Source organism: Meriones unguiculatus, chromosome 18 (assembly GCF_030254825.1).
Source record: "Meriones unguiculatus strain TT.TT164.6M chromosome 18, Bangor_MerUng_6.1, whole genome shotgun sequence".
Lineage (NCBI taxonomy): Eukaryota > Metazoa > Chordata > Mammalia > Rodentia > Muridae > Meriones > Meriones unguiculatus.
Window position 1 is genome coordinate 56836277 of NC_083365.1, and position 144179 is coordinate 56980455.

Sequence of the window (144179 nt, forward strand, 5' to 3'; positions counted from 1 at the left end):
AGTTGACTCAGAAAAGCAGATGTTATCAACCAAAATACACATGTTACTTTCAATATTTATGGAATATTTGTTTTATTTTCAATGATTTTCCACCTGTTAGCTGCTTTTAAAAATGATTCCTGTAACACACATATGTATTATTCTCAGTCAGAGCCATGGAACAGTATATAAAATTAAAGCTTTGCATTTAGCTGAGGTTGTAAAAGCTGATTTCATGGGAAATTTATGGCATTGTAAAACGGTGTACATTGTCTACTTAAAAGTAGATTAAACTTAAATAGGCTGAGCACACAGTAGGATAGCAGGTTAATTACATAGTTGTGTTGACTAGGTTTAGGTCAGTTTAATACAAGCTAAGGTCAGTGGGAAGAGGAAATTTCAGCTGAAATTTTTATTCCACTTGATTGGCCAGTGGGCAGATCTATAGGGCATTTTCTTGATAGATGATTGATAATGGGAGAGCCAGTTCACTGTGGGCATTTCCATCCCTGGGAAGGTGGTATTGAGGGCTGTAAGAAAGCAGCCTGAGAGAGCTGTGAGGGGTAAGGCAGTAAGCAGAATTTTTTTGTGGCCTTTCTTTCAGTTCCTGCCTTGTTTGAGTTCCTGCCCTGACTTTCCTTAGCAATGGACTACTATATAGAAGTATAAGATAAAATATAACCAGTCAAACTCAGAGAGGGAACAACTCAAAAGCTACAGGAAGTCCTTTAAACTTACCAACTTTACCATACTTCCTCCTCCCCAAGTGTATATAAGGAGTGATGACTGCTAAGAGACACTGTCAGATGCTGTGACACTCTCACATCAGCCTAGCTGCATGGAAGAGGCAGAGAGCATCTGAGCTGCCAGGAAAAGATGATTTCCAACATTTTGGGCCACCTGTGAGTTTCCGTGAGATTCCTCCGAGTTTGTAGCTTTTGTGAGCAGTCACCTAAACTGGGATAGACTTTGGTAAAGCAGATGCTTGACTCATTTCTTTTCTTGTAAGTAACTCCTCATCCATGCTTCCCTTAAGCAACCCCACAAAAACTCACTAGTTCACCTAATTGAACTTTGATGTCATTGTTGCATTGGTCTGTTATCAGTTCTCTATCTAGACCAAGTAGGCATTTATTCACATCTTCTCTGCTACCCTTAAGAATGCCAGTTCTATTGTTAGGAGATCAATAGGATGTGTTTATTTTAGTCTTTATTATTGGAATAGTTTTTCACAGAAATAATATAAAGTATGACTATGATAGATAAACCAAAAAGACTGTGGTGGAGGTCTCAATTGAAACAGAAGTTTCTCTCTTGCTTCATTACTTATGTGCCCTGAATATTTAGCTCCTTTTGCCCAAAGTAAACACTTTAAGAGACTTTCTGTTCAATTCCAAAAATAAAAAGGTTTATATCCAAGCATATTTTCCTTCATGTTTTCATGACAATAGACCAGAAAACAGTAACTTCTCCAACTTATTCAAAAAGCTTTGTACAACTCTTATTCCAGAAAAGAAAGAGATAAAGTTCAGGATAACTGTGCTTATAAATTGATAGGTGCCAAAATAAAAATAAATAAATAAATAAACAATTAGCAATTTGAAGTCAAGCTGAAAAACAATGCACCATAAAGAAAAGACTTAATCCAAGTTTGTAAGTATGTGTCATTTCTATGGGTAAATTCCTAAATCTTAGAAATCTTAAGAATCTTAGAAGGTAATGAGGAAAATTAATATATTAATTACACATGATGAATGCTTTCATGAAGACCAAAATATGCCATAAGAAAATCATTATAAATTACCAGAAGATTTTACTCAGGAGGGTTAGAAATAAAATACATCAAGAAGACACTTGAATTTGCTTTTACAAACAAAGCACTTTAAACACTGAATTCGGAAAAGATAACGTTACAGTAATTTGATACTCACAGAAGTGCCAGAAGTAAATAAAACAAAAGAGATGCCAGAAATATAAGGGGTGATAAAATAATTTGAACATAAAAGCTAATCTAGTCACCTCAAAATATACTATCAAATTGATTGGTAGGGAGTATACACCTTCAGTCATATTAACTTAATAGTGAAATATTAAAACAAGATTCTTTTTAAAAATTCTTTATTAATTACACTTTATTCATTTTGTATCCCCCCTGTGGTTCCCTCTCTCCTCCCAACCCAATCCGTCTCTTCCTCCACCTTCTGCATGCATGCTCCTCCCCAAGTCCACTGATAGGGGAGGTCTTCTTTTCCTTCCTTCTGATCCTAGTCAATTAGGTCTCATCAGGAGTGGCTGCATTGTCTTCTTCTGTGTCCTGGTAATGCTGCTTCCCCCTCCGGGAGAGGTAATTAAAGAACAGGCCAATCAGTTCAGGTCAGAGACTGTCCCTGTTCCTATTACAGTGGAGCCCACTTGGATACTGAACTGCCATGGGCTACATCTGTGCAGAGGTCTTAGGTTATCTCCATGCGTAGTCCTTGGTTGGAGTACCAGTCTCAGGAAAGATACCTGTGCTCAGACTTTTTGGTTCTGTTGCTCTCCTTGCGGAGTTCCTGTCTTCTGCAGATCTTATTGTAAAACAAGATTCTTATACTATGCTCAATATAAACTCAACATCTACCAAAGACCTAAATATAAATCTGAACACTTATAATGATTAAGCTTTGGGGACAAATGAATAACCATTAGTTTTTATTTTTAGATTGGTGGCACACTTCAAGTTATTCATCATTAGTTTCTAGAAAAATGATGAAATGACAATCCTGTTTTGTTTCCTTGTGTATGTGTGTGTTTAGTGTGTATGGTGAACATTTATGCCCATGTGCATTTGTGAATGTATTTGTGCAGGTGTGCATTCATGGATATATGTTTATGAGAATGTGTGTTGAGGACAGATGCTGATTATGACCTAGCATGTCTTTTTCAATTGCTCTCTACCATATGTTTTAAGAAAGAATTAATTTTTTAGCCTGATTTTTACTGCTTCAGTGAGGTTAGCTTGCCACTGAATTCTGTGGATTTTCCTGTCTCTGGGATTACACTCATTATTATCTTGTCAGAATTGCTATAGACAGCATATTCAACAAATGGTACTAGTTTAACTGGATGTCTACGTGTAGAAAAATGAAAATAGGGTGGGATTTGGAGGGAATGAGGGAGCGTTAGTTGAAATCTCAAGGTCATTTTGATTTGCATCTCCCTGATGACTAAGGACATTGAGCATTTCTTTGAGTGTTCTATAGATGGGATATAAAGTAAATAAACTGCAATTAATATTAAAAATTAAAAATTAAAAAAAAATTGCTATGTGTGGGATGGGGATCAAGACTTGGGTTCTCATGATTGCACACAAGCACTTTACCAGATGAATCATTCCCTAGCCCTACAATGCCATTTTAACTCATGGAGCATAAATAAAATATGTTTGTTTGTTTTTTCCATTTGTTCTCCTTTATATTTTTAATTTCTTGCACTGAGTAACTTACTGAGAATTGTTGGTTAAAAGGTTGGTTTGGTATTTTAATATAATTTACTAAAATCATATCTTTAATTTTTTGCTCTTCTTTTTATTTTTTACAATTTATTCATTTTTTATACCGATTGTAGCCCTCTCCCTCCTCTCCTCCAGGCCCCATCCTCCCTCCCTCATTCCACATATCTCCTTCCCCTAGTCCACTAAATGGGGGAGTTCTCCTCTCCTGCCATCTGACCCTAGCTAATCAAGTCTCATTAGGACTGCAGGGTTTCTATGTCCTCTGGTTGTTGCATCAGTCTCTGCATGGCCTCCTGGGCTCAGAATTTTTAGCTTTGCTGGTCTCCTGTGGAACTCCTGTCCCATCCAGGCCCCTGTTCTTTCATAAGATTCCCTGCACTCTGCCCAAAGTTTGGGCCTGAGTCTCAGCATCTGCTTTGATCCCCTGTTGGGTAAATCCTTTCAGAGGACCCTCTATAGTAGACGCCCTTCCTATTTCCTCTCTTCCACCTCTCTGGTGTCTAACCTATTTGCCATTCTGAATAATATTTAACCATCATGCCTCGTATCCTCCTTAATTTATTTTGGTCTGTAGATGGCTGTCCTATATTATATGGCTAATATCTGCTTATTAGTGAGTGAATACCATGTCCATCTTTCTGTTTCTGCATTACCTCACTCTGTATCTCTCTTCTAGTTCTATCCATTTTCCTGAAAATTTCATGATTTCCTTGTTTTTAATTCCTGAGTAGTATTCCATTTAATAGATGTACCACAATTTCTGTATCCACTCCTCTGTTTAGGGATATCTAGGTTGTTTTCAGATTCTGGCTATTACAAGTAAAACTGCCATGAACATAGATGAGCAAATGTCCTTATTGAATGGTGGGGCATCTTTTAGGTATTTGTTCAGGAGTAGTATAGGTAGAGACCTTGAGGTAGTGCTATTCCCAATTTTCTGAGAGAGGATCAGATTGATTTCCAAAGTGGTTGTACAAGTTTGTAATCCCACCAGCAATGAAGGATGGTTCCCCTTTCTCCACATCCTCTCTAGCATGTGTTGTCACTTGAGTTTTTATCTTTGCCATTCTGACGGGTGTAAGACAGAATCTGAGAATTGCTTTGATTTGCATTTCCCTGATGACCAAGGATGTTGAACATTTCTTTAAATTATTTCTCTGCCATTTTATATTTCTCTGTTGAGAATTCTCTGCTTAGCACTGTACCCCATATTTTAAATGGATTTTATTGGTTTGTTGGTGTCTAATTTCTTGAGTTCTTTGTATATTTTGGATATTAGTCCTCTATCAGATGTAGGGTTGTTGTAGGATATTTCCCAGTCTGTAGGCTGTTGTTCTGTTTCACTGTCAGTACTCTTTGCTTTAGAGAAGATTTTCAGTTTCATGAGGTTCCATTTATTAACTGTAGAGCTTAGAGCCTAAGCTGTTGGTGGTCTGTTCAGGAAATTGTCTTCTGTGTCAATGAGTTCCAGACTCTTCCTCACTTTTTCTTCCAATAGGTTTAGTGTGTCTGGTTTTATGTTGAGGTCTTTAATCTACTTGGACTTTAATTTTGTGCCGGTTGATAGATATGTATTTATATGTATCTATAAGTTAGATATATATCTAACTTCCAGTTAGACCAGCACCATTTGTTGAAGATGCTATCTTTTTCCATTGTGTGGTTTTGGCACCTTTTAAAAAAATTAGGTGTCCATGAGTGTGTTGGTTTATTTCAGGGTCTTCTGTTTGGTTCCATTGATCCACCATTCTGTTTCTATGCCAGTACCATGCAGTTTTTATTACTGTTGCTCTATAGCACAGCTTGAGATCAGAGATGGAGATAACGCTAGAAGATCTTTTATTGTAGTGGATTGTTTTAGCTATTCTTGGTTTCTTGTTATTTCATATGAAATTTAGAATTTTCATTTCAAGGTCTGTAAATAATTGTGTTGCTAATTTGGTGGGCATTGCATTGAATCTGTAGATTGCTTTTGGAAAGATGGCGATTTTTACTATGTTAATCCTGCAGAGCCATGAGAATGGGAGATATATTTGCAGATGATATGATAATAAACATGTGAGACCCCAAAAATTCTACCAGGGAACTCCTACAGCTGATAAAAACCTTCAGCCAATGGCTGGATACAAAAATTACTCAAAAAATTCAGTAGCCCTCCTGTATCTAAAAGACAAATGGGCTGAGAAAGAAATTAGGGAAACAACACTCTTCAGAATAGCCACAAAAGACATGAAGTATCTTAACGTAATTCTAATCAAGCAAGTCAAAGACTTGTATAAAAAAAACAAAAACAAAAAAACTTCAAGTCTCCGAAGAAAGAAATAGAAGAAGATATCAGAAGATTGAAATTTCATGTTGATAGCTGAGTAGTATTCCAATGTGTAAATTTGCCACAATTTCTGTATCCATTCTTCCATTGTGAGACATCTTAGTTTTTTTCCAGATTCTGGCTATTACACATAAAGCTGCATAGCTGAACACAGTGGATCAAATATCCTTGTTGAATGGTGGAACATATTTCAAGTATATAACCAGGAATGGTACAACTGGATCTTGAGGTACTGCTACCTCAACATAAAACCAGACACACAAAGACTGCTTGAAGAAAAAGTGGGGAAGAGCCTTGAACTTATTAGCACAGGAGAGGACTTCTTGAACAGAACACCAAAAACACAGCCTCTAAGATCAACAATTAATAAATGGGACCTCATGAAATTGAAAAGATTCTGTAAAGCAAAGGACACTGTCATCAGAACAAAACAACAGCCTACAGGCTAGGAAAGGATCTTCACCAACCTTATATCTGAGAGAAGGCTAATATCCAGAATATATAAAGAACTGAAGAAGTTAAAAAGCAACCAATGAAGTAATCCAATTAAAAATGGAATACAGACCTAAACAGAAAATTCTCTGTAAAGCTCAGGCTCTAAAATCAACAATTAGATCACCAATTAATAAATGGGACCTCACAAAACTGAAAGCCTTCTCTAAGGCAAAGAACACTGTTACCAGAACAAAACAGACTGGGAAAAGATTATCGCAAACCCTGCATCTGACCCAGAGGACTAACATTCAGAATATATAAAGAACTCAAGAAATTAGACAGAACAAACCAAATAATAAAATTAAAAAATGGGGTACAGAGCTAAAAAGAGAATTCTCAACAGATGAAATTAAAATGCCAGAGAAGCAATTTTAAAAATGCTCAACATTCTTAGTCATCAGGGAGATGAAAATCAAAATGACTCTGAGATTCCATCTTACATTGATCAGAATGGCTAAGATCATAAATTCAAGTGATAACACAAGCTGGAAATGATGTGGAGAAAGGAAAACCCTCTTCTATTGCTGATGGTAATTGCAACTTCTACAACCACTTTGGAAATCAATTTGGCACCTTCTTAGAAAATTGGGAATAGTGTTAATATATTTTAATAATTTACTGACAAATGTTGAACATGTAATACATTTTAGTCATATCTAAAAATATTTATTTTAGCCTTTGAAGATGGCTTACTCCAACTGATATGCATTTCTCCTAGCACATATAAGTCAAAGGTGGATAGACAATTCTTATCTCATTGAAGTCCACATATTTAAGATGTTTGAAAGATGAAAAAATATTAAAAACCAAATAGAAGAAGCTTTACCTGTCTTCCAGTCACAAAGCAAATACAGAATTGTATGTGGGAAGACCTGATTATTTATATAACTTCAGCTTTATCTTTTGTGTGTTACCTTCTGCCACCAATGGCTAATTAAATTTTCTTGTCTTTGGTATCCAAGTAAATATTATTACCAATCATTTTTTATTGAGAGATATTTGAGAAAAGTATATGAGCAGCATGTCTATATATGTTATGTAATGGAGAAATTGTTTATCTTGGCTCAGAGTATGACCTTATGGCCTGTCATGGCAGAAAAGTCATGGCAACAGGAAATTGAAGCTTCTAGACATGCAATATGGAGTCAAAAATAAGAGAGCAATGAGTGCATTCATTCAGACAGCTTTAGACTTCTGGTGCAGTCCAGGACCTGTCACCACACACTGTTATCCTTTTCTGACTTTTACTAGTCCAGTCAAGAAAATTCCTCACACACACACTAAGAGACATCCTTAATCTAAATGATTACTCACAGATTTGCCTGAAAGTTGTCTTCTAGGTGATTTCAGATCAAGTCAACTTGACTTCAACCATAAGAGCCATTGGATGGCTTTTTATCTCCTAGAAACTGGAGAGGTGGGAGATCACAGTAGGAGAGTAAGAGGATAAATTATACCCATAATTAGCAAACTTCAACAGAAATTCATTATTAAAAGCCAATTTGCAGTTGTTAAAATTGGCAGGTACAATGAACAAGTTTGGTAATAAACCACATGTTATTTGAATTATGATGAATTAAAAATGTACATGGATAATTACCCCTATTTTTACTATGTTCTGCAGTAACCTGTAAATAAAAGATATGAGGATCAAATACACACAGTAGCATGTTCTAATCCTTGGCATTTTTAAGCATATGTAGCAGACATCCCTTTGGTAGAGTCATTATGGTTTTTAGCTTAATTCCAAGCTTTAAAAAATCATTACAGAAGTGCTCTGTTTCCATTGAACTGTCTGTAACATAGCTTGTTGCCAAATTAAGTTGCACAAGGCACTTGTTAACTTAATTACCAACATAATCACTGAGCCATCCCTGTCAAAATGCATATTGGTTTGCAATGAAATTGCAGTAAAACTACAACCATTTTCTGGCAGGTAGAATCCAGTAGGTATTTATTTCCCCTATAGGACTAGAGGAAACCTGAGATCTACTATTTTTTATTAAAGAGCTTATAGCCTTCTGAGTGCAGTATTTTCCAAGACTGTGAAACCTACCTTTTTCCAGAGACTGAATGCAAGATTTCAAGTGGACTAATGGATATAATTCAGATTCTATAAATATCATAGAAAACAACTAATTAATTAGAGGATAAACTGCATGGGCTCATTTATCACCAAATGACTCAAGTCACAAACAAACTATTTAAAAGCTTATTGAAAGCAGGTTTCCAGAAGCCAATTGCCCATGCTTCGGCTTGGTATAATTAGCATTTATTTCAAGACCTCTTGATGAAGAAAAAAAATATATATATGACAGTGGTTCTGTATACTTTGGCTTACCAATAGATTTTTACGCTATTGTTAGAGTGGTTGTGCTGTTCGCAATTTATTGATGACCCTCTGGCTCAGATGTCACCCATTGGCTCTAATTCTGAGAATATGGAGGATCTTGCAGGCATTAAATGGACAGGGGTGGTCCTGTGATTTGTAAATTATTTGATTGTTATATAAAAAGAAATGGGAATGACAAGAAAATGGGGGACATAAAAGATATCTGTGGCACTGTAGAAATCAACAAGTGTCATTTTTTTAAAGTTCAGTGCATGATAAAATCAATACATGTACCTCATAAGTAAATACGATGAAATCCTTTCACAAACTCCTCCTCAAGGTGTGAACTTAATGGCATTGGATTTTCTCAAAATGCTGAAACTGAACTGAGAGAACTAAAGAACTTAGAAGTGGCAAAGACTGGTAATTTTGACCATATATGGGGAAAAATATTACGAAGAGTTTGAAAAAAAGTCCTTAATTTTATTTTCCATAACCAAACCATCATCATATATGTATGATGATTGTTTGTGATCATACATACCTGTACGATCAATATGTCTATCTATCTATCTATCTATCTATCTATCTATCTATCTATCTACCTACTACATGATGAAGTTTAAAACATTTTGTTTAACCCATTTATTTAGTGTGGGGAAAGGGTTTTGGGGAGGTGAATATCAGAGCATGACTTACAGGAGTTGTTTTATCTCCCACCATGAATGTCCTTGGGATTGACCGGGCTTCTCAAGCTTGGAAGACAAATAAATTTACTCACTGGACCATCTCACTATATAATAACTATATAGTCATCACCATCTCACTATATAATCAATTGGACCGAAGGAAAAAAAAAACACATGATTTTTGCATCATTCACTTTTTTTTCTTTTGTCATGTCAACCAGTAGCTTAGTCACCAGCATTCAGAAGAAAAACTGTATTACCTGAGAGAAAATGTGTTTTCTTGACAGGTCATTTAGTCCCATTTTCTTCCTCATTTTATTTGTCTAAGCTTTTCGTTTCTCTTGAAACCTCTTATGTTACTACATCCAGGGTTTCATAAGTGCACACTGATGGTTCTAACACAACAACAGCAACAACCAAACAAAAGCCCTGACCTGAGTGAAATATAATTCGTTCAATTAAATAGTCAAGAAAGGGTTTGAGGCTGGGAGCATCCTGGTAGTGGTTCATTCCATGCTTCTTCCAGGACTAATAAATGAAGCTGCTTACTTGTGAGATTCTGATATTTGCCTTGAGAGTCATATTATCTATTCTCAACCTGAAGAAAAATGCACCTAATATTTCATGAAGGCGTTTTGAACTGTTTAATTATGAGAGCATTTGCTGACTTTATTATGCACTGCATCTGAAAAAAGTGACATATGGCTGTCTATAATGGCACAGAAATCTTTTCTGTCTTCTAATTCATGGCCTATCTGTCCGTCATTACATACTATTCTGACATTTTACAAATCATCTTTATTCTGTGTGATGCTGAACCAGTTAACATGTGAATTACTTAAAGTAGAGACTATGCCCTTTTCATCTTAGTAATCATATTCCTGGAACTCTAGAATTCGATGATAGTTAGGTCAAACAAATGGAAAAAATTTCTATTTCCCTTTGAACACTAAAAACGGCATAAAATACTTGAAGAGAGCCAGGGCTGGTGACAGGAGGGGAATTCATCCCAGAACCGCAGTAACAGCTGTATAAGAATTTCTGGGACTTCTGGAATTACTCTGTGAAAAAAGAAGTGATGTATAGGATAGAGGAAGCATAGGAAAATATTATAGTCTACTCATTTCCTTACTGAATTTTTTTTTAATGAAAGTTGAGGAAGCTTTTAAAGAGTACTGGGCAAGTACATTTGAGGAAAATTATAACTAAGACAAACTCTGGATAAAATTTAAAAAAAATTTAAATAATTTTGCCACAGATAGGTCATATGAAGAGATTATGACAAGCATTTTTTAGCCTGAGTATGGTTCACTGGCTACTATGCTATTTTTGCTAGGGTTAGCTTAGAAAGGGAATATAACCTCTGTGTAGTTAAAATTCCAATTCGTGATGTTGAAACTCTTTTTTTGAAAAAAAAAATTAAAAAATCTGTGTAGGGGAGGTTCTCTTCCCCTTCCATCTAACCCTATCCTATCAGGTCTCATCAGGAGTGGCTGCATTGTCTTCCTCTGTGGCCTGGTAAGGTGATCCCCTTTCAGGGGGAGGTGATCAAAGAGTCAGCCACTGAGTTCATTTCAGAGATAGTCCCTGTTTCCCTTACTAGGACACCCACTTGGAGACTGAATTTCTATGGGCTACACCTGTGCCAGGATTCTAGGTTACCTTGATAAATGGTCCTTGGTTGGAGTATCTCATGAAAGACCCCTGGACCCAGATTTTTTGATTCTGTAGTTCTCCCTGTGGAACTCCTTTTTTTAAGTCTTTTTTTTTAACTGAATTGGGGTAAAGGATAGTTTTGGGAACCACAACAGCTTATGCTTCCTATTATTTAATGATAATGAATATGGCGTCAATTAGGATAGCATCCAACTAAGCTTGTGTCTTATTTTAAGGAAAAGTTTCAGTTTATAGCCATCATGCTTACGGCAGTAGCAAAATTCTTCCTATTGCTGTTACATAGGATGATATTAAATAATGAATATTGTTATGGGTGAAAGATAAATGACATTCACTCCTAAATTTGAAAATACTTTAGATGAACAGTTTTTGTAAGCTGTAGCTTTTGTGTTTTTACTGTCCTATGAGTCTAGGGGAAAAGTTTTTGGATCTTCCTAGAGCAACATTTCAGATTTTGTTTTGGTCCTCCTATTGATTATAACCTCAAGAACTGTGGCTTTAGATACAAACCATAAAGACATGTGATGAGTTATTAGCTGAGTGAGAAAAGAAAATATCTCAAGTAATAATGTAGGACCCAGGTCTTCTTGTGACTGCTATTTAGTTATCTGGTCATTGCTAAAGGGAGCAACCAAAAATGTGATCATGAAAGCCCTACCAGAAAAGTGTAGCACTTGGCTGTGTTGAGTGGCCACTCCCTGAGATCCTCTTTGATATTTTTCCTTACTAGGCCCTCCATGATCCATTAGAATGATTGTCATTTCCTACATTTGTATCAAACAGCTATCCCACAACTAGATAATTTGACAGAGACAAGGTGGGTGTGAGAATTCAACAGAACACTGTACCTCCTCCTAATGAGAGATTCTGGCCAAAATTGTGTTGAACCATTACTATCTATAACTTAAATGCAAAGACATTATATTTCATCAGTGGCAGTTTGAATTTTTATCAGTAATCAGCACAAGCTTCTCAAAGATGAATTTCATGTAAATGTTAGCAAGTTGCAATTTCAACCATTTTCTGTTAATTTTGTGCTTATCTCTTTAGGGGCATGGTGTGAGAGACTTCAAATTTCTACCATTACAGTTTTTGACAAAAATCCAATACCTGTTCATGTTTAAAGTCTTCATCATATCAGGGATACAAGGCACATTTCTAAACATAGTAAAGGCAATATACAGCAAACTTATAGCCAACATCAAACTAAGTGGAGAGATACTTAAATCAATCCCACTAAAATCAGGGATAAAGCAAAGCTGCCAACTCTCTCTGTGTCTCTTCAACATAATAGTGGAAGTCCTAGCTAGAACAATAAAATGACTAAAGGAGATGAAGTGGATACAAACAGGAAAGGTAAAAGAAGTCCAAGTATCACTATTCACAGATAGTGATTCACTATTCATAGATAGTGATACTCTGTGATAGTATATATTGAGTGACACCAAAATTTCTACCAGAGAACTCCTACAACTGATGAAGACATTCAACAAAGTGGCTGGATACAAAATTAACTAAAAAAAAAATCAGTATTCCACCTGTATACAAAGACAAATGATCTGAGAAAGACATTAGGGAAGCAACACCTTTTATAATAGCCAAAACCAGCATAAAGTACCATGGTATAACTCTAACCAAGCAAGTGAAATAGTTATATGAAAGAAAAACAAACAAACAAAACAAACAAACAAAAAAACCCAACTTCAAGTCTTTTCCAGTTCCCACCATTTACCTGCAAATTTCATGATTTCCTTGTTTTTTATCACTGAGTAATATTCCATTGTGTAGATGTACCACAATTTCTGTATCCATTCCTCAACTGAGGGGCATCTGGGCTGTTTCCAGCTTCTGGCTATTACAAATAAAGCTGCTATAAACATGGTTGAGCAGATGTCCTTGTTGTAGACTTTAAAGTCTTTTGGATATATGCCTAGCAGTGGTATAGCTGGATCTTGAGGAAGTGCTATTCCTAATTTTCTGAGAAAGTGCCAGATTGATTCCCAAAGTGGTTGTATAAGTTTACATTCCCACCAGCAGTGGAAGAGGGTTCCCTTTTCTCCACATCCTGTCCAGCATGTGTTGTCCTGAGTGAGGTATCCCAGAAGTAGAAAGACATGCAGGGTATATATTCACTCATAAGCAGATACTAGACATATAATATAGGATAAACATACTAATATATGTACACCTAAGGAAGCTAATTAGGAAGGAGGACTCTGGCTAAGATGTTCAATCCCATTCAGAAAGGCAAAGAGGATGAACATCAGAGGAGGGAGAAAACAGTGAACAGGACAGCAGCCTACAACAGAGGGCCTCTGAAAGGCTCTACCCTGCAGGGTATCGAGGCAGATGTTGAGACTCATAGCTAAACTTTGGGCAGAATACAGGGAATCTTATGAAAGAAGTGGGAGATAGTAAGATCTGGAGAGGACATGAGCGCCACAAGAACAGCAATAGATCCTAGAAGTCTGGACACAGGGGTCTTTTCTGAAACTGATACTCCAGTCAAGGACCACTCATGGACATGGCCTGGAAACTCTGCACAGAGGTAGCCAATGGCAGTTCAGTATCCAAGTGGCCTCCATAGTAATGGGGACAGGGACTGTCTCTGACATAAACTGATTGACCTGTTCTTTGATCACCTCCCGCTGAGGGGTCAACAGCCTTACCAGGCCATAGAAGAAAAAATGCAGCCACTTCTGATGAGACCTGATAGACTAGGATCAGAGGGAAGGAGAGGAGGACCTCCCTTTTCAGTGGACTGGAGAGGGACATGGTTGGGGAAGAGATAGGGTGGGACTGAGAAGGGAGGAAGGGACAGAGGGATACAAAGTGAATAAACTGTAATTAATAAAAAATAAATATAATTAAAAATAATAAAAAATCTTCAAGTTTCTGAAGAAAGAAATTGAAGAAGTTCCCAAAAGATGGAAAGATCTCCACTGTTCATGACTTGGAAAGATTAACATATTAAAAATGGCCATCCTGCCAAAAGCAACTTTCAGATTCAAAGCAATTCACATCAAAATACCAACACAATTATTTAAAGACCTTGAAAAAGTAACTCTCAACTTCATATAGAAAAACACAAAATTCAGAATAGCTAAAACAATCTTGTACAATAAAATAACCACTGGAGTTATCTTCATTCCTAATCTCAAGATGTACTATAGAGAAACAGTAATAAAAACAGTGTGATACTGGCATAGAAACAGACTGGTGAATGAATGGACTCACATCGAAGACCCAAAAATAAACCCACACACCGAATGACACCTGATTTTTGAACAAAGAAGCCAAAAACATACAATGGAGAAAAGACAGCATCTTCAACAAATGGTGCTGGTCTGACTGGATGTTTAAAAAATTGCAAATCTATCCATACTTTTCACCCTGAATATAAATCAAGTCCTGGTGGGTCAAAAACTTCAACATAAAACCAGACACAATAAATCTTTTAGGAGAAAAAGTGGGGAAGAACCTTGAACGCATTCACACAGGGGACAATTTCCTGAACAGAACACCAAGTGCTTAGGCTCTACGATCAACAATTAATAAGTGGAACCTCATGAAAATGAAAAGCTTCTGTAAAGCAAAAGACAGGGTCAAGAGAACAGAACAACAGCCTAGAGAATGGGAAAATATAATCATCAACCCTACATCTGTCAGAGAGCAAATATATAGAATACATAAAGAACTCAAGAAAATAAACAACAACAAAACAAATAATTCAATTAGAAAATGGGGTATAAAGCTAAACAGAGAATTCCAAACAGAGGAATATCAAATGGCTGAGATAAAATTATGGAAGTGATCAACATCCTTAGTCATCAGAGAAATGCAAACCAAAACAACTGTGAATTCCATCACGCAGGGCAGTAACTCAAGTCACAACATGTGCTGGAGAGAATATGGAGTAAGGCAAACCCTCTTCCATTGCTGGTGGAAGTGCAAACACTTTGAAAATCAGTCTGTCACTTTCTCAGAACACTGGGAATAGCACAATCTCAAGACCCAGCTATACAACTCTGGGGCATGTATCTGAAAGATCCTCAACCACACAATAAGGACGTTTGTTCAACTATGTTCACAGCTGCTTAATTTGTAATAGCTAGAATCAGGAAACAACCAAGATGTCTCTCAACCAAAGAATGGATACAGAAATTGTGGTACATTTACACAATGGAATACTACTCAGCAATTAAAAGACAAGGAAATCATATATTTGCAGGCAAATAGATGGGACTAGAAAAGATCATCCTGAGTGAGGTAACCCAGAAGCAGAAAGACAAGCATGATATATACTCACTTATAAGTGGATATTATCCAAATAATATAGGATAATCATACTAAAATCTACAGACCTAAAGAAGCTAAACAACAAGGAGGACCCTAGGGAAGATGATTATTTCTCATTAAGAAGGAAAAACAGGATAGACACCTGAAGCAGTAGAAGAGAGGGAACAGGAAGGGAGGGAGCCTACCACATATATCTTTTAAAAGACTCCATCCAGCAGGGGATCGAAGCAGATGTAAAAACCCATAGCCAAACTTTTGAGAGAGCACTAGAAGAAGGGGAATTCAGAAGGACCCACAGAGGACAGGAGTCCCACAATGAGATCAACAAAGCCACAAAAGCTTGGCCCGGCAGGAGGCAGAGACTGCAGAGACTGATGCATCATGCAAAGATCATGCATAGAGAGGACCTAGACTTCCTGCTCAGATATAGCCCATAGACAGTTAAGTCTCCAAGTGGGTTCCCTAGAAAGGGGCGAAGAGACACTCCCTGATATAAAAGTAGTTCCCTGCTCCTTGACTACTTCTCTTTGGTGGGGCAACCTAGCCAGCCCACAGAGAACCTGGACAGTCCTGATAGGACCTGATTGGCTAGGGTCAAGCAGTAAGAGAGAAGGACTTCCCCTATCAGGGAGCTTTGGGAGAGGGATAGGGAAGAAAAAGGGAGAGAGGATAAGACTGGGAGGAGATGAGGGAGGGGCTACAACTGGTAAACAAAGTGAATAAATAAATTATAAAATAATAAGAATAATAATAAACAAAAGGAACAACTAATTATTGAACTATTCCAAATTTGTAACTTTTTTCTTTTATAAATTATTTTTTTAATTATTACAAGTTATTCACTTTGTGTCCCAGCTGTAGCCCCTTCCTTTTACCCCTCTCATTCTTGTCCTCTCTCCCTCTTCTTTCCATGCCCCAGTCCATTGATAGGAGAAGACTTCCTCCCCTTCTATTTGACCCTAGCCTGTCATGTCTCATCAGGACTGGCTGCATTGTTTTCCTTTGTGGCCTTGTAAGACTGTTCCCCCCTCAGAAGGAGGTGATCAAAGAGTAAACACTGAGTTCATGTCAGAGACAGCCCCTGTTCCCATTACTAGGATACCCACTTGGAGACTGAGCTTCTATGGGCTACCTCTGTGCAGGGGTTCTAGGTTATCTTGATGAATGGTCCTTGGTTGGAGTATCAGTCTAATGAAAGAGCCCTGGGCCCAGATTTTTTGGTTCTATCGCTCCCCTTCTGGAGCTTCTGTTGCTTCCAGGTCTTTCTATATCCTCCTTTATTCATAGGTTTTTTTTTTTTTTTTTTTTTTTTTTTTTTTTTTTTTTTTTTTTTTTTTTTTTTTTAATCTTTAAACTCACAGGTCTTCAGGTCTTGGCTGACCTTAACAATTTGGAAGTCAGAGATTCTACAGACTTCTCTTATTGTTGTATTTTCGGCTGCCAGAAGTGGGGAGTCAGAAACAGTAAAGCCTTCAGGATAGTCCCTGCTACCATAGTTGTTAGCTGATAGCAGGTCTTCCTAAAAGAAAGAGATATTTTCTTTTTGACATTCATAGAACACTGAGAGAAACAGCTGCAGAGACACCAACTGCAGGCTGCCAGAATTCCCACCTCAAAGATCTCAACTTCTTTTGCTTCTTGAAGCCCTTCTCCAAAGCCTGCTGGCCACGTCAAATGCTACTGGCAACATCTTTTAATGCTTTGTTTCATCTTTCTATATAGTACAGTTGGCAGAATTCATACCTTCGTAATTGTACACAGTAAAACCTGTCTTCTCAAAAAGCTGTTATGATTAGACCATAACAGGTTTGTCGAGACAGGTTTGTCCCAGCATATTCATCACTGGGTCTTTTTTTTAAACAAGACATTAAAAATAGCCCAGACTTCTTGCTACCCAATTTTTCTAGCCTCACAACAAAAAGTCATAAGCAAACGTTCTAAATTCTAAGGCATTCGTAAATGCCTTATGAATATGTTTAATGAGTCTCAGTCCTTCAGTGGAAAAGGTCACACTTCCCTTAGTTGGCAAGGCTCTAAACTACATCTCTAAGGAAAACAATGCTGATAACATTTACACACACTCTGTGTTTAGCTTGTGTGTGTGTGTATGTGTGTGTGTGTGTGTGTGTGTGTGTGTGTGTGTGCAGCCCCATTTAATTGCAAGACTCTGAGAAAAATTTAAAATTAGTCAATTTGCTTATTCCAGAAAGTACTAAGTCTTGATACTTTCTTAATTTAGAATTTTTATCAAAGCTAGGCACCAGGCATTCAAGAAATTAGCAGATGAAAGAGTTTCACAGTTCAGAGAACAGATAATGACCTCTTATTAAAAATATTTTCTCTTGATGGAGATTTATAATGTTAGGTAGAGCAATAACTAGACAGATAAATGATAAATGAGAGCAGATAGATGTTTCATGTTGATATTCATTCGTTGAGTTAGTACATGTATTATCGCTCTTCTATTAAATGGCCAATTATAAAATGTCTAAGAGAAAAAAAATTCTATAAAAGTAATCTTTCTGCATGGACTGTATACACTTACTAAAATGCATAGGTTCAGGTCATAGAACAAGTTGGTAGAACCAGCCTCTCCTTCTGCTGTGTGAGTCCCAGAGAGACTTAGGGAGTCAGTCTTGGTGGCAAGCACCCTTACATGATCATCCATCTCACCTCATCATAAAGGTAATGTTAATACCCCAAAATTATTACTTCAAATAGACCAAATATTTCTAAGCATTTTCTTGTGTGTGTGTGGTTTGTGGTGGGTGTATGTATGGTATGTGTGTGTGCTCACATGTGTGAATATACATCCAGAGGCCTGAGATCCTTTTCCACTGGATTCATTGAGGTTGAATACATCAGTAAAATCCAGCGCTGACAGATGCAGACAGTCTAACTACCTAGCTTACTCAGCATATCTCACTATCTCACTGAGTGCTGGAATTATAGTCAGCTCACCATGCCTGCCTGCCATTTGCAGGGTTTAGGGATCTGAACTCCAGACCTCAGGGCTGCTAATTATGCAGCAAGCACTTCAGCCTCTGAGTCCCTGAATATTTGTGTTCATGAGTTTATTGTTATTCCCAGCTAAGATGCTATCAGGTCACCACAACTAAGACATATGTAAAGCTAATGATGAACTCAAACACATTAACTTTATTGTAAGAAATTACTTAATATTTTTAATTATAATATCTTAGTCTCCTCTTTCATTGTCCTTTGAAGATATTAACTCATAAGGCAACCCATTTTTTTTAAAGCATCTCCTTTCTTCCTCCTCCATCCCTAGATACTTTCTGGGTGCAGGCTTAGTCTATCAAAGCTTTCTGGGCAGCTGAATCTGTCCTCAATATGAGATGCTGCTTTTGCTGATTCAGCCACTGTCTTTCACTTTCACTGAATCTATCAGTGGCCATACTCAGTGAATTTCCCAAACTGATGATGTAGAAGCAAAATGGGCAGGATCTTAATATATGATCTATACTTGATAGCAATCACTAAGTAATCTTAGCCTTCAGAGGATGTAGGGCGATATTAAGACTTCCTTTTGATGTAGGTTTCTGTGATATTAGACTATGAGATCACAGCATATACTCTTGTATCAACCTCTAATTCTAGAAACACCAAAAACTGCATATTCATATCTAGGGTCTAATTCAAGATCTTCCAGTATTGATTTTTAGTTATGTTCCAAAGTCGAGAAGGTTTTACTTATTATAAGGAGTTTCCAAAGGACATAAATGTCTCACATAAGCCTGTGTATAGGCAGACTGGGAGAAGCAAAGGGAAGGGAAAATGTAGTGGAGATGTATTGTACAAGAGGATAAACTAGTAAAACAAACAGTCTATACTAAAACTCTCCAAATTCGAAACATGGGACATACAAAGAGTGTTCAAACTTTCAGTACTTTCAGGGAGTAAGAGGCAACTTTAGTTTTGTGGGATTGACTCCACAGTTACACATAAATACATTCTAATTTCATGCATGGCAAGAATGGTTTTCTCCAAGGCAGTACTGACTTCACTATGTGTAGGAACATAATAAACACACAAATGCCTAAGGGGAAGCTTTCAGGGGAAAACTATCCTTTAAAAAGTACACTCTGGTAGGCACAAAGTCCCACACTTAGCTGGAGAGCTATTGGCATTTGATAGCTTCTGGGAGAGAAAGAGTCAGTTCTCTCTTTATTTTTTATTTTTATTTTTTTTTTATTTTTATTTTTTCAATGCAGTTTATTCAGGAACATTGAACAATCCTTGGACCCCGGGGAAAGCCAGCCCACAGCTTAAATAGCCTCTGGGTAGCCAACCCAGGCGTGCCACGGGGGCAATGCAGATAGGTCCACATACATGGAAGCAAGCCAGATCCTCGGCCTTAGCCAAATGTGGAGTTGTTCCTGACAGAGAGCACTCACCATCGGGAAGGTGGAAGGCGGAAACCAGCTCCATCTTTAAGGCATAGCATTCCGCAGCTCTCTACAGTTCCCCCTTTTTGTTTTAGACGCATCAGGCAAGAGTAGAGGTCTGATCTCTGATATTAGAAATAAATTGGGACTTTGTACAGATGTTCATTTAGGTGTCATCCACCCAAAGAGCATCAGACCCGTCTGATACCTTTTTCTCAGAGGCGGGACCTGAGTCAGTTCTCTTTAAAGTTGGAGACCCTGATATGTCAGTTACACTTCAGGGCATGCCCCAAGATCAAAATCATTTGGTCAATAGAAACTGGACACCATATATTTAAGAAAAGAGATATAGGGTACAGAACATTGCGTGGGAAACAAGGTAGGGTCTTGAGGGAGGAAGGAGTTAGATTTTGAAGGATCTTGAAGGAGTTGGGGAAAATAACAGGAATATGATCAAAGTACATTGTATGAAATTTTCAAAGAAAAATAATACTGTTTAAAAAATCTTAAGTTTCTAAAATATATAAACACATACATAAATAAATGAATAAATGAATGAATGAATGAGTACAATTATATAGACTATAGCCTACCAGTAGTCATTGGGATTACTGATACTGTTATATCTTGTAAGATTTCCAAACATGGAGTTCCTTTAACGCCTCTTTCATTTACTGGTGTTTTAGGAATTTCATATACTCTTCATGTTCTGGAAATTCAGAGTCAATTGAATGCATATTAAATGATTTGTTCAGACATCCTCTCACATAACTTTGTAGATTTATTCAGTCCACAGTTTTTGGTTTAGTTTCATCTTAAGTTTTAACAGTTGCAAAGGATGGCATCTTTTTTTAATATTTTTTTATTTTTAAATAATTTTATACATTCACTTGTATCCCAGCTGTAGCCCTCTCCCTCTTTCCCTCCGAATCCTCCCCTCTCTCCCTCATCTCTTCCCTGCCACTTTCTGAGTCCACTGAGATGGGGTGTCCTCCTCTCCTTCCATCTGGCTCTGGCTTATCAGGTATCTTCAGGATGGTTGCAATGTCCTTATCTGTGGCCTATCAAGGCTGCTTCCCTCTCAGCGGGGGAGGGGAGGATGGTATCTTAGTATGCTGAAATATTGATATTTTAAAACAGACCTACTATGCCACTTAAAAACATATCAATATAACTCAATTCATACAATACAACTGCTACACCACTTAAAAACAACACATCCAGTGGAATACAAATTGATAAGAACATGACAACTACTGTCACCATGTGACATACTCTGAACAAGCTCTTCTGGAAAGTCATAGATCTATCTTGGCCCCTTTTCTTCTTTTTTTATTTTATTTTTATTATTAGTTATATTTTATTAACTCTGTATCCCAGCTGTAGCCCCCTCCCTCATCCCCTGCCTGCCTCTTTCCAAGTCCACTGATAGGGGAGAACCTCCTCCCCTTTCCTCTGACCCTGTTTTATCAGCTATTTTCAGGACTGGCTACAAAGTCCTCTGTGGCCTAGTAGGACAGCTCCTCCCTTGGAGGGTGGGGAGGTCAAAGAGCCTACCATTGAGTTCCTGTCAGAAACAGCCCCTGTTCCCTTACTACCGAAAACCAATTGGTTTACTGAGCTACCACGGGCTACATTTGAGTAGAGGTTCTAGGTTATATCCATACATGGTCCTTGATGGAGTGTCAGTCTCAGAAAAGACCCTGTGCCCAGATATATTTGGTCCTTCTGGAGCTCCTCTCCTTTCACGTCATACTAGCTCCCCCTTCTTTTATATAATTTCCTGCACTCTGCCGAAGGTTTGGTTATGAGTCTTAGTATCTTTGATACACTGCTAGGTAGAGTCTTTCAGAGGCCCTCTATGGTAGGCTCCTACCCTGCTTCTCATTTTCTCCTACTTCCAATGTCCATCCTATTTGTCTTTCTAAGTAAGGATTGATCTTCTTACTCTGGGTCCTCCTTCTTGTTTAGCAGAAAGACACACATAGTATATACTCACTTATAAGTGGATACTAGACCTAAAGATCTATTAGATAAGATAGCATAAAAATACTAAAATCTGTACACCTAAAGAAGATAAACAAAAAAAGTTTTCTTTAATTCTTCACTACATATATATATATAATGGATTAAGAATGTACTTCCCAACCCCCAAGGAAGGAGCAGTCCTGTTAGGCCACAGAGGAGGGCTTTGCAGCCAGTCCTGAAGATACCTGATAAAACAGGATCAGATGAATGGGGAGGAAGTCCCCCCTATCAGTGGACTTGGAAAGGGGCATGGTGGAGATGGGGGAGGGAGGGAGGGACTGGGAGGGAGAGAGGGATCGGGACACGGCTGGGATACAGAGTTAATAAAATGTAACTGATAAAAAAATAATAAAAAAAGGAAAAAAAAGAATATACTTCCCACTATCATTTTGTATCTGTCAGTTTCCGTGGTTGATTTATTTATTTTTCTCCCTAAATAGTATCCCTTCTATCATTAAGACTTCTTCCCTTTCTCTTTCATCTTTGTCTCTGCAGCATCTTACCCAGAGTCCTTCTCCTTGATTAGTTTCTTTAGGTATAGAGATTTTAGGATCAGAAGGAAGGGGAGGAAGATATCCCCTATCAGTGGACTGGAGGAGGGGTTTGGGTGGAGAAAAGAAAGGGAAGGTGGGATTGGGAGGGGAGGAGGGAGGAAGCTACAGGTGAGATACAAAGTGAATAAATAATAAAAATTAAAAAGTATAAAAATAAATAAATAAAAGAAACACATCACGTCACATCATAGTCAAAACACTAAATCTACAGAACCAAGAAAATATATTAAAAGCAGCAAGGGAAAAAGGCCAAGTAACATAGGAAGGTAGACATATCAGAATCACACCGGACTTCTCATCAGAAACTATGAAAGCCAGAAGGGCCTGGGCAAGTATCATGGAGACTCTAAGAGATCACAGATGTCAACCCCGACTACTATACCCTGCAAAGCTTTCAGTCAACATAGATGGAGAAAACAAAATATTCCACGACAAAACTAAATTTACACAATATCTATACAGCAAACCAACCCTACAGAAGATACTAGAAGGAAAACTCCAATCCAACAAAAACAAATTCACCCAAGAAAACAGGGCATACAGATTATATCCCAACAAAAAATGAAAAGAAAACAAGCAATGAAACAGGGTAAGATCACCGACTCCATTACAAAAGGAACTAACATGCATTGGTCACTATTATCTATCAATATCAATGGACTAAACTCACCAATAAAAAGACACAGGCTAACAGAATGGTTACAGAAACAGGATCAAACATTCTGTTGCATCCAAGAAATACACCTATGCAACAAAGATAAATACTACCTCAGAGTAAAGGGCTAGAAAAATGTTTTTCAAACAAATGGTTCCAGAAAACAAGCTGGAGTAGCCATCCTAATATCTAATAAAATAGACTTTCATCCAAAGTTAATCAAAAAAGATAAGGAGGGCCACTATATTCTCATCAAAGGAAAAATCAACCAAGAGGACATCGTGATCTTGAATATCTATGCCCCAAATACAAGAGCACCGAAATTCGTAAATGAAACATTATTAAAGCTTAAATCATACATTGATCCTAATACCTTAATAGTGGGAGACTTCAACACTCCACTCTCACCAAGGGACAGATCAACTAGACAGACACCAAATAGGGAAATAAAAGCACTCACAGAATCCCTAAATCAAATGGACCTAATAGACGTCTACAGATCTTTTCACCCAAACTCAAAAGAGTACACCTTCTTTTCAGCACTGCATGGAACCTTCTCCAAAATAGACCATATAGTGGGTCACAAAGCAAGCCTCAACAGATACAAAAGGATTGAAATAATCCCTTGTATACTATCTGACCACCATGGACTAAATCTGGACATCAACAACAACAGAAACAACAAAAAGCCGCCACGCACATGGAAACTGAACAACTTACTACTCAATGACAGCTGGGTTAAGGAAGAAATAAAGAAAGAAATTAAAGACTTCCTAGAATTCAATGAAAAGGAAGGCACAACATGCCCAAATTTATGGGACACATTGAAAGCAGTGCTCAGAGGAAATTTTATAGCACTAGGTGCCTGCAAGAAGAAATTCGTAACATCACATACAAACAACTTAATGGCCCAACTGAAAAACCTAGAAAAAAAAAGAAACAGATACACCCAAGAGGAGCAGACAGCTGGAAATAATCAAACTAAAGGCTGAAATCAATCAATTAGAAACAAATAAAACTATCCAAAGAATCAATGAAACAAAAAGCTAGTTCTTTGAGAAAATCAACAAGATAGACAAACCCTTAGCCAAACTAACTAAAAAACAGAGAGAATCTATCCAAATCAGCAAAATCAAAAAGGAAAATGGGGACATAACTACAGACACTGAGAAAATCCAAAAGATTATTAGGTCAGACTACAAAAGCCTATATGCCACAAAATTTGAAAATCTAAATGAAATAGATAACTTTCTTGACAGATTCCATCTACCAAAACTACGTCAAGATCAGGTAGAAAGACTGAATAGCCCTATATCTCCCAAGGAAATTGAAGCAGTCATTAACAGTCTCCCCTCCAAAAAAGGCCATGGACGAGATGGCTTCAGCGCAGAATTCAACCCCATTGAAATCAGGGACAAGACAAGGCTGTCCATTGTCTCCATATCTCTTCAACATAGTACTTGAAGTCCTAGCCAAAGCAATAAGACAACTAAAGGAGATCAAGGAGACAAATTGGAAAGGAAGCGGTCAAAGTGTCTATTTGCAGATGATATGATAGTATACATGAGCAACCGCAAAAATTCAACCAGAGAACTCCTCCAGCTGATAAAAACCTTCAGCAAAGTGGCAGGATATAAAATCAAGTCAAAAAAGTCAGAAGCCCTCCTGTATACATACCAAAGACAAAAAGGCTGAGAAACTAATTAGGGAAACAACACCCTTCACAATAGCCAGTAATAACATAAAGTACCTTGGTGTGACTCTAACCATGCAAGTGAAAGACCAGTTTGAGAAAAACTTCAAGTCTCTGAAGAAAGAAATTGAAGAAGATATCAGAAGATGGAAAGATCTCCCGTGCTCATGGATTGGTAGGATTAACATTGTGAAAATGGCCATCCTGCCAAAAGCAATCTACAGATTCAATGCAATTCCCATCAAAATACCAACTCAATTCTTTACAGACCTTGAAAAAAAGATACTCAGCTTCATATGGAGAAACAAAAAACCCAGAATCTCCAAAACAATCTTGTACAACAACAGATCATCTGGAGGTATCTCCATCCCCGATCTCAAGCTGTACTACAGGGCAACAGTAATAAAAACTGCATGGTATTGGCATAGAAACAGAAAGGAGGATCAATGGAACCACATAAAAGACCCAGAAATAAACCCACACACCTATGAATACTCGTTATTTGACAAAGAAGCCAAATCCATTCAATGGAAAAAAGACAGCATCTTCAACAAATGGTGCTGGACCAACTGGATGTCTACATGCAGAAAAATGAAAATAGATCCATATTTATCACCCTGCACAAAACTAAAGTCAAAGTGGATCAAGGACCTCAACATAAAACCAGATACTCTAAATCAGTTGGAAAAAAAAGTGGGGAACAGCCTAGAAGTCATTGGCACAGGAGACAAGTTCCTGAACCAACAGCACAGGCTCTAAGAGCAACAATCAATAAATGGGACCTCATGAAACTGAAAAGTTTCTGTAAAGCAAAAGATACTGTCATTAAAACAAAATGACAGCCTACACATTGGGAAAGAACCTTCACCAATCCTTTATCTGACAGAGGGCTAATATCCCTCTAGGTCTGTATTTTCAAGGTCTGTATATATAAAGAACTAAAGAAGCAGAAAAGCAACAAACCAAGTAATCCCATTAAAAAATGGGGAACGGAGCTAAACAGAGAATTCTCGAAAGAGGAACATCGAATGGCAGAGAAACACTTAAAGAAATGCTCAACCTCATTAGCCATTAGGGAAATACAAATCAAAACAACCCTGAGATTTCACCTTACACCCATCAGAATGGCCAAGATGAAAAACCTCAAGTGATAACACATGCTGGAGAGGTTGTGGAGAAAGGGGAACCCTCCTCCATTGCTGGTGGGAATGTAAACTGGTACAACCATTTGGAAGTCAATCTGGCACTTTCTCAGACAACTAGGAGTAGTGCTACCTGAAGAACCAGCTCTATCATTCCTAGGTATATACCCAAAATTTGCTCAAGTACACAACAAGGACATTTGTTCAACCATGTTTGTAGCAGCTTTATTTGTAATAGCCAGAACTTTGAAAATACCCAGATGTCCATCAACGGAGGAATGGATACAGAAATTGTGGTATTTTTACACAATGGAATACTACTCAGCCATCAAAAAGGAGGAAATCATGAAATTTGCAGGCAAGTGGTGGGATCTAGAAAAGATCATTCTGAGTGAAGTATCCCAGAAGGAGAAAGACAAACATGGTATATACTTGCTTATATAGACCTACAAGATATGATAAACATAAACATAATGAAATCTACACACCTAAAGAAGATAATCAAGAAAGCGGACACGGGTAAAGATGATCAATCCTCATTTAGAAAGACAAATGGGATGTGCATTGAATGTATGACAGGAGTCTACCACAAAAGGCATCTGAAAAACTCTACCTAGCAGTGTTTCAAAGCAGACACTAAGACTCATAACCAAACCCTCGGCAGAGTGCAGGGAATCATATGAAAGAAGGGGAGTTAGTATGAAATGGAAAGGATAGGAGCTCTACAAGGACCAAATATATCTGGGCACAGGGTCTTTTCTGAGACTGACACTCAACCCAACCAAGGACCATCTATGGATATAACCTAGAACTTCTGCTTGGATGTGGCCCGTGGTAGCTCAGTAACCAAGTAGTTTTCCAAAGTAAGGGGAACAAGGACTATTTCTAACAGGATATCAAGGGCAGGCTCTTTGACCTCCCCACCCCCCCAGGGGAGGAGCAGTCCTGTTAGGCCACAGAGGAGGACTTTGCAACCAGCCCTGAAGATACCTGATAAAACAGGGTCAAATGAAAGGGGAAGAGGTCCTCCCCTATCAGTGGATTTGGAAAGGGGCAGGGAGGAGACCAGGGAGGGAGTGTGGGGTTGTGGAATGAATGAGGGAGTGGGATACAGCTGGGACACAGAGTTAACAAAATGTAACTAAAAAGAAAATAAAAATAAAAAATAAAAAATAAATAAATAATAAATAAATAAATAAATAAAGCTGCTATGGAGAGAAAGGGGACAGAGACTTGGGGAGTGGCATGCAAGCAGAGGGAGGAGGGAGGGTGGGATTGGGAGGGGAGGAGGGAGGGGCTTATGGGGGATGCAGAATGAATAAAGTGTAATTGATGAAAAATTTTTTAAAAAAGTGAAAAATAATTTAAGAACCTTAAATGACTTTCAAAAGTGGAGGAAAACATGGAGTTAGTCAATTGGCATGGAGCACGTCTCGCCCCTGGGGGCAATGGTCTCCTGAACCTACTCAGACCTTGGACACCACCACTGCTAGTTCTAGAACTGATGCAAGATGTTCCAACGAGGGGTTAAGGCTTCTCATAATATTTCCTATAAGCCCACACCTGTTTGTCTATATCCCCCATTTTTATTCATTATTAGCCAGATAGAGCCAAGTAATTGTGGTAATGATACTTGCTTTTTTGCCCAATGCTGGAATGCTAGTAAATTTAGGTATGCCCTGGTTACTCGCATGCCTCACTGGGTGCCTGTGCCCATTGATGCCCCTCACGCTATGACTCTCTTCAGACAGAAAAGGGATCTTGGAACTACAGCCGCCATTGTTACTACCATCTCATTGGCGGCTGTTGGAGCTACCACTGTGGCATTAGCCATGAGTCATACTGGGCAGACTGCTCAGACCCTGAATAATCATTTAGCCAATGTAGCTCATGCCTTAGTTGTACATAAAGGAATTAATGCTCAACTAAAAGGAAGCTTGATGGTGTTCAATCAGAGGATCGACCTCGTGCAGGAGCAAATTGATACCCTATGGCAAATCGCTCAACTTGGCTGTCAATGAAAATATGCGGGACTTTGAGTCACTAGCATATAATATGAGAATTTTTCCTGTGCTGCAAATCTGTCTAAACAATTGTCAAGCTATATTTTAGGTAATTGGACTGGAGAATTCGATACTACGATGGAGCAGCTGAGAGTGGCCATTGTCACAGTAAATTCTACCAGAGTGGACGCAGGACTAGCCACAGGATTATCAACATGGTTTGCTGCAGCCATGAATCATCTGAAGGCATGGGCGGGCAAGGGAGCGTTAGGAGGCCTTCTGGTGTTGGTCTCCTTGGTTTGCCTGTGGTATATATGCAAGATTAGAGTCTCACAACAGGGTGATGCAGCCATGATCATTCAGGCCTTTACAGCCATTGAAGCAGGACATTCTCCCCAAGCATGGTTGGATACCATAAAAAGCTAAAATGTTACGCTCAGGATGCAAGGCTAAGCACTGCACTCAGGGTCAGACGCTTTGGACCCAGAGAAGAGCATGTCTGATTGCATGCGGGTTGATGCCCCAGGTCCCGCCTCTGAGAAAAAGGTATCGGACGGGTCTGATGCTCTTTGGGTGGATGACACCTAAATGAACATCAGTACAAAGTCCCAATTTATTTCTAATATCAGAGATCAGACCTCTACTCTTGCCTGATGCATCTAAAACAAAAAGGGGGAACTGTAGAGAGCTGCGGAATGCTATGCCTTAAAGATGGAGCTGGTTTCTGCCTTCCACCTTCCTGATGGTGAGTGCTCTCTGTCACGAACAATTCCACATTTGGCTAAGGCTGAGGATCTGGCTTGCTTCCATGTATGTGGACCTATCTGCATTGCCCACGTGGCACGCCTGGATTGGCTACCCAGAGGCTATTTAAGCTGTGGGCTGGCTTTCCCCAGGGTCAGAATATTGTTCAAGGTTCCTGAATAAACTGCATTGAAAATAAATAAATAAAATAAAATAAAATAAAATAAAATAAAATAAAAAATAAAAAATAATAAATAAATAAATAAATAAATAAATAAATAAATAAAGCTGCTATGGAGAGAAAGGGGACAGAGAGGGAGGGAGAAAGAGTCAGGGTGAGTCTTTCAGATGCGCTCAGTAGACTCCTGTCATACGTTCAATGCACATCCCATCTGTCTTTCTAAACGAGGATTGATCATCTTACCCCATGTCCGCTCAATTGATTATCTTTTTTAGGTGTGTAGATTTCATTATGTTTATCATATCTTATAAGTCTATATAAGTGAGTATATCCCATGTCTGAAACACTCTAACTAGCAGTGTTTTCAAAGCAAAGACTCATGACCAAACCTTTGGCAGAGTACAGGGAATCATAAGAAAGAAGGGGAGTTAGTCTGATGGGGAAAGGATAGGAGCTCCACAAGGACCAAATATATCTGGGCACAGGGTCTTTTCTGAGACTGACATTCAACCAAGGACCATGTATGGATATAACCTAGAACCTCCACTCAGATGTAGCCTGTGGTAGCTCAGTAACCAATTGGTTTCCCAAAGTGAGGGGAACAAGGACTATTTCTAACAGGAACTCAATGACTGGCTCTTTGGTCTCCCCACCCCCGAAGGGAGGAGCAGTCCTGTTAGGCCACAGAGGAGGGCTTTGCAGCCAGTCCTGAAGATACCTGATAAAACAGGATCAGATGAATGGGGAGGAGGTCCCCCCTATCAGTGGACTTGGAAAGGGGCACGGTGGAGATGAGTTAGGGAGGGAGGGACTGGGAGGGAATGAGGGATCAGGACACGGCTGGGATACAGAGTTAATAAAATGTAACTGATAAAAAAAAATAATAAAGTAAAAAAAATGAAAAAAAAAAGAGGATGAGACTGGAAGGGGAGGAGGGATAGGGCTACAACAGGGATTCAAAGTGAAAAAAACTGCCTAATTTGACTTAAATTTACATATTCAACCCCATCATTAATCTCTTTGAAATAACTTATTCTAGCTAGGCATTTATGTTCAGAAAGTCAGAGTATAACTTCTTCTCAGCAGCAGGAATATTTTTCTCTACCAGTCTAGCATGTCTTTTAAGGGTAAGATTAATTTCTACCACATGATAACATTTTGGAGACTCAAAGCTAAAACTTTTCCACATATAAACAACGATGTATTTAATAACTCTATATTTTAATAATGCTTAAACTATGCTACTCGGTGGCAATATTAAAATCATTAATATTTTAGAGCTGTTAACAAAAGATCAAGTTTTGAGGTGGTCCAAATCAGTGTTTTGTTGTTTTTTCTTTTTTTTTTTTTTGAATTCACATTCTTTATTGTTTTGTTTGTTGCTGTTGTTTGCTTATTTGTTTTTCAAGTCAGGGCTTCTTTTTGTAGCCTAGACTGTCTCTCTGTAGGCCAGGTTGTCATTGAAGTCACAAAGATCTACATGTCTCTGCCTCCCATGAGCTGGAATTAAAAATGTGTGCCACCACCACCAGGCTTAAATCCATATTCTTTTTTTTTTCCTATTTTATTCTACCCAATTTTAATTTTAAATTTGTTATTTTTTATAATTTATTCACCTTGTATCCCAAGTGTAGCCTCCTCCCTCGTCTCCACCCTTCTTTCCTTTCCTTCCCATTCCTCTCGCCTAGTCCACTGAAAAGGGAAAGCCTCCTTGCCTACTATCTGATCCCTAGCCTATTAAATCTCACCAGGACTGCCTGGATCTTCTTCCTCCGTGGTCTGATGAGTCCACCCCTAGTTCATGTCAGAGACTGAACCTGCTCCGGTTTATTAGTGCACTCACTTGGAGACTGAGCTGCCTATGTGCTACATCTGAACAAAGGGCCTAGGTCCTCTCTATACATGATAATTAGTTGATGCATCAGTCTCTGCAGGATACCAGAGGCCCAGCAATGGAGGAGGTTTCCCCTTTCTCCACATCTTCTCCAGCATGTGTTGTCAGTTTTTTACCTTAGCCATTCTGATGGGTATAGGATGGAATCTGGGAGTCACTTGATTTGCATTTCCTTGTTGTCTAAGGATGTTAAGCATTTCTTTGTTTCTTCACCATTTGATATTCCTCAGTTGAGAATTCTCTGTTTAGCCCTGTACTGCAATTTTTAACTTGTATTATTTGGCATGTTGCTGTCTAATTTCTTGAGATTTTAATATATTCTGGCTTCAGCCCCCTGTCAGATGTAGGGCTGGTGAATATCTTTTCTTAAACTTTGAGTTGCACATATTGTTTTGATATGTGACACCTATGCCTAAAGTTCAGACAGTTCCTACTTTATTCTCAACTTATGATGTTGCACTCAATTTCTATGAGATAAATTAAAATAACTATAGGGAAACACACAAACAATAGATTCTGGTATTTCCAGAATCTGTGCCCTTATTTCTGTTTCCCTACTCTGATATATCAATAAATAATTGTGGAGGCATCATTTAAGCACAATTGATTGACTCTCCCAGTACAGTGTCTGGGGACAAGGTTATCAACTTGAAATTGCGAGCATGTAAGAAGTTGTAGAGAGGATAATTGGGTTTGGCTGGAGGGAGAATAGGGAAGGGCGAAAAGTAGTGTAATTATATTTTAACTAAGATTTTCATTAAAAATTATGCCCAGAATATCCATTTTGATTTAAAACAGATTTTAGCTTCTCTCATCTTCAAGAAAGGATTTATCTTTCAGGTCATATCATCTGATTTTTGTGTTGACTATTTCTTTCCAATTTCTAGATTGAAAAAATTATTTTCCAAGCTAAAATAAATGTCTAACTAATAAATTTGATTATTCTTCTATCCTTCTCTCTTTCCTTCAGCACTTCTGAGGGTGTAGCCATAGTCTCCATGTAAGGTTACATTTTTGTGTTTCTGTGGATTTAACTCTTCCTGTTATATCTCTTTACTCAGCTTGTATCCTCTTCTCTTATGAAGGTGATCCATATCTATATATTGTAAATAATCAAATGATAGTTGTTGGTAATCTCCATATTGACACTCCCAGCCTGTGTTACTTCTATAATGTAACCCTTTACTCCCAGACAGTCTGGGTATAGAATGATAATCATTGCTGCCTGCTCTAAATTTACCTTCTTAGACTCTTCTTTATGTAAAACATATTAATGAACAATACTAGTAATTCTGATTATATTTAAAAGAGAAGATTTGGAAGTATCTTTATTTCTTCTCTTTCATTCCTCACAATCTATTGTTAAAAAACACACAAAAAAATCACTGTGCATTCTGAATGTTTCTCAAATCCTGCTGCTTTTTATCATTCTCCATGTATTAGTTCAAGCAGGTGTTTTTTCCTGCCTGTAATACTCAGCACATTTGAGCTATTACTCATTCTTTCAGGCCTTACTGACTTTCTCCATTTTTACACTTGGAAAGACTCTAATTTTTAAACTAAATTAAATTAGCAACTCCACACCTATGTTAAGTGTGCTGGTGCAATAGTGACACAAATCTTATGGGAGTAGCTAGTTGCTATTTATTAGATTTAATATCTGTTCTTTAATAATTGCTCTTACAAATTTTTGTACAATGTGTGTTTTTTTTCATATGCAGTGAACTTTTCAAATACATCCTTCTGTTTTCATTGTGAAATACATAACCAAAGCTGTAGTTGCAAAATTTTAACCAGTGATTTCACTGATACTAAATTTAATAGATACTTGTCAGGAATGTTTTTACCATTTGTTTTCCACATAATTCCTGGTACTGTGTCTACCGTTTTGATAGCTCTCCAGAGGTCCCAACATAAATGTTTACAGTGAGTTTGTTTCTGGCTTATTCAATACCTTACAACCCCACTTCCACCATGCATGGGTCATCTGTGTCACTGTCTTCATAAACTGTGTTCTAATGACTTCTGAGAATGTTTTTCCCTGGCCTTTAAGTACCTATTTATGAGCCCAGGCAATGGTAGGTTGAATTAAAAAAAATCAACAGATGGAGCAATGTTATGAAAGATGAGTCAGGTTGATTTCATATGTCATTCTTTAAAACGAAAACTGAATCTTGGAGAAATTAACCGTATTCTAGGCCAGAGTTTTAAAAATCCTTGGGAAATGAATATTCATCAGAATAAAAGTTCCAACCTCCATTTCATCACATTTCCTCTGTGAAATATCTTAATTTATACTATAAATATTCCACATGCAGTTTTGAATCAGGAACACCTTAGGTCTCTCTCTCTCTTTTACTTGTTAAATCACCATGGCTTCCATTATGCCTGGGGTGCCCTTTAGAGTCTTGTTTCCCTGGGTACATTTTACTTTGATGCTTCCATCTCAATCCCAGCAAGTCTCAAAGCTCTTTTCTGATGTCATTGCATGTTGATGATATTGTTAAGGTGTGAATTATGAAATTAACTTCTTTCTGTAAGACCTACATGTTACTGAGCTTTTTACAGCAACTGGTTTAAGCAGATTTTAACTGAATAATGAATGTCTTCATTAACTTAACCCAATACTTCAATTATGTTTTAAAATAATTCAAAATTGTATGAAATAATGTGAAGATCACAAATAGTCATTTTCCTAATTAAATTCTAAATACATTTTCTTAATTAAATACAATTATTTAGTTATTTAAAAAAAGTTATTTAATTATTTAATTAACTGAGAATTTTTTCAGTTAGAGAGGATGTGTGGCAGCTAATTCTCTAATGTTTGCAAGTACCTTTCTTTGAAGTGCTTCCTGTACGACACTGATACGATTTTACACTGATATTTGCTTAGTCCAAATACGCAGAATTTTATGATATTCCTCATTAACCTGTAGTTTGTTCTTGGTTCTTCCATGAATAATGATGCAAATTCAATGTTTTATCTTTTGTATTTAATTTTTTATTATTTCACACAAATTTCCTTAGAAGTAGTGTTTGATCTGAGAACATCTGCAGAAGCTGGACCATTTCTCTGGTAATTACCATTCTGGTGCCTCTGTGGGATCACCTGTTCACTCCCAGATGCAGGCTCACATTGGGATGTAAACAGCAGTTTTTGCCTCTGTATTAGAAGTCTTTATTCAATGAATAAATCAGTAATGAATCATCCATATCAGTTCTATACCAATACATTTTTTAAAAAGTATCATCTATAGATATGTTTATATTGATTTGTTTGCTGTGTCTGTGTGTGTGAATGCATGTTGAGTTCAAAGGATAACATCTAGCATTTCTCCTGTCCCTACTTTAGTTCTGGAGATTGAACTGAAGTTAATAGGCTTGGTGGCAGCCACCTTTACCCATTGAGCCATCTTGCTAGTTCTACATATATTTATTTAATTAAAAAGTCCAATCTTGTGAACCTATCACAAAAGCATATGACTAATAATATTACCCAACTTGTATGAATAAAGAGGGTACTACTTTCTTATACATAGAATATCGACTAATAAATGGGAATAAAATGATGTAGTTAGAAAAAGATCAGTTTACTAATATCATTGTAAATGCTGATCAATATTCTTAAATAAAATTGATAAGTAAAAATTTATACATAATATACAAAGTAGATCATTAATAATATGCATGCTATCCAATAAGATCCTTATTAATTGCTCAAAGGGGAAAAAAACTAAGTTTACAAATACAATTAATCAAATGATCCAAATGAATAAACCAGTAAGAGACAAAGTGATGCCATGTGTCTTCAGATATGATATACCAAAAAGGAACTAGTATCAATGTATACTTTCTAAATGAGGTATCACAGAACAGACTCCTCAGAGAACAAGTGAATCACACCAAATAAGTGAACAGGAGCCTATAAGTGTTGTGGCTAGTGTGTGTGTAGGGCTTCAATGATCACATATGTTTTATAATATTTCTGTTCAACTTATTAAAGATTCAAAAGCAATTGTTTAAGGGACATGTACAAAAAGTCAGAGAGGAATCGTCGCCTTTAGTCAGAACTGTCAATATATGCTCTAGAAGGTAATCTGCTGTTTTTTGTTTTGTTTTGTTTCTTTGTTTGTTTTCAGAAATAATGGTTCCAATGGCAAAGAATAGCTTGAGAAGTATTTCAAGTCACAGAAAGCTAACAAGCTATTCCTATGAAATATAGTATAGAATTCTGTATTACATTCTACTTATAAAGTCTCTTTAGATGACACTATTGAAGCAGTTAATGAACTTAGACATGAATTGTAAGTTCTACAGATACTACGCTAGTGTTAAATTTTCCATTTTCAAATTTTTTTCTTTTAGTTTGAAGGTTAACATTTTTGTTTTTATGTAATGCATAAACAAAATGTTCTAAAGTATGTGCATATTACATTTATATGCACACACAGAAGGAAAAGCAGATGTCAATGTGTTAAAATATTAAAAAGGCCATTGTGACTATCTAGTGGGCTCACACTTCTTTGTGATTATAAAGATGCCATTCTGTAATTAGGATATACTGTGCAACGAGTCTAAAAATCTGTGCAGATATAATTAAGGTCCTCAACTGCTACTATGAAAAACAAGAGGGTGTTGTTTAAGACTTCATGAAACAAAATCCCCTTAAATGGGACCTTCTGGCATTTGCAAAGATTTGGAAAGCCAAGGGGAAATAATGAGTGAGACATTCTAATGTGAACAATTCTCAGATTCTTCCCCAAATCTACAGGGTGATCTAGTGATAAGGAAATTTGAGAAGTAATAGTGATAGAGGAATTTATTTAATAAAAACCTTAGAATCTCCAATTCATAACTCTAGGGCTGACTTACTTCTAGATCAGGAGTTGGCGCACTGTAGGCTGTAGATCAGTATGGCCTGCCTTGACTCCTTTGCGTTTTAAAGTAACAAGCAACAGTTGCCCATTTACTTACTTGTTACTGGTTTCATGCTCAAAAGGAGAATTAAGTAGCTTTAGCCTACACTGAATAATTGATAAGGCTAAGCTGTTTGCTATGTTTTCATTGACAGAAGATATTTGTCAATCCTTAGGATTGACAGATAAATGATAAAATAATAACAAAACTTCAAAAACTTCAGAAGTTTAAAATGTTCCACAAGTAATATACAGCATGTCAGAATGAAGTATAGTCTTCTTTAAATATAGACCATAAAAATGTAGGCTCGGTAACTAAAATTAAAAAGTAAAAGACACCATAAATCTCCTAGGTCTTTCAAAACTCGAATAAGCAATGTTCCATAGTCAGAAAAAATGTCAACAAAAACAGACCTGGAGGTAAGAGAGATGATCAAAATCTGTAGAAAAGAATGAAATATTTGTTTTAAATATTCTCAGAAAAATAAAGGAAACCATAACCATGAGTTAATTCAGATATGTACAACAGAAAATACAGAGAAAGAATCAATTAGAACTTAGGAGAGAAAATGCTTAAGCTGAAATGCTTTAAGCTGAAAACGTAATTTATAAGGTAAGGTTAAGAGAAGTAGCTAAAGATTGTATAAAGAATTAATAAAGAAAGACCATTAGAAATTTAAAAATCTGAGTCATAGGAGCAACAATGTTAAAATAAATGAGATATATGGTAAACACCTTGACAATATTAAATTGTCTAATATTAGAACGCAAAAAAGAAAAAGAAAAGGAGTAATAGGGAAAGGGAGGGAACGATGGGAGGCCATGGATGAGAAATGCTTAATGTCTTCCTCCTCATGGATTGCTCACTCTATATTCCTGTAGCACACAGAACTACAATCCCAGGATATGGGGGAGGGGTGGCCCACAGTTAGCTGGTTCTTCTATTATCAATAAAATGTCCCACAAGATTGCCCAGAATACAAACTGGGAAGGGAAATTTCTTAAGTGAGAGTTGACATTCCCAAATGGCTCTAGGTTGTGTCAAGTTGATAAGAACACTAGCTAGCACACTATCTATCATCTATCTTTATTGTCTTAAAAAAATGATGATGGAAGGAGTGTGGGATTGGGAGGGGATGAAGGAAAGGGCTACAGGTGGGATACAAAGTGAATAAATTGTAATTAATAAAAATAAAATATATCTTTAAAATTGTGTTGAAAATGAGAATAAATGTTAAACTATGAAGAAAAAAAATCACCAAACTAATCAAGAAAACTGCTTCAACATGCTCAATATGCTGCGTCAAAATTATGTTATTCAAAAACGGTCTGGAAAGTTTTCAAAAAAAAAATAGAAAAGAAAAGAAAGAAAGAAAGAAAGAAAAAAAGGTATAAAATAAAATATGCAAGAATTAGATTGCTCAGGGTCATTTTGATTTGCATTTCCCTAATGGCTAATGACATTGAGGATTTCTTTAAGTGTTTCTCCACCATTCGATATTCCTCTACAGAGAATTCTCTGTTTAGCTCTGTACCCCATTTTTTAATTGGATTACTTGGTTTGCTGCTTTTCAGCTTCTTTAGTTCTTTATATATACTGGATATTAGCTCTCCGTCAGATTAAGGGTTGGTGAAGGTTCTTTACCAATCTGTAGGCAGTAATTTTGTTTTGATGACAGTGTCCTTTGCTTTACAGAAGCTTTTCAGTTTCATGAGGTCCCATTTATTGATTGTTGCTCTTAGAGCCTGTGGTGTTGGTGTTCTCTTCAGGAAGTTGTCTCCTGTACCAATGAGTTCTAGGGTCTTCCCTACTTTTTTTTCTAATCAATTTAATGTATTGGGTTTTATGTTGAACTCTTTGATCCACTTGGACTTTAGTTTTATGCAGGAAACAACCCTGAGATTTCACCTTACACCCATCAGAATGGCCAAGATGAAAAACTCAAATAACAACACATGCTGGAGAGGCTGTGGAGAAAGGGGAACCCTCCTCCACTGCTGGTGGGAATGTAGACTTGTACAACCACTCTTGAAATCAATCTGGTGCATTCTCAGACAACTAGGAATAGCACTTCCTCAAAATCCAGTCATACCAGTCCTAGGCATATATCCTAAAGAGGTTCAAGTACACAATAAGGACATTTGCTCAACCATGTTTGTAGCAGATTTATTTGTAATAGCCAGAACCTGGAAACATCCCAGATGCCCCTCAACTGAAGAATGGATGCAGAAATTGCGCTACATCTACACAATGGAGTATTACTCAGCAATGAAAAATAAGGAAATCATGAAATTTGCAGGTAAAGGTGTGACCTGGAAAGGATCATCCTGAGTGAGCTGTCCCAAAAGCAGAAAGACACACATGGCATATACTCACTCATATAGACATGTAATATAGAATGAATCTACTGAAATCTGTTCATCTAAAGAAACTAATCAAGAGAGAGGACACTGACTGAAATGCTCAATCGCCATCCTGAAAGGCAAGGAGGGTGGGCATCAGAAGAAGAATAAAACAGGAAACAACATAGGAAACTGCCACAGAGGGCCTCTAAAACGCTCCACCCTGCAGGCTATCAAAGCAGATGCTGAGATTTATGGCCAACTGTTGGGCAATGTGCATTGAATCTTCTGTAAGAAGTGGAAAATAGTAAGATCTGGAGAGGACAGGAACCCCACAAGGAGAGCAACAAAACCAAAGATTTGAATACAGGAGTCTTCCCAGAGACTCATACTGCAACCAATTACCATGCATGGAGATAACCTAGAACCCCTGCACAGATGTAGCCCATGGCAGTTTAGTGTCCAAGTGGGTTCCATAGTAATGGGAAGAGGGACTGCCTCTGACATAATCTGATTGCCCTGCTCTTTTATCACCCCCGGCTGAGGGGGAAACAACCTTACCAGGCTACAGAAAATGACAATGCAGCCACTCCTGATCAGATCTGATAGACTAAGATCAGAAGGAAGGAAAGGAGGACCTCCCCTATCAGTGGACTTGGGGAGGGGCATGTGTGAAGAAGGGGGAGGAGGGAGAGGCTTATTGAGTTCTATTTTCCTTTGAAAGCCCACCTCATGAGATTTAAAACCTATCAGAAGTTATTGATTACTCTTTAATGTTCATGCCACTATCACACCAGTGAACATGCCAGGCCATTACTCTGTATAGTAGGTTGAAGTTTTACAGCTGGCTAAGACTGATGGTTAATTTTAACCTCCAGTAATATTTACAGTGGTTATATCACTGTGAAAGACAGCCAAGAGGGATGAAGATTCAAGGTAACCACCAGTATGACTTCTCCTTGTTGTGTGATGTCTTCAGCACTAATGTGTTTCAGTCAAGTTCCAGATAGTAACCAAAAGCATTGGAAATAGCCTGAAATGTATTGGAGTCTAGGGCTTCTCAATGATTAACAAGTCAAAAAAGAAGTAACTCACTTTTGGTTCTCGGATTTGATTCATTATCATCTGGCATGTAGTAGCAGCATTGTCATCCCTTCATACAATAGCTACATATTACCTCCTCTTCTATAGGTGCATGAATATATTTTAGGAATATCGCACAGTAGTGGGTTCCCATATAACTTCTTCAAAACGTTTTAGTGATAGCTATCTCTTACTAAATTCCTTCCTTTGCCCTGCCCTCCTATCCTCTTCCCCATTTACTCTTTGTTCCATTAATTCCATTTCCTCTTTATACCACTGAGATCTATTTCCTCTGCCTTGAAAGCTCACATCATGACAGCTGAATACTTTTCTGACATCTTTAGGTAGTCCAACAAAACACAAGATATGAAGATTTGAAGGTAGAAACAAAAATGAGAGAGAATATGCAGGCTTTTTCTTTCTGGATCTGGGTTATTTCACTCACTAGCTCTATCAATTTACCTACAAATTTTATAATTTAATTTTTAATAGCTGATAAATATTCCACTCTGTAGAGTGTACCATATTTTCACTGTCTATTCATCAGTTTATGGACATGTATGTTATTTTTATTTTCTGAATTTTGTGAATAGAGCAGGGAAGAGCAGGTGTATTTAGAGGAGGATATGCATTCTCTTGGGTATATACTCAAGAGTGAGGTCATGTGATAGATCTATTTTTACTTTCTTGAGAAGCCTCCATACTGATTTCCACAAAGACTGCAGCAGTTTGCATTTCCACCCGCAGTGAATAATTGATCTCCTTTCCTCACATCCATGCCAGCATTTGTCCTCACTTATTTTTAATCTTAGCCATTTTGACACGGGTAAGATAAAAAAAAATCGCAAAGCAGTTTTAATTTGCATTCTCTGGTGACTACAGATATTGAATATTTTAAAAATATTTCTAAGTCATTTGCATTCCACTTTGTTTAGTCGTATGCCCCATTTTTAAGTTGAATTTTCTTGATGTTTAGCTTTTCAGTTCTTTGTATATTCAAGATACCAACCCTCTGTTAGATGTACAGACGGTGAGGATTTCCCCTGTTCTGTAATCTGCCTCTTCACTCAAGTGACCACTTCAGTGCATGAGTTTCCAGTTATTAATAGTTATTTCTAACATCTGAGCTATGGTGACTCTGTTCTAAAAGTGTTTTTCTGTAATGGTGAACTTAAATCTTTGGGCTCCAGCTAATCTTAGCTGGAGCCCAAAGACAAGGGGAGAAGATACAGACAATGAAGATAGGAAAGAATGAAGTTGAAGTCTCAACATTTGAAGATGATTTAAAAGGGGAGGGGCTGGAGAGATGGCTCCAGAGATCCTGAGTTCAATTCCCAACAATCATATGGTGGCTCACAACCATCTTTGATGACATCTGGTGCCTTCTTCTGACGTGCAGGTACACATAGAGACAGAACATTGTATATATAATAAATAAATAAATTTTTAGGAAAAAAAAAGAAGAAATACACTATAGTTGACAAATGCAAAATAGCATTTAAAAATAAAAAAAACTTTCTTTTTTTTATTTTTTTTTATTTTTTTTATCAGTTACATTTTATTAACTCTGTATCCCAGCCATGTCCCGATCCCTCATTCCCTCCCAGTCCCTCCCTCCCTCCCTCCCTCATCTCCACCGTGCCCCTTTCCAAGTCCACTGATAGGGGGGACCTCCTCCCCATTCATCTGATCCTGTTTTATCAGGTATCTTCAGGACTGGCTGCAAAGCCCTCCTCTGTGGCCTAACAGGACTGCTCCTCCCTTCGGGGGTGGGGAGACCAAAGAGCCAGTCATTGAGTTCCTGTTAGAAATAGTCCCTGTTCCCCTCACTTTGGGAAACCAATTGGTTACTGAGCTACCACAGGCTACATCTGAGTGGAGGTTCTAGGTTATATCCATACATGGTCCTTGGTTGAATGTCAGTCTCAGAAAAGACCCTGTGCCCAGATATATTTGGTCCTTGTGGAGCTCCTATACTTTCCCCATCAGACTAACTCCCCTTCTTTCTTATGATTCCCTGTACTCTGCCAAAGGGTTGGTCATGAGTCTTTGCTTTGAAAACACTGCTAGTTAGAGTCTTTCAGATGCGCTCAGTAGACTCCTGTCATACGTTCAATGCACATCCCATCTGTCTTTCTAAATGAAGATTGATCATCTTACCCCATGTCCACTCAATTGATTATCTTTTTTAGGTGTATAGATTTCATTATGTTTATCATATCTTATAGGTCTATATAAGTGAGTATATCCCATGTTTGTCTTTCTCCTTCTGGGATATTTCACTCAGAATGATCTTTTCTAGATCCCACCATTTGCCTGCAAATTTCATGATTTCCTCCTTTTTGATTGCTGAGTAGTATTCCATTGTATAAAAATACCACAATTTCTGTACCCATTCCACAGTTGATGGACATCTCAATTCTTTACAGACCTTGAAAAAAAGATTCTCAGCTTCATATGGAGAAACAAAAAACCCAGAATCTCCAAAACGATCCTGTACAACAACAGATCATCTGGAGGTATCTCCATTCCTGATCTCAAGCTGTACTACAGGGCAACAGTAATAAAAACTGCATGGTACTGGCATAGAAACAGAAAGGAGGATCAATGGAACCGCATAGAAGACCCAGAAATAAATCCACACACCTATGAATACTTGATATTCGACAAAGAAGCCAATTCCATTCAATGGAAAAAAGCATCTTCAACAAATGGTGCTGGACCAACTGGATGTCTACATGCAGAAAAATGAAAATAGATCCATATTTATCACCCTGCACAAAACTAAAGTCAAAGTGGATCAAGGACCTCAACATAAAACCAGATACCCTAAATCAATTGGAAAAAAAAGTGGGGAGCAGCCTAGAACTCATTGGCACAGGAGACAACTTCCTGAACAGAACACCAACAGCACAGGCTCTAAGAGCAACAATCAATAAATGGGACCTCATGAAACTGAAAAGTTTCTGTAAATCAAAGGATACCGTCATCAAAACAAAACGACTGCCTACAGATTGGGAAAGAATCTTCACTAACCCTTTATCTGACAGAGGACTAATATCCAGTATATATAAAGAACTAAAGAAGCTGAAAAGCAGCAAACCAAGTAACCCAATTAAAAAATGGGGAACAGAGCTAAACAGAGAATTCTCGACAGAGGAATATCGAATGGCAGAAAAACACTTAAAGAAATGCTCATCCTCATTAGCCATCAGGGAAATGCAAATCAAAACGACCCTGAGATATCACCTTACACCCATCAGAATGGCCAAGATGAAAAACTCAAGCGATAACACATGCTGGAGAGGTTGTGGAGAAAGGGGAACCCTGCTCCACTGCTGGTGGGAATGTAAACTGGTACAACCACTCTGGAAAGCTATCTGGCGCTTTCTAAAACAAATAGGAATAGTGCTTCCTCCAGACCCAGCTATACCACTGCTAGGTATATACCCAAAGTTTGTTCAAGTACACAAAAAGGACACTTGCTCAACCATGTTTATAGCAGCTCTATTTGTAATAGCCAGAACCTAAAAAAAACTTTCTTATACACAAACAACTAACATCATGAGAAAGAAATCAGAGAATAATGCCATGTATAACAACACATGTGTGTGTATGTATGTGCATATAGTTGTGGTGTGTGTTTGTGTACTGTGTATGTGTGAAAAGTTGTGTAATAAAAACATTAAGACACTAAAAAAACAAATTGGGAAACAGCAGAGGTGGAAAGTTCTCCTCTGCTCATGGGTTGGTAGAATTAATATTGTAAAAATAGTCATTCAAACAAAATCAATCTACAGATTCAACATAATTTCTATTAACATTCACATATAATTCTTAATAGAAATTAAAGGAAATAATATTAAATTTTGTATGGAAATACCAAACATATAGGACAGTCAAAATGATTCTGAAACTGAAATAAACTAATAAACTGCCAGAATTATCACCATTCTGGATTTCAGCTTAGCTTTCAGATATATATATATATATATATATATATATATATATATATATATATATATATATAAACATGGTGCGAACATAAAACAAACACAATATCTGATAGAAAAGAATTGAGGACACACATTTTAGTCTGCTCTCCTACAGCTGTCTGAACTTTTCCCGATGAAGCCAATAATACGCATTGGAGAGAAGACATCATTATCAATAATAATGCTGATCCAACTGGTCAGACACATGTAGAAGAGTAATACTCAAAATTTATCTTTCACACTAAACTAATACCGGCTTCAAATTGATTAAAATACTTATAATAAACACTGAGATTCTGAATCTAATAAAGATGAAAGAAAGAAATATCATTGACTCTTGTCACACTTTTTAAATTTAGTAGATACGGAGAGCTCTAGAGATGAGTCAGTGGTTAAGCAGCACTTGCTGCTCTTATAGATGGCAGACTCCATCCTATAACCCTCACAGCACCTCATAACTGTTCCTAACTCCAGTTCTAGGGGATCCAGCTGTTGAGAGTCAGATGAATCCGACTTTCTCAGAGACTCCGAATAAAGGACAAAGTGGATAGAAGCTCTATATCTGCTTCCAGAGGCAGAGTTGGCAAAGTCCATTCTAGAGCTGAGGCCAGAACTTTGATGAAGTTAAGGTGTTGGTTTCTGGGAACTTGGCTTTCCCCCCATGAAGAGACTGGAGTTTCCACTCCCAAGGTCACACTGTGTGCTAGGTCTGGGATTCTCTTGAGGTACCCTGTGTTCCCTTTGTGCAACTCCTGGTTAGCCTCCTGCTAACTTTGTCCCTTTGTATCATAGCTTTCTACTGCTTTTGTTCTGTCCAAGCCCACCAAACAGTATATAAGATGCTGTACATCTTAATAAGCAAGCCTTGCATAAGACAAAGCACAGGCAAGACCTCTTGTCATTTCCTACCTTCTTTGTCTTCTAGCCTCCTGATCATTCTGCTTAGGACATTGTAATTAAAGAATAACCTATAGATCCAGGTTATCCAATGTCCTTTTCAGGCACATGTGCTACACAGTAATACATGTAGATAAAACAGTGATACATAAAATAAAACTAGATATATCTATACCAAAATAAAAATATAGTTTAACAAATATGTAATTCATAGACCATTGTCAAGATTGTTAATTAAGAGATTTGTTTTATGGATATGGGCTGTGTCTTAAGTTCATTTAAATTCTTCAGCTGGGCAGTGATGGCAAAAACCTTCAGTCTCAGCATTTTTTATTTTGTTTGCTTGTTTTTTGAGATGGGGTTTCTCCGTGTAGCCTTGGCTGTCCTGGACTTGCTTTGTAGACAAGGGTGGCTTCAGACTCACAGAGATCTACTTGTCAATGCCTCCCCAGTTGAGATTGGTGAGATTACAAGCATTTGCTACTGCACTTGGCTATTATTTTGATTCTTAAGTACACTGTCCAACCATGTATTCTCCATTATATTTTGATACTGTCTACCTCTTCTATGATCATTACACTCATGTTTCTACCAACTTCGCTCAACTTTTTTTTTTCATAGAATGCCATTGACTTATGAAACAGACACCCTTATCTGTAAATTTTTGTTCTTGGGGCTTAAGATGTGTTTCAGCAGTTCAGAACACTTTCCTCTCTTTTCAAAGAAATTATATTCAGTTCGTGCATCAAACATAAGAAGGAAAAAGGTTTAAAAGCACCAGTTTCAGGGAATTGGAAGTACTTTGCTGGACTCTGTACACATATGCTTATGTTTAGGTGCATAATACAAAATAAAATCAGTAAGTAAGTATTAGAAAATATTATGTTTCTGTTGCAACTTTTAAATTTACTATATATCCTAACTTAAGTTTTAGTGTAATTTTCTTCCTTAAAGATAACTCTAACAACAACAAACTTCATCTTTCTGGTAGACACTGTACAGTTCATGTCCAAGTATACATTTGTGTTGTGGCACTACTTGAGAAGGATTGGGAGATGACCTCTTATGGGAGAAGGTGTAGCATTGCTGAGGGAAGTCTGTCACTGGGCTGCGGGCTGTGAGGTTTCAAAACCCCATAACGCACCCAGAACCTCTCTGTCTCTCTGACTGTGGATCTGGATATAGGACTCTTAGCTACTCTCCAGCACCATGTTAGCCTGTGAGCCACCATATTTTCCTGCCATGCCTGCCTCAATTAAAGGCTTTTTAAAAGTAAGAGTGGCCACGGTCATGGCTTTCATCACAACAGCAGCACCCTAAGACAACACCCATGGGTGTATCAACACACACGCTGCAACAAGCTTCACTAATCCGAAAATGTTCTTTGTGCTATTTGTAATTGATCCTTTCTCCAATTCTGCTTTTGACAACTGCTTTATTCTTCATAGTTTTATTTCTTTAATTTATTTGTTTATAATATATCCTGAAAGCAACTTCCTCTCTCTCCTTTCCTCTTAAGTTTCTCATTTTCACCTCTGCTCCCTACAACACCCCTCTACTTTTCTCCTCAGTAAAGAGGAAGTTTTCCAAGGATATCAAACTGCCTTGGCATATCAAGTTGCAGTAGGACCAGGCACATCCTTTATTATAGCTAGACAAGGCAGACCAGCCTTGTAACAGAGATGTAACAGGAATGCAAGACCAGGCAACAGAAAAAGATTAGAATGATTTTTTTTTCCTGTGGATATTACACATGATTGTCAAAATGTGGATCTACTCTAAAAATTCTTAATCCTCTAAAGGATAAACAACGGTATGATCATAAAATAGAATATTAGTAGCAATAAAATGAACAGTCTATTAAAAATCACAACATAATGACTCTCAATTTCACTGTATTAAATAAAAGAATCCTTACCTCAACTGCTACATAGTACATGTCCCATTTATATTTTCCCTTTCACATATTCAAACATAGCAGCTATTTTGTAAATGTAAAAAGTGTATCTTTGGAAATTAATTTACATTTCCAACAGAACTAATGATATTCATCATCTATTCATATATTTCTTCATTTATATGCCTTTACAAAGTGACTATTCAGACTGTTTGTTTTAATGAAAATTTTAACTGTTGAGTTCTGAAAAATTCTTATGTAATTCAAATATCTTAGAAATGTTTTTCAGTATACCTATCTTTTAATTTCATTCTTTTCACATAGTTCTTATTAGAGAAAAGGTTCTTTGTTGCTGGCTGCTATGTGTTTTTTACTGTTGTGGATTCTCTGTTGTCAGTGAAGGTGTATTCAGTTTTCATTGGGGATTGTTAATATAAAGACTTATTTTTCTTTTCATATATTTTGAGATTAATGTTTTTTTCTTTATTGTGTTATGTTGGTGGTTAATTAAAAACATCTCAGGATAAAGTTTACTTTGTCATAACATATCATCTTTGTATATACTGGCCCATCTGTTGAGGAAAAAGAAGAACTGTCCTAAGGACTTTTATGTTTTACAGTAATGAAAATTATTTGTCTGTAGTTTTTCTGTTTCTATTTTTTTGTTCTTTTTTGGTATTAAAGTCCCTCAGCTGCACTGGCAAGATGGCTTAGTGGATAAAGGACTTGTTACAGAAGCCTGGAGATTTGTGTTCTCCCAGAAGACAGGTAAAGGCACAAGGGAAAACTGACTATCCAGGATTGTCCTCAGATTACCACAGATGCCATCATGTATACTTTATGCTCTACATCCATTTGTATAACCACACACACACATGCATACATGGGCACACACTATAACATAAAGGTTGTAAGATTCCCTTATTTTCTATTTTCTGTATAGTATTAGAATTGTTTTTTTCTGTTGATACATGAAATAATTCAAAGATAATACTACTGAATTTTAACAGTTTTATAGTTGTTCCTGTTTCCTTTTACCTACACATTCAGTTTAAAAGCTGGCTATAGCACAATTGTGAATACTTATTTCTTTCAGATTTCTTCTTTCTGTCCTTTTCAAAACTTTGATCAATCTCATCTATGGTTTGAATATTTATAGTAAAAGAGCATTACCTCTCTCCTTTATATCCTCTTCATGAAAATAATTTCTATTTTAATAAAAGTTACAAAAACTCAAATATTAACAGGTTGTTGTTCATTAGCTTTTTATAGCCATGCATTGTTATTAATTTAAGCAACTGTGCCTCCAGGTCACTGAATAGATTTATGAATAGTGGCCATAGTGTGAAAAGTATGCATACAACATGGGTGTTATATATAATCAAGACTATGGATTATGTAACTTTCATCTATTTTTTTTTCCAATTTGGCTTAAAACAGGAATTGTTTGGGATAAAACTCCTTTGTTTTGTTTTATGCTCCAATGTAGCTTGTCATAGAGCGAGACATAGTCAGTGTCTGCTAGTCCCACAGACTGTCTACCCTTGTTCTCTGGAGACATCTTACAGATATCCAGCACCTAGTCCTTCCACAGGACTGCATGGGTGACTGTTAGATCATGCTTCTTAGGTTGACTGTTCACAGGTGGGAGTTTTCATTGTGTCATTTGTCTATCTGAATGACTTTTACTTGGATATTGTGTTTTCTCTTGTTTAATAAAATAAATGGGCTGCTTCCAATTGTTTCAGGATTAATCCACTGTTTGCTTTATAGTTAGGGCTGACTTCTGTTATGTATATCAGATTGTCAGGTTTCCAACAACTGAAAATGAAAGTTTCCTTCATAGATTGATGTAGAGAGGAAAGAGTGTAGTCTATTTCCATTTTTTTTCCAAAATAAACTGTGTGTATACTCTGAAATGAATTCTCTTGTATTTAATTTCTTACCAAAAGAAAATTCTTCTCCTGAAATCATTCCTTCAAGCACATTTTAAAAAACTGTTCTTCACCTTTAAATATAAGACAATAAAATACTTCAAAGATTGATGTGTATCATATTACATTCCTGAGTAGAAATTTATATTGTATTCTCAAGGAATGCCTACTGCAGGAACTTACATCCTTTTCCCAATAAGAGGGTGCCTTAAAACAACCACAGAAGAATAACCACCATTTATATCTTGGTGTTCATTTAGTATATATGTCTATATGAACAGGGTACTCTTACTATTTTTTTTTCTTGTATGTGCTAAGGTCAAGAATTATGATAAACTACTTGAGTGACATATAAAACATTAATATTGACTTGTGAATTGCTTTCATTCAAAACAATTGTTAAAAGCACATGGTTCAAAATGTATATTTCCTTTTATATCCTAACACTCACACCTGCTGTGTGATGATACTAACATATATCAATTAAATAGTATATTTACACTCACCTCAAAATTCTGGTAATGCTAATCCAGTTTGAGTACAGTATCTCACCATAAGTTCTCTGAAGCATTCGCCAGTCTAGTATTTTTGGTCTGGATAAATGCATTACTGCATATAGAACACTAATACAATTCATAAAAAGATTAATTTAACTTGGGCTGATAGTCTAAGAAAAAAATATCTCAGTAAAACTTGACAAAAATAAATGCCATTGAGAGTACAAAGCTTTCAAACAGTTATACTTTTTTCTTCAAAAGACTAGGGTAGCAACTTCTTACTATTTATTATTGGTAAAACAATTCATCAAAAACTATCATGTTTTGAATTTCAACCTTGTCTATTAATGCACTTCTTTTCTAGCCCTTAGTCATAGTTAGCTTTGTCAAAATGATTCAACCTAGCATTATCTAAAAGAAAAAAATTAATTTAGGATCAGTTTGGACTATGGGCAAATCTGTGAAAGATTATCTTGGTTATTAGTTGATCGATGAGGTCCCAGCTCATTGTATGTTGTGCCGTCGGCAGACCAGTGGTCCTGGGCTGCATAAGAAAGCTAGCTGAGCATGAGCAGGTGAGCGATCGGAATTCCTTCATGGTTTGCACCCTGAGTATCTGCCTTGATTTTCTGTTCTGACTTGGAAGTGGAAGCAAAATGATCCCATTTCCCCTCAATGTTGCTTCTGTACGTGGTATTTTTTCAGGAAAACTGGAAAGAATCTAGAATGCCTGGTGAGATGGATAACATAACTCTTTTAACTGCGGCTTAAGTGATAGCACCGAAGCACTGGTGACTAATTAACAGAATTTTCAGAATTGTCGAAATAATAATGTAAACTCCCCATTGCTTAAATAACATGAAAGCTTCCTTACTTTCAACTAAAGCTTGGCATACATTTGAGAGAGATGCCCGGAGTTGCTTTCTTCCATCGTATAGTGGTTATATCCCAGGACTACACACTAACTAGTGAACTGGCATCTAAGAGTAAAGCTTGAAGTTGCATATGCTTTATATAGACATGATCACATTTTGGGAAACAAGACCATGTCCCTGGTAATGAATCACATTCTTATTAGTGCTACCATCAAGGTGCTTTGCCAACTAACAATTTAAAAAAGCAAATCAAGTTAATATGTGTGTGAGAGAATATACTTGCATAGCATTAAGTATTTAAAACATCTTAGGAACTGTCATAGCACTTAATTCTTCAGTATTAAATAATAAGAAATGGTGTGGACATGCACCGTATTCCAGAGGGTTTGAGCTTTAAATCCTATGCTTCATCTGCCCTACCTTGCTCCATATTTTCTACCTTGGTCTGCTGCTATTTCTTTACAGGCTGGTTGTTTACTCGGTTTTGAAGGTGACTACTTTGAGCAATAGTCTGGTTTTCCATTTTGTTTATTAGTGAATTTTATTTTGTTAGTGTATTCAGAATGATTTGGACCCAAGAAATGGAATAGGACAATGAAACAAAAAGATTTATATAGGAATAACAGTGTCAAATTATTAATATGCAATGATTGAAAGAAACACGTGCTGACTGATCAGTGACATTCATTTCTGTGGGAAACTCTACAGGAAAATCTAGGTACTTGCAACCAATTGAATCAGAGCTTGGGAGCTAATGGATTGGTTTGAATGAATATTATACATGTGATTTTATTACAGGATCCCACTTACTTGAAGAAGCAGAAGTTTGACTTTCTGTGACAATAAATCCATCCTATGAAATAAAAGGAAGACATTTCATTTTGAGTCATATCCATTTGCCATGTAGGAATAAGAGGTGATATGAACTGAAAAGTGGATTCTTAATTAGGAAAGGGAAAATGTCAAAGCTGAATTAGTAAACAGCTAAAATATTTAATTCTAGAAAAAGTGTTCAAGACAGTCAGATCTCAAAGAATGGATAAGTAAAACACAAGAGAAAATTGACAGCAAGGGTCAATAGAGAACACAATAGGCATATGTCTTAATTATTTAAGGTCTCTTATCAAGGTGACATTGATCATATTCTAATCATGAAGGCACACAAAACAGGCTTTGTGCCTCATGAAAATTCCATAGTAGTATGTAGTGCTTTGTGAAAATGAATTAGAAAGTGGCTAGTGGTACTTTCATAATGGAGATAGTGAGTCCCCTATTAGGAAAAGGTTTAAGAAAGAAGAGAAGGAAGATATAAAATATACATTGCAGACCAAGAATCAAAGGAAACTAGGAAGAGTAATGACTTAGAGAAAAGAGTTCTTAGGATCTTGTGTATTAGAGAGGTTCCTCATTACACTTCTCATGCCTCTCATACATTGAAGGACAATCTCTGAAGCAGGAACTGTGAGCTGGAATGTGAATGCTTCTTTTCTGTTCAGAGCATCTTAACTTTGTTCAGAGCATCATCTGAAGTGAGCTCCTTTGATTCACCAACATCTGGAAGGTGAGTGGAAAGGTTGAACAGTCAACATTTTACAGTGATGCAATGCACACTGTATCGAAGTCTAGATGATGCAGAAAAGATTCATTCTGAATCAGCAAAATTACACCTTAGAAGGGATTTATAGAATTGTTTAGAGATTGTTGTGATGGTGTGCAAAACCTACTTCATTCTTTTTAAAAATATAAAAACTGATTTTAGTGATTCCTGAGTTATGGTATGTATATACATCATAACCTAGTTAGGCAATGGATCTCAGATAATGTTCTAACCTTATACTTATTATATAAAGGAGAAATCAAACCAATTCACAATGTTATATGCATTTTTCAGTTACACATGCTCAAGTTTGTCCCCATTGGGAAAGGTAGGTTAGTGTCAGGATCTTTGATTAAGTAAGTATGCTTGTTGTAGACACAGTCAAATATAGACACACTGGGCTCCAGTACAGATTGTGAAGTACCTGGATCAACAATTCCATGAATGTCACAATTTTATTAATGGTAATCTACTCCTAATAGAAGTCCAGAGGAAGCACAATTTGTTTTGGAAAAAAAATTGTTTTGTTTATGTGTGTGTGTTTCTGTGTGCATTGGGGTGTGTCCGCATGATTTTATGAGCAGCACACACATGCAGGTGCCTACAGAGAGGCCTTGGATATCAGATTTCCTGGAACTAGAACTACAGACAATTTTGAAGCACCTGATATGTTCACTAATGAACATAGCACCTTTGCAAGAGTACTAAGTTGTCCTAACTGTAAGCTATATCTTTAGCTCCAGAAGTTTAGACTTCCATTTTTTATAGACTTGTTGTCTTTCTAGAATAGTCAAATTATATGACGCTTATGCAAAAAACATACTGAATTCAGCTTAAGTTATGATACAGTTTTATTTAGAAAATATGGGTTATTTAGAAAGTTAGAGACTGATACACGTTATTTGGAAAATAACTATAAACATATACTAATTCTCTCAAAGACTTGGGACCCTATCCCAGACTCTTCTATGTGATCATCTTCTGTACTGAGACTTCTTCTCCACCAAGATAGTACCACTATGAGGTAAGATAAATCTGAGATCTGAGAAAGTCCTGAGAAGTAAGAGAGAGGAAGCCAAGACACAGGAGTCATCACAGATTATGCTCGAAGTTAGCCTACCCACTGAGACTTCAGGTCCCATTCCTACATTTTTGACCCTTGCCTAGTAAATTCCAGGATGACCCCAATAACTGTGGCAGCCTAACCTCCATTCACATATCTTGAGCTCTCAGGGGCTCAGAATCGCTGCTCTGGCATTCATAGGTCCAGTGCTTTGAAAGAAATTATTCACTGCCATTCAGAATCCAGGAATTTACTTCTGTCTTATCAAAAGGCTAGAATTCTTATATATGTACTACAGAACTCAGAAATCTATGCTTTTTAAATACGTGTGTGTGTGTGTGTGTGTGTGTGTGTGTGTGTGTGTGTGTGTGGTCAAAGCTAATGTTATGGGTAAGAGTACAGTGTCAATTTTAAAAGAAGTACATAAAAGTACCAAAACAGGGTCACCAACAGTCCTTTGTTTCTAAATGTTTGAGGAATAAAATGCCCAAACTATTATGGTCACTAAGGCTAGGACTACTTATGGGAAGGTCCAAGTCAACACTAGACTTGAGACATTGAATTGATGTCTGCCATGTGAGTATTTTAAAAAACACTCTTAATGGAAAACACTCATTGTCACAGGCATGTAGAAGCCATGACTTTTCCAATAGTGGAATGACTTTTGGGAGAAGTTTCTGTGAGAGTTCTCCTGAAGGTGCCAAATGGTGTTAGATTCTCTGGGTGTCACAGATGTAGTCTGTTTGCATAGCTTGACTTTAGAAGCTGACACTGTTTTGATGGCCCTGCCTGAGGCTACTGCCTGAGGCTGAACATGCACCCACACTGCACACAGGGATTGGTTTCTCTGAGCAAGGTCGTTCTTCAGACCTATTGAGGAAGTGGAGTGGCTGCTGTCCTGTGTTTTACTGTGGCTCGGGCTTCTGGTTACACTTAAAGCTCTTTCTTTTATTTCTCTTTTTGTGATTCTTTCAGTTTTCTGTACCACTAATTTTTGTATTTTGTTCCTTAAAATTACACTAACAGATTAGAAGTATTAAGCTTGGGTTAGATGAATAAAAACGCTAAAATCATTTGCCAGAGGGGTAATTGTGCCTTCACACTCCTTGCATTTCAGAGAAATGCCCATTTCCCATCCCCTGTTTGCTGGCTGTCAACTACTGTAGCTCACACTGGTTGTTCGATTTTACTTATTCCCCTCCTACAGCCAGATCCTTGCCAACCCTCCACCATATACAATATTGAGCTACAAGCTGTTCTCAGAAAATCCACTCAAAATAGCAGAGGAGCAGCTGCTCCTGTGATATTTTCAACAGGAAGAAACTTGTATCTGGTGTCACAGGCTGTGGATCTGCCGGTTTTGCATAGAAGGCAAATGAAGCCCTTCATTGCAGCTGATATTGCCAGCCCCTTATTCACCAATTGAAATTCCCATATACAGAGAAGTGGGCAGTGAAATGGAAAGATGGTTCTGGAAAAACTATGCCTCGTTTGCCATCTATTTGCTTCTCATATTTTTGCAGCTAGTTGATATTTACAAGTAGAGTAACAAGAGCTAATTTGAGGGTACAAATTAGTGGTTGGGGAGAAAGGCCAGTTGAATCCAATAAGCATTTTGTGACTCATTTATCTAACATAACGCTGAGGGGAAGGACTTTACCCTCAAGGAGGTATCATTAATGTGCAGCATGTCACCTCTACTCTTGAAAGTTAAATGCTTTGAGAAATTCTGCGAGTAGGGTTGAGTATCCTTAAACTTTTGAGTTTGCTATTAAAAGTCTCTTCTTGTCCCTTCCTCCTTGAACCTCCCCAGGAAGCATTTCAAAGAACACTGTGGCTGTCAGTGCTGGAATGGAACAATTAGACGTCAAGGATGCAATTAGTCTAATATTAGAGCATTAAGAACTCAAAATCATGACATCTGAGACCAGGAAGCTATGAACTAGTAATTAAGAAACTACTTTGCACTTACTATTTCCCGGAAAAAAAAAGTGTATTTGTGTATTTCCTGTGAAACAATGTTTTTTCACCATACAATTAAGTTTCAGTTACATTCTGGAATCCCTGTCCTGACTCCAAAAGAGCTGTAATGCCTTGTAGAAACAAAACTGCTATATAAACCAAAAGGAGTGCACATTAGCAGCATTGTCTGGCACCTCTAAGATCAATTTTATTCTGAGGATCAAGCTGAGCTACAAATGATCACACTCCACGTGACATGCTGGGGGAATCACACCAAGGATTATGAATTATTAGAGATTTTACATGGACATCATGTATTGCCACAGGAGTTCCATTATCATTTGTCATTAATTAACATCCACTGCCTGTATTTCAAAGTTATTTCTCTGTCACACCACATGCTGTTGTGCAAACCATAAATGCTATCAATATTCCTGCATTTATCTAAGCTCCAACTGATTAAAGTGTGATTTGTCCCGTAATACTGTCTCCCTCTGCTATGTGACTCAGATTCTGACCTCACACCACTTCTGCCACAAATCACCATGCAGTCAATTACACTGAGTAACTGCCGGGTTAAGAGCACAGAAGAGGAGCAGTGCTGGAAGGAAAAGAGTACTCTCCTAATTTAAAGAGAGAAAAGGAAAGACTAAGATGAAGCGTGTGGGACTGCTCTGTGCCAATGAAAACAGATTGTAAAGGTTGTGAGTTTCAAGGGACTGAGAATAATTTAGCTTGCTTCTTGCAGTTTAGAGGAGGAAGATACTGTCTCTATTTAGGAGAAAAAGACTGTCCATTACCTTTCCTCCACTGCTATCTCTCTCTCTTTCTTTCTCCCTTTCTTTCCTTTTTTTAACATATGGTTTAATAAAATATATAATGAACATAATTGTATTGATACTTATTAACTCTTTTTAATATATAATTTGGTGATTTTTTTTGGTGTGAAAAGAAGAGCAATCTTTTAGAAAACCAGGCAAATAATAAACCATCATCCTATAATAACTTAAGAGCATTGTATAGGCTATTTGTAGCTAAGAATCATGAAGATAATAGTCCTACATTCAATCATAATGGGACCTTTGACAATGTTTGACAAAAATCCTATCAAAGATTATGGGGACAGAGAACGGAGACTATAACACCCATTCTAGAACTTGCCTGGTAGGTGTTCTCTCACTCTTCCCTCTATGCTTTGCCCAGATGAAAATCAATTGTGATTGCAAGATAGATACACTTTCTACAAGTTAGCATGAGTACACCTGTGAAACAAATCTAATGGAGAACAAGGAACCACACAGAAGTTTATCCTTGTAAGAAAGGTCAGAGAACTAGGCAAGTTGGGAAGTGAGCCTAACTTGATTAATAATTCTGAATCTTTTGGGTGGCCTAAAGCTTCCAGGACTTTTTCTTATTCTCTAAATGTGTCAGCCTGGTCTAACAGGGAAAAGAACTTTCCTTAGTAATGGAGCAGGAGATTTGGCCCAGATGAACAAAGCTGAACTCTCATAAACGCTTAGCAACCTTGGCTTTTAACATTCTAAATAGTTCTCACCCCTCAGACAAGCTTCGAAATGACAGCTCGGATGCTCATTTTTTCTTACTTCATTGTTTTAAATGATATTATTCCCTTAATGTCAGGTATAAATAAATATATACTGAAATTTTAGATTTTTTTTATTTAGCTTATTTACTGGCAAAAATGTCAAACCCTGTTCACTAGATGGTGTTTTTACATGTCTCCTTGGTTAACTTTGTAGGGATAGACTTGAACTGTTGCATTTCATACTACCTCAACAATGTCGCTTTATGTCAGCTACATTGGGCCGCCTACCAAATGCAATGTAGTCAGTCACTGGCAAAATGCTCTACAATTCAAGCTTAGTCAGAGATAAAAAAAGGTCACACTCATTATCTACTGTTTTCATGCAAACAAGTCAATATAGCATTTAAATATCAAGCAAGTTTAGAGAAGTTTTTTTTTTTTTTGTTTACCTCTTAAAGGCTGACTGAAGGATTCAGCTGAATTTAAAACAAATTAATATTCATTCATTTATTTAATAAATATTTAGTATCTTTGCTGTGCCAGAACTGTGACTGTTTGGATAGATTTATGTATTAGCAATAGTTCTGTTCCTTGAAAAAACAAAAAAACAAAAACTTTCATTGTAAGAATCATTTTTGGGCTTCTTAGATAAAATAAATTGTCATGAGCTTAATTTAGAGATCACTCAGGAAGTGTCAGTATTGAAGGATTCAAGGAAGGTGTAAGGAACATGAGAGAAGACCTAAGTAGATATTGGTATAAAAATCAGTTTGTGCAGCTGCAGGCACCAGCTGTGTGGGCAGTTCAAATCGCTCCCTTTTTTCAGGCTTGGTCACCCTGTGTTCTTTCCCAGCTTTCCAATTTTGGCTCTTATGGGGTTTGGTCATTTTACAATGTACAGTGAGTTCTCTTAGGAGAACCAGGGTTCCCACTTAGGACACATATTGGACATTGGATGAGGGGATTTGAAGAATTAACGTCATTCTTCATTTTGTGGGGCTACAGATTTGCTGTTAAAACATACTTTTCTAATAAGTTCCAACTCACAAATACATTTAACTTGTATCTAATATTTAGTCCATGACCATTGATTGAACTGGTCACCACTGTGGAAGCAAATTTGCCTGGACAGGTGGGGGTCGGGGAGGGGTGGGGTGGGATGTCTGTCTTCCTAAATCACCATGTAAGCTATGCTCGTAGTTGTATTTTATTTGTAAAGGAGATGCTAGATGTGGGTAAAGGCTAGTCCTCTGCTGCAGAGATGATGACCTCCAATATTGAGAGATTCCTGTTGATGTTTCTCTGCTTCACTCAGACACACTGCTCTTTCCTTTGACAGAATGCGTGGGCAGGGTTTTCTCCTTGTGACATAGTAAGCACTGCTATGAAAATGCAACTTTATTCCAGGGTTTTGGCTTTTGCTTTTGTTGTTGTTGTTTTCTATTTTTGAGTTTTGTGCTTCAGAATCCCCGGATGAGCTAGAGCTCTCCTGGCCAAGTAACTATGCTTCCACAGATACTGGCACAGAGTGAACTGGAAAATACAATAAATAAATAAAGCAGCTGGATGCAAGAATTTAGATGCAAGAGCTGCAGAAGATTTGCAAACTGGGGTTGGGTTTGTGATCTTCCTTAACCAAAATCAGAATCAAAAAAATGTATTTTTTGTTACAGGTAGCAAGGAGAAACCTGGGTGGCATTTTGGGAAGTGAAATGAGCCAGTCACAGTAGGCGAAACATGACACAGTTTTACTATATGCACAAAGTATCAAAAATAGGCTCCTGGAAGCAGAAGGGGACAGCGGTGGTTGTCAGGAGTTGCGGTGGAAGGGTGGGACCCTCCTCAATGAGGACTTAGTTGAGTTATGGCACAGGAGTACCCTAGAGCTGAGCAGTGTAGAAGAGTCCCGACAGCTAGCAATGCAGTGACGTGCAGTTTGAAGTTCAAGAGGCTACAGCACATGTCAGTATGCTTATTGAAAACCAAACAGAAAAAAAAGGACTACAGAGATCTCTTGGAAGTGCTAGACATATTTATTTCTTTGATTGTAGCATCAGCCTTAATCTAGTTTCATATTCCATCCTCACCCAACTGTATCCATCAAATAGCTGTAGTGTTTTATCTAGCTATTGTACTTCAATAAAGGTTCCAGAATAAACATGTATCTTAAAGGTTGTTTGTTAAATGAATACATGATTGAATTTGATAGTTATTTGATATTTACCATGAACCAGACTGAAAGGTTGTTTTATTAGTCATCAGGTTGTAAAGAGTGCCACAAGCACACATGGATACAAAATTACAAGGCAGAAAACGAATTGTCTGCTGTATCCCCATTTCTTCCAGGGTGGACCTGACCACAGACCCTTGAATTTATAGCATACATGATAATCTTCATGAAATTGTTGAGAGTCTTCTCCTATTTCTGATGTTGGAGTAGTGGTGAACAACCTCCTGGAGCAGCTCTCCTTCATAGTGCAGCTACTCATACATCACACAGGATAACTGCTCAAGGGTACAGCTTCCAGGGTGAGTCCACGCTGTGAGTGAGACTATCACGTCTTCTATGAGTATAAGTCTCCCATGCTGCAGGGGTGGGGAGGGAATCCTTGCCGGTGCAGTGGCTCATAGATGTATTACTTCTATCGGTTGCACACCATGACTCTATGGTAAGTTTCTACTGCTGAAAATACTACATGCTCAAGTCACTAGATATGAGGAAAGCAAGCTACAACTTCCTCTGAACTGGCAAGAATTCATAGTATTGAAAATAATATTCAGGCTTCAAGGAGAAAATTTTTTCTCAACTATCTGTGCATGCATGTTATGTTATCAGTATTCAAGGCAAGTTGTACCTGTTGGCATCACTGTGCCACAACAACTATAGGTGGAACCAAGTATTTTCTGATTGGAATAAGACCCTTTCTACAACATGTGAACTATATTTAGTTTGATAAACCCAGTAAAATAGCTGTGTCTAGAGAATCAGCATTAAATAGATATAGTATGCCTATCAAGTTGCCTTCTGTTCCTTTATCCTTATGTCTGTGCTTTACTGTTTCTGTAGCCTATAGTGGAAGGAAATTTCTTTTTACAGTGGCCTGTAGTTACTGCAGAGACTGGTAACTGATAAAATGTCTGGGGTATTTGTCTTCTGTCACTGTTGCTGTGAAATAGCAATTCTTAATATAATAAATAACTGTATAATTGGATCACCCATCCAGGTTTCAGGAAACATCCCAGAAGACAGGAATCAACCTGGTAAGAAGAAGAGGGAAGTTTAGAATGTTTTGTATGTCTTCCTTATGGGTTGGAAGTCACTGTTACCATATGGAATCAAGTCAGATAAGACCCTCATGTGATCTAGTCCATTAGTGTTTCCTTACAAGTTGCAATGGAAGGAAAGTATCACAAGACTGATAAGGCCTTTGAGCATAAAAGGTTCATGGGGCTCACAGTCACAAGATTTTCAGGAGACATCTTCCTTGCTGAGAAATAATTGACTGAAATGAGGCTCTTTAGAGGTGCAGTGAATGGCACATAAGTGGAGTAGAGAATTTCCTGGTCAATTAGCTCTTTTTTTTGAGTCACCCATAGTTCTTTACTTGGGCAGGGTCCTCTCTAAGTGGTATGAGAAGTTTTTATGCAATGGAAAAGCAATGCGGCAATGAAGAAATTGACACCATAGAACTGAAAAGAAAAAGGGCAGCAGCTGGTGAAAAATCAGGAAATCATGTTCGAGGAGTTAGTATTCTTTTTTTTTTTAATTAAGGTACTGTGAAATTCAAAATGTTAATATTCTCCTGTTATTTCTATGCTGTGTCTCTTGACTCCTTTTGAAGTGTAATAGGTTGGCTTATAGTAGCTAAGTCATGGCTGTAAAAAAACATTTATATGTCACTGTAGTTTGTATTATTTTATTAATCAAACAAAATTAATCACATATTTTCATTATCAGCTACTTTCTACTTTTTTGTCCAACATTATTTTGCTATTTCATTTAAAAACTCTTCAATGGTATTTGAAAAATATTGTGGCTAGAATATGAGTGTATACTCATTAGCACACTTTAATACACGGACGCTCTACATAGAGATTGACTTGTGGTACGCATATCTGCCATATTGAAACTGTATTATTTCTTTGTGATAAACACATTTCAAATCTTGTGAGATACATTTTAATGCGTTTCTGTGAATTATATTACCAGCTGATCAACCTCTTCTCATCATTTCTTCAACCTGCTCTCATATAGAAAATTGCAAAAAAAAAAAAGTAGGCCATTTATAATATGATTTTCCTTAGATAAGTAAAAAGACATTTATTATTTTTAAATGATTATTTTTTTCTCTTTCTGGAATTTTACTAGACTATTGTATGCTTCATTCAATTAAAAATAATATTATTCATGTTTTTGATGGTTTTCAGCGATGCTCTGTCATATGCCATGTTTTTCCTTCTTGGCGCTGATACACATTTCTAGTGAGAGAAAATTCTGAATCAGTTTGGAGTGTGGTCTTGGTAGATTGCTTCAGATTAGGAGAGATGGGAAATCTGTCCAGATGGTAGAAATGGTCTTTGAAAACAGCATTTTAATTCCATTCTTGAATCAGCTTATTTCTTCCTGAGGCTCATTCTCATACAGCCATTTCCTAATGACTTTTAAAGAGAGCTCTGCCAAGCTCACTGATGATCTGGGATCAAGCATAAGAGCAGACAAGACTCAGAAGAAAATACTTTACATCAATTTGTGATAACCAGATCTTATGACTGGTTGAAATGAGCACAAAGCCAGGAGTTACATTTGGGCAGTATGTGTGTGGATTTTCTTGTTGCTGTTGCTGACCCTTATTTTTTCTTTTAAGTTGATATTGCTAGTGCACCCAGCCAATGAGATCTGTAACCAGACCAATCTGTGACTGTTCTGAGAACACGTGCAGGTCCTGTGTCCTGAGGTCTAAGACAAACATACTCCAGGTCAGATATAAAACAGCCCCAGGTCTTGGCTAGAGAAGAATTTCTGTCATGTATTCTAATCACAAGTGCCCTGTTTCCCCTATCTCTGGCACATAGCATAGATAACATATTGACTAAACTTGCTTTCTGGAAACATACCCACACCTTTTCCTCAGAAACTATTTTTTGTGGCATATATATTATCATTATCATCATCATTGATTACAACTTATTCAATTTTAACTCAACTGTGGCTCCCTCATCTCCTCCCAATCCCACCCTCCCTCTCTCTTCTTCCCCTAAGCCCCTCCCCTAATCCACTGATAGAGTAGGTCCTCCTCCCCTTCTATCTGACCTTAGTCTCATCAGGACTAGTTGCAGAGTCTTCCTCTGTCGCCTGACCAGGCTGCACCCCCAGGGAGAAGTGATCAGAGAGCCTGCCACTGATTTCATGCCAGAGACAGCCCTGCTTCCCTTTCTAGGGATCCCAGTCAGAGACAGATGCCTATAGGCTACATCTGAGCAGGGGTCTAGGCAATCTCCTTGCATGGTCCTTGTTTGCAGTATCTGTCTCTGCAGGACCCTGGGCACAGATTTTTTTTTTTTTTTTTTTTTTACTCTGTTGGTCTCCTTGTGTAGTTCCTGTCCCCACTGGGTCATTCTATCTCCCCCTTCTTTGATAAAATTCTATGCATTCAACCCAAAGTTTGACTATGAGTCTCAGGTTCTGCTTTGATACCTCAATCAGTAGAATCTTTCAGAGGCCATCTGTGGTAGGCTCCTGTCCTGTTCCCTGTCTTCTCCTGCTTCTGATGTCTATTGAGTTTGCCCTTCTGAATGAGGATTGAGCATCTTCTCTAGGGTCTTCCTTGTTTAGCTTCTTTAGGAGTATAGACTTTAGTATGTTTGTCTTATATTATATGTCTAATAACCACTTATGAGTGAGTATATATCATGCTAGTCTTTCTGCTTCTGGGTTACCTCACTCAAGAAGATATTTTCTAGTTCTCACCACTTGCCTGCAAATTTCATGATTTCCTTGTTTTTAATAGCTGAGTAGTATTCCGTTGTACAAATACACTACTGAAACTATTTTTTAAATGTACTATTGATGTTAATTCATTGAGAATTCCATACGATGTATGTTAATCATATGCACTGCATACCTTACCCTTCCTATAACTCCTTGTAGATACATTACTGTCTCCTACCCTTCCTCTTAAGAGTTAATGCCTCTGTAATAGGACTGGAGCCTTTCTTTGGACTTCCACAGCATTGCTTACTATGGAGTTAATACATCCCTTACCTCAAGGATGAATAAAGTCCTTTGTTTAAACTACTTTATTTCTGCTCCTGCTTCCCCAAATCTAGGACATATGCAAAGAGAAGTTCACAAAGTTGTTTGTGGCTTGTGAGATTAGAGTTTTGGTGTTAGAAATGTTGAGCTGCTGTTGAATAAAGCTTCTTAAATCCAACTAAAATGTTTCTTACTCTTTTTCATATGATTATGTTAGTTGGTCACCACATGGTCCTGATTAGATTTCAGTTAACTTTTATCTTGATAGATGATGGTTCCAGGATATTATAAAAGAACAGAGCTCTTGTTAATTATTAATATTTATTATTGATTTATCTTTTAGTTAAACAGTGGTTATTCCTAAACCAGCTGTATCCCCAAATCAACACAAAAAGACTAGGATGTATTTAATTAACTGAGAGCACAATGCTGGGTAATATTTACTCCATTCTAAACCTCCAAGTCAGAATAGCTTCCTCTCATTTAGATTTCCCACATTATATTTACTTTTAGTCATATTTTAGGTCTGGTTCATCTCTCCTAGTGGTTCCAAGTCTTCTCTTGCCAATCTCTGCTCTCAGATCCTCCCAATGGCTTCCTTCTCCTCCCCTCCGGACCAGAATGTCGCACCCTATTCTCTTCATTGCTCAGCACTGGTTGGTTGTTTTATTGACAATATGAAGAACAAATTGTAGCATGCTCACACAAACTTGAGACACAAACTCGCAATATCTGGATTGAAACCAGGTAATGGGATAGAGAAATTAATATGTAAATGAACAAGGGTAAATTGTATACATTCCACAAGAACATTATAGCAACAAGAGCCAAAATACCTTTGAATGAGTACAACCCAAGATGTGCATGAGTTAGAACTCACAAAGTTGTTGAGAAACATACACAATATTCCATATCTATAAAATTTTATCCCACATTATTTCCTGCTTGAACTTTTTCATATATGGTTATTACCAGCTCTGCTGGTTACCAGAGGGAGAAATGCATTTATGCATATAATAAATGCAGTATATTTAAGTTTCTGATTTTTAAAAAGTCTCATGTGAGGGAGGGGAACAAGTGGGATACAAAGCGTATAAATTATAACAAATAAAAAATTTAAATTTAAAAATATATGTTGAATAATTTTTAAGTTAAAAATAACATACAAATCAAAGCAAAATAAAAGAGAGAAAAGAGAAAAAAAGAAAAATATCTCATGTACAACTGTGTCTCCTAGATGTATTATTTAGTCATCAGCATATAGTAACATGTTTCTATTTTATAGAACTGTTTTATTTAAAGATTTATTTATTATGTACACAGTGTTCTGCCTGCATGTACACCTGCATGACAGAAGGAACCACCGTTGTGAGCCATAATGTGGTTGCTGGAAATTGAACTCAGGACCTCCAGGAGAGCATCCAGTGCTCTTAACCTCTGAGCCATGTTTTCAGCCCCCTAGAACTGTTAAAAGATTGAAAGTTCCTGCTAAATACACCAGGATCTAACTGATCATGTGCCATGCTGAGTACCACTGAGAATAAAGCTTTCTCAAATATTAATTTACAGTTTGAATTTTTTATTTTGTAAGCATTTTTCAATACTTTTGTGAAGTGTTCTCCCACTGTTGGGCTTCATGTCTCCTTTCTGTTCATTTGAATGATAAATATTTGTAATTTGTCTCACACTTTGTAAATATTTCTAATAAATTATATTTGTCCCTTTCTTTAGGAATGTAACATATTTGAGTAATACAAAACAGATACTGTAATTTAAATTTATTTAAGGGTACTAATTATAGTTTCTTCCATAAGAAGAAATTTTTTGTTTTAAAAGCCATCAATATATTCTTTCGTTTTATAATTTCATGTTTTACTTTTCAATGTTCTACACAAAAACTGTTTTATTATGTCCTCAGTTCATTAACCAGTAGCCAAGAGTTTATCACTTAATTCACAGTTTGTGTATATTCATCTTGGTTTTATGTAATTTTAAAAGTTAATATAGAAATTGAGGAGTTTTTTTTTATTTTATTTTTTTTATCAGTTACATTTTATTAACTCTGTATCCCAGCCATGTCCCGATCCCTCATTCCCTCCCAGTCCCTCCCTCCCTCCCTCCCTCATCTCCACCGTGCCCCTTTCCAAGTCCACTCGGGGGACCTCCTCCCCATTCATCTGATCCTGTTTTATCAGGTATCTTCAGGACTGGCTGCAAAGCCCTCCTCTGTGGCCTAACAGGACTGCTCCTCCCTTCGGGGGTGGGGAGACCAAAGAGCCAGTCATTGAGTTCCTGTTAGAAATAGTTCCTGTTCCCCTCACTTTGGGAAACCAATTGGTTACTGAGCTACCACAGGCTACATCTGAGTGGAGGTTCTAGGTTATATCCATACATGGTCCTTGGTTGAATGTCAATCTCAGAAAAGACCCTGTGCCCAGATATATTTGGTCCTTGTGGAGCTCCTATCCTTTCCCCATCAGACTAACTCCCCTTCTTTCTTATGATTCTCTGTACTCTGCCAAAGGGTTGGTCATGAGTCTTTGCTTTGAAAACACTGCTAGTTAGAGTCTTTCAGATGCGCTCAGTAGACTCCTGTCATACGTTCAATGCACATCCCATCTGTCTTTCTAAATGAAGATTGATCATCTTACCCCATGTCCGCTCAATTGATTATCTTCTTTAGGTGTATAGATTTCATTAGGTTTATCATATCTTATAGGTCTATATAAGTGAGTATATCCCATGTTTGTCTTTCTCCTTCTGGGATATTTCACTCAGAATGATCTTTTCTAGATCCCACCATTTGCCTGCAAATTTCATGATTTCCTCCTTTTTGATTGCTGAGTAGTATTCCATTGTATAAAAATACCACAATTTCTGTACCCATTCCACCATTGATGGACATCTGGGTTGTTTCCAGGTTCTGGCTATTACAAATAGAGCTGCTATAAACATGGTTGAGCAAGTGTCCTTTTTGTGTACTTGAACAAACTTTGGGTATATACCTAGCAGTGGTATAGCTGGGTCTGGAGGAAGCACTATTCCTATTTGTCTTAGAAAGCGCCAGATAGCTTTCCAGAGTGGTTGTACCAGTTTACATTCCCACCAGCAGTGGAGCAGGGTTCCCCTTTCTCCACAACCTCTCCAGCATGTGTTATCGCTTGAGTTTTTCATCTTGGCCATTCTGATGGGTGTAAGGTGATATCTCAGGGTCGTTTTGATTTGCATTTCCCTGATGGCTAATGAGGATGAGCATTTCTTTAAGTGTTTTTGAGGAGTTTTATCATGACAATTTTATATACATTTTTTTCTTGCTCCTCTTCCTCAGTGTCCCTCTCTTGGTCTTTCTCCTTACTCCCTCACTAGTTACCCTTCTGTGCTTATAATGTATACATTTCATTAGCTTCGTTTCCCCTAGCACTTGAGAGTTCTCTTCTCTGCTTTTTTCCAAGAAAACTATTCCAATATCTAATATTATATTTATAAAATAACCCTATCCTTTTTATTCACTTTTTATAAAATTTATTTGTCTCAACTCATCTGCTATAAACAAAGACATCATTAATTTTAATATTTTATCTGTACAATATTTTTTATTCTTGATATTTTACTTAAATTCTTACTTTATAGTCTTCATAAAATAGTCAGCATATAATAATGCTGAATTCACAAAATAATTTTTTAAGAAAATAAGAGTTTATTCTGGAGCCATATTGTCTGACCATCACTCAGGAACATGGATTTAGGTTCTTCAAACTCCCTGTTCCAACCTGGAAGCAGTTTCCTAAAGGACTGTAGTTTTACAGAACCAAGAACATCATAAATCAAAGGCAGGTTTCCAATACAGTGAATTTTAAACAAAATTTATACAATTATTCTCTTTACAAAAGACATATGAACTTCATTATTTTATTCATCTAACTATTTATTTTATGCTTCTTAAAAGTAAAAAGGTTTGTTCTTGGTTGGCTACTATACTGATAAATTCCAGGTTTGGATTTATTGTGGTAAATTATGTATGTACTTACAAAAGCATACCACTGTGACTATACACGCATACAGTAGTATTTTTAGAATACTTGTGTGATGTTTTATATGTATTCCAGTTAGATATGCATAGGTGTATGTGTTTGTTATAATTAGTTGGGGATTACCTGGTCACATTTTTAGATGACTTGGCATTTGCTCTGCTCTGGGATACCCAACCTGAATCATGCAGGTGAGGGGGCACAGTGGCTAATGATTCTAGAGATATTCTTCTGGGCATTTTCTTAACACCTGGGAAAACTTTCTTCCTACTTATATTTTAAAAAGTGGATGTATATGGAGATAACCTAGAATCTTGATAACACAGCCACTTCTGATGAGAACTGATAGACTAAGATCAGAAAGAAGAAGAGGAGGACCTCCCCTATCAGTGGACTTGGGGAGGGGCATGCATGCAGAAAGGGGGGGGGGAGGGTGGGACTGGGAGAGGAGGAGGGAAGGGCTTATGGGGGGATACAAAATGAATAAAGTGTAATTAATAAAAGTTAAATAAAAAAGTGGATGTATAATTTTGATGGGATATTACATATTTTATTGATACACTCAGATATGAACCTGGCAGTTCGCATCACTCAGGCTTTGTGCATTCCGTCACAGTCTCTGGGAGTGCATCTGTGTGTTTCTTGGGAATCATCCACTTGCAGTCTTCACTTGGCTTTCTCATGAATCCCTGAACCCTCAGGGGAGGGGTGATACAAAGACATCCAACTTAGGGATGAGTCCTCTGAAGTCTCTTGCTTGCCACATGTTGTCCAATTGTTAGTTTTGATTTTTTTAATCACACTTGAGTCTTACTTTAGAATGTTGAATTGGATCCTGGTGAGATGGCAGTGGTTAAATTGTAAAATGTATGGTGAGGTACTTACAAGGTTTATATATATATATATATATATATATATATAAACCTTGTAAGTACCTATATATATATATATATATATAGAGAGAGAGAGAGAGAGAGAGAGAGAGAGAGAGAGAGACTTTTTTGTACATACATTCTACGATCTTTTAATTGTCAAACAGAGTCGGCTGGTGTGTGGAAGTTTTAGAGAGGCATTCATTGGTGATTTTATTTTCTGCAGTGGCTTTGCTGGCATCAGGATAATTCTGTTCTCATTTAATGTCTTGGGAAGTACTTCCTCCTCTGACATCTTCTACAGTCCTTTAAGTTGGACTAGATTATTTCTTTGTGAAATATTTGGCAGCATGTACTAGCAAAATCATCTGGATTTCTCTTTCTTGAAGCTGTTGTTTTACATTATTTGGTTTTGTATCTTGATACCAGCTCTTAAATTTTCAAGCCACTATACAACTATTTTTAAATTAAGCTTTATTTATCCATGCAATTGGCTTTGATTGATTGCTTTTTAAATCCTAATATTAATTAATTTACTAGTCCATTTAATAAGATAACCAATGTAGCTTTTTTAATTTGGTTACTATGTAATATATTTATTCTTATCCTGTCATTATGTGCTTTTTTCCTTTACTCTATGCATACAGTTGATTTCTTGAATTGTTATATTATACAATAGGCTTCTTCATGTATTTTTTCTTAATGATGTGGAACAGTTTCTCAAACTCTAAATTATGGCTTTTGTTTATTAAATATTATTGCAATGAGCCAGATGTAATGTTTAATTTCTCAAGTCAAATACAAGTGAGGTTGCATAATGTTAAAGCTAACAACATTTGCATAGCTTAATTGTTTATTGTCTTTTGCTGGCACAATTTAAAATTTATTGTGCAATTATATTTGTTAAATTACACCTTCTATCTTCTTTAAAAGAGTGTTAACAACACTGAAATTATGTTTATATTCATAATGATCATACTTTGTTATACCCAACTCAGTTTTAACATTTTTAGTGCTTTCTCAGTCCTCTTCTTTTAAAATCCAACAAATCTCATTCAAGTGGCTTATTCTTGAATAGTTTACTCATAAAGAGTTGATCAATGTCAGTGAGAACTTTCCTGAATCATCATTTCTTTAGCAGTGTCAAATCAGGTAAACCACAAGTAGCTCAGACCATAATATCTTATATTGATTTTGTTATTTAAAGACTGGAATGTATGAACCATTTTTCAAACTACCTTATGAGAAAAAGTTTGAGACATGTCAAAACTCCTTACTTTGATATTAAAATCAATGTACTGGTATAAGATTTTAGAATGTGAGAAACCATTTCACCTTGTTTCTGGTCCCCATGCAGGATATTTTTCTTCTGTTATGTTTTAGTAGCATAGATTTCCCATTTTTGTTTTGCTCAGTAATAAGAGTAATCAGCTCATGTGTTTTCCATTGGAATGCTTTCTTATCTTTTAGAGTTTTTGATTTTATATAATGTCTGTTGTCAGCAATTATATTCTAGGTGGACATTTTCAAGTAGTTCATCATAGTATTTTTGCTGCTGCTTATGGTCAGAAATTATGTGATCTGTATTTTTATACCATTATTTAAGTCACTGTGACATCCAGCAAATACTGTTTGTTGTATAGGCACTGTGCATGCCAGTGTATAAGAGACAAACATTTCTGCATTAAGGAAGTTGTTAGCTAGACCCAGACAATAATCAAAATAAATGCATACTATGTCAAATGACACTACTGTGAGATCAGACTGCTAAGACAGCTGAGGGAGTGAGCATTGTGATGCCTACTTATAACACCATAATTTAGGACAGTGAGACACACAGATTGATAGTTTGAAGTCATTCTGGTCTATGTGGTGAATTTAATGCCAGTCTAAGGTTCACAGTGCCACCCAGTTTCAGTGCTGAAGTGCGTGAGTCAGAGAATAAGATATTGAAGGCTACATATAAGGTTGAGCAAGACGGTGAAGGAGCTGAGAAAGTGTGATAGGTATGTGTGAAAGGCAAGGAGATATCATGAAGGACTGTCTGCTTGTTTTGTTGAGTTGTGCCATTCTAGCTGTCCCTGTCTCTCACTGACTAAACAGAGATATGACCTATTATTAATTCTAGAAATGTAGCATAGCTTCTACTTCTTTACCTTTAAGATCACCTGGAACAAAAGCTTCTGGGGTTCCCCTGAGGTATCATACATAAAGGATGAGCAGCCTACAGACGTGATGGCGATAGCTACAGTCATGAATGACCCCAGGCTTTAATCTTTTCCTGGCAGTTACTTCTCTTTTTAACTGAAGGTTCTATGCAGGAGCCAGCTTCCTTCCTTTCTTTTTCTCTCTTCTTTTTTTCTTTCTTTCTTCCTTTCTGTCCAGGCTGAAATTAATCTTCATGTTACCCACCTGGTAATAAAAAAATGTCTGTGAGATAAGGGGTAAACTGACACTGAGCAGCCCAGTTTACCTCAGGTGATCTTAACTGCTTTGGTAGCAGAATGCTTTCACACCTTGTCACATACCTCAGTGTTCTTCCTTTATTTCAGCTCTTGGCCAATCTATGTTAAGCAAAGAGTGGTTCCACACACTTTTAGTCCCTGCAGAGGAAAGCAGATCTTTGTGATGTCCATGAGTTCAAGGCCAGTCTGGTCTGCATAGCTACTTACAGGACACCCAGGGTTAAATAGTGAGACCCTCTTTAAAAATCCAAAGAAATTAGCTATGTTTAGATCTTCTTGTTTTCCAGTGTCATTGCATATCCTTTAAAGAAAAAAGGATTAAAAAATATAGCCCTTTATACTTTTATATAAAATTAAATTGTCTAAATGTTTATTATTTCAGTTATTCAGTTTATAGAATGTATGTACTTATGTACACTATGCAATTACCAAATCAGGATCATTAAAATGTTTTATTTTTAAAATGTACTTAAATTTTTTGAGTTACTCACATTTTATGTGGTTAAATCTAGCTTTCCAATACTACATTTTTCAAATCTAGGTAATTAACATGTCATTTTCCTTATCAATGTTTATCTAATACTCATTTTTCAGTGTTATGAATTTTTGTTAGTAGCATCCAAAGACTGTAGTTCTAATTAAAGAAAGTTTTAAAAGCATATTATTGATAGTTTGCAGGGCAGAGCCTTTCAGAGGTCCTCTGTGTCAGGCTTCTAACTTGTTCCTTTTAAGTGTGTCATATGCCTCTCAGAGTTTTGTTCAGTTCTAAGATAATATTATAAAAATGTACTCAAACTCAATGAAATATTAAAAGTAAATATTAAGTTAGTACTCAAGAGTTCTGTCTTGAGGCAGAACCTTTACTTCTGTATAATCCGTGTTCCAGTTCTCCAGTAAGAACTACAAAGGAAGCCAACATGTTCATTAGGAAAAGTGCCTTTCAACATGTTCTTTATTACCAAGACAAGTGACTGGAAGTATGACTACTTTAATATTGCAAAATAACAACTCCATAAGAAAACATAAACGACTTCAAGAGAGGTGTGGCCTTCAGAAAGCTGTTAAGAACAGATTTGTCTGTGGAGTAAGACAGGCTTGCAAGCGATGTTATGTCCATTTATTACTGATTCAGTGAAAGTCACCTTTTGTTTACTTTAAATTAGAGTTATGACATGAACAGTGTTAAAACAATCACATTTTGAAAAGCCATTTATTCAAATCAACTTCTTCTTAGCTGTTAACATTGGGCCTTCTTTTTGTATATTCACACTCACTGTAAATGCTACTTAAATGAGTAGAAAACCAGTAACACACATTGCTTTATGCAATGAATGTCCAACTATATAAAATTAAAAACTACTTTCCCAGAACCATCTATGTATTTCCTCAATCCTGTTGGATTATTACTTTCTGTTTAGAGCATATAATTACCATGCCCATATTTATTTTTCTTCTTTTTTATATATTTATTTTATTATTATCATTTATCACAATTTTTTCACTTTGTATTCAGGCTGTGGCCCCTTTCTCATTCCAAATCCCACTCTCCCTCCCTCTTCTCCCCCTATGTCCCTCCCCTAGACCACTGATAGAAGAAGTCCTCTTCCCCTTCTATCTGAACCTAACATATCAGGTCTCATCAGGACTGGTTGTATTGTCTTCCTTTGTGGCCTGGCAAGGCTGCACTGCCCCCCCTCCCCCCCAGGGAGGTGATCAGAGAGCCTGTCACTGAGTTCATGCCAGAGAAAGTTCCTGTTCCCCTTACTAAGGGCCATACTTAGAGACTCACTTTATGGGCTACATAAGATTTATTTCTCTTTTAGGGCTTGTGTGCATTATGAAATCATGCAAAACCTTTCAAATATGTTGTGAGTTAAATTTACCTACATTGACATCACAGTGCTTTTGAGGAGCTGTATTTCTATTCTTTAAAAGCAAAAGATCTGTGAAGGTTGAGAAAAATGCTTGTCAAACATCAACAAAGTGCTTCAAACAATAATTTTCTGCAAGTCAATTATTCTCACCATTTAAAGAAAAGAAAATTTCAAGAAATTGCTAAGGAATTTCTTGAAATTAAGTTTGGGCTCGTTTTATAGAAGTGATACTTTTTTCTTTTTTTTGTTTTTATGTATCATTTATTACAATTTATTTACTTTGCATCCTAGCTGTAACCCCCTCCCTCATCCCTTTTCAGTCCCACCTTTTCTCCTTGTGCCCCTCCCCTAGTACACTGATAGGGTAGCAGGAGCTCCACTAATATCTGACCCTAGCCTATCAGGTCTCATCAAGAATGGCTTTATTGTCTTCCTCTGTGGCCTGGCAAGGCTGCAACCCCAACCCCAGGAGGAGGTGTTCAAAGACCCACTGAGTCCATGTCAAAGACAGCCCCTGCTCCCCTTACTAGGGAACTCACATTTAAACTGAGCTGCCTATGGGCTACATCTGAGCAGGGCCTCTAGGTCGCTTCCATTGCATGGTCCTTGGTTGATTCATCAGTCTCTGAAGGCTCCCCTGGGCCCAGATTTTTGGCTCTATTGGTCTCTTTGTGGAGCTCCTGTCCCAACTAGGTCTTTGTATCCCTTTCTTCTTCCATAAGAGTCCCTGTATTCTGCCCAAGGTTTGGCTATGAGTCTCAGCATTTGCTTCATTACCCTCCTGGGTAAAGTATTTCAGAGGCCCTCTGTGGTAGGTTACTGCTCTGTTCCCTGTCTTCTCATGCTTCTGATGTCAATTCTGTTTGACCTTCTGAATGAAGATTAAGCATCTTTTCTAGGGTTCTCCTTTGTTGTTTAGCTTCTTTAGGACTAAAGATTTTAGAGTATTTATCTGATAGTGATAAGTGAGTATATATCCTGTGAGTCTTTCTGCTTTTGGGTTAACTCACTTAGAATCATCTTTTCTAGTTCTATCCATTTGCCTGAAAATTTCATGATTTCCTTGTTTTTAATTGTGGAGTAGTTATCCATTGTGTAGATATACCACAATTTCTGTATTCATTCTTCCATTGAAGGACATCTAGTTTGTTTGCACTGAAGGACATCTAATTTGTTTCTGGCTATTATGAATAAAACTGCTATGAACATAGATGAGCAAATGTCCTTGTTGTTTGGTTGAGTTTACTTTGTATATATGCCTAGGAGTGGAAGATGTTATAGTATCACTATTTGCAGATGATATGATAGTATATATAAGTGACCCACAAAACACCTTCAGCACAGTGACTGGATAAAAATTAACTCAAAAAACAAAAACAAAAACAAAACCCTCCTGTATACATACAAAAGACAAATGGACTGAGAAATAAATTAGGGAAACAACACCCTTTTCAATAACATATAGCCACAAATAACATAAAGTACCTTGGTGTGACTCTAACCAAGCAAGTGAAAGATCTGTACAGAAAAACATTCAAGTGTCTGAGGATAGAAACTGAAGAAAAAATTAGAAGATGGAAAGATCTCCCAAGCTCATGGATTGTTAGGATTAACATAACAAAAGTGGCCATCCTACCAAAAGCAATGTACAGATTCAATGCAATTCCCATCAAAAACACCAAGACAATTCTTTACAAATCTTGAAAGAACAATTCTCAATTTCTTATGGAAAAATTAAAAAAAAACAGAATAGTTAAAACAACCCTGTACAATAAAAGTACTTCTGAAGCTATCTTCATCTCTAATCTCAATTGTACTATAGAGCAACAGTAATAAAAACTGCATGGTAGTGGCATAGAAACAAACTGGTGGATCAATAGAACCGAATCGATGATCTAGAAGTAAACTCATGCACCTCCCTTCGGATACTTGATTTTTGACAGAGAAGCCACAACTGTACAATGGAAAAGAGAGAGCATCTTCAACAGATGGTGTTCATTTAAATGTACGTCTAGTTGTAGAAAAATGCAAATAGATTCATATTTATCACCCTGCCCAAAACTAAAATCCAGTGGATCAAAGACTTGAACATAAAACCAGACACACTAAATCTCTTAGAAGAAAAAGTGAGGAAAGGCACAGAAGAGAACTTCCTGAAAGAACAACAGCACAGGCTCTAAGAGCAACAATAAATAAATGGGACCTCATGAAAATGGAAAACTTCTGTAAATTAAAGGACATTGTCAACAGAACAAAACTACAGCCTACAGACTGGGGAAAGACATTAACCAGCCCTACATCTGATAGAGAGTTAATATCCAGAATATATAAAGAACTCAAGAAGTTAAACACCAACAAACTAAGTACTCCAATAAAAAAAAAAAGGAGTAAAAAGCTAAAAAGACAATTCCCAAAAGAGATATATTGAATGGCAGAAAAAAAAAAAACTTCAGGAAATGCTCAAAGTCCTTAGTTATAATGGAATTACAATTCAAAATGAGCCTGACATTTCCCCTTACACCAGTCAGAATGGCTAAGATCAAAAACTCAAGTGACAACACATGCTGGTGGGGATGTGGAGATAGAGGAGCCTTCCTGCACTGCTGGTGGGAATGAAAACTTGTACAACCACTCTGGAAATCTACCTGGTGTTTTCTCAGAAAATTAGGGTAATTCTTAACATTAATGCCTCTTCTGGAAACTTTTAAAAATTAGATAGATAGATAGATAGATAGATAGATAGATAGATAGATAAATATCATTGAATATCTGCAAGTGTGGAGAAAGGATAGTAAACTTCTTCATATTTTAAGCATCACATGATAAAATATAAACCTTATTTTGAAATGGTTTGCTACTATTCAGATCTTAAATGTCCGTCAAAACCTGTGTTAAATGCTTGATCCCAACATGGTGATATTGGTGGATCATAAAATTTTAGTGGTTCTCTTTGGAAAGTTTATGGGACATCGAGGACTGTCTTGAAAGGAGACTGTGTGAGGACCAGGGGAGTTTTAGTTGTTGTGGTGTTTTGTTTACTTTCGTTTTTCTTACTGTGAGATAAGATACTTCCCTTTATCATGTGATGTCTACTGCACTGTCATAGTCTCAAGGCATTGGACTCAGTCTTTCTTGAACTGGATGCAATCTGTCCTAAACTGTGAGTCAGTGAGCTTTTTCTTTTAGTAAATTGTCTGAGATATAAGTTAAAGTGGCAGAAAGATGCCTCACACATTGTTTAAAATTCTAATTAGAAGAGATGGCTGATGTGCACGCACTGAATTTATAACTACAGATAGAAAACAGCTGTTGAAAGATATATGAGTCCTAAAACAACTCCACAATGTTATTTTTCTCAGGAAAATGCATCAGAACAGAACTGAAGTTTGTGGAAAAATGAGATTATTTGAAAGAAAACTCAAAACAAAGATATCTACAGCTGCCCAAAATGTTGTTCTTATACTTTTTTCTATTCAAATTTTTCCTCTTGACCATCAAAGACATCAGTTATCTGGATTCCAATCAGTCCAGAAAGATCACATACAGATTTTTGAGAAAAGTGGTAAATTTAGGGTCAGATAAATCTAAGATTACACTTTAAGTCATGAAATTCCATAAAGAACACCTTTGTTGAGCTCCAAGGAAATTCTAGTTCCTAAATCTTTGCCATGGAAGTATAACTGGAGCAAACTCTCCACTCAGAATCATCTTTCATTATCTGGCAACCTTTGTTCCTGACTTTGAAAGTTGAGTACCTAAGATAATCCATTTGTTTTTCACCATAATGCAACTCTCTCTGTATTGTAGATCTCTACTTATAGCAAGAACTGAAGCCGTTATTCTATTTTTCACAAGGTGTTCAGAGTTTTTTTTTTTTTTACAAATAGGCTTTGAAGAACTATTTATTGTTACATTACACCATTAATATTTAATAATATATTTGTTAATAAAAGAATATTAAGATATAATATTTATTGCCATATTATACCATAAATATGTCTAATTACTAAGTGTTAGTTAATAAAAATGTGTTTTAGAGGATGTCAATAGATGTCAATATCTTTACTGTAGTAAGCGTGATTCTAACTTGATCTCTAATAGTTTATTCTTCCTTTTGTTGAGTTGATAAATTATTTTTTAACTTTATTATTGAATTTTTTATTATTATTTTACTTTTTACGATTTATTCACTTACAATCTGATTGTAGCCCCCTCCTTCAGCTCCTCTAGGTCCTACGCTGCCTCTGTCTTCTCCCAATCCCCTTCCCCAGTCCACTGAAAGGGGGAGTTCTGCTCTCCTGACATCTAACCTCAGCTTATAAAGCCTCATCAGAACTTACAGTCCCCACATTGTGTTCTCCAATACACAAAATGCATCAGCATATGCTTATAGCATAAAGTGGAACTCAGATTCAAACATACGTAAGTAAGAAATAATTGAAAATTCAAGAAATAATAGAAGATTTGCAAGGGGTAATGATATAGTTTAATAGGCACAATGATTTATTATTACTGTGCCAGGCATTCCTGGGTTGGAGAGCTCCATATATTGACTTCAGTTGAAGAACAGCAAGGTCACATTGTGAAGACCTAATTGTGCATTTGATTTCAATCATTGTTGGTGTCTCACCCCAAGTTTAGGAAGCTCCTTGTCCTAGTCTTCCAGTGCTTAGCTTTTGTGTGCATTTCGCACACACCAGAATCCAGGACAGTAAAGAAGCAGTAGGTGAATGAACACATGAAAGTTCGAGGAAGTTAATGGGCAAGAAATATGATGGTGTGGACTTACTGGGCATGATGAAAAGAAAAATTCCCAAACGTATTTTCTTTACAGAAGAATTATAAAATCACACCTTTACCTTACCCATAGCAGACTGAATCTTGCTCTTGATTTTCAAAGCACTGAGTTTAAAGGAAAAGTTATTTTTATAGAAATGGAAATATAATTCTAGTGATAATCAAGACTCCAAGCAGCGGGGGTTAAGGAGCCTGAGGTCACCACCTCATGTAGCCAGGTAGGACTTACATTGGAGGGAGGAGGACATCAACTCACCATAAAACCTTTGACTCGAAATTAGTCTTGCCCACAAGAAGTGTAGGGATTATGATGAAGCAGGAATTGAAGGAATAGCAAATCAGTGACTGTCCCAACTTAAGACCTACACCATGGGTGAGAGACAACCCCTGTCACTATTAATGATACTCTGCTATGCTTGCATAGCAACCTATGAAAAAGAGCTTCATCTAGCAGCTGATGGAAACAGATGCAAAGACCCACAGGCAAACAATAGACCAAGCTCAGGGAGTTTTGTGGAAATTTGGGAGGAAGTATAGAGGGAGCCAGAGCAGTCAAGGACACCATGAAAACACAAACGGAGTAAACTAAGTGGGCTCACAGAATCTGGGTTCCATGTAGGCTCACAGAATCTGAACCACCAACCAAAAAGAATGCCTGGGCTGGACCTAAACTCCCTACATATTTATAGCAGATGTACAGCTTGGTCAACATGTGGATCTCCTAAAAATGGGAGTACGGGCTATCTCTGACTCTGTTGCCTGCCTTTGGATCCCTTTTTCTTAGCTGAGCTGCATCATCAGGCCTCAGTGGGAGAAGATACACATAGTTCTGCTGTGACTTGAGGTGGCATCAGGGTGGGTTTGGTACCCCTTGGGAACCTTCCGTTCTCTGAGGAGTGGGGCAATGAGGAAAGGGAAGCTCACGGGTGGGTCTGGGAGGAGAAGAAGAACAGGGATCAGGCTGTGAAGTGATTAAATAAATAAATTTAAAAAGAAATGGGAAAGCAAAATAAATGAGGAGAAACAGATTCATTAGTGGCAAAAAAAAAAAAGAAAAAGATAAAAAGAAAACGAATTTGAATGAGCCTGTGGAAGACGATGAGCTTTCTACTACAGTGAATGATGCTTTGAAGAGATTTTTCAATTTTTTTTATAATATAGACATACTTTATGCTAGCCAATGCCAGTCTCCTAATTCCTGTTAATTTAAGTCTTTATTAAATTTGAGAAACTAATGGTTTTAAATGACAGAAAATTGTAAACCTGTGGTTGTTATCCTGAAGCCAAAAATAGTTGTGATTAGGTATTGTCACTCAACCAGAAGACTGTTATTAAAGAAAATTGAGGGGAGAGATGCTGGGAGAACTATGAAGCAGTTATCTTACATATATTGAAAACCTTTCCTAGTCCTACCCACATATGGCCTGAGAAGCAAGTGAAAGGAACCGAGACCTTACATAAGGAAGGTCTGAAATAATCATAGAGCAACAGTAACACAATGGATGTATCAAGGTTTGTTCTCTTTTGATTTCTAACATAAATATGGTATGAGTTCGGCTGCTACAGTGTGCAACTCTTACTGAGTTCTTCAGAATTTCATAATAAAAACAAACCGAAGGCTCTCAGTGTTCGAGGACACACAAGAGCAAATGATTGTAGCATGCTGGACATCTGACATGGTGCCTGTGCTTCTGAGGATTAATGAATATCTGAAATCTGATCAGGTTCCTTTAGTAAAATAAATGCTTTCCATTGTAATGAAATTGATATATAGTTAGTAATTCTTATTTTAAGTGAAAGTATGAACTTTTTGCTTGTTTTATTTCACAAGAGCTCAAACACAGGGCCTTGAACCTATTGCTACCTAAAGCCAATTCCTTGAAAATAAAACATTAAATAAAATCAAAACCCTCTCTGAATGAGGACTGAGCATCTTACCCAGGGTGCTCCTTCTTGCTTAACTTCTTTAGGTGTACGGATTTTAGTATGATTATCCTATATTATATGTCTAATATCTACTTATAAATGAGTATATACCATGTGTGTCTTTCTGCTTCTGGGATACCTTATTCAGGATGATCCTTTCTAGTTCTCACGATTTGCCTGCAAATTTCATGTTTTCTTTGTTTTCAGTTGTTCAGTCTCCAAGTGGGTGTCTTCTTAAGGGGAACAGGAGCTGTCTCTGATATGAACCCAGTGGCTGGCTCTTTTCTTACCTCCCTGTGGGGGCCTTGCCAAGCCATGGAGGACATTCCTGATGAGACCTGATAGGCTAGGGTCAAATAGATGGGGAGGAGGACCTCCTCTATCAGTGGACTAGGGGAGAGGCATAGGAGAGGGAGGGTGGGATTGGGAGGAGGAAAAGGAGGAGCCATAGCTGGGATACAAGTTGAATGAATTGTAATAAGTGATAAAAATAAATTTTTTAAAGATACTAAAAAAAATAAATTAGTAAAATAAAATAAAAACCTAAATGTATAACAACAATGTGTGTTAGAGTATTTGCTGAGTACTCTAGACTGATACATGCTACCTAATGCAATTTTAAAATATTCTTAGCATATTCACATTTTATTAGCTTATTTCTCAGCTACAATCACGCTGCTCAGTGGGTAGAAAAATTAAATGATGACTTTTAAAAACTGATTATTTTATCTATTACTTTAACATGCTATGGTATTTTATGATCTATATGCATTGTGCAGTTTCAGCAACCAGGTAAACATGCCTGTTTCCAGAAACACTTATCACTGTTTTAGGATAGAACTATTTATTAAAATTAAAAGAATTTATTAAAAAATTCTAGCCTTCAATAAGAACAGCTCATTATTACTAACCACAGCTGCCCTGCTATGCATAAAGAGACCATGACAAAGTGAAAGGGGTTATGGTTAATGTACGTGTGTGTTTTACATCATTCATGAGTGATAAACAAGCACATATGGGACAGAGGGTTCTACCACAACAATGGTTATGTTCACCTACCAATTACGGTTCAAGTGTGAGATAATCGGTGAAAGGTCAATGAATTTTAAGCACCATTTTGTGAGGTAAATGCTGATGCTCTCTTTTTTATGGAGCAAGGAAATGGACTGTGGCACCAAAAAACTTCTGTAAAGACAGTTATTTTGTAAGAGTGAAGAAGCCAGTAGCACATTCTGGATCACAAACAGGGCCCCCTTTCTTCCTACATTCTGCTTCTTATCAAATGGTGCATTAGCGTTCAATGCACACAACTCGCCTCATGAAACTGGCCTTTCAGCTGCAAAGTCAGTGATAGTACAACCTACTTTGCTTGGTTGCTACAAATTTGAGTAAGATGTGTCACAAGAACAAATTATGTTGCTCATCACTGGTAGAAAGGCTAAAGCTACTAGTTGCTTTGTCATCCTCTCTGCATTCACATATTATGAAAATAAGCTAAAAATCTACTTAATGCACTCACAGAGTTCTACTTTTGGTACTAATTTACAGTGAGCATTCACTTAAGTTAGGAAAGTAACAGATAGGGAGACAGTTTCACTGCTATTTTGTTTTAAATAATTAATTGTGAGCAAAATTGATATGAAATGCAAATTCTCAATTATTTTTTTAAATTACTATTGTAACTCTGGAGGATCACTGGGTCACTGAGCTACATCTTCACTCAAATTCTTAATCTTTGCTTTCTTTAAAGAAATTTCTTCAGAAGAAACCTTAGCAATTTATGTAGCAAGCATATTTAGAAGATATGCTGAAAATAAACACCTCCCTCACAAAATTCTTTAATGTGCACACTATTTGAAGATTTGGTTTGAACTTGGAGCTCTCGTTTCTTAATAGAATATTGTAGAATTAGATGTTCTTATCTTACAGGACATGGATTTGATAAATGTAAATAGTAATAAAACAGGCCTAAAATTTTGTAGATCTGTGTAAGTCTATAAAGTGTCATTTTTTAATTTTATATTAATTACAGTTTATTTACTTTGTATCCCAGCTGTAGCCCCCTCCCTCGTTCCCTCCCAATCACACCCTCTCTCCCTCATCTCCTTCCTGCCCCTGTCTAAGTCCACTGATAGAGGAAGTCCTCCTCCCCTTCCATCTGACCTTAGCTTATCTGGTCTCTTCAGGACTGGTTGCAATGTCCTCCTCTGTGGCCTCGCAAGGCTACTCCTCCAACAGGGGTGGGGAGGTCAAAGAGCCAGCCACTGAGTTCATGGCAGAGACTGTCCCTGTTCCCCTTACTAGGGAACCATAAAATGTCATTTTGATCTTGATACAGTTCTAAACAAAGTCTTCAATTTAAAGTGAAACAAAAGTGAAAGTGATTAGGCATTTAATTATTTTCAATTATATGCCAATATATTTGATTGGGCCATTTTACATGTGATTCAATGTTGTTTTAACAAAAATAATTCTTTAAATCTTTCCAAATTTTGTTACTTATACTCCAGTTTCGAGGCAGGGTGAGGAGGAGACAGATGCTCTTCCCAAAACAGCCAGTTTGCAGTATTAGGTGAGTGCACAGTCTTCACTTTAAAAACCGGGTTTTCCGGTCTCATCAGAACTGGCCGCATCCTCCTCCTCTGTGGCCTGGCAAGGCTGGTACCTGGTCAGATGGAAGGGGAGGAAGACCTCCCCTATCCATGGACTTGGAGAGGGACATAGGAGGAAATGAGGGAGGGAGAGAGGACAGGATTGGGAAAGGAGGAGGGAGGGGGCTACAGCAGGGATACGAAGTGAATAAATTGCAATTAATACAAAAAAATTTAATTTAAAAAACGGGCTTTCAGAGCTTGTTGAGATAAACACTGGAAATTTTACTCTTTTTGGCATTTAATGGAAATTTGAAGCTCATGAAGACATTGTAGATAAACTAATTCAATAATCGTATTTTACAGGTGTAAAGTCTAGGAAACTGAACATCCCAATCGAACTACACAGATATTTAATCTCTGAACTATATCTCAATATTAGACTAGGGTTTTTAAGTCTTTTTTTTCAATTCATTTTAAAGTTTTATTTTTTAAATAGAAAATAGTTAATTACATTTTAGAACTGATATACATACATATATATATATGTTTGTGTGTGTGTGTGTGTGTGTGTAATATATATGGAACACACTACTGCCATCAGTAGAATATACATTTTTTAAACTTTTATTAATTACACTTTATTCATTTTGTATCCCCCCATAAGCCCCTCCCTCCTTCCCTCCCAGTCCCACCCTCCCCCCTTTCTGCATGCATGCCCCTCCCCAAGTCCACTGATAGGAGAGGTTAGATTAATAATAAAAAATTTTGGCAGAAGAAAAGTTTGCAATATCCACCTATATATTGGTTAGAAGAAATTTTAGTGCATATATAGCATTAGGATTACATATATTCCAGTAAATTCCATCAAGAAAATGTTAATAAATATTTTAAGGTTGAAATAAGCTCAATTATTTTTCTCAAACATAATAAGATGATCCTGAAGACCATAACAGAAGAAAAGCTGGAAAAACCACAAACAGGTGAGACGTAAGCTACATATCCTAAATAACCATCGAGACAAAGGAATGAAATACAATTAACTAGAAATGCCTTTAGATGAAGAGTGAAAACAAAGTACAATAGCTTTAAAGCACGCAGCAAAACCAGTTTACGCGTGAAACGTATAGCTAAGATCATCTACAAGAAAAATGAAGCAAAAGGGCCAAGGTAACTAAGCTCCAAAACAACAGGAGGAAAGAAGTACAATATGATCACTGGAGAAAAACAGTATCAGTAACCATTAGAATCAAGAGTTGGTTTTTCAGAAAAATTGGCAAATGGCAAGTATTTAGTTAGTTATCAGTCCATCTTAGCCTCTTTGAAAATATGAGGGAAGGTAAGATGTCCTATGTTAATTGATGAAACCAGCATTTAGATAGCATTAGGGCCAATCGAATTAACCCACAGGAAAAAAAAATGACACATGTTAATATCAACAATAAATATAACAATTATAGGCACAATGACCCCCAGTATACCTAAAAGCATAGCAAAAGCTTTGTCACAAGAATACCGGGGTTTATTGCCAAAATGCAAGTGTTCCCAGCACATGCATTTCCACCAGTGTCAAAATCTGCCTTAGCTGGATGAAGGCAGGCAGCACACATTTACCCCAACAGGTGGAAAACACAGTACCCTAGTTTGCTTCTCTGTTGCTGTGATCAAACACTGACCAGAAAGAACTTGGGGAAGAATTTTTTTGTTTTGTTTTTGTTTTTTTCATCCTACACTTAACAATTCAAAATCAAAAGAAGACAGGGCAGGAACCTGGAGTGAGGAACAAGAGCAGAGGGCCTGAACCAGCGGTACTTATTGGCCTCATCCTGGCTTGCTCAGTTTGGACCCACAGTGGGCGGTGCCTTCCACATCAATCATCAATCAAGACAGTGACCCACCAACATGGCCAGAAGCCAATCTGATGCGGGTAGTTCCTCACCTGAACTTCATTCTTCCCTGGTGAATAACATTTTATCATCTCGACAAAAACTAACCAGCAAAAACATCATCTTTTTTCTGGGTAAAGTGGGGAGTCCTCTCCATATATGTGTCATTGTGGATGAAATGTGGATCCAAGGAAGTGATGGAAGTTGTCCGCAATCTTTAACTACAGAACTCCTTTTCCTTATTCTTCTGTTGAAATTGGGGCCGTCCTTTCAGGGGATAAGCCAGCTGGCTTTATTGCCACCTCTCGACAGCTCGTGACAAGAGAGCCATCTCATGCCAGCTCCTGAAGAGGTAAGTCCTCTGTCAAGGATGGTGGGGGAAAGTTTTAAAAAGGAAAGGTATCCTCTCACTATGCATTCCTGTTTTCAAGGTCCCCTTTGAATCTTCTGTCAGGAATGATGCTTCTTCTCAGGACAGTTTCTTTGGCAGCAATGTAAATGCCAACGCTTGTGTGATTAAAAAAAAAAAAAAAGCAACATCTGGAAATCCGTTTCTGTTACTGGCTTTTTTCTTTGTTCTGGCTCTTTTTCTTGTGTGGCTCTGCCGTTACAATTTCAGATCTCCCAGGTAATTGCTTTCCATTCCTTGTCCAGAACACTTCGTTGTAATTAGTGGTGAATTATGTTGTAGCTGGCTTGCTTCTTCTGTGTTAGTTCTTTGAATCTTCTTCATCCTAATAATGTTCTCCACAAAGGGCTGGTAAATCTTTTTTTAGATTTGTTCCTATGTATTACAAATTGTTATTGAAATGCTTTTTAAAATATACTGTATAAAGTGCACATGATTTGAGTATGCTATCTATTATAGCAAATTGCTTAATTCCATGGTTAACTATAACAACGTGTTTCTTAATTCCTTTCTCTTCATTTGTTTCCAATATTTATGATCCTTTCTTTTTCAGTTTCAACTCACTGGCTAGGGTTTTAGTGTTACACAGAAAAAAGATACAGGAAACTTTCTGTTACATAGTCTGTTATATCTTATACTATTTTTCATGTAACATAATGTGCATTCTCTGTCCATACTTGTTTAAACTGAAAAGGTTCAAGCAAAATTTCCTATTAATATTTAAACTTTATTAATTTCCTACACTGTGGTAATTGGATGTAAAACTTTAAATTAACATGTAAGGGGCTGGAGAGATGGCTCAGTGGTTAAGAGCACTGTCTGCTCTTCCAAATTGACCTGGGTTCAATTCCCAGCACCCACCTGGCAGCTCACAACTGTCTGTAATGCCAATTCCAAGGGATCTAACACCTTCACACTAATGCACATAGAAAAATAAAAATTAAACAAACTAACATGTAGGCTTAGAATTTTTACCGAACCTATTTTATTTAGAGTTTTTAAACACTTTTATGTCCCTTCCAATGTTCTGCAACTTTAGGAAGGAGATTAATAGAGGGGAAAAGCTGTATTCCTTTTTTCTGCTTCCTGCTGATTAGGGTCCAAGGGTGGCTATTGTGAAGGGATTTTTTTTTCCCTTAATTTCTTTCTCAGCCTCTTTGTGTTTGTCTTTGGTAAACAGGAGGGCTTCTGATTTTTTTTTTAGTTAATTTTATATCCAGCCACTTTGCTGAAGGTGTTTATCAGCTGAAGGAGTTCTTTGGTAGAATTTTGGGAGTCACTCATGTATACTATCATATTATCTGTGAATAGTGATACTTTGACTTCTTTTGCAATTTGTGCTTACTGCTCTAGCTAGGACTTCAAGTACTATGTTGAAGAGATATGGAAAGAGTGGGCATTCTTGCCTTGTCCCTGATTTCAATGGGACTGATTTAAGTTTCTCTACATTTAGTTTGATGTTGGCTATAGGCTTACTTTATATTGCCTCAACTATGTTTAGGTATGTGCCTAAACATACCTAAACATAGAGTGATCCCTGATCACTCTAAGATTTTAAACATGAAAGGGTGTTGGATTTTTTTGGAGATGATCATGTAGTATTCCCCTTCAGTTTGTTTTATTGGTGAATTACATTTATTGGATTTACATATATTGGACCACCCTGCATGCCTGGGATGAAGCCTACTTGGTTATGGCGGGTGATATTTTTGATGTGTTCTTGGATTTGGTTTGCAAATATTTTATTGAGTATTTTTGCATCAATGTTCACATGAGAGATTGGTTTGAAGTTCTCTTTCTTTGTTGGTTCTTTATGTGGTTTAGGTATCAAGGCGACTGTGTTGACATGGAATGAGTTTGGTAACGTTCCTTCTGTTTCTATTTTGTGAAATAGTTTGAAGAGTATTGGTGTTAGCTCTTCTTTGAAGATCTGGTAGAATTCTGCGCTGAAACCATCTGACCCTAGGATTTTTTTCTTTTCCTTTATTTTTTATTTTTATTTTTTGCATGGGAGACTTTTGATGACTGCTTCTTTTTTTCTGAGGGGATATAGGAAAATTTAACTTTTTTCCCTGATCTTGATTCATCTTTGGTAAGTTGAATCCATCAAGAAAGTTGTTCAATTCAATTAGATTTTCAAATTTTATAGCATATGGGCCTTTCAAGTAAGACCTAATGATTCTTTGGATTTCCTCGGTGTCAGTTGTTTTATCTCCCTTTTAATTTATGATTTTTTTTTCATTTAATTTGGACAGTGTCTCTCTGCTTTAGTTAGTTTGGTTAAGGGTTTGTCTATGTTGTTGATTTTCTCAAATAACCAGCTCTTTGTTTCGTTGATTCTTTGAATATTGTTCTTTGTTTTTAATTTATTGATTGCAGCTCTGAGTTTGATTATTTCCAGCAGTCTACTCCTCTTTGGTGTGTCTGCTTTTTTTCCCCATAGAGCTTTTAGGTGTGCCATTAATTTGCTTGTATATCTCAGACTTCTTTCTGAAGGCTCTTAATGCTATGAACTTTCCTCTTAGCACGGTTTTCATTGTGTCCCATAAGTTTCGGTAAGTTGTGTCATCATTTTCATTGAATTTTAGGAAGTCTCTAATTTCTTTTATTATTTTTATCATTTCTTCCCTTTTCCAGCTGTCACTGATTTCACTGGGTTGGTGTTTTCCTTCTAATATCTTCTATAGGACTGGGTTGGTGAGTACATATTGTTTAAATTTAGTTGTGTCATGGAATATTTTGTTTTCTTCATCTGTGCTGATGGAAAGTTCTTCTGGGTAAAGTAGCCATCCATGGCTTTTGTGGTCTCTTAATGTTTACACGCTATCCACCCAGGCCCTTTGGCTTTCATAGTCTCTATTGAGAAGTCGGGTGTGATTCTGATAGGTCTGCCTTTATATGTTACTTTGCCTTTTTCCCTTGCTTCTTTTAATATTTTTTCTTTGTGCTGTAATGTTTTGATTATAATGTAGTGGGAGGAGTTTATTTTCTGGTCTAGTCTCTTTGGTGTTCTGTAAACCTCTTATATATTTAAAGGCATCTCTTTCTTAAGGTTGAGGAAATTTTCTTCTATGATTTTCTCAAAAATATTGTTGGGCCTTCCAGCCTGGAATATTTTTTTTCATCTATTCCTATTATTCTTAGATTTTTTTTCTTTTCATGGTATCCTTGCTTTTTTGAATGTTTTGTGGCAGGAACTTTTCTGTTTTTATGTGTTATTTGAGAAATATACCAAATTCTGCAATTGTATCTTCAGCACCTGAGATTCTCTTCTCCATCTCTTGTATTCTGCTGGTGATGCTTACTTTGTGGTTCCCGATATCTTCTCTAAGTTCTCAATTAAGTTTTCTGAATTGATTCAAATTCCAATTTCATGTCTTGAAAGATTTTATTCATTTACTTTACCTGTTTGACTGTGGATTCCTGTCTGTCCATGATGGCCTCTGTTTGTTTCCTCTTTATGTGCCTCGAATAACTGCATAATCATAGGTTTAAGATCATTTTCCTGTGTTTCAACTGCATTAGAATATACATTGATATTTGGAGATTCTTGTTAAGCTATGATGTCCTAGTTTCTGTTGATTGTATTCTTACACAGGCCTCAACCCATCTGGTTGTTTGTAGCCTTGACTGTTCCTGGAGGCTGTACTGGGTCCATCTATCTCTGGAGTTTGAAGTAGTCTCTGCTGGATTCACTGTCTCTGGCGGCTCACTGTTTGTGAACCAGGGATGCCAGGTATCTGGGGCACAGGCAGGAAAATCTCTGAGCCTGGAGCTTTTCCAGTGCCCCACAAGCTTCTTTGAGGTGGCTGACGTCCGATGTGGGTCTCATGCCTTGCGCAGCTCTGCCTTGTTCGCTGTCTGTGCTGCACTTGCTGTTTCTGACCCAGATGAGCAAGGTCGTTGTGCAGCAGGCACAATGAAGCCGTGCATCACCTACCGCAGGGAAGGTATCTCCTCCACAGTAAGGTGAGAGTGAGTGCCACTAGCTGCTGCGACCAGAAAGGTATCCACAGGGCAGTGAGAGTGGGCTCTCAGGTTTAGAACCAGGAGCCACTGGTTCCCAGAAGATATCCATAGGCCTGTGGGAGTGGGTGACCTGAGTTGGAGCCTCACTCTCAGTACCGGAAGGTATCTGTGGGCTTTAAGAGTGAGTGTCCAAGTTCTGAGCTGCCAGCTGCTGGTATCAAAAAGGTATCCACAAAAAGTGGGCTTGGATATTTAGCCTAAGGCTGCAGGGTAAGAGCGCCAGCCACTGGCTTCAAGAAGGTCAGGAGACTATGGGCTTGGGAGTGAAACACTTTCTTTTCTATAGTGTATGGTTCTTGTCCTGGAAAAACGTAAGCCACCAAAACTTTTTTAAAATACATTTCCGTTCTGTTTCTGATGGGAAAGCATTTCCTGTACATTATATCAGCTGCAAAATGTGTGACACTGAGAAACTCCTGGCATGTTAGCCCTTAAGAGGAGGACCTCACTTATGTCAGACTTTGACAATTTGTAATTTCTGGTTATGTTTCAGACACAAGTTGCATTCAATTTCTTTATTTCTTTATAAAGGAGAAACAAGAGCTGAATCCAAAAAATGCATTTTATATAATCCAATTGATTTTAAACTCTGCCGTTTGCTAGACAGCAGGAATGCCCTAACAGCACTGCTATCATCGCATTCTGTAATTTGTTTTGTGCATGCTGCAAGCAATTTGTCACCTAAAATTCTAATAGAACTCTCACATATTGAAATGAGAGATGGAAGCAGCCTTGTAGATCATTGTGGTAATGCTAAAGCAGAACTGTAGACAGAGACTTATAAAATTTTAAATTGATACTGCGTTTGACCTTAGACAAAAAGGCAAAATGAACAACTAAGTGCTGCACTTGTAATAAAGGAAATAGCTCATCAGAAAACAATAAATTTGTTCTTTAAATCTCAGTTTCTACAGGTCCCTGTTATGCTTCAAGGTAGCTATTTGTCAATTGTAAGGTCATTGTCAAACTGTAAAAGGGAGTATTCATGGATTGTACAATCTGCTATTATGAAACATGAAGTTCATTGATATTTTTATTTATAGTAACAGAGTAATTAAGTTTCTTTGTTATTCTAACCATGTAAGACTTGGGAATGTTGCAAATATACAAAAGAGAAATGCAACTGTTCTCAATTTGTTTTTAAATCTACAGAAGCCATTCATGGGGACCTGACACTTCCTTGCTGTCACTCTCGTTGAAGAGTGAGAGAGAAGATTTGGATAATTAAGATGTTTAACTGTGGAAGTCAAAGCAGTCAAATGGATTTTTTTAAATGGCCTTGGAAGCAGGAAAAGCTCTGTTCAGAACCTTACTATAGCAGGAACTACAGTTGGAGGAAGAGTCTCACCTTTTTGTCTGGAATATAAGGAAATTTAACTCCTAGTTTGTTGATAAGATAGATACAACGTCCTGCCAACCCTGAAGATACCTGATAAAACAAGGTCAAATGAAAGGGGAGGAGGTCCTCCCCTATCAATGGACTTGGAAAGGGGCAGGGAGGAGACCAGGGAGGGAGTGTGGGTTTGGGGAGGGAATGAGGGAGGGGGTACAGCTGGGACAAAGAGTTAACAAAATGTAACAAATTAGAAAGAAAAAAAAGATAGATACAACGTTAATGATGCCCAAAATCTAGTAAATACAGTCTTAGCATTTGTTAATGTTGGAAATGTATTAAATTTGTATATACTGAGGACATAAGGTCTGAGATATATGGATTGGACCATTGTTAGAATCTCATTTGTTCTTCAAAGATTATATATTGAAACATATGTTGAGACATCAAGGCACTGTTTAGGAGTAAGGGTAGTAAAGCTGGTCAGACCTAAAATGGCTGATGACTGAGATTGCTAAGAACAATTAAAACAGCTGTAGTTTGTGATGTAAGCCAGAACTTCTCATCATTTTCACTTAGAACATCATTTTGTCAGGGAATAAAGGGAGACAAGATAGGCATATACATGAAATATTTATTAATTATCAGACTTGATGTAATTTTTTAAATTTTATTTAGAGAGTTTATATACTTTATCTGTTTGGTCAAAAGGTTTATTGAAAATCGATTTGTTTCTGAGCACTATATTCTGATTATGGTCTCCTTTCTCAGATCCTCCTCACTTCGCCACCATCTAAATCTATGCTTTTTTTCTCTCATTAGAACACAAAACAAGCATTTTAAATAATAACAAAGATAAATAAAAATAATTAAAATAATCTCAATTGACAATGTATGCTGTCGAGGATGAGGGGAAAGAGGAACACTTCTCCATCGCTGGTGGATGTGCAAACTTTCACAACCATTTTGGAAATCAATCTGGCACTTTCTATGTTAACTATGAATAGTTCCTCCTCAAGACCCAGCTATGCCACTCCTAGGTATATACCCAAAAGGTTCTCTATCAGGCAAAAAGGACACTTCTTCAACCATGTGTATAGCATCTTTATTTATAGTAGCCAGAATCTGGGAAAAAAACAAAACAAAACAAAACAACAACAACAACAAACAAACAAACAAACAAACAAAAAAAACAACTAGATGTCCCTCAATTGAAGAGTGAATAAATTAAGTGTGGCACATTTACATGATGGAATACTATTCAGCTATTAAGAACAAAGAAATCATGGAATTTGCAGGCCAATGGGTGCAACTAGAAAAGAGCATCCTGAGTAAGACAATCCAGACCCAAAAAGACCCACATGGTAAGTACTCACTCACCCACTTACAAAAACTTTGACCCAAATTTTACCCTGCCTACAAGATGTACAGGGATAAAGACAGAACAAAGATTGAGGGAAGGTCCAGCCAATGCCTGGCCAACCAAAGACCCACCCTTTGGGGGAGTGCCAATTCCTGACATTATGACTGATACTCGGCTGAGCCTCAAAACAGGAGCCTATCAGAACTGATGCTGAGACTCACAGCCAAACATAGGGTGCTGCGAAGGGAGTTTTATGGAAACGTATGAATGAAAAGAAAAGGACCTGGAGATGACAGGAGCTCCACAAGAAGACCAGAAGAACCAGCAAAGGAGGGTTCAATAGGACTTGCTAAGGCTTAAGTATCAACCAATGTCAATGTATGGACTGGAGCTAGACTCCCCTACAAAATATAGGTGATGGCAGCGTAGGCTTCATATGGGTCCTCAAAATCAGGTCCAGAAAATCAGGGCCTGCATCATACATGGTCCTTCCTGCCATCTCTTTGAACATTGCCCCCCCTGGTGAGACCACCTTGGCAGGCCACAGGGACAGAGGACAGACTCAGTCCTGATGTGACTTGGTGAGCTGGGATGTTTGGGAAGGGGAGGGTTCCCCTTTTCTGAGAAAAATGGAAGGAGAGAGGGTGAGGGAAGGGGAGGTGAGGTTGGATGGGGTTATAACCAGGACGTAAAATGAATTAAAAAAAAACAAATGAATTTAATAAAAATAAAAACGGAATGGAATAAAACAAAATAAATGAACAAATGAAAAGAGAAAAAATGAGCTAAAGAAAAGCACAAGATACAGAGACAAACATGTCCATACACACAGAGCTCTCACAAAAACAAAAATTGGAAATCAAGATATATATGCAAAGGTACTGTAAGGTAAACCAACCAACCAAAGAAACGAACAAACAGTCCTGGCAAAGTATTATGTGATAAAGAACCTTCAAAAAGGCCATTGAGTTAATTTTCTGTTTCCCATCTATTGTTGAGCATGGGTCTAGCCTTAATGGGTTTGAATACCCATTGAGATTCTGTCAGAGAAAAGTACGTACTTTTAAATTTGCAAGTAGTTAGCAACAAGAGGTAACATCTTGACTGGGGAAAGGTTCTTATGTTCCATCTATATATTCTCAAGGTCTTGGTCACCTCATCTGTATTAGGCATTTGTTTCATCTAATGGAGTGGGCCTTAAACCCAATCAGAGGGTTTGTGGTTATCCAACTCTTCTGACACTATTAGTGCATCTTTCAAGCAGGATACCAGTTTAGATCAAAGTGTTTGGAGCTGAGTTGGTTTTGTTTTTCTCCTTTGGTAGCATTTAGAGTACCTTAAGGTAACATGAGCTACAGTCAGTAGTGGTGAAGGCTCTAGATAAGAACCATTTAGAATTCTTCATGTTCAATGAGTTGTGTAGATGTTGTCTTCAGAAATAAGGTTTTACTGTCAGTTTATGGATAGTAACCAACAGAGATTGATATAGCCAGGATTCTTTTGGGCTCCCATGGGTCTCTATAGCCAACAACACAATTAGATGTAACCCACTTTTGGAAACAGAGGCTTTATTTGATTGCAAGAATGTTCAGCTGGTGCTCTATCTCTCCTTGTTTTAGGAATTCCATTAAGATCGACTTCATATATGCCCTTCAAATGTCTTTCCTTTTAACTGGCCCTTCCCGTATTCTCTCACCTCCTCATATCTCTCCTCCTTGCTTGATTTTTCTTGTTCCAGTCATCTCCTTTTACCCCATCCATCCACCCATCCATCCATCCACCCATCCATCCATATCAATCTACTTGATTTTCTTTTCCTAATGTTATCCAAGCCTCTATCCTATTCCTTTACTCTCTACATAACATCTGTGGGTATATGGATTGTAGGCTTCTTGTTAAGACTCAGCAGCTAATATCCACATATAAGTAAACATATACCACTGTTGTCTTTTGGGGTCTATGTTACGTCACACAGGGTATTTTTGTAACTATACATTTAAATGTGAATTTTTGTAAGAGCTGAGTAAGATAAGAGCTGTGTAAATGCACCACATTTTCTTCTCTTCATCCATTAATAGACACCTATACTTTTTCCAATTTCTGGCTATTATGAATAGAACAGCAATGAACATAGTTACTGCAATGGGTTATAGAGTCCTTTGGATATACACTCAAGGCTGGTAATGCCATTTTCTTAGGTAGATCTATTCCCAGCTTTCCAAGGAAACATCAATGCTGCAAAGGTTTGAATCTCACCAACCATGGATGAGTGAATATCCTTACTTTACATCCTCACTAGTCTGAGCTGTCATTTGTTTTATTGATCTTTGTCATTCTGACTGGAGTAAAGTGAAATCTAAAATAGTTTTAACTTTCCTGATGTCTCAGGATGTTAAACATTTAAGTGTTTTTCATTCGAGTGTACCCTTTTGAGAATTATCTCTTTATATATACATACCCTGGTTTAAAATTGGGTTATTTTCTTGATGTCAAATTTTTATGTATATGTATTTACATATATATATATATATATATATATATACATACACACACAGACACACACACACACACATATATATATATATATATATATATATTAGATTTTATGTATCAGCCCTCCATTGTATCAGTAGTTGATACAAATAGTTTCTTAGTCTGCAACCTACAATGTTCCATAAATGGTATTGTCCTTTGCCATACAGAAGCACTGCAATTTCATGAAGCCCCATTTACTAACTGTTGTTTTCAGATCTTGTGCTAACTTCGAAAGCCTTCTCCTGTGCCAATAAATTCAAGAATATTCACCACTTTTCTCTTTTATCAGATTCCGTGTATCTGGCATTATGTTTTGGGCTTTGATCCATTTGGGATTGAGTTTCATTTAGGATAATGAATATGGGTCTATTTGTATTCTTTTACATGCAGCCATCCAGTTTGAACAACACCATTTGTCAAACACACTAATTTTTCCAGTGTATATTTTATCAAAAATTAGGTGTCCGTATGTATGTGGACTTATGTCTGGGTCTCTAATTAGACTCCATTAGCAGCATATCTATTTTACGCAATACCATGTTGTTTTTATTACTATAGCTCTGTAGTACAATTTCAGATCGGGAATGGCAACACTTCCAGCAGTTCTTTTGTTACTCAGTAGTATTTTAGCCATCCTGGGTATATTAGGTTTCCATATGAAGTTGAAAATTATCAGTCAGGCTGAGACAGAAATGTAGCTACCACAGCAAATGTGAGTGTATGTACATGTATTTAGATCTCCAAATTCTGTTAGTGAAATAAAAGAATGGCTGTAGAGAGCTGGTAGCTACCTTAATATCAATGAGTATGTAATACGGTTGTCAATGTTAGAACCTAGTACTACAGTAATTGTACAAATATAAAATGATGGGCTACACTTGGTCTCTTGGTTGTGTAAATAAATATACTTGTTAAATAGAAGAAGACAAGCCAAAACCTTAATGTTGATAAGCTACACAGTGATGCTGACAGATTTTTTGATCTCTTGCTTCATTGATCTTTGAAATCCCCAAATAATGTTACAAATAACCATGTGAAATATTCTTTCACAACAAGCATATTAAGCACAGCGTTTTTCTTTGTCCTTTGTAACCACTTCTCTAAAACTGTATGGTATGTTTATACAGAATTTTTGATAGGCTAGTAAAAAGAAAAGTTATTGGAGATTGAAGAAACACAAAACTGTACATAGCACCAATTTATTTTCTTCAGCCTTACTGCACTTGTAAAGAACTAACTTAAAAACTAACTGTCTTAAATAGTTAGTATGCTGGTCAATACAAGTTTTACTGTACACTTCAAGTGTCTGAGTATTCTAAAATAAACTTTACACACATATGTGCATATGCAATGATAATAGCACACATACTAGCAATGCGAAAAATACCTTTTTAGTGTTTTTATAGAACCCAGTGTGTCTCTGAGTTCATAATAACTGAATTCCACACAGTTGAATTATCTAGGACATGTATGTTTCATGTGTTCAGAAAATGAGAGAGGCATGCTTAGTATTATGAGGTATGCTGATTTTGTGTCAGCATAGGTAATATAAGTGCTTATTATAGGCACAGATTATGATTGACATTATAAAGGTAAATGTTTATATTTGTCAGTGGGACAAGAGTGAATATTTTAATTTTCCCACCCAACATCACGTTACTTTATTTTTTAAAAGTAGATAACATAAAATTCTATCATTTTATTTGGCATGTAAGGTGTGCTGTATAGAGAACCATGCTGGAAAATTATTGCTATATTGGTAATTGCTAGTTAATACATTAAAAATACAAATATTCTTACACAGTTGAAAAGTGAATGGGAAGATTAATAAGTAGAAAATTGGCCATTAATATATTCATCGTAAAAAGAGCAGAAATACTTCAGCTACAAGAGTTTAAATCAAAAGTTGCATGGCTGTTGAAATCGTTTCAATAAATTATTACAATTTTACTAGCTGATACCGGAAATCAAATTATTTTATAGTGTTTACCTGTAGAAACAAAATTAAAACCTCAATTTGCTTAATTTGATTTCTCCCCTTTCTCATAAGAGAGTTAACATATTAATTAGAGAACATAAATAATAAATAATATAAAAACTGAATTATTGTATTTTATGTGTACTTTAGCTTAAATTTTTGAACCTTCTGAGTATAGAAGATAGTGATGCAAATAATGAGAAGTATCAATTACTTCCTAACCCAAAACATACACTATAAGAATGATTTTGATCTATATATTTTATTACTCACTTTATACTTACCATGTCATTTGATTAAAACAATAAATCATTCAGTCTAAAATGGTACACATTAAGTATGAAGATTCAGTAAAATTTTATTTGTCAAATTTCTAGCTGCGCTTTTCATCATGAACTACAGTTCATGAATAATATTTATTCTAGCTCTTTAAAATGTTCTTAACATATAAAACACATAAATTACATGCAATGTGTTGACAACTAATTATGGTTGGTTAAATTTGGCAATGTTACATTTTGACTTGAACGAATGCTTTTTATGTCAACTAAATATTTTAAATTTCAAAAGGATATATGATTTTTATTTTAGGATAATGTACATTTTGTTGATTGAGCTATCAGAGGTTTAGCAAATAATAACAGACTTAGGTTCATCAGTGACAGCGTTGTTCCTATTCTGGAGGAAAAAGAAAGCATTAGGGAATGATTTTTTTAAAAAAAGTAGATAAGAGGGGGGCACAAGCAGGGATGATTAAAAATAATGAAGACTACTTAGGTGAAGTGTTTTGAGAACATTGAGATGAGCAAACAGATGTGTGACTCACGCAACTAAGGGAATTGTGGCCCATGATGTCGTGGCTTTCTCTATGCTAACCTTTCAGTGAACATCTGAGTTCCATATGAAACACAGCCAACTGAAACTGATAATGTGAGTTTCTCAACAAAATATTAATCCAAATTGCTGTTGTGCCACGCTTCCCTTGATGGGCACTACACTTGCATATCCTTAGGGGACTCCCTCCTATGGGTTTTCACTCAGTTGTTCAGTGGTTCACATAACTTCTAATAGTCATATGTTAAATGTACAAATACGTAAAGGAATGAGGAATTTTAAAGAGATTTTATTATTACCTCTGTAGAGAAAGAATTGGATTCCTACTAAGTGGCATTCAAAATTTTAACGGACATGAAAATAGTGTTTGGTCCTTTCAGGTGTGCTTTTCAGTGTCTTTACTGCAGATTTCAAACAACACCACTTTCACGGACCATATAGGTAATAGCAAAGAGTTTGGCCTAGGATCAGCCAACTGCACTTTGTAGCTGCACTCCATCGATAATCACTCTAGTGGGCAAAATGAAAATATGCTTCTGGTAGCCTGGTTTAACATTCCAGGAAACACATGTATGGATGAACTAAAGCCTGCTTATCCCCCTCAAAACTCCTTAGTGTGTCCAGACTTGCTTTATGAAAATGACATCACCCCAGTTCACTGTACACTCAAAATTAGCTCAAATGTATCAAATTTGGTCTTTGTGCCACCTGATCTGTGGCCAAATAAAAATATTTCAGTACAGCATATAATGACTATTTTAAAGCATCTCTGGTTACTAAAAGAAGATTAAAAATTTATATGATCTTATAATTTTAAGCGTCTTATATTTTAGACACATATATGCATGCATGCATAGATACAGATACACACATGTTCAATTATTAATGCTATTATAATAATTGAAATTCCAGAATTCAGTTCATTATGGGGTGAGCTTTTAATAGACAGTTTAGAATTAATTGTTTATATTATTTTGAGGTGGGGCATAAATGATCATTTTATTTCCCGGCTGACTGGGAATATAAGCTTTGTTAAAATCACCCCTGATTTTGTTTTTCTTGTTGGTTTTCCCAGAGTGGCTTATGGACAGAGAAAATCCTAGTGTCTGAAGAAGCACAAATGAAATGGATATACCCAAGCCTAACAGATGGGAAAGCTTGCCTTCTCGGGGAGAGGCCACCATGGAGTCAGAGCTGTCATCACGCCTCGCCTGGTTACATCCACATTGATTCCCACAGTGTGCACCTGTGGATTGTCAGCTCAGATCTTTCTCTTACTCCGTGAGAGACACCCTTGCTGACAGGATAACCTTTTCTTTCTGGGTAAGCTTTCCTTCTGTGAGCACTTTAATTCTAAGTGCCTTCATTTGTTCTAGGATGTGCTTATTGCTGCAATTATTCTCAAAGTATTTGCACAAACTGGAACCTGTTTAAAACTTGCAAAAAGCTTGAAAACCCAGTCTCTGGGTTGCTATGTCCTGACGCTGCCCATGACAATTCTTTTTTATACTGTCACCTGTGTAGAGAACATATAATGAGTATTTCCCTGTGCTAGAATAATAGAAAGGAAGAAAATTCAGATATGGTGCACAACTTTGAAACTTGAAGAGAGCCAATAATCTTTCAGTTCACAGAGTTGTTTTATTGTTATGTAGAGCTCAATGATCTCAAGTAATATGCCACGTACAGCTTCCATCTGCTTGCTTATCACCCTCGTGTGATTTTTTTTTTCTCAACCTTGAAAACTTGGTGTGCTTGGTACTATAGTTCTCCTCCCATTTTGAGTTGCAATTACATGCCTCTACACAGGTTTTTTTCTAATGATCACTTCAATGAAGGCACACTTTTTTTTTTACTTAAGTTATGAATATATTCACAGTTGATAATGTGGCCATGTGGGTGCAGGTATTCTTAATTTCTGGAAGAGGAAGACAGGTACCCTAGAACTGCAGTTCCAGGAAGTTGGCTGTGAGCTACCATGTGAGGGCTGGGATGGAACCCAGGTCTTCTCGAAGACCAGTCAGCAGTCTAAGCCACTGAACCGTACTGCCTATCTGAAAAAATATTTTTATCTTACCTCTTTGGAATCTATGGGAGAAGAACCAGACAAATACTTCTTAAATGAATTAAATCATAAAACTCTAGGTATTCTGGAGTGAGTGAATAAGTTAATGGCTGAATGAGTGGAGAGATAAGTTGCTGCCTTCATTGTAGAGGACTGAAAACACAGGAATGAACCCCATGCTCTTGAGGGTGTCTCACTCCTCCAGAAACTCAGGAAATTTTGAAAGCTTTAGAGTTTTTTGTTTTCTTAATCCTCCAAGGAAGAATAGATAATAAGACCTTTCAGATCATTGACTGTATCATATGTTCATCTATGAGTGAAGATGTAATAATTGGTCACTCATCTAAGGACAATATCAAAATAGTTTTAGTTGAATATGAAATTTAAAATGTTTCTCTATTTTAGATAAAATAATTGATTTCATTTAGATTTTTTTCTTTTCTTTGTAGTGTGTGTATGTGTGTGATATAAGTATCTATGTATCTGTGCATGTGCACACGTGCTTTCAGGTGCATATGTGTGAGTGTACATGTGTGTGTGTGTGTATGCTTTTGAATACTGGAAGTAAATGTCATGTATTTCTTTCAGCTTCTGTTCATTGTATTTAAGACAGGGAGCTCTCATTACTCCTGAAGGTCATTTCCTAAGCTACTCTGTCTGGACAGTAATTTTCTGGCCAGGAATCTGTTTGCTCCTGCATCCCCCAGACCAATGGCTAGAGGTATGTGATGTCACACCCAGCTAAACATGCTGTCTAGCAAGCTATACAAACTGAGTTACCCGTGTCCACTTCCCCATGACACTCCCACATTCCATACACACACCATATGTTTTGATCATACTCACTCTCATTATGAGCTCCATAAGGAGAAAAACAGAGCCAAAAAATCTGGGCCAAGGAGACTTGCAGAGACTGATGAATTGACCAAGGACCAGCCCATACATGGAAAGGACCTAGAACCCCTGTACAGATGTAGCCCATTGGCAGCTCAGTCTCAAAGGGGTAACCCTAGTAAGGAGAACAGGGGCAGTCTCTGACAAGAACTTGGTTGCTTGCTCTTTGATCACCCATTCTTATTCCATCCTGACTCCACTGAAGCCCTTCTTTTCAACAGTTCCTCTCTCTCATGTTTTTGTTTTGAGTTTAACCAACTGAATTTAGTTAGACTTTCTTGCCTAAGGATGTGTGGGAGGTGATTTCTTAGAGCAAAAGCAACTCATCAGTGGCTACACCGCTGAGAAGGTGACAAGCCTTGCTCCAATAACTGTTAACAGGCAAGTGCTTCTCAGGGAGGTTTGAAATCTCATGGGTTCCTCCCGACTCTTAATGGAATGTTGATGTGACCAATCATGTGTAAGTCTTATGCAGATACACAGTGTCATAAGTTTAATGGCCATGACAAATCCAGAAGGATAACTTTTGCTGCAAACCCCCTATCTTTGAGCTCTTACATTCTTTAACTCTTTCTGTGGTATTTCTTGATCTTTGGAAGGGATAACATAGCTGTCACACTTAAGGCTGATCACCATTACCTACTATTGTTCAGTTATGTGGTTCTGAGTTAACCACTACTTGGTGCAGTAAGGAGTTTGTTTTACAAAAGTTCAACACAGCACTGAATCTATGCATACAGGCATGGCTAGTCAGAAAGTAGTTTAACAAATGACCATCTAGAAAAACATAGAAGTAGGTTAATCATGAAGGTCTGTGACTTCTCTAGCTGTGGGCTCTTGATGAAGTTTACAGAGCTAGACATGAGTCCCTTCCTGTGGAGCAGGCCTTAAATCTAATCAGAAAGCAATTGGCTACCCTATAGCAGTTACGAACTAGAGGGAACAATTTGGCAAAGCCTTACCATACCAACTTGACTGACAAGACATTGTCATACCTCTCAAGATTTGCACTAGGTAAGACTATTGTTATTGTATACCATCTTTTGACACTATGGACACTAGCCAATAAGGTGAAAGCCTTTGGTTAATCGTTTATCTATGTCTTGTGACTATAGTATGCGATGTCTTTGGCAACAGAGTCTTACCCTTCTCTCTATAATTTGTTGGTCAAAGAGACAACAGAAGATTTCAATACAATATGGGTTACTGCCTTTGCTCTTGATTGCCCATTGGAACTAGGTGGTAAGTAGTTTTAATAGAGGCTACATGTCATTTCAGTGGAACTTGATTTTCATTTCTCTGTATCTAAGGATATTGAACATGTTTTTATGGACCAATTGAATCTTTCACTTGAAAGCAGTTTATTCAGCTATTTTCCTTTCATTGATTAGCTTATTTTTTGTACTTTATTATTATATACTATATATGTTTGTATATGTATGTATATATATATATATGAATGAGAGAAGGCTACATGCAAGTAAACTACTTACTCTGGGAAGAAAGACACTTTACTGCAGCATGTAACAAGATCTTAAAAATTCTTGGAGCATTTCAAGTATGGAATTTTTAGAATGTATTTACGTAAGTTGAGATGGTATCACAACAAACATCACTTTAAGTGACATGCTGATCTGCATCTAGTTATAAACATCAAGTTAAGCATTAAGGAAGAATTTCCTCAGAAATTCTGTTATTAAACTAGTGCATTTTTATCTGTTGGCCACTTACATCATTCCACTGATGCCGAATACCCTAGGCTTTATCAGCTTCCTTGCAAATATGTATCCCCAAATGTAGGCCCTGCTCACATAAATCTTTATTGTAGCTGTGGAATTAAGTATAAGAATAAATTAAGCTAGGCACTGTGGCACACACCTGCAATGCCAGCACTAAGAGGCACGTTATCACTGTGAGATCAAGGCCAGCATAGTCTACAAAACAAGGCCAGGACAACTAAGGCTACACAGAAAAACCTTGTCTCAAAATACCATAAAAGAAAATGTAATAATAACATTAAATTCTTGTATTCCCACTGTATCCAGGGAATAGACCTGGGACCTTTGTTGAACCTAGGTGTCAATAGTACCAAGCTGCAGACCTGACTCCTGGTGATAGGAGCAAACAGGGGACTGTTAATAGCTTTGGTGCATTTGAAAATGCTAATGCTAACCCAGAAGACATAGAAGGAAACGGCACTCTCTGGCCCAAGCCAGTCAATATTCCTGTTTCCCATTTTGGTCTAGGGATAGCTCAGCTGGTCTCTTCTAATCCTAATGTCTCCTTTAAAAACTTATCACCTACAAAACAGGCTACATTTAAAGAGGTAACAACTTGAAAGTCACATGAAAAATTAATAGTTTACAGAGAAACTTAAATGCAGATATTAAAAGGAAAATGACTTAGTAAATTTTACTGGGAAGGACCATAATAGAGCCATGACAAACATTTTAGGGCCTCAAAGAAACCTTTCGATTACTCTTTGGTAATTCTCACTCAAGAATACTTTCAGCTAACTAAAGCTAAAAGGAATGGCAGAGAACCAGGACCTTACTTACCTCCTGAGCAAACTCATGACCAATAATTAAATATGCTTCTTTAGTTCTTAAACAATCATGAACTGGGTCCAAGCAGACTAGCCCAGGGTTCCTGCTGCAGGAAGGTGTCCCAAATGTCACCAGCATGAATCACAAGATACTTCAAATTTGGTAGTTGATGGGATTTATTTTTACAAAAACAACATGGAAAATGACTAAGAATTATCATTCCCATCTAGAGAATAAACCATTGTCAGCCATTTATGGCAACAGTATGTTTTTTAATCCATCTTGAGTATTCAATTTTCTGCCAAAATTTGACAGATGGCTTACTTAAATAAATGATTGTACCAAAGAAGTTCCCAGTTGTATGGTGCAACCATAGATTTCTGCATCTCCAAAGATCAAAGGGGTTCACTTCCTGAGGACACAGAATGAACTAACATTTATTATGCTTCTGAGATATAGGCAGTAGCACTCAAAGACTTTACAAGGTTGCATAAAACCGTTAAGATGCAGGTTTATGGTAGTCATTGGTGGAGGCATTTCTGGGTCAGGCTTGAATTTCTATTGTCAAGCTTTGCTCTTTTTGTAGATGAAGTGGTAAGAAATAAAATGCACATGGAGAAAGAGGGAAATTGGAGATTTCAGTTCGTTCCTTTTTCTTTCTCTGAATTCTTTCAAGTTTGCTTTCTTATCAGCTTATGAGAAGCTGCTAGAAAACAAGAGTTTGCTGCCAGCTCTAAACTGCAGGGGTGGAATTGGCAGTACTAAAACCAAAAAGATTCAGCAAATAAAAGATAATATGGATTGCTCCTGTTGTGTTTGTTTTCACATGACTGTGCTTAAATGAAGCTCTTCTTTAGCAACTGTCTCTGGTCTCTCCCACTGGCCTTCTGAGACTCTTTCCATGACTTTATTTCTTTTGTGTCTCAAAGCATCTGAAACTTTGATCTTTCTCTCAAAATGTCAATGTGAGTAAATACAACATGAGACTACTGGATAAGCTGCATGATCAGAACTTATAAACTATTGAGACAATCAAATGTGATTTCATATTATTCTCTGATTTGATGAAAGTATTGCAGAAAAATAATTAAGAACAAAGGGGATGCAAGAAAAATCTGTAAATATAAAATAGTTTATTAATAAATGATTTTACCATTTTATATTTGTTCATATATATGTAACAATAATATTTACACAATAAGAGATTCATGAATTTGAAAGTGAGCTGAAAGGAGAAGTAAATGATGTAGTTATATTTTAAATACATATAAGAACATACCCTTCTAAAATATTTTTTAGTGACAGCCAATGTTTATTAATATTGTTCAGTAACTCCAAATAAGAGATGTTTATTCAAGGGTATCCATTTACATTTCTTTCATATATGTATATATTATAGGAAGCTTCTAAGAGAGCAGATTTTCATGTGGCTTCTCAAATGGCCCATAGTTTTAGTTCCCACTTCTCTTACTCCCTTTCTTAAACCTCTCTTCTATGCCCTTTCTTGTTTAATGCTCCCACTACATTCTGCCGCTGTTACTCCATACCTATTTTCTATACCAAGGATTAATAAGAGTTGCTCCCTGCCCACATCTTCACCAGCATGAGCTGTCATTTGTCTCATTAAACTTGGCCATTCAAACTGGAATCAGATGAAATCTCAAAGTAGTTTTCACTTGTGTTTTCCTGGTAACAAAGGACTTTGAACATTTCTTTAATTGTTTCTCATCCATTTGTGTTTCATAGTTTGAGAAATAACTGTTCAGTTCTATGCACCACATTTAAATTGTTTTTTCCCTTGATAAGTATTTTCTTAACAACCTATATATTTTAGATATTAATGCCTTAGAAGATGTGCAGTTGATAAAGATCTTTCCCTGTCTCTTTACCCATATGATAGGTGTCTTTTGGCATACAGAACTTTTCAGTTCCATAAAGCCCCAGTTAGTAACCGCTGGCCTGAGATAGTAATTGAGCTATTGGTACCCTGTGCAGAACATCTTTTTTCTGCACCAATATTCTGTTCTATCAGATTCAGATATCTGGTCTTATGTTTATGTTTTTGATCCATCTGTAGTAGAGTTTTGTGCAAGGTTATAAGTATGGATCTACCTGGATTTTTCTAAAGAAGCTATCAAGTTTGCTCAGCACCATTTGCTGAAGATGCTGTGTTTTTTCCAGTGTCTTTTTTTTTTTTTTGGCTTATGGTAAATAAGGATTCCATAAGTGTGAAACTATGCCCAAGTCTTCAATTTGATGCCATAAAGCAATATATCTGTTTTTCTGTGTTGTTTTCCCAAAATAATATTTTATTGCTTATTTGGGACTTCTATACAATGTACCCTGATCACTCTAGTTTACCATTCCTCCTAGGTACACCCTCTCACCCTTGTGCCCTCCTGAATACTCATACTGAGTATTAACCATGAACATAAAGCTGCTGTGTATTTTTCCAAGCATTAATATATGATTTTGTTGTCTCCACAATATTTTCTTCTCTATTTTAATGTGAAGTTTTGCATGTGTTTGTTTTGTAAGAGTTTATTCTCAGATTGAATCATTCCATCGTGTATGGAAACACCTTAAACAGGAAGGTAAGCAGCACAAATAGGTTCAGAAAGTTCCTAAAACTGACCAGCTTTCCTAGGCCTCCTCCCTGCCATAGTAAGCCAAGGTAAGCTACAAAGAGATATACAATCAAGCTAAGCTGCAAATAAGATTTTCAGAGAAGTCATGCTGCAAAGAAGTCTCTGAGACCAGACCAGCTGCCTGGAAGAAGCAGAAGCCAGACAAACTCAGACCAGCAAAGGCCTGTTCTTTGATCACCTCCCCCTGAGGGGGGAGCAGCCTTACCAGGCCACAGAGGAAGACAATGCAGCCACTCCTGATGAGACCTAACAGACTAGGATCAGAAGGAAGGAAAAGACACCCTCCCCTACCAGTGGACTTGGGGAGGGGAGTGTGTGGAAAAGGAGGAGGAAGGGGAGGGAGGGACTGGGAGGGGAGGAGGGAGGGAACTAGAGGGGGATACAAAGTAAATAAAGTATAATCAAAAATAGAAAAGAATAAAAGAATTGGAAAGAAAAAATAATCTATTTCAAATTAAAAATAAATAAATGTGGAACTACCAAAAAAAAAAAAAAAAAAAAAAAAAAAAAAAAAACAGCTGAAAAGGACACTCTCCAACCTGTTGAGTGTTGAGTGTCTGCAGGCTATGCTGTGTGCTGCAGGTTCCCACCTTTGTGACCTGTCATACATGCTGGGGTAGGCTTTGGTACACATCTGCCTTTGAGTCATTTCTACTCTTAGAAGTAATGCCAATAAAACGCACATGTCACCAATTTGGACTTTAGTCATATGGGAACTTTTGTCTGTCCTGAGTTTCCTATCTGGGGTGAGTAGACATCTATATTGCATCTCCCTAGGAAAAGTTTTGTCCCACAGCAGTGCCCTGTTGTGACTGACTGAGGATTTCAAGAAAGCTTCACATGAGATCTGATATGTTGCTGTCAGCTTTCCGTGCAGTCACCACATAATTTAACGTTCCTTCAGGACACAGAAGGAGCCCGTGTCATGAGTTCTTTCCTTACACTGTCCCATTCCTTCCCAGGCTATATCCAAGCCAGCCCAACAACATGTTTAGGCTTCTTAGGATATTTTAATTCTTTTTCCTGGACTCTCTTCTACACATAAATTTTTTTTTGTGCAAAATGTATATGTTATGGCTTGGAGAAAGATAGCAAGTTGGTTACTATAGTAATAATGGGATTTATAGAGACAGTAGGTTGGTTACTATAGTAAAGTAAATTTACGTATTCATCATCACACTTTTTTTTTTTACTTTTCATAACAGTTATAGATAAGACACATGTAAAAATGCTTTAAAACTGAGTTGTACCATGTTTGGTTACGATAAAACAGTGGTTTTAACTGTAAAGAGGATTTGTAAATGGTATTTGTGTGTGTATGTATATATGTATGTATGTGCAGCATTTGTGAATGCCAGTGGAAGCCAGGCAGGTTCCCTAGAGGTGAAACTGTAGGTGTAAACTGTCAAGCATGGGTTCTGGGATCCACAGTAAAGTCCTCTGGAAGGGAAGCATGCCCTTTTACTGATGGCCCTTATCACAAACCCTTTTTTAATTTTTTCAATTTTTTGATAATTTTGTCACAAGAAAAACATCCCCAAATCATGGATCATTTGTCATATCACTGCTCTAATTGTAGAGCATTGCTGACCAGAATAAGAACAAATGATTGACATGTAATTTCAGTTCACTTACATCGACAGTTTCCATGAAATGAAAATATTATTTTTATATAATTTATTTACTTCTTAATATTTACTTTAGTAGATGTTTAATTTGCCAGTAATAACATTTTATTTATTGGCACATTTACTATTGGTCATCAGATTAACTCTCACATTTTTGTGAGAATTGCATATGGAAAAGGCTCTGTAGAGCACAGCACTAAATACACAAGTGAACATTACGTGGAAAGCTCATGAGCACTGTGAAGCCGCGGGTAAGAATCTACTTCAGTTCTCTCCAAAGGAGAGCCAACCGTTCCTTAAGTATTTTTCCTATGCATAAACATGTATCCATATCCAAACAGTAATGTCTTTTTACTATATTGATTTTTTTAATAAAAAAATTCAATATTGATTGGTTCTCTTATTCTTTCACACACTTCACTCTATTGCAATAATTTTGGCTTTATCTTTAGAAAGGTAAATCCCCTTCTTCCAACTTAATGTTACTTTTTTTAATTGTTTTTACTCATTTTGTTTTTGTATGAGGCTTCCTTATTACAGTAATAGCACATCTATGGAATAATTAAAGATGAGTTGACAGATCCGTAGAATAATTACAGATGAATTGATATGTCAGAACTATTGACCCACTGTGGTAATATATAGATGTCAGTGCATCAGTTTAACTCATTTGGGTCCTCGTAGAATTTTTTCAACACACTTCTATAACTGCCATTACAAAGTATCAAAATTTATGCCTTAAATTTCCTTCATCTATTTAATTGTGTTTTTGTCTATTTCTTTAAGGAATTAATTTGTTTCCTCTTTAAAGGCCTCTACCTGTTTGACTGTATTTTCTTCTATTTCTTTGAGAAATTCATCCATTTCCTCTTTAAACTTCTGTATCATTTTTATAAGGCTAGATTTATGCTTTTATACATCCTTTAATGCTTAATTCTGTGATAATATCCAGGGCTTGCTGTAGTAGGATTCCTGGGATCCAGTGACGCCTTATTGCCTGGATCTTGACGATTATGTTCTTACAATGGCCTTCTGACATCTGGCTGTCCTTACTCTTGGCTTTGGTACTTTTGCTCAGGTAGATTTGAATTTTCCTGCAAGCCTCTGCTCTCTCTGCTGGCTGTGCTCCTGCTCCAGGTAGATGAAGTTGATATGGTATAGGTGGAGAGGTTTCTACCATGACAAATCTTACTGTATCTGGTATTCATGTTTAGTTGCTATCTCTGGGAGGCTTGCTCTTTTCTAAGGAGTGGAGGGAAGGGAAACTGCAGTTGGGATGTAATGTACAAGAGAAGAGTAAATGAAAAAAACAGTATAAAAATATGTCAACTTATTTTAAATCCATGAAGAGTCTTCAATTGGCAACTGCTGATACTGGTATGAGAAGACATAGTATTGTCAGTGTGGTGTGTGCCGTTATAAAATATTCATGAAGGAGAAAAAACAGTGGAAGGTGATACAGTCATGGAGGCAGAGGTGAAATTAACCCAGCTTCAAAGCTAAAAGGAAAGACTTCTTAAAGCTGTGAACTCAAAAAACTCAACAGACAGTTCTACACCCTCAAAAAGAAAGGCAGCCAGTCCCTAAATATTTTAGTCTTCAGTGTCTGATTTCCTTCTCTGACTGATAGAGACTCTACCTAATTAATATTTCTCAACATCAATAGACTTATTCCTCCAATAAAAAGACACAGGCTAACAGAATGGATGTGAAAGCAGGCTCCATTGTTCTGTTCCATATTAAGCTTCATGTGAATCCTCAAGTAAGGAAAGCAGGAATTTCATCTGACAAGGATTTCCTGTCAGGTTTTTGATCACTTTCCCCTGGAAAGACTGCCTTTCTAGAGCACAGGGGAAGAGTACAGATTCAGTCCTGCTGTGTCTTGACTAACTGGGGTGGACAGGAAGGGGGGATCCCCTTTTCTGGGGAATAGGGGGAGGGGAGAGGAAAAGAGAGGGAGAGATATAGGGAGGGTAACACTGGGAGGCAAGATAAGATGGGGCTACAACCAGGATGCAATGTGATTAAAAATTATATTAATTAAAAAATTGTTGCAAAGCTGTTTATCCACCTTTTACAAACAGGAGTAGAGGAACAACAGAAGAACCTGGGAACCATAGTGACACTGGGTACTCAGTGACACCGAGCTGACATCATTTTCCTTACTCAATATGGGACTGGTATCTCCTTTTAGTCTTCTGTGCACAGTATCCTCAAGCCTCTTTGTGGGTGGAAACATCTGATTATTTAACTTAAAGAGACAAGAGTTTTGTTGCTGTGTAAGTAACATTTTAAAGCTCCCAGAATCACCCAGATATGTTGGATATTTTCTAATTGTAATTTTTCCTTTCAGTTTTTAAACTTCCAACACAGTTTTGATCCCATTCATAAAGAAGAAGGCCAAGATCATGAACATCACCTGTTCAGGGTCTCCCACTGCTGTTTTAAACGTCCTAAAATCTACTCCATATTTAGTTCACAGGTTTGAATCTTTCTTTTAAGAAGTAGGGGAATTTCTGAATTTCTTTTATGTTGTAAATTTTATTTTTTTTTATTTTCTCCTGGTGATTGCTTTTTACCAAGTAGGGACATTTAAATCTCCTTTTTATTTGTTTTTTTAAATATTACTAGGTTTCAATAGTTTTCATCCTGAGAGAAAGGCAATTATTAAACAAAGCAGTTTAGATCCTGATCTGTAGTCAGGAACTATAAGAACCAAACAAAACTCTAAATTCAGCAGCAAATTTCAGCCTGTCTTTTAAGGATTAGATGTACTCATTATTTGTACGCTTCTCTTGGCTCTTTACTAGAATTTTAATTTGTCTATTGTGGGCATATATTCTGCACCTGCAATACAACTGCTCTTTACCTTAGAAAACCCTGGGGAAAGAGGAATTGTTAGGGAATCAGGAAAACTGAGATGAAAGCATGACTGGATGTACTAAGTTTCAAAAAGCTACATACATACTGGCGAGAAATTATTTTCAGATGTCATTTGCAACATATATCACAGAACAGGCCAAATCTCTTACACTTAGTATAACAGGGATTAAAGATTACAAGGACTTGGGGAGTGGTTTGAATGAGAATGATCCTCTTGAGCTTTATAGGCTCATATATTTGAGTTATTGGTTCCCAGCTGATGAACTCTTTGGAAACAATTAGGAGATATAACCTTGTTGGAGGAGGCATGTCATAGTGGTTGAATTTTGAGATGTCAAAAGCACCTGACAGGCCTACTCTCTCTCTCCCTGCTGCTTGTGACTTAAGATATAAAGATCTCTAGCACCATGCCTGCCACCATGTTCTAATCCTCTGAAACTGTAAGTAAATTCCCAATTAAAACTTTATTTATGAGAATTTCTTGGTCATGTTGCCTCTTCACAGCAATAGATCAGTGACTAAGAAAATGTAAAATACATAAACTGATTACTCATATTGTTAATGAAAAAAATGTTTCAAGTGGTATTAAACAACAGGTTTTGACTTAATTTATTTTCATGATGACATTGAAGGTACAATAATCCATGTTGTCAAAAGTTACCAAATATCTTTAATGTCATTTAGTATAATAGTTGCTATGAGTTGTATTAGTACAGAAAAATCTCAATATGTTTTGTTGGTCTTTTAGGGGAAAGCAAACGAATCCATTCAATAGGCAGTATACATCATGCCTGACGCAAACATAACTTGAGCATGACCAGGAGGAAACAATCATCCAGATTCAGATTGCATTCCATAATTCAGCACTCATCATTTTTGTTTTGAAAAGACAAAATCAAACAAGTGATACCTCAATGGGTGTCAGAACTTGCAGTATAAACCTAATGTCCTGAGTTCAATCTCTGGAAGCCAAGTAAGAAAACCCACATGTGGTGCCATAAATATGCCTTCCCAGGACATCTATTGCAACATGAGAAGCAGACAAGAAGGTTGGCTGGAAGCTAGTGTAACGGTACGTAGTACAGCAACAAATCTGAGAGAGACACTACCTACAAATAAAGGAGAGTACACATTCCCAAAAAGTTGTCCTCTGACCTCCACACATCGATCATGTCACATGCACACACACACACACACACACACACACACACACATATAATATTTGTGTATGTATGTATGTATGCACATGTACACAAAACGGAAACAAATAAGACTAATTTAGAAAACATATAAATAAAGGTATAAGAAGATTAATCTGAATATTTTCTAGCTGAATTTTTGAAGCTGAAATAATATTAAATATTAGTAGAAGAAAATTTGACTGACAATTTTATATTAGTGAATGTTAAGTAATACATTGAGATATGGTTACTGTGGTTAAACATAAAAAATTCTGGTCTGTTATTTTTAATACACTGTTCTTATTATTTATTTGAAAATTTCATAAAGAAAATATATTGTTAAATATGAGATAAGAATTTTTATAATTTTGAATATAAGAATTTTTATAAATTTTGCTTTCAATTAATTCACCAAAATATAGGCAAAGAGGCCAGCATAGAAACAATGGATAGAAAGACTGTGTGTTGATTGGTATTAAACTGTCAGCTTCCTACAAATTAGAATCACCAGAGTCAGGAGCTTTAGTTGAAGAAAGGGTTCTTATTGCTTTAATTGATATGGAAAAACCTATTACCAAAGATGGTTGACACCGGGTACCTGCCCAGATAGAAGAGGGTGTGGCAGAGAATAGGGTTTTAGCAGTTGGCACCCTCAGTCTTCTTTCTTGCAAAATAGACTTTCCGTTTTGCCACTCAGCTGATTTAGCCTGTGTTTGTTCCTTCAGCTGCTAACTTTGCTGACATTATAAGCAGGATTTCCAAGCTTCTGATAGTTACCAAAGGCCAGCAGCTTAATTTGCTAATTTTGTAACATTTCCAAGCTTCTTTGACTGACTAAAAACCAGTAGCTCTCCCAGAATGCATCAGGGTACTAGACACAGATTAGGAGACATGAGCAGCCAGCCTGGTAAACCAAACAAATACCAGGTTATAAACTCTCCAGTGTGAGAAAGATACTGTGGATTGCTCTGATTGCTAAAGTACACAACCTAATAACCAAGCAAGTCCTGAAATCTCAACCTCAGATGTGAGAAAATTTGTAAAATTTTAAACTGAGTTAAAAATTTATATATAATCTTCTGTCTGTCTCTCTAGATATGTTTGTGTGTGTGTGTGTGTGTCCCACCAGTTATAGTTCTCTAGAAAACCTAACTAATGCAGGCAGATAGATATGCAGGTGATAGGTAGATAGATAGATAGATAGATAGATAGATAGATAGATAGATAGATAGATAGATAGATAGATAGACAGACAGACAGATTTATAGATAGGAAGATGAGAGAGAAAATAAGATTATAGAGATGGGAAAGAGAAGGAATACAACACATAAAAATGACCTGTTTGTATTCATAATAAATGCTTTTCAGCTCAGTGATCAAGGTTTTCAGGAGAGCTCTTAGACTCAATTCTAATCTTACCAGTTTTGATGGTATCCACAGTGTTTCATTCCCTAAGGAGACATTAAAAACAAACAAACAAACAACAACACACACACACACACAAAACAATCAAACAAAAAACCTGTCCCCAACACAAAACAATTGCAGGCTATCATTCTGATGTGTTAATCCAGTTTGTTTGCTTGTTTGTTTTTATAACCCTGTGTCTCTGGACTGCTGTTTTTTCTTTTTTTTTTTTAACTTTTTTATTTAATCTCTTTACAGCCTGATCCCAGCCCCTCCCTCTTCTCTTCCTAGTCCTGCCTTCACTGCTCCCCCTCTTCCACTCCACCATTCATTCCTCCTTTTCTCAGAGAAGGGGAGGTCTTAAAGGGTACCAACCCACCCTGGCACCTCGAATCACAGCAAGAATAAACAGATATTCTCCCACTGAGGCCAGACTAGGTAGCCCAGCTAGGGGGAAGGGAGGCAACAGAGTCAGAGATAGCCCTACTCCCCTTATTAGGGAACCTACGTGATGATCATGGCATGGGTCTCAAATTGGGCCAGTCATTTGTTTGCCTTTTCTTCAATCTCTGTTTCATCTTTGTCCCTAGACATTTTGTAGCAATACAGACTCTGTGTTGAAGGTTTTATGGGTGGGTTGTTGTCAGCCACTCTCTACTGGAAGTCCCACCTGGCTACAAGAAGGGGCAACTTCAGGCTCCATGTTCCCTGCTGTTAGGGATCTCAGGTAGGGTCATGCCCAGAGACTCCCGAAGTCCTCCCCTGTGCCAGAGATGCCCCCCAGAAGCATTTTCTCTCCCCATACCTGATCCCTGCCCTTATTACCCTCCCCACCCCCTCTCCCACACTGCTTCCTCCCTCCATCTTCCTAAGATGACTATTTTGTTTTCTTTTCTGGGTGAAATTCATGAATCTTTCTTTGGGACTGTGAGTTGTAGCATGGTTATCCTGTACTGTATAGCTAATGTCCACTTGTAAGTGAATACATACCATATGTGTCTTTCTGCATCTGGATCATCTCACTCGGTATGATCTTTTCATTTTAGTTTTTGATCTTAGTTATTCTGATGTGTGTAAGACGCTATCTCAGGCTTGTTTTGATTAAGTTTAAAGTTAACAAAGCATTATTTAGTCTATCCCTGAGGATTGTTACTGTTATTTATTGTTTTATAAGCATCTCTTTTAAAGTACAATTAGATTGTTCTACAACTGCTTGTCCTGTAGCATATCCCACAATATGCTTTATATTTTAATAGGCAATGAATTGCTTCACCTTACTGGAGAAATATGTAGGGGCATTGTCAATCTTAATCTGTGCAGATAGTCTCATAATAGGCATTACTTTGAATAAATGGGTAATTACAGAATCAGCCTTTTCCAAATTCAAAGCACTTGCCCATTGAAGCCCAGAATATGTATGAATGGTATGCTATACAAATTTGGTTTTCCAAATCTGCAAAATGAAACAAATCCATCTGCAAGAGTTAATTTCTTTTGGTACCCCTAGGGTTACTTCCAACAGGTAATGGATTTTGGTTATACAAAGAAGAAGAAGGCCATTTTCTTATAATATCCTTGGCTTGTTGCCAAGTGATAGATTTTTTTTTCTTTAAATCTATACTGTTAACCTGGTGTTTTTCATGAAAATTTGATGTTCCTAACACTTTTCCTATTAATATTTGCTCAATTTCTTAATTTCCTTATGTCAATCTATGTGGTAAATTTGTATGAGACAAAATAAGGGGGATATATAATGGATAGTTTCTATTTCTGATTGCCTATTGCCCTTGCATAAATAATAAGGTTAATTCTGAATTATTAATAATAAATTTAGAAGTTTCTATATGCACAAAAACTCCTTAGGCATATTGAGAGTCAGTAATTGTATTAAGAGATTCAGGAAAATCTAATAATACCATAAAAATTGCATACTGCTCTGATTTTTAAACTGAAGTACATGGACTTTGAGTTACTTTGCTTATTTGTCTGCCTTGTAACCTGCTCTTCCCAACTTATTTGCATCACTATAGAATGTAGTGCTTCGGGAGTTGGTGTTCTTTTTACAATATGTGCAAGAATCTAATTAGCATTTTTTATGAACTGAAGACGCTTGCTTTTAGGATATTATTTTTTAATTCCCCCCAAACAGTTACTACAAGCTCTTTGCCAGTCTTCATCAATTACCTATAATGACTTAATCTCAGCATTAGTAAAAGTTACTGCAATTGTGGCCTTTTATGATTCAATCAAAAACCTTTTCTATGTAAGTTTTTAATTTTTTACATTTGTTGTGTGATAAGAAAATCCTTTCCATAGTGCTACTTTCCTTTTGCCTAAAGAACCAGTAGAAGAATGAGTTGAAGGCAAAATAACAAAACAAACAAAGAAAGTAAAACAATCAAGTTTAGGATCAATTCTATCCACATATGCATCTCTGAGTCTCTGTTCTAGCAGTGTTAACTCTGCCTTTACTTCATTATGAACTGTTGAAGTCTGAATATCTTTGCAACGTTTGAGACAAATTAACTCTTGATTAATCCAATGGTACTCTGTAGCCAGCGAATATTTCCCATTTATTGTTTAAAATCATTAAGAATTTACAACTGATCTCATTAGATCTGTATTTGTTTTGTGGTTAAAATTTTTGTTGACTATCTGGGTACTAAAATATATATATTTTTTTTTCTAGTGTAAATTTTTTTTAATTTTTATTTTTTTAATATTACTTACAGTTTGTTAACTTTGTATCCCTGCTGTATCCCACTCCCTCTTTCCCTTCCAATCCTACCCTCACACCCTCATCTCCTCCTTGCCCCTTTCCAAGTCTACTGATAAGGGAGAATCTCCTCTTCTTACATCTGATACTGGTTTATCAGGTGTCTTCAGGACTGGCTGCAATACTAAAATATATTATAGAAAAATTTCTATGTATCTGTTCAGGAGCAATCTGTAACCTCCAGTATGTCAGAATTACTTTTGTGTTTATTTAAACATTTTCTCTAAAGTATCTGTATCATACTCTGAAAACAAATTATCACCCATTAATGATAAGTAATGATAAGTAATGAAGAAATTGCCTAAAGATTATTTATTACAGTTCTTGCACAAAATATTGACATGAAGTTGGGCTCTTTAATATTCTCTGTGGAAGAACATTCCAATCATATATTTTTACTGGTCCATCATTATTATAAGTAGGTACTGAGAAAACAGCCCTTTTCCTATCCTGCTCATACAAAGGGATTATGAAAAAGCAATCTATGCGGTTCCATTGATCCTCCTTTCTGTTTCTATGCCAATACCATGCCGTTTTTATTACTGTTGCCCTGTAGTACAGCTTGAGATCAGGGATGGAGATACCTCCAGATGATCTGTTGTTGTACAGGATCATTTTGGAGATTCTGGGTTTTTGTTTCTCCATATGAAGCAGAGAATCTTTTTTTCAAGGTCTGTGAAGAATTGAGTTGGTATTTTGATGGGAATTGCATTGAATCTGTAGATTGCTTTTGGCAGGATAGCCATTTTCACAATGTTAATCCTACCAATCCATGAGCACAGGAGATCTTTCCATCTTCTGATATCTTCTTCGATTTCTTTCTTCAGAGACTTGAAGTTTTTCTCAAACAGGTCTTTCACTTGCTTGGTTAGAGTCACATCAAGGTACTTTATATTATTAGTGGCTATTGTGAAGGGTGTTGTTTCCCTAATTTCTTTCTCAGCATTTTTGTCTTTGGTATATAGGAGGGCTTCTGATTTTTTTGAGTTGATTTTGTATCCTGCCACTTTGCTGAAGGTGTTTATCAGCTGAAGGAGTTCTCTAGAAGACCCAGAAATAAACCCACACACCTATGAATACTCAATATTTGACAAAGAAGCCAAATCCATTCAATGGAAAAAAGACAGCATCATCAACAAATTGTGCTGGACCAACTGGATGTCTACATGCAGAAAAATGAAAATAGATCCATATTTATCACCCTGCACAAAACTTAAGTCAAAGTGGATCAAGGACCTCAACATAAAACCAGATACCCTAAATCAATTGGAAAAAAAGTGGGGAACAGCCTAGAACTCATTGGCACAGGAGACAACTTCCTGAACAGAACACCAACTGCACAGGCTCTAAGAGCAACAATCAATAAATGGGAACTCATGAAACTGAAAAGTTCCTGTAAAGCAAAGGACACCGTCATCAAAACAAAATGACTGCCTACAGATTGGGAAAGAATCTTCACTAACCCTTTATCTGACAGAGGACTAATATCCAGTATATACAAAGAACTAAAGAAGCTGAAAAGCAGCAAACCAAGTAATCCAATTAAAAAATGGGGAACAGAGCTAAACAGAGAATTCTCGACAGAGGAATATCAAATAGCAGAAAAACACTTAAAGAAATGCTCATCCTCATTAGCCATCAGGGAAATGCAAATCAAAACGACCCTGAGATATCACCTTACACCCATCAGAATGGCCAAGATGAAAAACTCAAGTGACAACACATGCTGGAGAGGTTGTGGAGAAAGGGGAACCCTCCTACACTGCTGGTGGGAATATAAACTGGTACAACCACTTTGGAAGTCAATTTGGCGCTTTTTCAGACAACTAGGAATAGTGCTTCCTCAAGACCCAGCTATACCACTGCTAGGCATACACCCAAAATTTGCTCAAGTACTCAACAAGGACATTTGTTCAACCATGTTTGTAGCAGCTTTATTTGTAATAGCCAGAACCTGGAAACAACCCAGATGTCCATCAACGGAGGAATGGGTACAGAAATTGTGGTATTTTTACACAATGGAATACTACTCAGCAATCAAAAAAGAGGAAATCATGAAATTTGCAGGCAAATGGGGGGATCTAGAAAAGATCATTCTGAGTGAAATATCCCAGAAGGAGAAAGACAAACATGGGATATACTTACTTATATAGACCTATAAGATATGATAAACATAATGAAATCTATACACTGAAAAAAGATAATCAATTGAGCGGACATGGGGTAAGATGATCAATCCTCATTTAGAAAGACATATGGGATGTGCATTGAACTTATGACAGGAGTCTACTGAGCGCATCTGAAAGACTCTAATTAGCAGTGTTTTCAAAGCAAAGACTCATGACCAAACCTTTGGCAAAGTACAGGGAATCATAAGAAAGAAGGGGAGTTAGTCTGATGGGGAAAGGAGAGGAGCTCCACAAGGACCAAATATATCTGGGCACAGGGTCTTTTCTGAGACTGACATTCAACCAAGGACCATGTATGGATATAACCTAGAACCTCCACTCAGATGTAGCCTGTGGTACATCTGTAACCAATTGGTTTCCCAAAGTAAGGGGAACAAGGAGTTTTTCTAACAGGAACTCAATGACTGGCTCTTTGGCCTCCCCACCCCCCAAGGTAGGAGCAGTCCTGTTAGGCCACAGAGGAGGGCTTTGCAGCCAGTCCTGAAGATACCTGATAAAACAGGATCAGATGAATGGGGTGGAGATCCCCCCCTATCAGTGGACTTGGAAAGGGGCACAGTGGAGATGGGGGAGGGAGGGAAGGGCTGGGAGGGAATGAGGGATCGGGACACAGCTGGGATACAGAGTTAATAAAATGTAACTGATAAAAAAATAAAAAAGAAAAAAAAGAATTAAAAAAAAAAAAGAAAAAGAAAAAGCAATCTTTTAAATCAATTACTACCATAGGCCACGACTTAGGTAATACAGAAGCTAAAAGAATTCCAGGCTGTAATGGACTCATTGGTTGAATTTCTCTATTTACCACTCTGAAATCAGTTAAAATCCTTCATTTTCCTATATTTTTTAAAATAAGAAACGGGGGAATTCCATGGGCTGGTTGGCTCTTCTATATGTTGAGCCTCTAGCTGCTCTTGTAGCAGCTGCGAAAATGCCTGTAATTTTTCCTTAGTTAAGGGCCATTGTTCTGTCCATACAGGCTTGCTGGTCAACCATTCTAAGAGTAGAGCTATTAGTAATTTGGAAGTAACCTCCACCCCTTATGAATTTGGAAATTTGATACCTGTGATGTCCTGTGTTTATACAACTGGCATAGCCCAAGATTTTTTTAATGATATATATCACATATGTTCCTAGGGAACATCTACTATTTCACCCCTAATATCATCTTGAGCTGTCTCTGAGATTTCAGGAATATTAATCTGAGTACCCCCTTGGTGTAAAAGATCCCTTCCCTAAAAGTTTATGACTATGTCAGCCACATAAGGTCTTTTCTTTTATTTTATTTTTCTCATTAGTTACATTTTTTTAATGCTGTATCCCTCATTCCCTCCCCAATCCCATCCTCCCTTCCTCATCTCCTCCCTGCCCCTTTCCAAGTCCACTGATAGGGGAAGACCTCCTCCCTTTAATATGACTCCGTTTTGTCAGGTATTTTCAGGACTGGCTGCAAAGTCCTCCTCTGTGGCCTAACAGGACTGCTAGTCCCTTGGGAGGTGGGGAGGTCAAAGAGCCAATCATTGAGTTCCTGCTAGAAATAGTCCTTGTTCCCCTTCCTATGGGAAACCAATTGATTACTGAGCTATCACAGGTCACATCCGAGCAGAGGTTCTAGGTTTTATCCTCTCATGGTCTTTGGTTGAGTGTCCATCTCAGAAAAGACCCTGTGCCCAGATATGTTTGTCCTTGTGGAGCTCCTATCCTTTCCACACCAAACTCCCCTTCTTTCATATGATTCCCTGTACTCTGCCGAGGGTTTGGTTATGAGTCTTAGTATCTACTTTGGAACACTGCTAGGTCGAGTCTTTCAGATGCTTTCTGCGGTAGACTCCTGTCATACGTTTATTGCATATCCCATTTGTCTTTCTAAATGAGGATTGATCATCATACCCCGTGTCCGCTTTCTTGATTATCTTCTTTAGGTGTATAGATTTCATTATGTTTATCATATCTTTTAGGTCTATATAAGCGAGTATATTCCATGTTTGTCTTTCTCCTTCTGGGATACTTCACTCAGAATGATTTTTTCTAGATCCCACCATTTGCCTGCAAATTTCATGATTTCCTCTTTTTTGATTGCTGAGTAGTATTCCATTGTGTAAAAATACCACAATTTCTGTACCCATTCCTCTGTTGATGGACATCTGGGTTGTTTCCAGGTTCTGGCTATTACAAATAAAGCTGCTACAAACATGGTTGAACAAATGTCCTTGTTGTGTACTTGAGCAAATTTTGGGCATATGCCTAGCAGTGGTATAGTTGGGTCTTGAGGAAGCACTATTCCTAGTTGTCTGAAAAAGCGCCAGATTGACTTCCAAAGTGGTTGTACCAGTTTATATTCCCACCAGCAGTGTAGGAGGGTTCCCCTTTCTCCACAACCTCTCCAGCATGTGTTGTCACTTGAGTTTTTCATCTTGGCCATTCTGATGGGTGTAAGGTGAAATCTCAGGGTCGTTTTGATTTGCATTTCCTTAATGGCTAATGAGGTTGAGCATTTCTTTAAGTGTTTCTCTGCCATTCTATCCATATAAGGTCTTAACTTCCCTGTTTGACCTTCTAGTCCTATACATTTAACTAACTGGATACTTTGTTTTATTTGAAATAATATTCCAATTCCTAAAAACTGTGTAAAAAAACCTTTTGAAGTGGCCATGCTGAATTTCAAGATTTTTCTGGAAATGATAGTCACATCAGCTTCTGTATCCACCAAACCATCTATTTCAACACCATTTACATGCAATTTTAATTTGGCCTCTAATCATTAACCACTGTTTACCAGAATACACATTTTTTCCAGTACTTCCAAAACATCCTGTTCTTTCTACGGGATCAGCTTTCCCTTCAATGCAAGGAAACAATAGCAGCTGAGTAATTCTATCACCTGCATTAGTTTGTATCTCTCTCTCTCTTTACATAGGCCATAATTTTAATTTCTCCTTTGAAAACTACACCTGTAATTTCTGGATGCACAGTGAATCCTTGGGAAGGTAGTCCACTCCTCCTCAAGATAATTTCTCCTGTCCCTGAGAGCAAAGGACTACAAAACTACAGCAGTTCTTTATTTAACATTGAATTTTGGGGGCTAGTGTAAGAGGTTTATCTGTGGCCACGTGTAGAGCAATACTGCATACAGCACCATGCATGAGATCAACAATGCTTAGTTACAGTTTTTCTTCCTGCTGGTTATTTCCTGGTAGCAAGATGAAAATGGCTTGTATTTTTTGGAGTGTGGTCCAAAGCTGACAACCTCCCCTCCCCATTTTGTTTCCCAAAAGCAAGAAATTTCCTTGGATATCCCTTTGGACCTGCACTCCTTGTCCCATTGGTTTCCTTGAGGCAAACTCTGGGAAGCCTAGGCATTCTTTCCCCAAATCCCTGGCTGTGATAAACAGCTTAGTCCCTTCTCTTGTGGATACCACAGTATTTCTCACATTTAATGCACTGGACATTTTGAGATCTAAGCTTTTAATGGCTTGGTCACAATTTCTTTACAAATGACCAAATTTCCCACAAATAACCAGGCGTTTTGATTTCAGAGACCTTTAGCAATAGCTTGTCCTATGATATTAGCATGATACTTATGAGAAGTAATATCAGTTGTGCCCTTATCCACTTATCCATAGGCACTGCTAGAAGTTTTAACAGTTTACCAATTCATTTACATTCAGTATTTACATTCTCAAAGGCAAGGGACTCTAACCAACCCCTGTCTTGTTTCAAGTTCTGATACATCTTTGTTTACAGCTGAGTCCAGTCTTTGCAAGAAATCTGTGAAGGCTTCCCCATCACCTTGGACAATCTTACTAAATGAAATAAACTTTTCCCTGGGTTCCTCAACTTTATCACAAGCTCTTAAAGCTGCTAAGTGGGGTTCTTCTTAACATCATCCTCAAATAAAATCTGTTCTTGTAAGTCAGAGTACCACTTCTCACCAAGCCCAGAAATATCTTCAACAAAACCACAGAAGGAAGACCTGGAGGGGTCAGGAGTGCCACAAGAAGAGCAACAGAACCAAAAATCTGGGCACAGGCGTCTTTTCTGAGACTGATACTCCAATCAAGGACCATACATGGAGATAACCTAGAGCCCATGTAGACCATGGCAGCTCAGTCTCCAAGTGGGTTCCCTAGTAATGGGAATGGAGACTGCCTCTGACATGAACTCAGTAGCTGGCTCTTTGATCACCTTCCCATGAGGAAGAGGCAGCCTTACCTGGCCAAAGAGAAAGACACTGTAGCCAGTCCTGATGAGACCTGATAGGCGAGGATCAGAGGGAAAGGAAGGAGGACCTCCCCTATCTGTGGACTTGGGGAGGAGCATGGAAGGAGATGAGGGAAGAAGGGTCAGGTTGTGAGGGGATGAGGCAGGGGCTACAGCAGGTATACAAAGTGAATAAATTGTAATTAATAAAAAATAAATTAATTTTAAAAATCATAGAAGAAAATTTTCCTAACCTAAAGAAATAGATGCCTATATATGTACAAGAAGCCTACAGAACACCAAATATATTGGACCAAAACAAAAAAATCCTCCTGTCACATACTAATAAAAACACTAAATGCATAGAGCAAAGAAAAAATATTAAAAGCTGAAAGGGATAAGGGCCGAGTATCACATATAGGCAGACCTATTAAAATTACACCAGACTTCTCAGCAGAGACTTTAGAAGACAGAATGTCCTGGACACTCATTCTTCAGAGTCTTAAAGACCACAAATGCCAGACCAGAATACTATACCCAGCAAAAATGTCAATAACCATAGATAGAGAAAAGAAAATATTCTATGACAAAACCAAATTTAAACAATATCTTTCCACTAACCCCAGTTTACAGAGAATACTAGAAAGAAAACTTCAATAAAACAAGAGTAAATATACCCAAGGGAATAAAAGAAATAAACAATTTTATACCACCAGCAACAACAAAAAGAGAATCATAATACACTTATACTACCACCACTGATATCAAAATTGCAGGAATCAATAATCATTGGTTTGTAATATCTCTGAACATCAATAGCCACAATTCTCCCATTTAAAAAAATTAACAAAGTGGATACAAAAACAGGATCCAATTCACTCATATAGATATATAATATAGGATAAACCTACTAAAATCTGTACACCTAAAGAAACTAATCAAGAGGGAGGACTCTGGCTAAAATGCTCATTCCCCATCCCGAAAGGCAAAGAGGATGGACACCAGAAGAAGCAGAAAACAGGAAACAAGTTAAGAGCCTGCCAAAGAGGGCCTCTGAGAGGTTATCAAAGCAGACTATCAAAGCAGATGCTGAGACTTATGGGCAACCTTTGGGCAGAGTGCATGGAATCTTATGAAAGAAGTGGGAAATGGTAAGATTTGGAGAGGACAAGAACTCCACAAAAAGAGCAACAGAACCAAAATATCTGAGCACAGGGGTCTTTCCTGAGACTGATACTCCAACCAATACCATGCATGGCGATAATCTAGAATCCCTGCAAGATGTAACCAGTGGAAGTTCAGTGTCCAAGTGGGTTCCATAGTGATGGGGACAGAGACTACCTCTGACATGAGCTGATTGGCTTGCTCTTTGATCACCTCACCCTGATGGGGGAGCAGCTTTCCCAGGCCACAGAGGAAGACAATGCAGCCACTCCTGATGAGATCCGATAGACTAAGATCAGAAGGAAAGAGAGGAAGACCTCTCCTATCAGTGGACTTGAGGAGGGACATTTGTGCAGAAGGGGGAGGGAAGGTGGGTTTGGGAGGGGAGAAGTGAGGGGTTTATGGGGGATACAAAATGAATAAAGTATAATGAATAAAAAATTAAAAAAAAGAAACTGAGGAAAAAATCATTCTTTTGCATACAAGAAATACACCTCAGCAACAAAGATAGACAATACTTCAGATGAAAGGGCTGGAAAAGTGTATTCCAAGCAAATGGACCCAGAAAAACAAGCAGGAGCTGCTATTCTAATATCCAATAATATAGACTCTCAAATAAAAGTAATCAGAAGAGATGAGAAAGGACACTATATACTCATCAAAGGAAAAATCCACCAAGAGGATGTTTCAATTTTGAATATTTATGCCCCAAATCCAAGGGCACCCTCATTCATAAAAGAAAAATTACCAAAGCTTAAATCACATATTGAACCCTGCACATTAATAGTGGGAGATGTCAACATCTACCTTTTACCAATGAATAGGTCAATGAGACACAAACTAAAGAGAGACATAGTGACACTAACTGATATCATAAATCAAATGGACATAACCAATATCTACAGAATATTTCACCCAAACATATTCCATCTATCTATCTATCTATCTATCTATCTATCTATCTATCTATCTATCTATCTGCTCAGCACTACATGGATCCTTCTCCAAAACTGACCATATACTTGGTCACAAAGCAAGCCTCTAAAGATAAACAAAGATTGAAATAACCCCTTGTAATTTATGAAACCATCATAGATTAAAGCTGAAACTCAAGGACAGAAACAATAGAAAGCCTACGAACTCATGGAAACTGAATAACTCTCTACTCAATGACCACTAGTTCATGGATGAAATAATGACCTTCTAGAATACAATGAAAATGAAGTCACAACATACCCAAACTCATAGGACACGATGAAAGCAATGTTAAGAGGAAAGTTCCTAGAATTAAGCATCTTCATAAAGAAATTGGAGAAATCACATACTAGCACATTAACAACTCATCTGAAACCTCTAGAAAAAAATTAAAAAGAAGCAAACACATCAAAGAGGAGTACAGAGCAGGAAATAATCAAACACATTGTTGAAATCCATAATTTAAAAACAAAGAGAATGATAACAAGAGCTGATTATTTCCAAAAATCAAAATAGGTAAACCCGTAGTCAAGCTAACTAAAATGCAGAAGGAGAGCATGCAAATTAGCAAAATTAAAAATGAAAAGCCCAGCATAACAACAGACACTGAGAAAATCCAAGGAATCATTAGGTAGTAGTGTAAAAGCCTATACACGACAAAATTTGAAAAATGAAATGGATATTTCATTTTTGACAAAGAAGCCAAAACCATAAAATGGGGAGAAAAAAAAAGATAGCATCTTCAACAAATGGTGCTGGTCTACCTGGATGTCAAAATGCAGAAAAATGAAAACAGACCCAAACTTATCACACTGAACAATAATAAAGTACAAGAGGATCAAAGACCTAAACATAAAACCAGACACATTAAATCTGTTAGATAAAAATTGGGAAAGAGCCTTTGACCTCATTGGCACAGGAGACAACTTCCTGAACAGAACAACAGCTCAGGCTCTAAGATCAACAATCTATAAATGGGACCTCATGAAACTGAAATGCTTCTTAAAGCAAAGGACACCATCATCAGAACAAAACAACAACCTACAGACTGGGGAAAAATAATCTTCAACAATCTGTTGGAGGGCTAATATCCAGAATATATAGAGAACATAAGAAATTAAACACCAACAAAGTAAGCAATCCAATTAAGAAATGGAGTACAGAGCTAAAGAGAGAATTCTCAATAGCAGAATATCGAATTGCAGAGAAACACTTAAAAGAAATGCTCAATATCCTTACTCATCATGGAAATGCAAATCATAATGACCCTGAGATTCCACTTTACATCCATCAGAATGGCTAAGATAAAAAACTCAAGTGATAATATATGCTGGAGAGGATGTGGAAAAAGGGGAACCCTCCTCCACTGCTGGTGGGAATGTGAACTTTTACAACCACTATGGAAATCAATCTGGCACTTTCTTCAGAAAATTAGGAATATTGCTACCTCAAGATCCAGCTATACCATTCCTGGGCATATATCTGAAAGATGCTCTATCATATAGCAAGGACATTTGCTCAACCATGCTCATAGCAGCTTTATTCATAACAACCAGAATCTGGAAACAACCTAGATGTCTTTCAACTGAAGAATGGCTACATAAATTGTGGTACATAAATTTTATACAATGGAATGCTACTCAGCAATTAGAAACAAGGAAATCATGAAATTTGTAGGCAAATGGATGGAACTAGAAAATATTATTCTGAGTGAGATATCCCAGAAGCAGAAAGACACACATGGTATATATTCATTTATAAGTGGATATTAGACACATAATATAGGATAAAAATACTTTAGTCCTAAAGAAGCTGAACAAAAAGGAGGAACCTAAAGAAAATGCTTAATCCTCATTCAGAAGGGCAAACAGGATAGACATCAGCAGTAGGAGAAGGCAGGGAGCATGATAGGAACATTCCATAGGGGTCCTCTGAAAGACTCAACATGCCAGGTTTCAAAGCAGATACTGAGACTCATAGCCAAACTTTGGGCAGAATGCAAGGAATCTTAAGGAAGAAGGGGAAGATAGAAACACTTGGAGGAGACAGGTGCTTCATAAGGAGAGCAAGAGAAGCAAAAAATCTGGGCTCAGGGGATCCTGCAGAGATTGATAAATTAACCAAAGACTATGCATGGAGAGGAACTAGACCTCCTGCTCAGATGCAGCCCATGGGCATCTTGGTCTCCATGTGGGTTCTCTAGTGAGAGGTGAGCAGGGGCTGTCTCTGACATGAACTCAGTGGCCGGGTCTTTGATCACCTCCACCTGGAAAAGTGGCCTAACTGGGCCACAGATAAAGAGGATCCAGAAAATCCTCATGAAACCTGATAGGCTAGGGTCATATGGTAAGAGAGGGTAATTTCCATTATCAGTGGACTGAATATTGCAGGAACATAGGGGGAGGTCAGTGAGAGGGAAGGTGGGACTGGACTGGAAGGAGATGAGGGAGGGGGCTACAGCAGTGATACCAAGTGAATAAATTGTAATAAATAATAATAAAGAAAAAATTTAAAGGAGGAAATTTACAAACAGAAAACCATTTCCTCCACCCCCAACAAAAAGCAAAAGAAAGAACCAAAAAAAAAAAAAAAAAAAGAAAGAAAAGAAAAGAAAGAAAGAAAGAAAAGAAAAAATTCCAATTGTTTTCTGGCAGGGTTACGTCCTGTGCGTGCTTCAGAGGACTTAACTGCCTTGTTGGTTGTGAACACATGTGCACTTTACCATGCACATTCAGTGATGATCAACAACACCCACAACGTTCACCAATGCTTCTGGAAACACTCTTGCTCCATCTGTATTAAATGCTCTGAATATTTAGTGACTGTTTTGCTTTTATAGAAACATAATGCTCAAAGGTTTTTTTTTTTCTACCTTTCTTAACTACATACCAAATAAGTATATGTCTAAATTAAATAGTATTAAAATGTTTGATTTTGAGTGGATGATGAGTTTAACTAAAAAAAAAAAAAAAAAAAAAAAAAAAAAAAAAAAAAGAAAGAAAGAAAGAAAAAAAAAGTTAACTCAGGTTTGGCTTGAGAATAAGACAGAACTTCCCCAAACACCCTAAATATAGTTCTGTCATAGTACACTATGTAAGAAAGTGTGCTCAGCATTGACAATTAAAAGTCAAAGTATCAGTTATCTCTGAAATGTTTTCATACTGCTCTACCTCCTACAGTATCAAATATTCATCTAGGATTCAATCCTTTATGTAGAAATAAATAAGCACAAACATTTCAATTGAACAATAGCTTGCTTTCCTCTTTGATGAAGGATAAGATTATACATATAACAAAGTTGTATTTTAAATTATTTTATGACTTCCTATCAGGAAACTTTTTTTGCTGTTGTTGAAAACTAATTTTTATTAGTAATATGTATCTATGACAGTCTAAAAAGGTAATTAGGGACAAAATGAAGATACAAAAAGATACATGTAAATGTTTTCTTAAGTGATACAGCTAGGACTCCATCCAGATTTTGTTAGAACTTTACATAAAGCCATTTGATACTTTTGCTTGCCTTTGGGCAGTCAGTGCCAGGACCACAGCTGTGGCTTTTTATGTATATATTTGTTCTATTCATCCAAGGTCATAGAAACATTTCTCAGACAAAAAATAAAATAAAATAAAATAAAATAAAATAAAATAAAATAAAATATAAAAGACCTTAAGAAAGTCGATTGGATTTAACAAACGAGAGCCTACATTTAGTTTCTAACATTTTAATCTCTTTTATATGTATTATTCTTCAGGTTCTTTAGAGAAATGTCTGGCAACTGTAAAGAATGTGGTCAAACAATGTGCTGTAATGCCCAAAGGCAAATATTCTTTCAGAAGATAGCAGCTCTAGGAGTAACAAAGATAGAAGGCCTAAGAAACATCCTTCTGTAGCTGACCCACTCATTTCTCAGAGTTGTTTCAGGCTTGTTTTTACTACTGTGATCTTATATGTCCTAAAATGATAAAAGGAATTCCTCAGATATACCTATATATTGTCTTCTTAGTTGTGTATGACTTTTATAATATTGAAAGTTGCTTCTTTGTTTCATTTAAGCTTTTAATAATTTACTTGCAATTCCCCTAGTATGCATATATCAACTCCTGTTCTGGTTTTTTAGCTTTTGCCAGACCCCTACCTACACTCATTCTTTGTTAAAAAAATATATATATATATTTATATTTATAAAAAATAAAAATAAATATATATATAGATATATATATATAGAGAGAGAAACTCATGCAACAGTATTGATCACATTCACTTCTTTAGCTCCTTCCAGATCAAAATGATGCTTTTGATGCTTTTGTTAAGGCAAGGGGACCATCATGGCACTCAAATTTTACAATAACATCTGTGGTGAGTTGAATGAGAAATGTCTTTCATAGGTTTGGGTATCTGAATTCTTGTTTCCTAATTAGTGGCACTGTTTGGAGAGGTCATGGCGCAGAGAAATTATGACTCACGGGGAGGGCTTTGCGAGGTTACAGACTTGCTGTACTTCTAGTTGGCCCTGCCGGGTTTGTGCCTAAGGTTGAAGGTCTATGTCAGCTTCCTGCTCCGGCTGCCTGCTGCCATGCTTCCCTGCAGTTATGAGATCTCCTTCTTGAATAATATACAAAAATAAACTATTCTTTGAAAATTTGCCTTGATCATGGTATTTTATCACAGAGGCAGGAAAGCATTGAAAAGCATCTCTTCTATCTTCTTCATTATTGTCAGCAAGAGCTGAACTTGTTGCCAGAGACAATTTTCCTCTCAAAGCATTGTGTTGTTTCAATTCTGAAGTAATTAACTTGCTACTTTACTATTAAAAGCATCCATTCAGCACATTTTTGTCACATATATTAAAAACATTTGAATTCTTCAAATAAGCCAAGCAGAAATATTTTGAATTATACAAGTTCCTCCTTAGATATGTGGCCAGTTTTTTTTTTTTTTTTTTGCTTTATTTCTTGTTAAGTTTGTTAAAATTTAATTTCCTTCCAACTCTCTTTTGATACAATTTTTATTCCTAATGTCTAGCCCTACCCTGTGACACCACACGTTGATAAATATGTCGTCTATATTTAAACAGTAGGTATAAAATAAATACTAATAGTATAGGCATTATAAGATGAAACATCATGGCTTAGTGCAAATCTATGATTCTTGGCAACCACTTGAAATTTCATTTGTGCTTAAAGTTAATACAGTAAAACTTTATGAAAGTTTAAGCTATTTTAGCATGATGTTATGTTGAATTAACAGAATCTCTGCAATGCCAAGCATACACTGTATCATTTTTTGTTATGTACGTACAAATTTTATACAAAAATTTGTGGAACAATTTATGGAACAAAAATGTTCCATAAAATGTTTCACTGAATTTGAATAGCATGTTAAGCGTTGAAATGTACTCCTTTACAAGTTAGTAAATTAATACATAAACCCATGGTTATTTCTTAATATTTGCTATTAACTTTAGAACACAGTTTTAGCACATACAACAATCACAAATTCTGCCTCTATAAATGCAGTAGGAATTACACTAAGTATGTATTTTTTATTTTTATTATTAGTTACATTTTATTAACTCTGTATCCTGCTCCCCCATTCCCTCCCCATTTTTGCTTATTTCCAGTGAAAACTATAATGGACTTCGTCTGGAGACTCAACCTTGACCTTCAGACCTTGAAGAGTTGGAACTTTTGCATTGACTCTCTTAGGAAAATTTTAAAAAAAAAGTATTGTGGGGAATGTAATACAATTTCTGTTTTCTAGATTTTCTGCTTATCAAACACACTCAGTCTTATCTCGTGTTTCCACACCTTTCAAATTAAATATGACAAGTAGCTTGCTTGAGGTAGTGAGAAGCAGCTGAAAGAAGCATTGTCTGGTGACTTCTGCCATATATGCTGGTGCACTTACCATGGAGGAGGCCAAGCAGACTGAGGTTCATGAATGCAAATGCACAGGGGTTAGCAACTTTACCTTGGGTAGTTAAAGGAATGTAAATTCAGAACATGGCTCCTCTGGCAAGATAACATCCAAAGACCTTCTAGGTCTCTGTGATCTGTCTTCAATCCAGAAGACAGAGGCAAGCAGATCCGAGTTCAAGGCCATTCTGGTATAGAGCAAGTTTCAGGAAAAGAAAAGCGTAGGTCCAGACATGGTGGTATATGACTTTAATCTCAAACAATGAAGGTGAAGTTAGTTTGTAGAAGGAAGCACCCATGTGTGAAAGTGTTGTTTAGTAGAGTGGAAAAAAAAGGGTGATGAATCAGAGAAAGATTTGCAAGAATAGGATATGTCCAACTCTCATGAGGAAAAGAAAGGGAAGCTACTTAATGGGCAGTGCAGAGAAGGAGAGGAGGCAGTTTTCACAGATCAGGAATAGAGAGTCAGGTTGCAGAGAAGGAACTCAGGTGAAGACTGAATGAGCCAGAGAATGAGCCAGAAGATTAGAAGACCTTGCTGGTGTTAGTTTGAGGCCAAGCAATGCAGTTCAGGGGCCTATAGAGAAGCCAGTTTGAATAAGAGAGGAGTTTGAGTCAGAACAGCAGTCACCCAGCAAGCTATGAGCTCAGAAAGAACAAGAAAGGAGAAGTTTATTAAGCAGTAAGTTTCAGAGGCTGAAAACATGCTAGGCCTAGGTTAGATTGTACAGACACTAGAAGTTTCCAGGACTAGGTCCATGTTAGCAGACACAAAGGTAATAATCCTACAAGACAACATTTGAAACAGGAGAATAAGAGTTTGTTTTACACTTGATTGCCAAAGTCTCTGGGGCTCATCTGACAGACTGGGAGGCTAATAATGCTAAACCTTGACACCAGAGGCTTATGACTCCTGGCTTCTTGCTGGGTACAGAGGAGGCACTCCCAATTGTGTGTGAACCTAAGAATTTCACCTATTTCTTTACCTAGAGTGTTACTTTCAAGGTCTGTGTGATCATCTGAAGTTGTTATGACCAGAGGAAGGCCTCCTGCAGCGGGATTCTAGGCTGCTCCAGTGGTTCTTGAAACAATGGGGCTGCCATGAAATACCTCACTCCAGGCGTCCAAGCATAAGGAAAAGTTCTACCCACTACCAGTCAGAGACAAAAGTCATGCTCCCAAATGATTTTGCTCATTCACAGGGGGAAAAAAATCATTGACGGATGCTTAAATAAACCTTAAAATAACACATGTAGTAAGGCAGTTTCTACAAGCACTCAAACCTGATAATATATATTGATAAGCTTGAAAATAATAAATAATAGCTTGCTTCCCTAAAGAAAGAAGCCATTGTCATTTAGGGGATACCCCACCACTTAGAAACATTTCTATTTTTTTTTTTTTTGGAAAAGTATATAACAGATTTTTTTTTCTTTATTTACAATCAAGTTCTGTTGGGACACAAAATTAAATAAATATAAGATGTGCCCTGGCCAGTATTTTCAAGTTCCATCAAGCTTTCTGGCAGCAAACCAACAGGCAACTTGTAAGCAGGGTAAGAGGGCTGTCCTCTTCCCTGGCTCTAGCACTCCTGTCCCCACTGTCCAGAGAACCAGTATGGCGGAAAAAAAAAAAGTGAAGTAAATGTGAAAGATGGTACTTCAGACATCCAGCCAGAGAGCTCATACCGTGTGCATGGGTGAGTTGTACAGACAGTGCTTTCTCTGTCTTCCTCATAACCTGCTCCTAGACAGGCTTCTTGTGCTGAACACTAAGGCCACTGCATGCACAGGCAGGGCCTAGACTCTCCACTACCAGCTTCATCAGAGGCCCAGGTGAGCACATTTAGCAGAGAGCGTACCAGGATTTTCTCATGTTTAATGGTGCTTAACCCCCGCCTCACTCGCTCCCTCACACACACACACACACACACACACAGTGGTGCTTAGGGCACACTTAGGGAAAGTGAGTTTATCTCATAGAGAGTTTGTCATCTTTATCTTCTGGGATCAGTACATGTACAATATCTTAGTCTTTGAACCCACTTGGTATGAACACTATTGTATGGGTAAGCATTAGACTGTTCAGTGATTTCATTTTAATTGTTAGTTACACAATCTAGCTGATAAGAGTCTCACCATGCTTAAATGAGCTTTATCCTCTTTTTCTCTTTTTTAATTTTTTTTTGTTGTTCTTGTTTTTGTTTTTGTTTGTTTGCTTATCTTTCTTGGTGGCTCTGCATTTCTACAGTAATAATTTAATTCAGCTGAGCAAAATATTTTCTTTAAATGTTTGGTCTTTGTTGTTTCCTTCTGAAACTCTACAAATTACCTGCATAATATTTTGGAACTATACTTTGAAAACTGCTTTTGCATACTTTTTAATCTGGCTTAAATAGCTTGACATCTTACAGTGGGAACTGAGATCTTCTAACACTCCATGACATGTACTTTCAGGCACTCTTAATTTTGTTATTATTTACACAAATGGATGAGTATATAGAGGTTTCTGTATTTGTTTGCAGTTGTGCTGTGGCTTCTTGTGTTACCAAGAGCTGCTTCTCCACAGTATAGGCTTGCATGTGCTTCCTGTCTTGATCCAATATTGTTAGGTTCATTTGGTTTTATTTAGCTTATAATTTCTATTTTCTGGCGTCAGGTTTTCTTGATGTTTTGGTCTTTTCAATGGTTATAAACATATATAGCATGTTGTCTTTTTTGGAATTTTTCCCAACCTCCCTTACTCCCCAACCTTTTTATATTCTGATCTCCTGTTAGTTTGTGACTACTTTTACCTCTCTTCAGTTCCAGGCTTTTTGTAAATTTCCTGCCATTACATCAATGAATGGCACTCAACTCATGATTATGTATTAAATATAGCCATTTCGATGAAATTCTTTAAAAAAATACTGTGTGCAATGAGCAGGATAAATAAAATGTGGGCTTCATCTGAACTAAGAAACTTTTCCAACTACTTATTAAAATATATCTAATTTTATGTAGATATAAATTCTATTCATAAGGGTATGTTGATGTCTCTCAATGTTTTATTTCCTTGTTATTTGATACCTATAAGAAGATCTTCCTTTTCTAACTGTACATATTCACTTGTAAATACATACCACACTTTGAATGATTCAGAGTAAGAACATTGCTCATTAAATAAATCATCTCCTTAAGAACTAAATAAAGACTTGTGATGCAGCCTGGTGAGCTGTGCCCACTAGCATTCGGCTTCCTTCTTGTCATGGTTACACTCATTTCCTTATTTCAGCATCACCACTGCAAATTTCTCCTATTGTTTGAAACACCAAAATAGGTACTCTCTGTTTTGTTTTGTCAGTTAGTATATGACTCTTTTCTTAATCACTGCTTCCATTTGTATGGATTTTTCTGATATGAGTTATTAGCACTACTTTGCATCCTGGCTGAGATTTGTTTGAGGCTCCCAATTTCTTATCTATAGATTTTTAAACTGGACTACAGATGTGGAAAATAGTTGACTGAAATTTTTTCCCTACTTGTTTTTCGCTTCCTTTTGTATATGTGTTTACGGTTGATATAACTTCATTGATTTTAATTACGTATGTTATTTTCTCCCTACTCCATCTGGCAGAGATGAACTACAAAACTGAAAACAGAAGGTTGCAGTTCTCCGTTAGTTCATGAAACCTAATTATGAGTGCTAGCTTTTGTGGCCAGCCATTGTTATATGTGTTTTGTTATGGAGCCTGAAGAAGGCTTCAAAAATATTGGCAGCACCTGTAGTCACAGTCAATCAATTATTCTGCTTTACAGGTCTCTGATTTTTCAGCTAAGCAATTGCACACTCTGTTTGGAAAGTGGGCAAGCATGCCTATGACTATCTGGAAGTTTATTTTCCTTTTGCTGTCGAAGAAACAGCTTTTAGAATCTAACAGTTAGATGGCTGCTCTGTGATATTACTCTAAAAATTGCCAAAATACTTTTTGTCTCAAGTTTTTCTAAAGTGGCTTTTCATTTGTGGCTCAGGGAGAAATCATGATAGTTGGAAGATGAATTCCCTGGTTAATTTATTAGTTTATTCTTCTAATAGTCTACAAATTAATCATCTAAAACACTGAGAATTATATTCTAAGTTAACATAATATGAACTTTGAAAGAAAAAGAAATCTTCTCCACCCAACATTAGTTCTTATGCAATTTTTTGTTGGATCAACAGTCAAAATTAATACAAGAGCTGATTAACTGAGAAAAGCATAAACTATTATTGATTAAACACATACATAGGTGAAAAGAAATAAAAATAAAAAACAAGCATGTTTTCTATGCTTTTATACTTGTAAAGAAATAACACATTTGCGAAGAAACTGCAGAAGAAATTGCAAATTTGGGCTATGGAAGTGAAATCCTAAAAGTGCCACTAAAAGATATATCCTTTAGGGGTGGATGTGATATGAATTATCTCATGAAATATGTTTATTCGTTATTATAGCTCACTTTCTAATCTCATTGTTATATGGATAATCCTCCAAAAGGATTGTCTTTCATGAATCATGGCATGTGGGGGAGCTGAGCCTAAACACCCATATCTGATGATATCGCATAACCCCAAGCGATTTCAAAACATATTCATTGTTATCCATATCTGATATCGCATAACCCCAAGTGATTTCAAAACATATTCATTGTTATCCATATCTGATGATATCGCATAACCCCAAGCGATTTCAAAACATATTCATTGTTATCCATATCTGATATCACATAACCCCAAGCGATTTCAAAACATATTCATTGTTATCCATATCTGATGATATTGCATAACCCCAAGCGATTTCAAAACATATTCATTGTTATCCTGATTGAACATCTAAAATATGAACACGTGTGTGTGTGTGTGTGTGTGTGTGTGTGTGTGTGTGTGTCTGTGTATGTATGCATGTACAATTGGCTAGGCCGAGGATATAACTTGGTCAGTAAATTGCATGAACCCCAAGAATGTTTGGTCTTGGGAACTAAAAGTTTGATCTTCAGATCCCATGTTAAAATGCCAGACTTGGTGGTGCTTGAATATAATCCAGGGCACCGGAGACAGAGAGATCCCTAGATCTCACTGGCCAGCCAGCTTAGCCTAATTAGTGAGTTCTAAGACAGTAAAGAATCACTCCTCAAAAATCAAAGTGTATGACACACAGACACACACAGACTCACAAACACACTCACAGGCACACTCAGATACACACACACAAACATACACACACAAGATTAAAGTACATACTCCTTCTTAAAGTACATCTTTTTATCTGAAGCCCAGATACTTACCTTAGGCGGTTACTGCCTTTGCTGTCTGCAGCTCTTTAGTTATTTTTTGAGAATTTATTTTTTTCTAGTAATGTCTCCAATTCAATATAATTTACAATCAATATTGTAACTCTCTGAAAAGGTCTCATATTTACTTGGAAATTTATTTGAAAAATAAACAACACAACGGAATAAATGAACACGCAGTCACATGCAAACACAGACCCATGACAATTCCTTGGTGATGGCACTGCATTTTTCTCTTCTTCCTAGTAAAATTTCTGCAGCTCCACAGTGATGACTATTCCATAGTGGTTTCCATGTGCTCAAAGTATTTCTTCTAAACCCAAATCACTATTTCTCACATGTAATATTTTATTCAAAAATACAAATTTTGCATATAGCAAGTTCCAATTATAATTCTTGTTTTCTTATGATATTTAGACGAAAGCACTATTTTTTACTTCAGCTTATGCCATAAAAAATGGAGCAACCAATAATTACAAGATGTCGTATTTTTTGAAAGAAGAACATTGGGAGTGGGCAAACAAAAAATGCAACCAGGAAGAAAATACGTGTAGACTTCATGTTCAAACAACAAGGTTATAAAAGCTTCTTTAAATGCACCCTGAGAAGCGATTACTGCTTGCCTTTCTTTCATCTGAGTGTCAAACAGGCACTTGGTGATTAAAGTCAAAACAGAGATGCAGTTTTACCGTGTAATACTCACATAATTAACACACTTCAGTTTAACATTAATGCAGGAAATTCAGGTCTTGGAAGTGGCACTGAATGATGGAGGATCAAAGTTTGATTTTAACTTTAATTACATTTGAGCCTGTTGCCCCAAGCATTGGTAATTGATGTGAAAGGCAAGTTCGCAAAATCAGCAACCAGCGGACTCAGAAAGTACATTCTCGGAACGGAGGTCACATTGCCTGTATTTAACAATGCAATTTCTGCTATTACAGAAGAGATAAAGGAATTGCATTCCCATCACTCGCTTTTGCTCACCCTAGCCAATATGCTCAGGAAATTATTCTCTTTCCTCTGTGAGCCACCTTGTATCCATCATGCCAAGGAGATAATTACAGAGGACAGGGAGAGAAGCATACTTCTGTCTCCTGTGAATCTTCTGTGTTGTTCTTGGCCATGAGAGCAGGCTCTGCTTGCTTTTATATCCTCACTAGAGATATTTCATCTGAGATTAATTAGGCTGATGCCACACAGTAACCATATCATTAGAGCTTATGACTATAGAGTGACCAGACATGCATAATGTGTATATTTCAGTTAGTGCAATACGATAGACTCCCACAATTATCTCCTTACATTTTATAATTAATTCACAGTCACCAACACTAAACCAGGGCTAGCAAGATCATCTTAGAAAGGACTCTCTTACTACCACCTTGCCATAGCAGCATTGGTTCTAACTACATACTAAAGCTTATCCTATTACTTACAGATAAGTACAGATACTGCCCCTCATCAAAGAGCCCTCTCTTCGTAGCAAGTGCAGACAGCAGCAGATCAGAAAGACTCCAGCACCACTGCTTACATCTATATAACAGTTTTTAGAATTATGGCTCAGGGAATAGTATAGAAAAGTGAGGTGGGCAGATTATTAGAGTCAGAATATCAGGAACTCAACGGTGAGATGGTCAGCTGTAAACAGTGGTTGCATACCTGGATAATGGCAACACCAAAAGACATGATAATTCAGAAGTCTCACTGGGTTCCATTCCTAGACAATGAACTGTGGCAACTAGAGGGGAAGAATTAGCATCTCCCAGGGGTAAGCCATGTGAACTGTTATCCAATACAAAGCTGTCAGCCATGAAACCACATAAATACAACAAAAAATAACCCAGTTTGTCATATTCGTTTATTTGTGTGTGTATATAAGAATAAGTATCGAAGGACACAAGGTTGTCAATTAGAGTGGGACATATGAAAGGAATTAGAGGGTGAGAATATGTGACAGCCTGGAAGAAAGAAAGGTCAAGAGGGATGTCAGGGAATTATATTTTAATAAAATGTATCAAGATTAAAGGTTTAAGATTAATTTTTTTAAAATTGAAAGTTATACATATAATAATCCTTTCTATAATCTCCTTGGTCATTTATGAATAATTTACCAACTTAAGAAAAAATTGGACTTAGGTATAGCAAAGAACAAGTTTATTTCTGGTTTTATAATATAATAGTCAAAACCGTAGGGCAATTCACTGCCTCATGGTCATTTCTTAGTAACACAGATGGTTATGTTGACATTATTCATTAATCTACAATTTCTACCTATTCAAAAGTTTGAATAAACTACTAACTAAAAGAATCAGACTTAGAAAACAAATAGTACTGTCCCTGATTTCTCCCTCTTCCGATGTCAGTCCCATTTGCCTTTCTAAATGAAGACTGAGCATCTTACCCAGGGTTCTCCTTCTTGATTAGCTTCCTTAGGTGTCCATATATTAGTATGTTTATCCTATATTATATGTCTAAGATCCACTTATAAGTGAGTATATACCCTGTGTGTCTTCTGCTTCTGGGATACCTCACTCAGAATGATATTTTCTAGATCCTACAATTTGCATGCAATTTTCATGATTCCTTGTTTTTAACGGCTGAGTAGTATTTCATTGTGTAAATGTACCACAATTTCTGTCTCCATTCCTCAACTGACAGATATCTAGGTTGTTTGCAGCTTCTGGCTATTACAAATAAAGTTGCTACAAATAAGGATGAGCAAATGTCCTTGTTGTATATTTGAGCATCTTTTGGATATATGCCTAGGAGAGTTATAGCTGTTTCTTGAGGTAGCACCATTACTAATTGTCTGAGAAAGTGACAGATTGATTTCCAAAGTGGTTGTTCAAGTTTACATTCCCACCAGCAATGGAGTAGGGTTGCTCTTTCTTCACAGGACAGTAGCTTATCAAAGAGGGACTCTTAAAGACTCTGACCAGCAGGGTATCAAAAAATAGGCTGAAACTCATAGACAAATTTTAGGCTGGGAATCTTATGTAAGAAGGGGGAGATAAAAGACCTGAAGGATACAGGAGCTCCACAAGGAGAGCAAGAGAACCAAAAAAATCTGTGCACAGGGGTCTTTTGTGAGACTGATATTCTAAACAAGGATCATGCATGGAGACAACCTAGAAGCTCTGCACACATGTAGCCCATGGCAGCTCTGTCCAAGAGGATCCCCAATAATAGGAACAGGGACCATTTCTGACATGAACTCATAGGCTGGCTCTTTGATCACCTCCACCTGAGGGAAGAAGCAGCCTTAGCAGTCCACAGAGGAAGACAATGAAGCCAGTCCTGATGAGGCCTGATAGACAAGGGTCAAATGGAAGGGAAGGAGGACCTCCCCATCATTGGACTGGGGGAGGGGCATAGAAGAAGAGGGAAGGAGGGTAGGATTAAGAGAGAATGGAGGAGGGGGCTACAGCTGAGATACAAAGTGAATAAACTGTAATTAATAAAAATAAAATAAAAATTAAAAAAACAAAAAACACACACAAAAGAAATTAGTGATTTTCTTTTGGAATTAAAAAAATTATATGAAATATTCAGAAATTGAAAGGGAAATGGAAAGTTTATCACTAACTAGAATTGGAAAGATCAAGGTTGGAGAGATGGCTCAGAGGTGATGAGCACTGGATGTTCTTCCAAAGGTCCTGAGTTCAATTCCCAACAACCACATAGTGGTTCACGAACATCTATAGTGAGATCTGATGGCCTCTTCTGGTGTGAAGTCTGAACAGTGTATAAATAATAAATAAATACATCTTAAAACTGAAAAAAAAGAAAAAGAAATATTATAAGAATACGTTTAAAGAAAAGAATTGGAATGACCATTGCTTTGCTGTTTTAATAGAAAAGAAAGCATGCATTGGACAGTATATATAGAACCAACAGAGGTGAAACATGAAGACAGCAGTCACAGTTGTCTATCGATTCATTTCCTACTTCCTTGTGTGAAAATTTTCCATGAAATCCAGCAGTTTGTTGTTGTTGTTGTGTGACACCTGTAAATCTCGGCTAATCATCCTGAATATGAGTGAGTGCATTAGTTTTCAGACTTGCAGAAATCTGCTGTTAACAGATCTTAAAATGTTAGATTAAACTAGGGTCAGATGTAAGGGGAGGAGAAACTTCCCTATCAGTGGACTTGGAGAGGGACATAGAAGGAGATGAATGAGGGAGGGTGGGATTGGGAGGGAATGAGAGAGGGGGCTATAGCTGGGATACAAAGTGAATAAACTGTAATTAATATAAAAAACACAAATTTATTTTTTATTATTCTTTTATTTTTTATGGCTTAAGCATTTCTCTTTTTTTTTCTTTTCTTTCCTTTTTTTTGAATTTTATTTTATTCTTATCAGTTACATTTTATTAACTCTGTGTCCCGGCCGTGTCCCACTCCCTCATTTCTTCCCAGTCCCACCCTCCCTCCCTCATCTCCACTGTGCCCCTTTCCAAGTCCACTGATGGTGGGGACCTCCTCCCCATTCATCTGATCCTGTTTTATCAGTTATCTTCAGGACTGGCTGCAAAGCCCTCCTCTGTGGCCTAACAGGACTGCTCCTACCTTGGGGGGTGGGGAGGCCAAAGAGCCAGTCATTGAGTTCCTGTTAGAAATAGTCCTTGTTCCCCTCACTTTGGGAAACCAATTAGTTACTGAGCTACCACAGGCTACATCTGAGTGGAGGTTCTAGGTTATATCCATACATAGTCCTTGGTTGAATGTCAGTCTCAGAAAAGACCCTGTGCCTAGATATATTTGGTCCTTGTGGAGCTCCTCTCCTTTCCCCATCAGACTAACTCCCCTTCTTATGATTCCCTGTACTCTGCTGAAGGTTTGGTCATGAGTCTTTGTATCTGCTTTGTTAGAAAACACTAGAAAACACTGCTAGTTAGAGTCTTTCAGATGTGCTCAGTAGACTCCTGTCATACGTTCAATGCACTTTCCATCTGTCTTTCTAAACGAGGATTGATCATCTTACCCCATGTCTGCTCTCTTGATTATCTTTTTAGGTGTATAGATTTCATTATGTTTATCATATCTTATAGGTCTATATAAGTGAGTATATACCGTGTTTGTCTTTCTCCTTCTGGGATAACTCACTCAGAATGATTTTTTCTAGATCCCACCATTTGCCTGCAAATTTCATGATTTCCTCGTTTTTGATTGCTGAGTAGAATTCCATTGTGCAAAAATACCACAATTTCTGTACCCATTCCTCCGTTGATGGACATCTGTGTTGTTTCCAGGTTCTGGCTATTACAAATAAAACTGCTATAAACATGGTTGAGCAAGTATCCCTTTTGTGTACTTGAGCGAACTTTGGGTATATACCTAGCAGTGGTATAGCTGGGTCTTGAGGAAGCACTATTCCTAATTGTCTTAGAAAGCGCCAGATAGCTTTCCAGAGTGGTTGTACCAGTTTACATTCCCACCAGCAGTGGAGGAGGGTTCCCCTTTCTCCACAACCTCTCCAGCATGTGTTGTCACTTGAGTTTTTCATCTGGGCCACTCTGATGGGTGTAAGGTGAAATCTCAGGGTCGTTTTGATTTGCATTTCCCTGATGGCTAATGAGGTTGAGCATTTCTTTAAGTGTTTTTCTGCCATTCGATATTCCTCTGTCGAGAATTTTCTGTTTAGCTCTGATCCCCATTTTTTTGATTGGATTACTTGGTTTGCTTTCAGCTTTTTTAGTTCTTTGTATATACTGGTTATTAGTCCTCTGTCAGATAAAGGGTTAGAGAAGATTCTTTCCCAATCTGTAGGCAGTCGTTTTGTTTTGATGACGGTGTCCTTTGCTTTAAAAAAGCTTTTCAGTTTCATGAGGTCCCATTTATTGATGGTTGGTCTTAGAGCCTGTGCAGTTGGTGTTCTGTTTAGGAAGTTGTCTCCTGTACCAATGATTTCTAGGCTGTTCCCCACTTTTTCTTCTAACAGATTTAGAGTATGTGGTTTTATGCTGAGGTCTTTGATCCAGTCGGACTTTAGTTTTGTGCAGGGTGATAGATATAGATCTATTTTCTTTTCTTTTCTTTTTTTTTTTTTTTTTTTGCATGTGGACATCCAGTTGGACCAGCACCATTTGTTGAAGATGCTGTCTTTTTTTCCATTGAATGGTTTTGGCTTCTTTGTCAAAAATCGAGTATTCATAGGTATGTGGGGTTATTTCTGGGTCTTCTATGCGGTTCCATTGATCCTCCTTTCTGTTTCTATGCCAATAACATGCAGTTTTTATTACTGTTGCTCTGTAGAACAACTTGAGATCGGGATGGAGATACCTCCAGATGATCTGTTGTTGTACAGGATTGTTTTGTAGATTCTGGTTTTTTTGTTTCTCCATATGAAGCTGAGAATCTTTTTTTCAAGGTCTGTGAAGAATTGAGTTGGTATTTTGATGGGAATTGCATTGAATCTGTAGATTGCTTTTGGCAGGATGGCCATTTTCACAATGTTAATCCTACCAATCCATGAGCACGGGAGATCTTTCCATCTTCTGATATCTTCTTTGATTTCTTTCTTCAGAGACTTGAAGTTTTTCTCAAACAGGTCTTTCACTTGCTTGGTTAGAGTCACACCAAGGTACGTTATGTTATTAGTGGCTATTGTGAAGGGTGTTGTTTCCCTAATTTCTTTCTCAGCCTTTTTGTCTTTGGTATATAGGAGGGCTTCTGATTTTTTTGAGTTGATTTTGTATCCTGCCACATTGCTGAAGGTGTTTATCAGCTGAAGGAGTTCTCTGGTTGAATTTTTGGGGTCGCTCATGTATACTATCATATCATCTGCAAATAGTGACACTTTGACCTCTTCCTTTCCGATTTGTATCCCCTTGATCTCCTTTAGTTGTCTTATTGCTCTGGCTAGGACTTCAAGTACTATGTTGAAGAGGTATGGAGACAATGGGCAGCCTTGTCTTGTCCCTGATTTCAGTGGGATTGATTTAAATTTCTCTCCATTGAGTTTGATGTTAGCTATAGGCTTGCTGTATATTGCCTTTACTATCTTTAGGTATGTGCCTTGTATCCCTGATCTCTCCAAGACTTTAAACATGAATGGGTGTTGGACTTTGTCAAATGCTTTTTCAGCATCTAAGGAGATGATCATTTGGTTTTTCTCCTTCAGTTTGTTTATGTGGTGGATTACATTGATGGATTTCCATATGTTGATCCACCCTTGCATGCCTGGGATGAAGCCTACTTGGTCGTGATGGATGATATCTTTGATGTGTTCTTGGATTCGGTTTGCAAGTATTTCATTGCGTATTTTTGCATCAATGTTTATAAGAGAGATAGGTCTGAAGGTCTCTTTTTTTGTTGGGTCTTTGTGTGGTTTAGGTATCAGGGTGAGAGTCGCTTCATAGAATGAGTTTCATAATGTACCTTCTGTTTCTACTTTGTGAAATAGTTTGAGGAGAATTGGTGTTAGCACTTCTTTGAAGGTCTGGTAGAATTCCGCGCTGAAACCATCTGGCCCAGGGCTTTTTTTGGAGGGGAGACTGTGAATGACTGCTTCAATTTCCTTGTGGGATATAGAGCTATTCAGTCTTTCTACCTGATCTTGATTTAATGTTGGTAAATGGAATCTATCAAAATAATTGTCCATTTCAGTTAGGTTTTCAAATTTTGTGGCATATAGGCTTTTGTAGTATGACCTAATGATTGTTTGAATTTCCTTAGTGTCTGTAGTTATGTCCCCCTTTTCATCTCTGATTTTGTTGATTTGGATAGATTCTCTCTTCTTTTTAGTTAGTTTGGCTAAGGGTTTGTCATTCTTGTTGATTTTCTCAAAGAACCAGCTTTTTGTTTCATTGATTCTTTAAATAGTTTTATTTCTTTCTAATTGTTTGATTTCAGCCCTGAGTTTGATTATTTCCAGCCGACTGCTCCTCTTGGGTGTATCTGCTTCTTTTTTTTCTAGGGTTTTCAGTTGGGCCATTAAGTTGTTTGTATGTGATGTTACGAATTTCTTCTTGCAGGTACTTAGTCTATAAATTTTCCACTGAGCACTGCTTTCAATGTGTCCCATAAATTTGGGTATGTTGTGACTTCATTTTCATTGAATTCTAGGAAGTCTTTAATTTCTTTATTTCTTCCTTAACCCATCTGTCATTGAGTAACAAGTTGTTCAGTTTCCATGTGGGTGTTGGCTTTTTGTTATTTCTGTTGTTGTTGAGGTCCAGCATTAGTCCATGGTGGTCAGATAGAATACAAGGGATTATTTCAATCTTTTTGTATCTGTTGCGGCTTGCTTTATGACCAACTATATGGTTTATTTTGGAGAAGGTTACATGCAGTGCTGAAAAGAAGGCATACTCTTTTGAGTTTGTATGAAAAGATCTGTAGACATCTTTTAGGTCCATTTCATTTAAGGTCTCTGTAAGTGTTTTTATTTCCCTATTTGTTTTCTGTCTAGTTGAACTGTCCCATGGTGAGAGTGGAGTGTTGAAGTCTCCCACTAATAGGGTATTAGGATCAATGTGTGATTTAAGCTTCAATGTTGTTTCATTTATGAATGTAGGGGCTATTTTATTTGGGGCATAGATATTTAAGATTGTGATGTCCTCTTGGTGGATTTTTTCCTTTGATGAGAATATAGTGGCCCTCCTTATCTTTTTTGATTAACTTTGGATGAAAGTCTATTTTATTAGATATTAGGATGACTACTCCAGCTTGTTTTCTGGAACCATTTGCTTGAAAAACATTTTCCCAGCCCTTTACTCTGAGGTAGTGTTTATCTTTGTTGCATAGGTGTGTTTCTTGGATGCAGCAGAATGTTGGATCCTGTTTCCACAACCATTCTGTTAGTCTGTGTCTTTTTATTGGGGAGTTGAGTCCGTTGATGTTGATAGAAACTAGTGACCAACAATTGTTACTTACTTTAGATGTGGGGTTGGTGGTGTCACTGAGTTTCATTGCTTATATTCTTTCGTGGTTTTTTTTTTTTTTTTTTGTGTGTGTGTGTGTGTGGTTATCTATTTCCTCTGTTTCCTTAGATGTAGTTGTTTTCTTTGGTTTGGAGTTTCCCTTCTAGTAACTTCTGTAGAGCTGGGTTACTATGTAGATATTGTTTAATTTTTTTTATTTTGGAATATTTTGAATTCTCTGTCTATGTTGATTGAAAGTTTTGCTGGGTATAGTAGTCTGGATTGGAATCTGTGGTTCCTTAAGGACTGTATGATTTCTGTCCAGGCCCTTCTGGCTTTCATAGTTTCTGTTCAGAAATCTGGTGTGATTCTGATAGGTCTACCTTCATATGTTACTTGGCCTTTTTCCCTTGCTGCTTTTAGAATTTTTTCTTTGTTCTGTAGGTTCAGTGTTTTGACTATGATGTGACGTGAAGAATTTCTTTTCTGGTCTAGTCTACTTGGTGTTCTGTAGGCCTCTTGTATGTTTATGGCCATCTCCTTCTTTAAGTTGGGAAAGTTTTCTTCTATAATTTTCTTGAAAATATTTTCCAGACCTTTGAGCCTGATGTCTTCTTTTTCTTCTACTCCTATTATTCTTAGGTTTTGTCTTTTCATGGTGTCCTTGATTTCTTGGATGTTTTGTGTTTGGAACTTTTCTGATCTTATTTTTTCTTTGAAAGACATGTCAATTTCTGCAAGTGTATCTTCGGCTCCTGAGATTCTTTCTTCCATCTCTTGTATTCTGTTGGTGATGCTTACCTTTGTAGTTCCTGATCTTTTCTCTATGTTCTCAAGCTCCTGGTTTTTCTCTATTTGTGTTTTCTTTATTGATTCTAATTCTGTTTCCATGTCTTGCACCATTTCCTTCATCTGTTTGAATGTGGAGTCCTGCTTTTCAATGACAGCTTCTATTTTTTTTGTCCGTTTCCTCTCTATGTATCACTAATTGTGCCTCTACTTCTTTGGGTATAATTGCTTGTATTTCTATGAGAGCTTTGTTTATTTCTTCTTTATTTGCCTTCATTTGTGTGGACATTTCTTTGAGAGCTTTGTGCATTTCTTCTTTGTTTGCCTCAATTTTTGTGGTCATTTCTCTGAGAGCACGAATTGTTTCCTCTTGGTTAGTCTTGATTTCTTTGGCTATTTCTCTGAGGGCTTTGTTCATTTCATCTTTATGGGCCTCTAATAGCTGGAGAAACATAGTTTTGAGGTCGTTTTCTTGTATATCTAGTGAATTGAAGTGTCCATTGTTTTGTGGGTTTGCTGGTGAGGTCATTATGTCCTGATTTTTGTTGGGAGTGTTCTTACCTCTACCTCTAGCCATCTGGTTATTTATAATCCTCACTGTTCCTCGAGATTGTAGTTCGGGCTATGATCGTCTCTTTCTGTTTTCTGGACTGTTTTTTCAGGAAGATGATAGAGGTTCACCAGTTTGGGAATGTGCACTGTGGTTTCAGTTTTGCCTAAGTAAGGAATGTGACGTGGGTGCTATTCCCGTGTGCTTTTAGTGGGTGCAGTGTGCATGCGCGGATTCTCTGACTATTGTGGTGGCCTGCAGGCCACTATTACGCAGTTCTGTCTGAGATCCAGGGATTGTTTGCCTGGATTACACTGGTGGACCCACAAGACAGAGGCTTCAATGTTGGGGTTGCTATTCCAAGAATCCCTATGATGCCCACACTAGGGGTGTGGGTGGCAGGGATCTTGTCTGGTTGCTTCTGTGGAGAGGCCCTGGGTCTGGGGCAAATTCTCCCTGTAAGGCTCACTCACTCTCTTGCAGGACCAGTTGGAATGCACAGGGGTTCCCCTTGCTCTCTACTCTCTGATTTGGTCCTGCTGCAGAGAGTGCACAGGTAGGCTAACAGTCAGCTCTATGACACTGTGGCTGCAGTGCTGCCTTTCTGTCCTTTCCCTCTGCCAGGAGGGGTTACGTTGACTGGTCCTGGGGTGGCGCGGGAAAGAGTTAGGTTGAGTGTTCTCAATCATAGATCCCAGGCCCAGATCTCTCTGCCAGAAGCAGCCTGGCGGTAGAGCCTATGTTTGCTGATCCCGAGAGAGCACCAGGTAGGATTGAGTGTCCTCAGATCCAGAGCTTGGGTTTCTCTGCTAGGGGCCTCTGGGTGAGCTGGAGAGAGGGTGCTGTGTCCTTGGCAGGCTGCCTCTCTGTCCTTCCCCTCTGACCTTCCCCTTCGCTAGGGCAAGCTTATGGAGGTGCTCTCAGGGGAGTGCCAGAAGGGGTTGGGACTTCTCAGTCCTGAGCTGGGGTTTCTCGCCAGAGATTGAGGGGGTGGGGGCGCCGGTGATAGAACTTGCTGCTATACCTTATTGCACTGGACCCAGGAGAATCTCAGGACGTGTAGAATGTCCACAGTCTCAGATCCCGAGCTGTAGTTTGTTTGCTAGGAGCAGCCTGCAGCACTGGAGTTCCAGCATTGTGAAGCCGCTGTGCGCCTCTATATCCTTCCACTCTGCAGTGGCAGGGTTATGGCGGCGTTTGGGGGAGTGCCCAAAAGGATTGGGTTTTCTCAGCCCCGATCTCTGGTTGGGGTACAGACAATGTGGTCTGTGGCAGATTCTGCTGAACGCCTCCTGCCTCCTCCCAAGAGGGAGTAGGGATTTTGAGCTGGGCGCACAGCTGCTCTTTGCACGGCAGGAGATCAGTTGTGATGGTGGCGGGTACCCGCAGTCAGTGAGACCTTCCAGGGAAAGACTGGGTGACCTGTGATCAGTCTTGCAACTTTCCTTCCCCATGGGGTTTTCTTGCAACTGGGACTCCCGGTCTCTGGCACCCTTGTGTCCACCAATCAGCCTGGGAAAGTGATCGGGACAAACAGGCTTATGGCACCTGCCCAGAGACCCAAAACCCGAGTTACCCGGGATTTCTTCTGGGTTCTGGCTGTGCGGCCCGAGTGGACCCGATCTATTCCCACACCATGGGAGCCTCTGCTCACCTGGGAAACACGATCTCTGCAGTTTCAGGGCCCAGAGTTCAGTCTCCTGGTCACTGCAAGGAGTGTGTTGTCCTGCTTCTCAGACACAGTGCTATCCTGGTGCTGCCATCTTGGCCCCCTATTCTTTTATTTTTTATTGATTACAGTTTATTCACTTTGT